The sequence below is a fragment of the Tursiops truncatus genome, chromosome 1 (assembly GCF_011762595.2).
Source record: "Tursiops truncatus isolate mTurTru1 chromosome 1, mTurTru1.mat.Y, whole genome shotgun sequence".
NCBI lineage: Eukaryota > Metazoa > Chordata > Mammalia > Artiodactyla > Delphinidae > Tursiops > Tursiops truncatus.
In genome coordinates, this window is record NC_047034.1 from 146278310 (window position 1) to 146390547 (window position 112238).

At 39.9% G+C, this 112238-nt stretch overlaps 4 protein-coding genes and 1 long non-coding RNA gene across 17 annotated transcripts; 3 read left to right on the forward strand and 2 right to left on the reverse strand.

Moving 5' to 3' along the window:
- The first annotated feature begins 1031 nt into the window (after window positions 1-1031).
- IPP (intracisternal A particle-promoted polypeptide) lies at window positions 1032-41656 on the forward strand. 4 transcript variants are annotated; one of them, XM_019937888.3, is made up of 9 exons: window positions 1040-1360; window positions 4004-4336; window positions 11800-12231; window positions 17977-18132; window positions 19685-19852; window positions 23316-23453; window positions 24634-24756; window positions 26769-26989; window positions 39659-41656. In XM_019937888.3, exons 2-9 carry the CDS (start codon window positions 4045-4047, stop codon window positions 39881-39883), a joined length of 1755 nt encoding a protein of 584 aa, XP_019793447.1. In that variant the 5' UTR covers window positions 1040-1360; window positions 4004-4044; the 3' UTR covers window positions 39884-41656. The 4 variants fall into 4 exon arrangements, with proteins under 4 accessions (XP_073646533.1, XP_073646536.1, XP_019793447.1 ...); XM_019937889.3 differs by lacking the exon at window positions 1040-1360 and adding an exon at window positions 1391-1647; XM_073790432.1 differs by lacking the exon at window positions 19685-19852 and having other exon boundaries at window positions 1032-1360.
- A 1804-nt stretch (window positions 41657-43460) lies between these two features.
- On the reverse strand, window positions 43461-47450 carry TMEM69 (transmembrane protein 69). Its single transcript, XM_004332204.4, has 3 exons — window positions 47282-47450; window positions 45668-45807; window positions 43461-44502 (listed from the first exon to the last, which is right to left on the reverse strand). The coding sequence occupies exons 2-3, from the start codon at window positions 45719-45721 to the stop codon at window positions 43789-43791; spliced, it is 768 nt and encodes a 255-aa protein (XP_004332252.2). The 5' UTR covers window positions 45722-45807; window positions 47282-47450; the 3' UTR covers window positions 43461-43788.
- A 45-nt stretch (window positions 47451-47495) lies between these two features.
- Window positions 47496-105175, forward strand: GPBP1L1 (GC-rich promoter binding protein 1 like 1). 4 transcript variants are annotated; one of them, XM_019937893.3, is made up of 12 exons: window positions 47496-47615; window positions 76309-77331; window positions 77924-78038; window positions 80308-80437; window positions 80825-81111; window positions 90897-90969; window positions 92457-92650; window positions 100394-100534; window positions 101000-101158; window positions 102307-102431; window positions 103326-103428; window positions 104281-105175. In XM_019937893.3, exons 3-12 carry the CDS (start codon window positions 77979-77981, stop codon window positions 104431-104433), a joined length of 1425 nt encoding a protein of 474 aa, XP_019793452.1. In that variant the 5' UTR covers window positions 47496-47615; window positions 76309-77331; window positions 77924-77978; the 3' UTR covers window positions 104434-105175. The 4 variants fall into 4 exon arrangements, with proteins under 4 accessions (XP_019793452.1, XP_019793453.1, XP_019793451.1 ...); XM_019937894.3 differs by lacking the exon at window positions 47496-47615 and adding an exon at window positions 48361-48489; XM_019937892.3 differs by lacking the exon at window positions 47496-47615 and adding an exon at window positions 48381-48528.
- LOC109550385 (uncharacterized) lies at window positions 84592-108260 on the reverse strand. The gene is made up of 3 exons (XR_002176879.3): window positions 108122-108260; window positions 106447-106545; window positions 84592-101149 (listed from the first exon to the last, which is right to left on the reverse strand). It is a non-coding gene; the product is annotated as an uncharacterized lncRNA (long non-coding RNA).
- Window positions 105314-111407, forward strand: CCDC17 (coiled-coil domain containing 17). 7 transcript variants are annotated; one of them, XR_012325281.1, is made up of 14 exons: window positions 105314-106899; window positions 107351-107558; window positions 107643-107717; window positions 107795-108041; window positions 108130-108292; window positions 108512-108595; window positions 108684-108802; window positions 109050-109166; window positions 109399-109547; window positions 109651-109748; window positions 109892-110110; window positions 110281-110491; window positions 110563-110669; window positions 110971-111110. XR_012325281.1 is itself a non-coding variant. In XM_033867352.2 (14 exons), the coding sequence occupies exons 1-14, from the start codon at window positions 106592-106594 to the stop codon at window positions 111106-111108; spliced, it is 2247 nt and encodes a 748-aa protein (XP_033723243.2). In that variant the 5' UTR covers window positions 105314-106591; the 3' UTR covers window positions 111109-111407. The 7 variants fall into 7 exon arrangements, 6 of the variants coding, with proteins under 6 accessions (XP_033723243.2, XP_073646508.1, XP_073646511.1 ...); XM_033867352.2 differs by having other exon boundaries at window positions 110559-110669; window positions 110971-111407; XM_073790407.1 differs by having other exon boundaries at window positions 109907-110110; window positions 110559-110669; window positions 110971-111407.
- Window positions 111408-112238: the final 831 nt, after the last annotated feature.

The window sequence follows — 112238 nt, forward strand, 5'->3', positions numbered from 1 at the left end:
TATATAAAACCTGTCTGCTTTGGCCACTTCTTAAGCCCCTTTCTATGAGTCCTCCTTGTGAACAACTAAATTTTCTTTTTTTTCCTTTTAAACTGTCTTGTGTCAATTTTATTATTAGTCCAGACACAAGAAATCAAGATGAGTAGAGGGGGAAATTTCTCCCTCCCCAACAAGAGTTTTGTGAAATTTTTGTTTCAGATGTGTATATCTATCTGTGTGGTAGGTATGTGGTATCCGGTTTGATGTAGAATGTTTTTGCTCACTGTGAGCTGGGGTCCGAAAGTTTGAAAGCCATTTTTAAATGTGCCATATTATGAGGTTCAACAGTTTAAATAACTGGACGTTTTGAGTTGTCCCTTCACTCAAAGTAGACATCCACTCATAGCGCGGGGCTCAGTCAGGCAGAGACTCAAAGTGATCTGAGTGAATGGTAAGGAACAGAGAAGCGCCCAGCCCCGCGTGAGGGGTGCGGTGATGTGGGGGTGTTTTTTTGTGTGTGTCTGTGTGTGCGCTACTCACCATCTTTATTGTTTTGAAAAAATCCCATAGTTCTCCTCCTCAGTGACCCACATGCAAATGAGAAGTATGCTGCTTTGTAAACCGACCTAGGAAAATGATTTGTTGTAAACTTAAATAACAGTGTTATAGAATTTGTAAGAAAGATTCTTACAAATTAATACACACGAAAAAGAGGAAAATATATTGTACCTAGCAGAAAAAGAAGTGACATATACACCTGCAATTCCTTTCACTGCAGAAATGACTTTGTCCAGATTTTGGGTGTGGGTAACATTGAATTCTACTCTGTGTGTTCCCTCCGTGGGGCAGTCAGGAGCTTGGAAGGATGGATGGGCCTGGAGGTGCAAACTGCAAGCCGTTTAGCCAGCCAGTTGTTGACTTCCTGGGGAGCAGCGTCATAGGCTGCGTGAGGAGAGGAGATCCCGATTCTTTCATTAGCACTGAGGCTCGCTGGCTGCCTGAGACGCCACAAGAATCGAGAGAGGGTAGGCGGCGTGGAAACGGCAAGCCGGCAAGCCCCAGAAGGCGGGAGCTTAAGCTGGCCAAAGGCCATTGCCCGCCGGGAATCAAGCACGAGCCCAGCGCCGCAGCAGCCCGGCACCGAGAGCCGCCGCTCTCCGTGAACGAAAGAGCAGAGCGCACGCGCAAACCCGCCCTGCCAGCGGAGCGGAGAGGCCCCCTCAGCCGGCCGGGCCTCGCCTCAAGCCTTCAACGATCCGCACTGCCCAGTCACCCGCGCCTTGTCACCCCGCCGGGCTTTCCCCGCCCCGTCTGTGCGCTAGCTTATCGCGGCTGCGCACGCAGAGCCTGAGCGGGCGCCAGCGGGAAGGGGAAGCGGCGGGTAAGAAGGGCCTGCGTCCCGGGGGCGCCTATGACGGGATTGGGAATTTTCTCCTCGGCTCTCTCCGGCTCTCGGGATCCTTGAGGAGAGTGCGAGGAGCCTCAGGAACCGGCTTCCTCCTGCCGTTCAGGCGTGCCTCTAATAATCGAAGTGTTTTCGCCCAGAACGTCGTCTAGTCCGGTCCCTTCCTGCCTCTCTTCTCCCCGCCCCCACTGGGGAATCCGAGGCCGAGTTCCGGCCCGTCTGTTGTCACCAGAAGTGTTTGAGATGTCTTCCCTGCCGTTTAGGTAGCACCGGAATGTTTATCTGCCTTTAGTGTCGCAGCAGCTTAGGGGTAGCTCTCCAGGTCCAGCCCCCAAGTCAAGCACAAAGAGCCTCATTTTTTTTGACGCTTGCTAGTCCTGGGATTCTTTCTGACACGCTTTGCTGAATGAAGCAGCTTCCAGATCCTCGCAGCAGTGACTTCGAGGCCACTAAACATAGGTCCTCTTTACTTCCTCTGGGCGTCTCCACCGTTTCCTAAATAATCTGCCTTTCAAGTTTGTGTCTCTTGGGGCACGTCCCTTATATCCGTATGCGATGTCCCTGAATTATGCTCTTTCCTTTTGGAAATAGGGTCATACCACGTGCCGCCTTTTGGAATGAAGTACTCCAGTGGCAGTGGGATAGTATCAGCAGTTACTAAGAAGCGTAGTAGTAATAGAGTAGGATTTCTGCTGTCGGCTGCCAGAGTGGATGGATAATTCAGTAACTTTTTTGTAGCAGGAGGCAGCATTTTAGTTCAGTAGCTGTGCTTGATGCCCTGAAGTTGGGGGCAGAGGAGGTACCTTGTAATTAAACAAACCAGTTGGGTCCAAAATCTGCTGATAGGAAGAAATCTAAAACAGAAGAAAGCCTGACAGCCATGCCATGTTTAATAATATCTGCAGGTCAAATTTCTATGTAGAGACAAATACACTGTTTGCTTTTATATGCCAGTTAAATGTAATATGTTGACATTTATGTTGATGCTGATGTGAAGCTTTAGCAGCTACCTCGGAACTTTTCAATAAAATTTCTCAATAAGTTAATTCCTAGATAATCGTGATAATCAGCTTAGTTATTTTTACTTTAATAAGTTTGACTGAATGCTATAAATTTAGCCCCCCCTTTTCTTTAACATCAGGTCACACCATTTCTGTCAGTCTTATTACTAATTTTCCTTGATGCCTAAATACCTTAGTCATCTTAGATTTCCCCTGTGCTTCATCTCCATATCTCTTATATTACTGGATCTCATGGTTTCTTTATTCAAAAAGTAACTTGGATTTATCCCTTTGATTCTCATTGTTAAAGCTGGAAGGCTGTTTTCTAAGACTTTGCTACCTCTTAGCTCATCCTCTGAAAGCTCAAATAACAGTTCTGAAACATGACTATTGTCATGTTTATTCTCCATAACCCTGTAAAGGTTCATGTTAAATTGCTATGCTTGGGTTTCAAAGCTCCTTCTCTATATGCACATGATATGATGGGAAAAACCCAGGATTTAGAGTGAGAAGACCTGGGTTTAAATACCAGGACTGTCATTATACTAACTCTGTGACCTTGGGAAACTGAGCTTCAGTTTCCTTCTCTTATTTCAAATAACAATATCTTTTTCTTCCAGCCTCTTAATTATTGTGAGAATTACAATTGGCATAATGTGTGGAAAAGTTATCAGAATTAAACAAAAACAGCCTAAGCTATTATTGTTATTTCTTTGTGCTCATTTATTTCACAAACATTTGAAAACAAGATATGTTAGATACTGGTGCTACAGCTATGAAAGATAGTCCCTAAGGAGTTATCTTTCAGAGAACTTTCAGAGTGTGTGTGTGTTTGTTGTGTCTGTGTGTCTGTGTAGGGAGTAGGGTGGTAAAATGTCTGACAAGGTAGAATGTGATAATATACTGTAAAATAGGTAAGGTTAGGGTGAGCACCAAACCCAGAGGAAAGAGGAACAGGGAAGATTTCCTGGAGGAAAGTAAGTTTGAACAGTCTTGATTTATAACAAAGATCCAGAAAGAAAAGGAGGGGGAAGAGTGCCATGAAAGAGATGTGTTTAGAGAACTGCAAATTGTTAGGTTTTGTTGGAGTATTAAGTTCAAAGGATTATAGGAGGTAGGACTGGATAGGTAGAGGTGAAATTTGAAGGGCTTTGTGTGCTAAGGGAAGTGTACAAATTGAAGGATCTTAAGCAGACAGTTGGCCTGATCACAGTTGTTTTTTGAAAGTTCATTTTGGCTGCCATGTGTGCTTCCTTACTGCAGTGTACAAAAATATCTTTATATCTTTGTGCCTTTCCTCATTTTCTTTACTCCACCCAAAAGGGTTTATGCCCTCTCCTCATATCTTAATACACTGTCACTCAGTGTCCAGTTCAGGTTCCATTTCTGCTGTGAAGCGCCATCTAATTATTTTAGGCCCCATTATTTATTCCCTTCTTTGAAACCCTGTTAGAAATAGTACCACACAATTTAGCCCTTATTTGTTTCATATGTGTTTTTATGTCCCTAAATAGATTGTAAGCTCCTTGAGGATAGGGAATGTTTCATACGTGTATGAATAGAAGACATGTTAAACACAAAAATACATTGTTTGGTCTCTTTGGTTTTTTTTTTTCAGGGATTATGGGCAACAGTCCTTTTAATTAATCTGTCATCATCATGGCTAATGAGGGCTGTGCCAAGGCTGGTGATAGTCCTTTTTCATCAGATAAACATGCTCAACTCATCTTGGCCCAGATCAATAAAATGAGAAATGGACAGCATTTCTGTGATGTGCAGCTGCAAGTTGGAAAGGAAACTTTCAAAGTTCATCGGCTGGTTTTGGCTGCCAGTAGTCCTTATTTTGCAGCTTTGTTCGCTGGAGGAATGAAAGAGTCCTCAAAAGATGTTGTACAGATTCTAGGAATTGAAGCTGGAATCTTTCAAATACTTCTAGATTTCATTTACACAGGTATGTTAAGTGAACTTGTAGCTTTGAGTGAAGAATGATGCAATCACTCACGTTCTGCTATGGGAATATAACTTGATCTAACATATAGAAAGTGATTTAACAATATGTTATTATGAGCCTTCAAAAACTTCATATCGGGACTTGCCTGGTGGTCCAGTTGTTGTTAAGACTTCGCCTTCCACTGTAGGGGGCTCGGGTTCAGTCCCTGGTCGGGGAACTAAGATCCCTGAATGCTGCATGGCATGGCCAAAAAAATCAAAACAAAACAAAAAGTTCATATCTTTTGACCCAGTATTCCTTTTCTGGGAATCCTAAGGAATTAATTAGTGATACAGGCAAATATTTACATTTATTGTAACATTATTTATAATACTATATAATGGAATACAGTTTGATTGTCCCTCAGTAGGTTATATGGTTAAATAAATTATGGTACATGTATATATAATGGAATAATTTTTAGTTCTCACAAATTATATTTGTATATATGTACACACACATATACATTCTCATGGAAGAATGTTTGCAATATATTAAGTGAAAAAAAATCTGGATATAAGTATCACCACAATTTTGTAAAAAAAAAAATTCATTTGTGTATTTGTGCACAGAAAGAGACTAGAATATTTATAAGCGTTTATCTCTAAATGATGGAATACGGAAGATTCTTATTTTTCCCTTTTTTTTGTTTTTTCCTCAATATGTCTATAATCAGCATGTATTAATTTAAACAAACTTTTATTTTTAAAATGTTTTTGAAGAGTTTTAATGACATTATAAAATGTACACAAAAACCATAGTGTAAAATATGTCTTATATGTAACATAAATATACATGGAAAAAAGATTTGAAAGAGATACACTAAAGTATTAATGTTAATATAGGGATTTCCTGGTGGTCCTGTCTTTAGGACTCCACACTTCCCACAAGTCGTGCAGTGCGGCCAAAAAAAAAAAAAAGTGTATGTGTATGGGAAAATGTGATTTTCATTTTTGTGCTTTTCTGCCTTAAAGTTATTTTGTTTTAGTTTTTTTAAAAGATTTAATTTTTTATTTTATTTTTAGCTGCATTCGGTCTTCGTTGCTGTGCGCTGGCTTTCTCTAGTTGTGGGGAGCAGGAGCTACTCTTCGTTGTGGTGCGCGGGCTTCTCATTGTGGTGGCTTCTCTTGTTGCGGAGCACGGGCTCTAGGCGCGTGGACTTCAGTAGTCGTGGCTCGCGGGCTCTAGAGAGCAGGCTCAGTAGCTGTGGCGCACAGGCTTAGTTGCTCCGTGTCATGTGGGATCTTCCCGGACCAGGGATCGAACCCATGTCCCCTGCATTGTTGACAGGCGGATTCTTAATCACTGCGCCACCAGGGAAGTCCCTAAAGTTTTTTTCTGTAGTGAATATATATTACTCTTATAATCAGGAAAAAATGTTTGAAAACAAAGACTATGTTTGTTTACACTCTAGTTTTGAGAATATACCTTGCTCTTCTTAAAGGACTACTTGGTGGGATATGGCCTGATAAAGTATTGTTTACTTAAAGCATGTTATTTAAACCTGGAAAATGACGAAACCAGGGCTCTAACCCGTGTCCCCTGTATTGGCAAGCGGATTCTCAACCACTACACCACCACTGAAGTCCCAAGGTGATTTCTTTTCTTTGTGTAGTTTCATATTCCTTTTTGGAAATTTTCAGAAAATAGCTTTTAATTTGCGATTGTAAAAATGATTATCACGTTAAAAAAATAAATTAAAAAAATAAAAATGATTATCTTTTATCTGCTGAAAGCAGTGCAGCTCTGCCTATTGACTAGTGTACAGATTAACATTGAGGGGTTCTTGACCTCACTTTTCTAAGTGACTTATGTGAGCTGATTAAACTATTTCATAAATGCCCCTGCTTCTCTTATTTGCAAAGTATAAATTAATACAGATTAATCCAATGCAATTAGTGTCAAACAACATAAAAACAGAAGAAGTTCCACAAGTTGCTTATTCTGCCTCTGCTGTCTGACGGTAGCAACAAGAGATATCTAGTGAAAGAGAATGTTCATGGCATCATCTCCATATAGCTGATGATTAGCACTTCCATCAAAGGAATAAAAAGTAGCAAAACCTAGAGAAATAAAAGCTACTGAGCATATCTGGGGGATAATAACTTTGTAGAATATTGACATTTAAGGTAAAATTGGTTAACTGTGAAGAACAGCATTTGGCCCCTAGTAAAAGATATAAAATAACAAGACAAGAGTTTATTTTTCCAACAAAAATGAATCCATAGAAGCCATCCCAAGGCTGGTATGGTGGCTTCTTTATGTCATTAGTAGCCTGTTATTCTTCCAACATTTTGCTCCACCATCTATAGCTTGTAGCTTCTAATCTCATGATCAGTGAACTTTAGCCAGTGGAAGGCAGAAGAGGAAAAGGTAAAAGGACCTGCCGGCTGAGTCTATCCCTTTTTAAGCTTTTCTGGTAGCCCTCCCCAATAACTGCTACCTGTATCAAGTTGGCCAAACTCAGTCAAAAATTCACCCCCAGGGCTTCCCTGGTGGCGCAGTGGTTGGGAGTCCGCCTGCTGATGCAGGGGACACAGGTTCGTGCCCCGGTCCGGGAAGATCCCACATGCCACAGAGCGGCTGGGCCCGTGAGCCATGGCCGCTGAGCCTGCGCGTACGGAGCCTGTGCTCTGCAACGGGAGAGGCCACAACAGTGAGAGGCCCGCGTACCGCAAAAAAAAAAAAATTCACCCCCATCTGCAAGGGAGGATGAGAAATTTAATTTTCAGCAGGACACAACTGCCATTCACAACAAAATCAAGGTTCTGTTAGTACGGATTAAATGAAAATGAATATTGGGTATTTATTGGACAGGGAACTTTGTAATCTTTGATACAATTAGTTCTTTAAAAACATGATCTTTGATTTTCATTGTAATAGCATTTCCTTTTTTGGGATGGGGCAGCAAAACCTGTTACTCTATTAATCTCTCCTCTGGACATTTCTTTAAATTAATTAATTAATTATGGCTGTGTTGGGTCTTCTTTGCTGGCACAGGCTATTCTCTAGTTGCGGTGAGCGGGGGCCACTCTTCACCACGGTACGCAGGCTTCTCACGGCGGTGGCTTCTCTTGTTGCGGAGCACGGGCTCTAGGCGTGCGGGCTTCAGTAGCTGTGGCACGTGGGCTCAGTAGTTGTGGCTTGTGGGCTCTAGACCACAGGCTCAGTAGTTGTGGCGCATGGGTTTAGTTGCTCCGTGGCATGTGGGATCTTCCCAGACCAGGGCTCGAGCCTGTGTCCCCTGCATTGGCAGGCAGATTCCCAACCACTGCGCCACCAGGGAAGTCCTCCTCTGGACATTCTTTATTAACCGATCACAATTCTAATAGGTCTTAACAGATTCTTCTCACCATAGATTTTTACGCACTTCACTTAAAATCAGATGACCTGGGTTTGTGATCTAGCTCTGCCACTAACTAGCTGTGTGATACAAAGCATTTCATTTAACTTTAGTCAATTATTCATTCATTCTTTCAATATATATGTGAATATATTTTTTGAGCTAGGCACTGGGGATATGATAGTAAACAAGACAGGTGTGGCCTGTGCCTTTACAGAGTTTTATAGGTAATGTAAAGTAGGTACTTAAAAAATAGAAATGAGCTTGTGAGAGCCTCATTCTCCTTATTCATAAACTGGGGATAGTAGCACTTTTTAATTCATGTGACGGTTAGATGAGATAAATTTTAATAAATGTAAAAATACTTTTGTTTTTAAACCCTCAGAAAGTATATTTAGATTTCATAAGGTGAAGGTCATACTGCTGGGGTAGAGCTAGAATTTTATTTTATTTATTTATTTTTAACATCTTTTTTGGAGTATAATTGCTTTACAGTGTTGTGTTAGTTTCTGCTGTATAACAAAGTGAATCAGCTATATGTATACTTATATCCCCATATCCCCTCCGTCTTGCATCTCCCTCCCACCCTCCCTATCCCACCCCTCTAGGTGGTCACAAAGCCCTGAGCTTATCTCCCCGTCAGATGCAGTTGCTTCCCACCAGCTATCTATTTTACATTTGGTAGTGTATATATGTCAATGCTACTCTCTCACTTTGTCCCAGTTTACCCTTCCCCCGCCCCGTGTCCTCAAGAGTCCATTCTCTACATCTGCATCTTTATTCCTGTCCTGCCCCTAGGTTCATGAGAACCTTTTTTTTCCTTTTTTTAGGGTCCATATATATGTATTAGCATATGGTATTTGTTTTTCTCTTTCTGACTTACTTCACTGTATGACAGACTCTAGGTCCATCCACCTCACTACAAATAACTCAATTTCGTTTCTTTTTATGGCTGAGTAATATTCCATTGTATATATGTGCCACATCTTCTTTATCCATTCATCTGTCAATGGACACTTAGGTTGCTTCCATGTCCTGGCTATTGTAACTAGTGCTGCAATGAATATTGTGGTACATATCTCTTTTTGAATTATGGTTTTCTCAGGGTATATGCCCAGTAGTGGGATTGCTGGGTCATATGGTAGTTCTGTTTTTAGTTTTATAAAGAACCTCCATACTGTTCTCCATAGTGGCTGTATCAATTTACATTCCCACCAACAGTGCAAGAGGGTTCCCTTTTCTCCACACCCTCTCCAGCATTTATTGTTTGTAGATTTTTGATGATGGCCATTCTGACCAGTGTGAGGTGATACCTCACTGTGGTTTTGATTTGCATTTCTCTAATGATTAGTGATGTTGAGCATCCTTTCATGTGTTTGTTGGCAATCTGTATAACTTCTCTGGAGAAATGTCTATTTAGGTCTTCCACCCATTTTTGGATTGGGTTGGTTTTTTTTTGATATTGAGCTCCATGAGCTGCTTGTATATTTTGGAGATTAATCCTTTGTCAATTGCTTCGCTTGCAAATATTTTCTCCCATTCTGAGGGTTGCCTTTCTGTCTTGTGTCAGGTTTCCTTTGCTGTGCAAAAGCTTTTAAGATTCATTAGGTCCCATTTGTTTATTTTTGTTTTTATTTCCATTTCTCTAGGAGGTGGATCAAAAAGGATCTTGCTGTGATTTATGTCATATAGTGTTCTGCCTATGTTTTCCTCTAAGAGTTATATAGTGTCTGGCCTTACATTTAAGTCTTTAATCCATTTTGAGTTTATTTTTGTGTATGGTGTTAGGAAATGTTCTAATTTCATTCTTTTACATGTAGCTTACTGTTTTATTTTTATTTTTTAATTTTATTGAAGTATAGTTGATTTACGATGTTGTATTAATTTCTGCCATACAGCAGATATTGATAGTTCCCTGTGCTATACAGTAGGACCTTGTTTTTCCATTCTGTATATAATAGTTTGCATCTGCTAATCCCAAACTCCCAACCCATCCCTCCCCCACCCCCCACCCCCTTGGCAACCACAAATCTGTTCTCTATGTCTGTGAGTCTGTTTCTGTTTTGTAGGTAAGTTCATTTGTGTCATATTTTAGATTTCACACATAAGTGATATCATATGGTATGTCTTTCTCTTTCTGACTGAGTATGATAATCTGTAGGTCCATCCATGTTGCTGCAAATGAAATTTTTAAATTCTTTTTTATTTTTATTTATTTATCTATTTATTTTTGGCCTCGAGGCATGAGGGATATTAGTTCCACGACCAGGGATCAAACCCATGCTCCTTGCAATGGAAGCACAGAGTCTTAACCACTGGACTGCCAGGGAAGTCCCTGTTTCTTTTTTTTTTTTTATGATGAGTAGTATTCCATTGTATATCTATCCATTCATCTGTCAGTGGACATTTAGGTTGTTTTCAGGTCTTGGCTATTGTGAATAGTGCTGCCATGAACAAAGGGGTACTTGTATCTTTTTGAATTATAGGTTTGTCCCAATATATGCCCAGGAGTGGAATTGCTGGATCATATGGCAACTCTATTTTTAGTTTTTTGAGGAACCTGCATACTGTTTTCCATAGTGGCTGCACCAACTTATATTCCCATCAACAGTGTAGGAAGGTTCCTTTTCCTCCACACTCTCTCCAACCTTTGTTATTTGTAGAATTTTTTATGATGGCCATTCAGACTGGTATGAGGTGGTACCTCATTGTAGTTTTGATTTGCATTTCTCTAATAATTAGCAATGTTGAGCATCTTTTTATGTGCCTGATGGCTATCTGTATGTCTTCTTTGGAGAAATGTCTATTTAGGTCTTCTGCCAATTTTTCAATTGGGTTGTTAGTTTTTTTGTTGCTATAAAAGTGCTTTTAATAATCTGTAAAGCCTTATTAAGCTGTAGGGCATTCTTTTTAGTACTTTCAAGTAACTCTTGGTTTCATCCAGTAGCAGTCATTCAGTTACCTTCCATCATAACCCATGATCTTATCTTCTCCAAATTTGTAGTGAATTCTCATTTCATTCAATTAAGTCTTATCGCAGTTTTCTCTGCAGCCACTACCATTTATTCCCATGGTGGATTCCATTTCCTATACTTTTCAAAAAACCCCTATTTGCATTCATCAAGCCATAGTCTTCCTCTCACCATAATGTCTTTGGCCATTCATTCATATATAATAATTTTTTTGAGCACCTAGTGTGTGCTAGGCATTGGGAATATAGAAAGAACAAGCCTTGCCCCAACAGAGTTTATAAATCTATTTGGGAATACAAACTTTAGACACATAGTTTAGTTGAATGTTTTAAAGGGATAAAGGGAAAGTATAAGATTGAATGGAGAGTTTATCCTTATTAGGTAGAATTACAGTGGTTTTTTTCCCTTCTAAATATAATTGAGTATTTGATGTCTTTCCAAAGTCATTATAAACATATATGAAAGTGGGGACTTCCCTGGTGGCATAGTGGTTAAGAATCCGCCTGCCAATGCAGGGGACACAGGTTCGAGCCCTGGTCCGGGAAGATTCCACATGCCGCGGAGCAACTAAGCCAGTGCACCACAACTACTGAGCCTGTGCTCTAGAGCCTGCGAGCCACAACTACTGAGCCCACGTGCTGCAACTACTAAAGCTTGCGCGCCTAGATCCCATGCTCCACACAGCAAGGGAAGCCACCACAATGAGAAGCCTGCGCACTGCAACAGAGAGTAGCCCCTGCTCAGTACAACTAGAAAGCCCGCGCACAGCATCGAAGACCCAGTGCAGCCAAAAATAAATAATTAATTAATTAAAAAAAATAATAACAAGGGGAAAAAACCCTGTTATATGGAGTTGTAGTGAGGGTTAAGTGAATGTATAAAGCAATTAATGCTGTGCCTGGTTCATTGTTAAGTGTTACATGAATGTGGGGTACCATTATCATTTAAGTTCTGCACCTTTCTACAAGTTCTTTGTTGCCTTTTTACTTAGTATCTACCTGGCAAAGCCTAAGCTATCAGTGGAATCAAGTATTGAATATAATGGTCTTTGAATATAAGTCAAATGTTTATTTTATTTTATTGGTTATTTTGTCTCCTTACTTCCCTAGGTATAGTGAACATAGGAGTGAATAATGTCCAAGAGCTGATTGTTGCAGCAGACATGCTACAGTTGACTGAAGTTGTTAATCTTTGCTGTGAATTTCTGAAAGGACAAATTGATCCACTGAACTGCATTGGGATCTTTCAGTTCTCTGAGCAGATTGCCTGCCATGATCTTTTGGAATTTACAGAAAACTACATTCATGTCCATTTCTTGGAGGTTCATAGTGGGGAAGAGTTCCTGGCACTTACAAAAGATCAGCTGATCAAAATTTTGCGAAGTGAAGAGCTTAGCATCGAGGATGAATACCAGGTCTTCTTAGCTGCAATGCAGTGGATTCTGAAAGATCTCGGAAAGAGAAGAAAACATGTGGTGGAAGTGCTAGACCCAATTCGATTCCCTTTATTACCTCCTCAGAGGCTTTTAAAGTATATAGAAGGTAATTTTTTTGTTTCATGTTAAGTTAGTCAGTTAATTATCCAGTGACATTTCCTCTGTTTGAAACGTGATAGTGTTTTAGTTTTTCAGTTCAATAAGCAGACATTTATTGAATGATTATTATATGCAAGATACAACTTCTGTGTTTTGTGGGTAGATAGTAGTATTTCAGTATTTCTTTTTTTTTTTTCTTTCTTTCTTTCTTTTTTTTTTTTAAGTTTTTGGCCACACCACGCATCATGTGGGATCTTAGTTCCCCAACCAGGGATCGAACCTGCGCTCCCTGCATTGACCGTGGACTCTTAACCACTGCACCTTCAGGGAAGTCCCAGTACTTCAGTATTTCTACCCATTATTTTAATCAAATCTTTAAATACTTTCTTGAGATTAAGTACCAAGGGAGATAAAATTACTGACAGAGTTAAAATACTAGTGCTATTTTTGGCAGTACTAATTATTTTAGTGTAAGATTTCTTCTTGCCACTGAAAAATTCACCAAAACCCAGCATTTGAGGAAAACATATATGCTAAACACAAAACCAAAACTCAATAAATATTGTAACTCCTCTCATTATAAAATGAATTGTATATTGATATAATATAGCTTCTGTGTAGCCTTTGAATATATTTAGGTTCTAAACTTTGAAAATACTTTTCACCATAGTATAAAATAAATTTTATCTTTATATTGGAAAAATTGTAACTAAATTTACTTTTAAAAACTACTTTGGACCTGGTTTCAAGATTTGAAGGTTTTACTCTTGTCATGCACTGAAGATTTAGGATGTGACTGAATTACAAATATTTTATTATGAATTAAATACAATATTAGCATTAAAGTTGTAATTCTGTGAAGGAATTATATTTAATGTGGATTTTTAGTTTTTTCCCATTCTTAACAGTGTTAACAGAATTTTGTAGGTTTTTCTGAGTGATATCTTGTATTAATGTATATGCAGTTAATTCTCATTATTCATATATATTCAGTTCTCATTATTCACGGTAGTTATCCTCTATAAATTTGCCAAGAACACTGAATTGGCAAATATTGAGCCATTGTTCCTAGGGAAATACAGGGTAAGTTCTTACAAGCCTCTGGTTACAACATTTTTGTCAGCTGATCAATACATAACTTTGTTTTATGTGTGTGTCTGTCAGAACTACCTCATTTAATATTATATGTTGTTGATCCATTATCTCTGTAAGGCACATCACAGCCTTCTTGCACTTACAAACACTAGACAGCACTTTAGCAGTATGCTTGGGGGCTATTTTAAACAGTGAAAAAACCAGCAAAAACCACACAAATGTGAAAACCATGACACTAAATAGAGTGTGAAGAGGACACTTGTTTATAGTGAGAGCTGAAGCAAGAAGGCAGAATGTCACCTCTTTCAGTCTCACCTGGGAACATGCATGTTAGGTGATTCAAATTTTTTGCCACTCTGTGGCATGTCTGTGAACTACGAGGAAAGTGCTGTGAATGTTGATTTGGGTTACAAATCCATTTTAGTGAGTAGATGTAGTCACAAGTAAGGAATCCACAAAAAATGAAGACTGACTGTATTTAAATGGTAAAACAAGAAGAGAGAAATTATCCAGACACATTTTTGCATGTATCATGTGAGAATTTAGGAGTGGAACAAAGGCTTTCATGGTTGAGTTGGCTTTTCCCAAGTGCTGCAGATACAGAGTGCTAAAGGAAAGTTCCTTTGCTAGGAGCAAAGGAAAGTTCCCTAGAATTGGGACATGTCTTCCTACAGCTTTTTAGTGTTGTAATACAGTGTTTAAGACTTGCACTGCCCAATAGTTATCACCTAAAGATATTTTACTGGAGTAAAACTGCAGGGAGGCAAGGGAGAAATAAATGGAGGATTTTTTTTAAAGTTAACCTTAATATGTTTCACTATTTTTGAAACTTTATCTCTTTGATCATATTGGAGAAAAGATGGACAATTTATACAGAAAAATAATGAGAGTCTACCACAAAATTCAGTGAAGGAGCAAGAGACTTAATTGAAATGGTTAAATTATGTTATGTGAAATGTGTAGATTTTCCCCCTGGTGTATATTTTTTGTATTTACCACAGGAATAATTCAGGCAATTTAATATTATTAGTATATGATAACATATATTTTTCTTGCATTTTAGAGAATGATTTTACTTTTCAAAAATGGTACATACTCTTATAAAAAGTTTAGGTAATAAAGTATAAAAAAAACAACAAATCACCCAAGTCCATCACCCAGAAATAGCCAGTTATAATTAACATTCATTAAACATCATTCTAAATGTCTCTGTATAGGAGGATGGATGATAGGTAGGTGTATGGTTGCATGGATGGATAGAAAAAAAAATTTATAAGACTAAGAATCATTCTATCATACTATTTATACTACAAAAATGTATTTAAATCTCACTAAAAATCAACAAAGAAGAAACTAAAGTAATAACTAATTTCAGATAAATGTTTCTTTATCCCAAGAAATATTCATTCTAAAAAGTTTTTGTAGAGTTAAAAACAAAAGATGAAAATCATTAAAAGGTGAAACCATAGTTTCATTTTGTGTTTCAATTTTAAAGTTTAGACTCTCTGCTAAGAAAAATGAGGTAATTAGCATTGTTATTTTTCTCCCTACCCCCCTCAAGGTTTACACAGCCTTTACATAGAATTTTTTCAATCATGATTCCCCTAGCTCTGTGCTTTTGCTCTGTATTTAAGTGGATTTAATGCTCTCTCCCAGTTTTTTAACGATAGTCTTTTTAGTCCTGACCTTTTTTTTTTTTTTTTTGGCAGCGCAGCAGGGCTTGTGGGATCTTAGTTCCTCGACCAGGGATTGAACCCAGGCCACAGCAGTGAAAGCACCGAGTCCTAACCACTGGACCGCCAAGGAATTCCCTGAGCTTTTTTTTTTTTTTTTTTTTGGCAGTACGCGGGCCTCTCACTGTTGTGCCCTCTCCCAATAGGCTCCGGACGCGCAGGCTCAGCGGCCATGACTCACGGGCCCAGCCGCTCCGCGGCATGTGGGATCTTCCCGGACCAGGACACGAACCCGTGTCCCCTGCATCGGCAGGTGGACTGTCAACCACTGCGCCACCAGGGAAGCCCTGAGCTTTCTTTTTTGATTCATCATTTGGTCGGTTGGATTTCATCACTAAGTATTTTTTTCAAGGAAGGCTCATGATAACTTATTTCCTGATTTTTTTTTTTCTCACATCTGAGAAGTTCTGCCTGTTGCTTTTTAATTTAACAGAAATTTGGGTGGGCATAATATTCTTAATTTATGATGATTCCCCCAGCCCACCCCAAGTTTGTAAGGCATGGTTTTCTTTTTACTTTTTTTTATGACTTGCTGTTTCTGCTTGGATGCCTAAAGAATTATCTTTTTTTGCGTTACGCGGGCCTCTCACTGATGTGGCCTCTCCCGTTGCGGAGCACAGGCTCCGGACGCGCAGGCTCAGCGGCCATGGCTCACGGACCCAGCCGCTCTGTGGCATGTGGGATCTTCCCGGACCGGGGCACGAACCCGTGTCCCCTACATCGGCAGGCGGACTCTCAACCACTGCGCTACCAGGGAAGCCCCATTATTCTTGATTTGTGTTAAAGTTTGACATTTTTCCTTAGACTATATCAAATACCCTTTCCTTTTTTTTTTGGCCAAGCCTTGCGGCTTGCGGGATCCTAGCTCCCCAACCAGGGATCAAAGCCACGCCCCCACACAGTGGAGTCCCAACCACTGGACTGGCAGGGACGTCCCCGCCCTTTCCTTTTAAAGGTTCAATTTTAATTTCATTTTGGGAAATTTTTCCTGTATGAAATTCCTGAACACTTTTAATGTTTCATTTGGTAGTCTTCATCCTTTCACCGGAACTTTTTTGTCTTTCATATTTATCATCTTCTAATGTTAAAATATTTTGTCTTTTGCTCTATATTCACAGTTTTCTCAAGTCTTTACTCCAAATCGCTAATTTGATTTTTTTCTGATGAGTTTCTTGTTTCCAATTTATTAACTCTGCACTACTGTCATTTCAGTTCTCACTTTGTTTCCTCAGCAATGCGTCTCATTTTATTTTATTATTATTTTTAAATTTTTGGCTGCATTGGGTCTTTGTTGCTGCACATGGGCTTTCTCTAGTTGTGGCGAGCGGGGGCTGCTCTTTGTTGTGGTGCATGGGCTTCTCATTGCGGTGGTTTCTCTTGTTGTGGAGCATGGGCTCTAGGCACTCGGGCTTCAGTAGTTGTGGCACATGGGCTCAGTAGTTGTAGCTTGCAGGCTCAGTAGTTGTGGTGCACGGGCTTTGTTGCTCTGCGGCATGTGGGATATTCCCGAACCAGGCCTCGAACCCATGTCCCCTACATTGGCAAGCGATTCTTAACCACTGCGCCACCAGGGGAGCTCACGATGCGTCTCATTTTGCCTTTGAGTTCTTTTTTTTATATAGGATCTGTATTCTTAAATAATTCTATCCTGTGTATGGGGAGTCTGTTTCTGTTTGTGGCTAATGTTTTCTTCCAGACTGAATTCTTCAGTCTCTTTCTCTTCTTTTTCCTGGGGTATATTTACATAGCTGTATTGCTTTTTCATGATATATTGCTCATTCTTAACTTGGGCAACTCTGTTCAAACCTGCTTGCTCTGATAATTCTCTTTGACACCCTTTCTACCTTAGTGTAACTACTTTGTTTCTCCCATGTAAAATTTGAGGGCTCTGTGTTGTGTTCTCACCACTTCTTTCTAGCCTGAGGCATAAGGTAGTGAAAGAATAGAGATCTGCTAAGGCTGAGGTCCTTGCTTGGGGGCCTGGGCTCTGAGGTCTCTCTTGTCAGATCCTACTACTGTATTGATCTGTTTTCAAGACCTACTTATCCCAGCCAAGGATGTGTCTCACTACTGTGGATTTTGGCTACCACTGAGCTCTGTTAAATGGCAAACCCTGGTGATCCTCCCTATCTTTACCGATGGGCCTGTAAAGGATTTTTCTTTTAATGGTTTTGTTCTTTGACTTCTCAGTTCTGCTTTTTATCTGCTATTTGCCCTTTCTCCAAATTCTTACGTTACTAGTGAGACTTCTCAATATTTTGTTAGTTGACATTTTCTCCTCAATATTGTTTTTTGGACATACAGACAAGGCTTAGAGACAGTTCCTTACTGGCATATGTGGTGCTTTTGTGCAAATTAGAAGATCGTGCCCTTTCACGGAGGCCAGTTCTTATAGCTTGCCAAGTGGGACACAGGTTGGCTTTCATTCCCAATTCATCTTTTCAGCTAAGCACCCTTGAGCAGAATAACCTACCCAATCATGCTCAAAGTCTTTTTAGGAAATGGACCTCATCCGACCAGAATCTTCTGTTTCTTGCTTTGACTATCATTTTCAAAGTGTATGACATAATTTTATATCCTTTTGTTAGCAGGTTGTAAGTATAGAATTTTGGGCAATTCTATTTTTTCATTTTGTTAGATAATTGTGCTCCTGTTTTACTTGGCATCTTTGTTTAGAGATCCTCATACATGTGTTTTCAAATTGGATCTAACGAAGCATGTTTTTTAAAACAATCTTTGATTTAAGAAAAGTATATATTCTTTAGTACCAAAATAATACTTGGTATTGTTGGAAACATACTCCATTGTTTGATGATGAGTTTTCATTTTTTGATTGTTAAATGTATTGTATTTTCATGGAAACATGTCTTTTCAATATTATTTAAAAATTGATTAAAACATTATCTTTTTCAACATTGCTTTAGGAATATCCGATTTTAATCTTCGTGTTGCATTGCAAACACTTTTGAAAGAGTACTGTGAGGTGTGCAAATCTCCCAAAGAGAACAAATTTTCTAGTTTTCTGCAGACATCTAAGGTTCGACCTCGGAAGAAAGCAAGAAAGTACCTGTATGCAGTAGGTGAGAACCTTTTAAAAAGTAATAGAAATTATTTTCAGGATAAAACCCTTTTAAGTTTTTGTTGTTATCATACATGTCAGAGTGTGCAGGTATGTCAGATAGGCATACTTAATTGCACATACAGGCTACAGATTTAGAAATTGTATTTATATAGTACAGTGGACACATCTAAGAATAAATAGCTATTTATTTGACATCTGTCATTCTGTGATTTAAATCTTTGGGTTCTTATATACCCAATTATTATCAAATAACTGCCTAAGATATACTGCTTTAAAAATTAAATATTTGAATTCTTGTGAGAAATAGGAAAATAAATCTCACACATTTTAACTATTCACAGCGTCTTAGATGGTCATTAGGGATGATAGGAACTAGTGGTCTCCAAAGTGTGGATATGCAGGATAACCCATAGGAATATCGTATGAACCTTTCCATTTTTATTTTATTTTATTGTAGTGTAGTGTAGTGTAGTGTTGTGTAGTTTATTGGCCACCCCGCGCAGCTTGCGGGATCTTAGTTCCCCAACCAGGGATTGAACCCAGGCCACAGCAGTGAAAGTGCCGAGTCGGAACCACTGGCCGCCAGAGAATTCCCTCCATTTTTTTTTTTTAAATAGCATTAAACCTTATCAATATTTGATATATATGTCAACAGATTGTCCAGATTTATATACATAATATAATTTATTATATATAAAAACTTTACGTATAGTATAATTTTTAGTATGTATGTCATCGTATAATTTTATATATACTATAATATATAAATGTGTAATTTTTGAGTGCTGGCTAAACTTTTTTAATGATGGGATGTGCAGTCAAGGGAGGATTTCAACTCACTATTTTTTTTATTATTAATTAATTAATTTACTTTTTGGCTGTGTTGGGTCTTCGTTGCCGTGCGTGGGCTTTCTTTAGTTGCGGTGAGTGGGAGCTACTCTTCGTTGCAGTGCGCGGGCTTCTCATTGTCATGGCTTCTCCTATTGCAGAGCCCAGTCTCTAGGCGCGTGGGCTTCAGTAGTTGTGGCATGTAGGCTCAGTAGTTGTGGCTTGTGGGCTCTAGAGCTCAGGCTCAGTAGTTGTGGTGCACAGGCTTAGTTGCTCTGTGGCACGTGGGATCTTCCCAGGACAGGGCTCGAACCCGTGTCCCCTGCATTGGCAGGTGGATTCTGAACCACTGCACCACCAGGGAAGCCCCAACTCACTATATTTAACTGAAAAAGACATTAATAGAAGTCACAATGAAACTTCCTAACTAGACAGATAACCAGTTCCTAGATTTATGTTTCATCTAACATTTGATTATAACCAAGACCAGGTGGTAGAACATTGTGGTTGACCTCATTGCATTTTAAGCCATAATCTTTCAGGACCTGGCACATTTAAGAATAATAGATGTATATATGGCAGACTCTAAAGCACTTATTACTTACTATGCAGTAGTTATATTGCATGTCTAGATATAGAGGGCTAGATTTTTCTTGTTACTACCATTTCCATATTTAGCAGTAAGGGATTTGCTGTGTACCTCCTTTCCTTCCTTTATTCAGGTGGATATACTCGGTTGCAGGGGGGTCGTTGGAGTGATAGTAGAGCCCTCAGTTGTGTAGAACGTTTTGACACCTTTAGCCAGTACTGGACCACTGTGTCTTCACTTCATCAGGCTCGATGTGGACTGGGAGTAGCAGTTCTGGGAGGGATGGTCTACGCAATTGGAGGTAATAATGAAAATGTCTTATTTCCCTTATTAGTCTCTAGCTCTAAGTTGACTGCATTCTTATATGCCTTATATATATTGCTAGATACTATGGGGTGTATGCAGATACAGTTGTGCTTAATAAATATTTATTGAATAAATGAATGAAAGAAAAAGGAAACATAAGATACTGAATATTTTATACCAGAGGGACACGGTAATTTATTACAAGGCAAATACTTAGGTTTGGTTTTAATGAAAAGTTGTTTATGAAAATGTGGTGCCAAAATTTAGATCAACATTTGTGATAAAAATTTTTTTAATTCTGAGAGCTGCATTATGAATCATTTTAAATTAACCAAGTATCTGGGCAGTGGGATGTATAAAAACCATGTCAGCTAGACATTGGGATATATTTCTTGATTAAAATCACTGTGTTTTCTGAAACTATTACTATAAATTCTAAAATGATTAATGAATAAAATTAAAAGGGGATTTGAATTTGGGAGAGAAATAATTATTAGAGAGGGATCTAAAGAGAAATAAATACTAACACCTTTGATATAAATATTTACTTCTGAATAATTTGTCTTTATAGCAACCAGCCTAGGTAGATCATCTCTAACCTTTACAGCCAATTTTTTTGCTTTATTTCTATGGGTCATTCTAAAATACTGAAAGCTGTAAATCAAAAATCATATTATTGTTTTCCAACTATGATACCGTCAGTTTAAAATGAGAGAGATGTAGGGAATATTTGATTTTTATCTTTTGGAGGGAACATAATCATCACTCAAAAACTGTTTATTAAATCAATAAATGTCATGGTGCATCTGAAAATCGTAACAAAGAAATTAGAGTTTTGAGCAATAACCATCTGTCAGTATAAAGACTATAACTCTATATAATCTTTGGCTAGAACTCTAATAGTTCTTTTTATGTACACTTCGGCAGTTGCATTGCGTGAACTCTCTCCAGTTTAACCTAGGGTCACAGTGTCCTTTGCGACACTTCCATATATATGTATCCCCTTTCCTGATACCACAGAAGTACAAATGGGAGCCCGTCAAAACTGCTATGACTGGGCTTCCCTGGTGGCGCAGTGGTTGAGAGTCTTCCTGCCGATGCAGGGGACACGGGTTCGTGCCCCGGTCCGGGAAGATCCCACATGCCGCGGAGCGGCTGGGCGCATGAGCCATGGCCGCTGAGCCTACGCGTCCGGAGCCTGTGCTCCGCAACGGGAGAGGCCCGCGTACAGCAAAAAACAAACAAAAAAAAACTGCTATGACTTTACTAGCCATTATTAATACTATAAACATTACTATCTTAACATATTACTTAATATATAATTATATATAATATAATACATATAATATATAATATATATTTTATATAATATATATTATATAATATATATAATATATATTATATATATAATTATATATATATAATATAAATTTTTTTACCAAAGTAATTCAGATTTGCTGTAGAAAATTTGGTAAACCTGAAGCATATGAAAAAGAAAATAAAAATCACCCATACTATAATCATACCACCCAGAGATAATCACAGTCAATAGTTTATTTCCTTTTAGATACATTCATATCTGGGTTAATATTCTAAGTATTATATTTAAAAATTAAGATATAATTCACATATCATAAAATTCACCATTGAAGTGTACAGTTCAGTGGTTTTTAGTATATTCACAAAATTGTACAACCATCACCACTAATTCCAGAACATTTTCACCACTGCAAAAAGCCACTGTTATCATTTAGGGAAAAGTTTATGTGAGTGTAGGGAACTTTTTACTAGCCATGTTCCCAGACTCCAGGTAAGGGTCAACCTTGTGAGCAAGCCTTTCTAACCATAGGCAGTTTTAGGCCTTATGGTGACTCTTTTCTGCACAGTAAGAGTTTTGTATACATCAGGATTCTAGGCCCTCATAAGATTATATGTGCTGCAAATATATTTTCCTACTCCTCTGCTTCATCTTTTACTCTTTTTATGGTATCTTTTGATAAATGAATGTTTTTAATTTTAATGTAGCCAACTTTATTATTTTTTTCCCTTTATGGTTAGTGTTTCTTATATCGTTTTAAAGAAATCCTTTGTCTACTGGAAAGTCATGAGGATATATACCTTTATTGTTTTCTAAAATTTTATAGTTTTTCCATTTACATTTATGTCTGTAATTCACCTGTAATTGAATTTTTACGGATAGTATTAGTAAGGAACCAGTTTCATTTTTCTCCACATATATATAACCAATTCCCAGCGGTTTTGTTTCCCCACTGCTCTGTCATGCAAACTATGTCATATACCAAGTAATCATATATATGTGGATCTGTTTCTAGAATTTCCTTTCTTTCCTACTGGTCTCTCTGTTTATTCCTATCTTAATTATTAAAGCTCTATTTTAAGTCTGATAGGCTTATTTAATAGGACATTTTCTCTTTCCTTATTATTCTTTTTGGGAGTGCTTGGCTATTCTAGGTCTTTCATACTTCCATATAAAAGTTAGAATTAGTTTATCAAATCTGTTTTTAAAAATAATAATGTATGATTCCACTTATATGAGATACTTGGAGTAGTCAAAACCAAAAAGACAGAAAGTATAATGGTCGTTGCCAGGGGCTGGCAAAGGAGAGAATGGGGAATTATTGTTTAATGGGTATAGAGTTTCAGTTTTACAAGATGAAAAGGATTATGGGAATGGATGGTTGTGATGGCTGTACAACAATATGAATGTGTTTAACATCACTGAACTGTATTTTTTTTTTCTGAACTGCATTCTTAAAAATGGTTTACATGGTACATTTTATGTTATATGTATTTAAATACAATAAAAAAGAAAGAAAGGGTTTTTTAAAAACTGGGATTTCATTAAATCTATAAATCATTTTGGGAATAATCATCTTTACATTGACACTTGTAACTCATCAACATGATACATCTCTTCATTTATTTAGATATTCCTTAATTTAAAACTTTATCTAAATAAAATTTATAAATTATATCTATAAAGTTCTTATAAATCTTTGATTAGATTTACTCCTAGGTATAGTATATTTTTAAATTCTATTTTAAGTGGTATTTAAAAATGTTTTTTTCATTTTCTATTTGTTGCTAGATAAGCATTGCATTAAAACTCAAATTGTAGCAGAGCCAGCTATCTAAACTATGAAAATATGGAAGTGTTAGAATGCAAATTGTATCCTCAAAAATTACATAGATTGTTTGGGTGGTAGAATTAGAAACAGATAATAGCCCACTTTGCTTCATTAAGTGGGCTTTAATAAATGACAGTGCTATGGATTCAAAATAACACTTGGTGGGCAAATAAATTTTAAAGAATAGTATAAAATCAGACATAATAATTGAATTTCTGACAACACAGAATGCTGCTGAATATTGTATTGTGGTTCTAGGCTATTAGTATTACTAAATCTTCTCATATGTGTCTCTTTTATTTAACTCAGGTGAAAAGGATTCAATGATTTTTGACTGTACTGAATGCTATGATCCAGTTACTAAACAGTGGACAACTGTAGCTTCAATGAATCACCCCCGCTGTGGCTTGGGAGTGTGTGTGTGTTATGGGGCTATCTATGCTTTGGGTAATTATACTCTCCAATTTAAGGATATCTAATATTATTTAAATTCTTAGTCAAATTCTGCTTACTTTAGAAATTTTCCTTCCTTCCCATAACAAACTTGTGTCTTTTAGCTTTAAAAGTTCTTATTCTCAAAATTATATTACTTGGGAGATATTGTCAAGTATGGAATTCTTAGAAGGAGATGGACATAAAATATAGATGAGATTTCTAGGGGAGCATTTTAGCTGACTAGTTAAATTTCATGGTTAGGATAACCATTCTGAATACGCAGACGTTGTTTCAAAAAGTTATTTTGCAAAGTACCATATTTCCTATGCAATAGATTGAAGTTTTTGGTTTTGTTTTGTTTTATTTTTAAAAAATCTCTTGTGAGGGCTTTCCTGGTGGCGCAGTGGTTAAGAACCCTCCTGCCAATGCAGGGGACACAGGTTCAAGCCCTGGTCCGGGAAGATCCCACATGCCGCAGAGCAACTAAGCCTGTGCTCCACAAATACTGAGCCCATGTGCCACAACTACTGAAGCCTGTGCACCTAGAGGCCATGCTCCACAACAAGAGAAACCACTGCAATGAGAAGCCCATGCACCGCAATGAAGAGTAGACCCTGCTCACTGCAACTAGAGAAAGCCAGCGCACAGCAACAAAGACCCAACACAGCCAAATATTAAAAAAAAAAAAAAAAAAATCTCTTATGAAACCTAGGCAGAGAGTTAAAAGACCCAAGTTCTACTTACAATCAAATTCTAACTTTTCATGTGATCTTGGACAGATAACCTCTCTGGTCCATAGGATAATCATCCATAATATAAAGTTGTCAGATTAGATGTTTTCTAAGGTGTTTTTCTTTTTAAATATTTATTTATTTATTTGGCTACATTGGGTCTTAGTTGCAGCACGCGGGACCTTCACTGTGGCATGCGGGATCTTTTCATCGCGGTGCGTGGGCTCTTCCGTTACTCCAGCGGGCTTCTCTCTAGCTATAGCGCGTGGGCTCTAGAGCACGCGAGCTTAGTTGCCCTGCAGTATGTGGGATCTTAGTTCCCCGACCAGGGATCAAACCAGCATCCCCTGCATTAGAAGGCAGATTCTTAACCACTGGACCGCCAGGGAGGTCCCTCCAAGGTGTCTTTCATAAATAAAATTCCTTTATTCCAAAAATAATATTTTTCTGTTTGGTTTCAGGTGGTTGGGTTGGAGCTGAGATAGGGAACACCATTGAACGATTTGATCCCGATGAAAATAAATGGGAAGTAGTTGGCAACATGGCTATGTCACGCTACTACTTTGGGTGTTGTGAAATGCAAGGTAATTGCTTTATAAAATATTTTTCCTGAATATATATTTCTTAAAAAAACTGTTTGAGCTTGAGGCTTTATTTTCACAAAAGTATATTTTATGTCTGTTAGTTTTGAATAATTGACACTAACAGTGTGGAAATTCTGCTTCTAATCTCCTATATTTTTAAACCTCTTATATCTTTATTTCTGTATTGCCAAAATAATCATTTTTTTCCCCAAAATAAACAAAGCTAGAATTAAGAATTCCAGATGGGCAAAAATACCTAATTAGCAAAATAAGCATTTGAACTGTCATCCATTATTGTTATTTTCTCTCCCTTGTAGGCCTTAGTATATATTTCTAAGTAGGGAGAGATTATCAAAAACAATCTTCATAGTGTCATAGGCTTCTTCAGTGTTTTTTTATAGAATACATTGTGATTCAGTACACACACAATGCTATCACAGATTTGAAAAATGTTGTACTACATATTAAAGTGGTATACAGATGTTATTTTAATTGTAATTGTCTATTATACACTGAGAGGTAATTAATAAGCACTCTCAAATAGAACCTTATTCTCTGTCCAGAAATGGAGAACAGATTTACATGTACCTGTAGAGTAGGAAGCAGTCTGCCCATTGTTATGTGACAATTCAGCCTGCTCTGTTCCCAGCTGAAATTCTTTCTGCCTTCTGAGCACCTTCTCAGATTTCTGCTAGCAGCTAAATACTCAAATTACATGGTGCAGACTATGTTCTATTGTTTAATATTATAGTGTTCTCTAATTGTTTTTTATTTATTATTTTTATCTTCCCATCTAAAATCATAGAGCTAGAGAGGCATCTTGGAGATTCTCTATTTCAACCCCTTTATTTTTAGATGAGGAGGCTGAAGATCAGGAGGCTGTGAGTTGTCTTTTCTCATAGTTGGTTACTAGCAAAGCTGGAGCTAGAACCCAAGTTTACTAACATTTAGCTCATGTTTCTTAAAATGCCATTCCTTGGTACTTCCCTTGTGGTCCAGTGTTAAGACTCTGCACTCCCAATGCAGGGGGCATGGGATCGATCCCTGGTCAGGGAACTAGATTCCGCATGCTGAAACTAAAGATCCCGCATGCCGCAACAAAGATCCCACACGCGGCAACAAAGATCCTGTGTGCCGCAACTAAGACCCTGTGCAGCCAAATAAATAAATTTTTTTAAAATGCCATTCCTTATAACTTCTCACTTTAGACCTCTAGGAACAACAGTAGATACTCAAAAAAAATAATTGTTGATTGTCAGAACCATTATTTTCAGTTAAATTTAATAAGGAACTCTGTGAATTACAGTCTACTGTACATATCTGATACCTTAATCTAGCCATAAACTATTCTAATTTAAATTCATTTTGTCCATCTGAGCAACCATTAGGTTGTCACCAACAGGGTCATGTCATTCCCAGTTTAAGTGTATGACAGTTTTTAAGGGGGAACAAATCCTTCTCCCCATCCTTTTTTACCTATATGTGGTAGCAGTGGATCTGGAACTTGAGATCATTAAGCAAAGAATAAGATCAGAAATCCTTGTCTGACAAATTGTTTTGTTATAGCATCATTAAGTTCTTTGAAAATTCAATGCCACTTTATTGTACGTGGGCCTCTCACTGTTGTGGCCTCTCCCGTTGCGGAGCACAGGCTCCGGACACGCAGGCTCAGCGGCCATGGCTCACGAGCCCAGCCGCTCCGTGGCATGTGGGATCTTCCCGGACCGGGGCACGAACTCGTGTCCCCTGCATCGGCAGGAGGACTCTCAACCACTGCGCCACCAGGGAAGCCCTTCAATGCCACTTTAAATTCATACCCCTAATTCTTTGTAACATGCTTAAATGAGAGCTGTGATAAACTAGACAGAAGTCAATTTTCTCTCTTAAAAGAATATTGTAAGCCCTGCATTAAGTATAATATCAGATAGCAAACTTAAATCACAATTATTACTTTTTATAATTATTTGTATCCTATTTTCTATAGCATCTGAGCAAAAATATTCCATTTCCAGGTTTAATTTATGTGATTGGGGGCATCAGCAATGAAGGAATAGAGCTTCGTTCTTTTGAAGTTTATGATCCACTTTCCAAGCGTTGGTCTCCACTTCCTCCAATGGGAACCAGAAGAGCATATCTTGGGGTGGCTGCACTCAATGACTGCATCTATTCTATTGGAGGGTGGAATGAGACACAAGATGCTCTTCACACTGTAGAAAAATATTCCTTTGAAGAGGTAGGTTGGATGATTTCAATTGTTTAGTGTCCTGTTATTCTTTTAATGTCTGTAATGATCTGTAGTGCCATGTATTCTTTCATTCATGATATTATTTATAGGTTTTTTCCCTCTTTTTTTTTTTCTTTTCAAAGAATCAACTTTTGGTGTCATTGATTTTTTTTCTATTGATTGTCCATCTTCTATTTCATTGATTTCTGTTACTATTACTGTTTCTTTCCTTTCTTCTATTTGTTTTGGGTTCAATTTGCTCTTCTTTTTCTAGATTCTTAAAGTAGAAACTCAGATGATTGATTTTTAGACCTTTCTTTTTCTAGAATATAAATCTTTAAAGCTCTAAATTGTTTTCAAGCACTGCTTTAACTGCATCCCACACATTCTGATATATTGTATTTTAGTTAGCATTTACTTCAAAATAGCTTTTAATTTCCCTGGTAATTTCTTCTTTGACCAATGAGTCGTTACAAGTATTTTATTTAATTTCCAAATATTTGGGGATTCTCTAGATATCTTTATGTTATTGGTTTAATATAATTCTACTGTGATCACAGAGCATATTTTATGTGATTTCTGTCTTGGTAAATGTTTCACGTGCACCTGAAAAGAATTTGTATTCTGCTGTTGTTGAGAATAGTGTTCTATAAATGTCAGTTAGGTCAAGTTGGTTAGCATTCAGGTCTTTTCTAGTCTTTCTCTTTTTTTTTGGCCACACGGTGAGGCTTGTGGGATCTTAGTTCCCTGACCAGGGATTGAAACCATGCACCCTGCAATGGAAGTGCAGAGTCCTAACCACTGGACTGCCAGGGAATTCTCTTCCCTAGTTTTTCTAATTTGTTCAATTGTTTTGTCAATTACTAAGGAAGAAGTGTTGAAATCTCTATCTGTAATTATGGATTTGCCTGTTTCTCCTTTCATCCCCGTCAGGTTTTGCTTCACATATTTTGAATCTCTGTTATTAAATGTGTATACATTGATTATTATATCTTCTTGATGAATTGATCTTTTTATAGCCATGAAATGTTTTTCTTTATCTCTGGCAGTATTCTTTGCTCTGAAGTCTATTTTATCTGATATTAAGGTAGCCAAGCTATCTTTTGATTAGTATTTGCATTGTATACCTTTTTCTTTCCTTCTACTTTAAATCTATGTCTTTAAAAACTACATCTCTTGTAAGATAATACATAGTTGTGGTCTGTTTTTTCCTAAAATTTGACAATCTCTGACTTTCAAATGGGCTTCTTAGAATTTTTACTATTTATATGTAATGTAATTATAGATACAGTTGGGTTTTAGACTCTTATTTTGCTGTTTTTCTATTTACACAATCCATCCTTGTTTTTTCCTCTTTTCTGTCTTTATTTTTTGGCTACACCACACGGCATGTTGGGATCTTAGTTCCCCAAACAGGGATCGAAACCACACCCCCTGCAGTGGAAGCACAGAGTCTTAACCACTGGACAACCAGAGAAGTCTCCTTTTCTGTCTTTATATTGTTATTGTTTTAGTATTCCATTTTATTTCTTTTGTCCAATTAACTATATCTCTTCACTCTTTTTCTTAGTGGTTGCTTTTGGGTTTGCATTATATATAATAGGTATTTTAATGCATTACATCTACATTCAAATAATATCATACCAGTTCACTTTTTTTTTTACATCTTTATTGGATTATAATTGCTTTACAGTGTTGTGTTAGCTTCTGCTGTACAACAAAGTGAATCAGCTATGTGTATACATATATCCCCTCCCTCTTGAGCCTTCCTCCCACCCTCCCCATCCCACCCCTCTAGGTCATCACATAGCACCAAGCTGATCTCCTTGTGCTATACAGCAGCTTCCCACTATCTATTTTACAGTTGGTAGTGTATATGTGTCAGTGCTACTCTCTCAATTCGGCCCAGCTTCCCCTTCCCACCCTGTGTCCACAAGTCCGTTCTCTCCATCTGCATCTCTATTCCTGCCCTGCCACTAGGTTCATCAGTACCATTTTTCTAGGTTCCATATATATGTGTTAGCATACGGTATTTTTCTCTTTCTGAGTTACTTCACTCTGTATGACAGACTCTAGGTCCATCCACCTCACTACAAATGACTCCGTTTTGTTCCTTTTTATGGCTGAGTAATATTCCATTGTATATATGTACCACATCTTCTTTATCCATTCATCTGTCAATGGATATTTAGGTTGCTTTCATGTCATGGCCATTGTAAATAGTGCTGCAGTGAACACTGTGGTACATGTATCTTTTTGAATTATGGTTTTCTCAGGGTATATGCCCAGTAGTGGGATTGCTGGGTTGTATGGTAGTTCTATTTTTAGTTTTTTAATGAACGTCCATACTGTTCTCCATAGTGGCTGTATCAATTTACATTCACACCAACAGTGCAAGAGGGTTCCCTTTTCCCCACACCCTCTCCAGCATTTATTGTTTGTAGATTTTTTGATGATGGCCATTCTGACTGGTGTGAGTGATACCTCATTGTGGTTTTGATTTGCATTTCTCTAATGATTTACCACTTCACTTTTTTTTTAAAGAATTTTTATTTATGTATGTATTTATTTATTTATTATTATTATTTTTTTGGCTGCATTGGGTCTTCATTACTGTGCATGGGCTCTCTCTAGTTGCAGCGAGCAGGGGCTACTCTTTGTTGCGGTGCACGGGCTTCTCATTGTGGTGGCTTCTCTTGTTGCGGAGCACGGGCTCGAGGTGCGCAGGCTTTGGTAGTTGTGGCACGCGGGCTCAGTAGTTGTGGCTCGTGGGCTCTAGAGCTCAGGCTCAGTAGTTGTGGCACACAGGCTTAGTTGCTTTGCGGCATGTGGGATCTTCCCAGACCAGGGCTTGAACCCGTGTCCCCTGAATTGGCAGGTGGATTCTTAACCACTGCACCACCAGGGAAGTCCTGCACTTCACTTTTAATGTAAGAAACTTACAAAAACATACTTACATTTCTCCCTTCCATCCTTTGTGCTATTGTTGTACATTTTACTACTATATATATAGTAGACCCCACAATATGTTGTTGTTATATTTGCTTAAGCAGTCAATTATATATAAGTAAATTTTACTGAGAAAATATTTCATAATTATGCATATATTTACCATTTCTAGTTCTAATCATTGTGTACAACTAAGTTTCTATCTCATATCATTTTCTTTTAGCCTGAAGAACTTCCTTTAATATTTCTTTTTGTGCTGGTCTGCTGGCAATGATTCTCGAAGCTTTCATTTTCTGAAACTATTTTTCTACCATCATTTTTGAGAGATATTTTGCTGAGTATAGAATTTTAGGTTGTTCTTTTTTTCCCCCATCACTTAACATTGTTGTTTACTTATCTTCTTGCATTGTTTCTTTTTCTTTATAATTTTTAAGGGAATATAGTTGATTTACAATGTTGTGTTAGTTCTTGCATTGTTTCTGATGAGAAGTCAGTAGTCATTCTTATCCTTGTTTCCCCATGTATGTAATGTCTTTTTTTTTCCTTTGACAGTTTTTTTTTTTTTTTTTTTTTTTTTTTTGCGGTACGCGGGCCTCTCACTGTTGTGGCCTCTCTCGTTGTGGAGCACAGGCTCTGGACGTGCAGGCTCAGCGGCCATGGATCATGGGCCCGGCCGCTCCGCGGCATGTGGGATCTTCCCGGACCGGGGCACGAACCCGTGTCCCCTCCATCGGCAGGCGGACTCTCAACCACTGCGCCACCAGGGAAGCCCTGACAGTTTTTTTTTTAAAATATTTATTTATTTTTTGGCTGCATCGGGTCTTAGTTGTGGCATGTGGGCTTTTCATTGTAGTGCACAGGCTTCTGTCTAGTTGTGGTGCCCTGGCTCAGTAGTTGCTACGTGCGGGCTTTGTTGCCCTGTGGCATGTGGGCTCTTAGTTCCACAGGGATCGAACTGGCGTCCCCTGCATTGCAAGATGGATTCTTAACCACTGGGCCATCAGGGAAGTCCCTCTTTGACAGTTTTTAAGATTTTTCTCTTTATCATGGGCTTCCAGTAATTTGAATATGGTATGTCTTGTTGGATTTTGGTGTTTAACCTGCTTGGAATTCATTGAACTTCTTGAATCTGTGGAATTATAGCTTCCATCAGATTGGAATATTTTCAGCCTTATTCCTTCAAATATTCTCCTGCTGTTTTTCTGGGACTTAAGTAACATGCATGTAAGGCCACTTGATATTGCCCCATAGGTCACTGAGGCTCTGTTAATTTCTTCCCATCCTTTTTCTCTCTGTACTTCAGTTTGTTTTTGTTGGTTTTGTTTTACAGCTTTACTGAGGTATAATTGACCAAAAAAAATTGTATAATTTTAAGGTGTACAGTGTGATGTTTTGCTCTATGTATACATTGTGAAATGATTATCACAATCAAGCTAATTAACATACCCATCAACTCACATAGCTCCCTTTTCCTTTTTTTTATGTGAGTGGTGAGAGCACTTAAGGTCAGCCTTCTTAGTAAATTTCAAGTATACAGTATAGGGGCTTTCCTGGTGGCGCAGTGGTTGAGTGTCCGCCTGCCGATGCAGGGGACACGGGTTTGTGCCCTGGTCCGGGAAGATCCCACATGCCACGGAGCGGCTAGGCCCATGAGCCATGGCCGCTGAGCCTGCGTGTCCGGAGCCTGTACTCCACAACAGGAGAGACCACAACAGTGAGAGGCCCGCGTACCGCAAAAAAAAACACAAGAAAACAATATAGTATTCTTAACTATAGTCACCATGCTGTACGTTAGATTGCTAGAACTTACTCATCCTGCATAACTGAAACTTTGTTCCCTGTGCTTCAGTTTGGATAGTTTCTCTTGCTGTGTCTTCAAGTTCATTAATCAATGTCTAAACTTTTAATTTGCAGTGTCTAATTCCATTTAGGAAAATTTTCATTTCAGGTATTATATTTTCTAGCTCTAGAAGATCTTTTTGGTTGTTGCTTTTTAAATGTCTTCCATTTCTCTCCTCATCATTTTCATGTTTTCTTTTAGATCCTTGAATATATTTATGATGTCTGTTTTAAAGTTCTTGTCTGCTAATTCTATTATCTTGTCATTTTTGGATCTGTATCTGTTGAAATTTTTCTTCCTGGTTTAAGTCAGAGTGTTTTTGCTTTTCCACATTTCTAGTAACTGATTGGATGTTGGACATTGTGAATGTTATGTTGTTGAGTATTTGGATTTTGTCTTCTTCCTATAAGAAGTGTTGAGTTTAGTTTTGATAGACAGTTAAATTATTTGCAAATAAGATTGATTTATTTGAGACTTGTTTTTAAGCTTTGTAGGGAAGGTCTAGAAGATCTAGGTCTTTTAGGTATAGTTTAGCCCTACCACTGAAGTATGGCCCTTCTTGACTCTCTACTGTATGCCCTAGCTGTTCAACAAGGTCTCTTCATTTTGGCTTGTCAAAACTAGAATATCATAAAGACGCAGACGTAGAGAATGGACTTGAGGACCCTGGGGGCGAACGGGAAGCAGGGACAAAGTGAGAGAGTAGCATTGACACATATACACTACCAAATGTAAAATGGATGGCTGGTAGGAAGCTGCGGCATAGCACAGGGAGATCAGCTCTATGCTTTGTGATGACCTAGAGGGTTGGGATAGAGAGGGTGGGAGGGAGGCGCAAGAGGGAGGGGATATGGGGATATATGTATATATATGGCTGATTCATTTGTTGTACAGCAGAAAATAACACAACATTGTAAAGCAATTATACTCCAATAAAGATATAAAAAAACAACAACTAGAATATCATCCAGTCTTGTGTGAGCTCTGAGAATTGTTAAGCTCCTCTAAAGGAAAACTGTTTCTTTGCTCACAATATTTTGACACCAAATGTGTGGGTTTTCCACACCAAGCTCTTCTCCAATTCTCTGTGGACACCACCAACCGGGTGTCCTACAAGTCAGTTCAGTTCTGACACTAGCTATCCCACAGGTTAAGGGCTCAGTCCCACAAGACTGCCCCTCACTTTAGACGCCAGTCCTCAGGTTAACCACTGACTTGTTTACAAATTAAGGGTTCCCGTGATCCCTTCCTCAGGTTCAATAATTCACCATAATGGCTCACAGAACTCAGGGAAACACTTTACTTAACTATTACCAGTTTAGTATAAAGGATATTATATATTATTATAAATATAGAATAATAGAATATAATATAGAATAGAATAGAATATATCATTTTTATATTCTATATTATTATAAAGGATACAAATGAATAGCCAGATGAAGAGGTACATACAGCAAGATCCAGAAGTGTCTTGATTACAGGTTTCTGCCCCAGTGAAGTTTGGGGTATCACTTTCCTGGCATGTGGATGTGGTCATCAAACCAGAAGTTCTCCAAACCCCATAGTTTAGGATTTTTATGGAGGTTTCATCACATAGGCATGATCAATTATTATTTCAACCTCCAGCCCCTCTCTCCTCCCTGGATGATAGGGTATGGACTGAACATTCCAAGCTTCTAATCTGGGCTTGATTTTTCTGGTAAAAGGCTCCCATCCTGAGGTTATACAGGATCCTGCCAAGAGTTGCCTTATTAAGGAGGAGACATTCCTATCACCCAGGAAATTCCAAGGGATTTAGGAGCTCTGTGTCAAGAACTGGGGTCAGAGACCAAATATATGTCTAACTATGTTACATCCTCCTATTAGTTGTTTTTTGACTGTTCTCATAGGGGCTCATTTTTTTTTCTTTTTTTTCCACTTAAAAAATTTTTTTTAACTTTCTCTTTGTTGTTTTTATTTTTTATTATTTTTATTTTCTTTCATAGAGTCTCATTTTATGCATGCATAGTTTAGGGGTATTCAGCCAGACTCAGGGGAACCTCTGTCCTCTAGCACTCTTCCTTGCATGTCTCAACTGCATAATCCTCTCTAAACTCTGATTTCTGTCTCCTGGATCAGCTGACTGTCATACTCTGCTTGGGATTCCCTTCCCTGTACTGCTATTCACAAAGCCCTCCAGGCAGAAAGCCTGGACAACCATGGAGCTCACATTGTTTGTTTCTTTTTCTGAATCACAGTTTTTCATTGCCTGTTGTCCATTGTCTGAGGACTTTATTTCATATAGTTTGTTGAGTTTTCTAGGTCTTTATGGTAGGAGGGCAAGTTTGGTAACAATTACTCTATCATGACTGAAAGTAGAAATCCATTCTGTTTCCGTCCTTTTAACATGATTCCATCATTCACTGAGCATTTCTTTACTATCTGGCATAATAAAATATTTCAAGTACAAGAAAGCTTATACTTCTCTGATCTGGCCCTGGAATCAGTCATTTCTCCAAGAAGCATTAGTTCCTCTTAGTGAAGGACAGTATTTAGAAACCAAGATTAGTCACTCAGAGTACTCATTGCTACTGGGGTATTGCTGCTTCTAGGTATTTTCAGTAAACAGCTAAACATAAACAGTAAACAGCAAATGTATATATGTGTATATATGTATTCACACACATATTCATTTATAAGTATTTCTATATCTGTGCATATATGTTATAAAACCATGAGTTCACAATGATAGCACCAATTCCAGTATACCTCAGATTCTTTCAGGCCTTCGCCATTCCCATGTTTGTAAATACCTTCTCTATCAGTTAAAAACTTGGCTCCTGGTATTCTCTATTTACTTATTTGTTCAATGAAACAAATCTACCTACCATACTAGCTGTCTTCTCCACCTGCCACCTCTGCATATTACCCATCTTATCATTGCCCATATGAGCGCCCCATTATTCTCTCATGCCCTCAGTTACTAGGTTGATGCAATTATGCTAGGAAAAGAAGAGAAAGTAGGTTGTATCTTCATTGAGTCACTGTTCTGCCATGCATTTGTTTATTAGTCCATTTATTCATTCACAAATACTTACAGACCTGGGGAAACAAAGGCAAACTAAATATATAAGGCCCCAGCTCTCAAGAAGCCTACATTCTAGTGGGGAATATAGAGAAATAAATAGACAAACAATTGCATTACAGTTTATTAAGTGCTGGGATAATGGAAGTACAAGGTGTGTTATGCCATAGACTTATAGGTTAGACAAATTTTTTCCAAATTAATTGCCATGGAATACTATTTTTTTGCATTGTTAATAGGAATTTGGTAACATGAGTTGCCCTGGTCAATTATACTTAGGGAAAGTTGGATTAAACAAAGTTGAATACGTTTCTTACAGGACTTCTTTACACAATTTATTAAATAATATACTTCATGAATCTTTATGCTAAGTCTCTCAAATTTAATTGACCACACAACCCTTACTTTTGTTTGTGATACATCTTGCGGGAGAAAAGTGTTTCAGGGAACATATTTTATGAAATATGGATTAGTGTTATTTGAATTTTATGGTTCTTAAACTAGTTTTGGTTATTAAAACGTTCAAAACCTAAAGATTTTTAAATTTACTTTTTTCTCTTTATAAGTAGAAAGGATTTTTATTTTTATATTTTTTTATTGAAATGTAATTCACAAACCAAACACTTGAGTTGTTTCAGTGTTTTGGCTATTATGAACAGTGCTGCTATGGACATTTGTGTACATGTTTTTTTTTGTGGACTGAATGTTTTCATTTCTCTTGGGAATATACCTAGGAGTGGAATTGCTAGGTCATATGGTAACTCTATGTTTAACCTTTTGGGGCACTGCCAGGTTGTTTTCTAAAGGGGCTATACCATTTTACATAACCACAAGCAGTATATGAGGGTTCTCATTTCTCTACATTGAATGCTTATTATTTATCTTTTTTTATTATAGCTGACCTAGTAGGTGTGGACTGGTATCTCATTGTGGTTTTTTTTTTTTTTTTTTTTTTTTTTTTTTTTTTTTTTTGCGGTATGCGGGCCTCTCACTGTTGTGGCCTCTCCCGTTGCGGAGCACAGGCTCCGGACGCGCAGGCTCAGCGGCCACGGCTCACGGGCACAGCCGCTCCGCAGCATGTGGGATCCTCCCGGACCGGGGCACGAACCCGTGTCCCCTGCATTGGCAGGCAGACTCTCAACCACTGCGCCACCAGGGAAGCCCCTCATTGTGGTTTTGACTGGTACTTTCCTGATGGTCAATTAGGTTGAGCATCTTTTTTTTTTTTTTTTGCGGTACACGGGCCTCTCACTGTTGTGGCCTGTCCCGCTGCGGAGCACAGGCTCCGGACGCGCAGGCTCAGCGGCCATGGCTCACGGGCCCAGCCGCTCCGCGGCATGTGGGATCTTCCCGGACCGGGGCACGAACCCGTGTCCCCTGCATCGGCAGGCGGACTCTCAACCACTGCGCTACCAGGGAAGCCCAGGTTGAGCACCTTTTATGTGCTTATTGGTCATTTATCCTTCTTTGAAGAAAAATCTGTTCTAATTTTGTCCATTGTAAAATGGATTATTTGTCTTTTTATTACTGGATATGAGTTCTTTATATATTCTAGATGCAAGTCCTTTGTCAGATATATGACTTGCAAAATTGTTTTCCCATCCTATGGTTTTCTTCATTTTCTTGATGGTATTCTTAGAAGCACAAAAGTTTTTAATTTTAATGTCCAATTTATTTTTTTCGCTTGTTGCTTGTGCCTTTGGTGTTATAACTAAGAAACCATTGCTTAATTCAAGATCATGAAGATTTATGCCTACTCTTTTTTTAAAGTTTTACAGTTATATTTAGGTCTTTCATTAATTTTTGAGTTAATTTTTGTATATGGTGTGAGGAAGAGGTCTACCTTCATTCTTTTGCATGTGGTAACCAGTTGTCCCAGCACCATTTGTTGAAAAGACTCTTTTCCATTTGATTGTCTTGGTATCTTTGTTGAAAATCAGTTGACCATAAATGTGAGGGTTTATTTCTGGACTCTTAATTCTATTCATTTATCTCTATATTTATCCTTATGCCATTACCACACTGTCTTAGTTACTGTAGCTCTGTGGTTTGAAATCAGAAATTGTGAGTCCTCCAACTTGGAATTTCTTTTTAAAAGTTGGTTTGGCTGTTCTGGGTCCCTTGAATTCCATATGAATTTTAGGATCAGCTTGTCAGTTTCTACCAAGAACCCAGCAGGGTATTGATAGGGATTACACTGAATCTGAGATCAATCTGGGCAGTATTGCCATCTTAACAATATTAGGTCTTTTCATCTTGAACATGGGATGTCTTTCCATTTATTTAGGTCTTCTTCAGTTTGTTTCAACAGTGTTTTATAGTTTTCAGTATCTTGCATTTTGTTGGTTAAACTTATTCCTAAATATTTTATTATGTTTGATGCTATTGTAAATTGAATTTTCTTAATTTCATGTTCAGCTTTTTTCATTCCTAGTGTATAATAATTTGATCAATTTTTGTATATTCATCTTATATCCTGAAACCTTGCAGCACTTGTACTCTGTTTTTGTGGATTCCTTAGGATTTTCTATGTACAAGATCATGTCATCTATAATTAGAGATCATTTTATTTTTTCCTTTCCAATCTGGATGGCTTTTATTTCATTTTCTTTACTAATTGCCCTCACTAGAGCCTCCAGTATAATCTTGAATAGAGATGGCAAAAGTAGAATTTTTGTTTTGTTGTAAAGCATAATTTTGATTCTCATGTGTGACAAGTTTCAAACTTTGGTGATATTTCAGGTTCCTTTCACTTTCTAAGTGGTCTCTATTATATGTGGGGAATAGAGAAAGTGAACTTTCTGAGGGCGCTTTCTCTTGCTAATGTTTCTCTATGGCTAAAAATGAATAGATTTTCATTTCAAAGTTAAGTGCTTATCAGTAATGTTACCTTGGTTTTTCATGCATAAATCTGAAATGTTATTGTTATTTACTGTCTACTAAAGTCCTACATTATAGATTCAAACCCTAAAGATAATGTAAAACATGTTTCTGGTTTTACAGAGTTTATTTTGAGGGGACTCAAAATAAAAAGCAAATTGTAGTTAATACACTGATAGAAATGAAAGATAAACATTACTGAATGAGCCCCATGATTCCCTTACTCTTCTTGTCCAGAGCCATTTTTGTAGGGGAGCAAAGGTTAGCTCTCCCTAATGATAAACATAAACCCAACATCCTGATTTACCTTAACCAGCTATAGGTATTTTTGTGAATATATCTATCTTTTAAAATGAGTATTTTTTCAGCTGTGAAAACTTTGTGATGTATTCTGTAACTTCATATAATCAAATAGCCTTCAAGTTTAATATGGTCCTTCAATTTCAAAGGATTGTCCCTGGTGTTAGTATTTCAGAATTTCATTTAAGTTCAGATCAGCATCTATAATGTGCTGGTTCTATACTGGGTACCGGGATGTAAAGCTCATTAAGTTGCTCTCCTCAAAAAGTTCACTCTCTAGCACTGATGAATAATCTTTTTTCATCTTTTATGACTTTATAAACTTTGTGCATCATATGCTTTATTTTCAGATTCTTTTTTTTAATCTGGAAACTTTTTCTTTTCTCTCTTGATTATTTCTCAGGAACTTTATTAGCTTTCCTGTTTTCTGGGTATAGACATATTCCCTGGAGTAAGACTTTACAGTCATTTTGGATATAGCAGCTTATTGAAATTTCTTCAGTGAATAATGTATACCAGGAGTTAGCAAACTTTCTATTAAAAGGCCGGATAGTAAACATTTTAGGCCTTGGGGGCCACATACAATCTCTTCTTTTTCCATATATATTTTTTTAAATAAACGTTTTTTAAAATATTTATTTATTTATTTGGCTGCGTTGGGTCTTAGTTGCGGCATGTGGGATCTTCGTTGCTACATGCAAGATCTTTAGTTGCAGCATGCGGGATCTTTAGTTGCGGCATGCAGGTTCTTTAGTTGTGGCACACGGGATTTTACTTGCAGCATGTGAACTCTTAGTTGCGGCATGCAGGATCTAGTTCCCTGACCAGGGATCAAACCCGGGCCCCCTGCATTGGGAGCATGGAGTCTTAGCCACTAGACCACCAGGGAAGTCCCTTAAATAACCTTTTAATATGGAAAGATCATTCTTAGTTTGTAGGCTTACAAAAATAGGCCCTAGTTTCCAATCCCTGATCTGTACTACCTTTCTGAAAATATGTTTTGCAAATTACTAACTGCACCAGATGGTCCTTGAAAAAAGGAATCCATGTTCGAATAAATTTGGCCAGTGTTGTTTACTGTATTGTTCTCTTGGAGATTTATAAGACCTATTATATTAAAGATTTTAAAAAGTCCTTCCAGACTTCCCTGGTAAATTTCTAGATTATCTCTTGGTGACCATAACTTATAATTAATCACAGATATATTTTTCATTACTTTCCTCTAAATTCACTATTTTAAACTTCAATTTAAAATGTTCTATATACTTATATGACTGGATTGTGAGTTTGAAATTTAAACATGTAAAAAGAACCAGAGGGACTTCCGTGGTGGTCCAGTGGGTAAGACTCAGTACTCCCAATGCAGGGGGCCCAGGTTCCATCCCTGGTCAGGGAACTAGATCCCACATGCATGCCGCGACTAAGAGTTCACATGCCGCAACTAAAAGATCTCAAGTGCTGCAACAAAGATCCCCGCATGCCGAAATTAAGACCCAGCACAGCCTAAATAAATAAATAAATAAAAATAAATATTAAAAGAATAAATAAAAATTTTAAAAAAGAACCAGAGTACCTAATTTCTCAGCACTTTTCCCTGTTACCATGTTATGGCACTGCTAACTTCTTTTTTTCCCTTATCCAGGAAAAGTGGGTTGAAGTTGCTTCAATGAAAGTGCCTAGAGCAGGCATGTGTGCTGTGGCAGTCAACGGGCTTCTGTATGTTTCTGGAGGTCGATCTTCCAGTCACGATTTCTTGGCCCCAGGTACCTTGGACTCAGTTGAAGTTTATAACCCTCATTCAGATACATGGACAGAAATTGGTAACATGATCACCAGTCGTTGTGAAGGAGGTGTTGCTGTACTATGAAATAGTAAGCGTAAGAGAGCACAGGCAACATTTTGAAAATACAGGATCTCACCTTTTGCAAATCACACTTGTGTTTGGTGATAGGACCCTTTCATCTGTTGAGTTTTCTGTGAATTTGGTAGATAAATGAGTAAAAAATGATTTTTTTAAAGAATTTGAGTGAGAAGCGATATGGAATATATCCTAAATCAATAAAGAGTTCACACAAATTTGCCAAGCTTACCAGTAGATATGCTGTTTATGCTCTAGAATTGTCCAATTAGGAGTAGAGTCCTATTTGTAAAAATGATTTGCTAGAAGCTTCTTGGCAAATAGTCCCTTTAGCTGCTTCTCCAGTGCAGTTAAGCTGTAACATGACCATTGTGTCATTTAAGAATATCAATGAGACAGTTTAAAGATATCTATACATTCATGATTCAATCCAGAGTGCAATTTTCCATGGTCATAGTTTACCCTACAAAGAAAAGCCAATGAAGCAACTTCCTACTTTTATTTTATTCCAGGAGTTTTCACTAGTCCAAAACTTTTTATTAACAGCAGGAAAACTGGGAGGGACATGTGGGAAATATCTAGCTATTTATATATATAAGTTTTCACCTGTTGATAACAGCATAAAAAAGCTTTTGCTCACTTATGGTTTTGTCTTGATGCTGGAATGCAGATGAGGAATTAATAGGAGGTTCTTAGTGACAGTCCTTTATTGCAATAGGATGATGTAATGGGTGATAGAGCCCAGCAGGTTGAATGCACCTTTTTCTAAATAGTTACCAAAAATACGTTTAGCTTTGGGAAGAGGGAATTTATTAGATTATCAAGCTTGGTAAAGCATACTCACACTTGGGCAAGCCTAAATATGAGTTTAGTACAAAGCTGCTGCCTGGCTTGGAGAAGATGGAATTGTAGGTACCTGTAAAACTTTTTACAGATACTAACTCATAAGTGTACGCTGAAAGGCCTCTGACCCAAAACTGCTTCTCAAAACTTCTCATTTTCCCTGAGAAGCAGTCTAAAGAATTGTTTTCTGTCCATTTCTGAGACGAAGATTCTTTGTGTACATGATCATCACTTTTAAATTATTTCTACTAGTCAGTTGGAGCCATATATATTAAAGGTCTTATACATTTAGGTTTACCTGGCTGTTCCAGGATTTGATTTGTATATCCCTGATTTCCCCTTTTCTGTACAATCCTCCAGTATATTATAGGCATCAGTGGCTTATTTAGATAGAAAACCTTTGGTAAGCATTAAAGACTCAGGCAGCACTCATATCCAAAATATTTGGATAGACTCACAAAGATACTTTCCTTCATAACTTAACCATATGCATATATTAAGAAAAGCTTACGTAGTGCAGACAGAAAGCTCTGTATCCCATTCTTTGGGGTACCCTGAAAGTCTGAAGGGTCACAGATGCCTGGCTGGGATCTGTAAAATGTCAAGGAATGAAGTATCAAGATAATTTGTAAACTATTTGAGTTGTAACTCATGTGCCTTTAATATTTCTAGTTAAAGAGAATCTGCATTCTGGTTCAAGAGATTTACAAATTTTCCTATCATTTAATTTTCATTATTGCCTGATGCCAACCTAAAATGGCACTATGAAGGGAGGCATTTTGTACTGCTGTGGCAGAAATGTAGTCAACACAATCAGTGTTTGGGCCTAATAGGTCCAGACAATGCCTGAAAATAAGTAATTATAAATATGATTATTTCCTAGGTAATGACAGATTGTTTTAAAAAGAATGTACTAATAAAGTATCTTGATTTCTTTGCTTTTTCTTGTATTACTAATTAATTTAGCTTATTAGCAGCATTCCTGGATTATCAAAGTGTAGTAGGACTGCCCATGATTTTTAGTGTTTCAACTTTAAGGACTTGCACATTTAGTTTTACATTTAATTCTGTTTTCTGAGCAACTGTTAACGTGATCTTCCTCCAAAATATTTAACAATTCAATATACTTCTAAATATCCTGTCCAATGTACTTAAAAATTGCACACTGTAGAGAATTCCCTGGTGGTCCAGTGGTTAGGACTCAGAGCTTCCACTGCAGGGGGAACAGGTTCAATCCCTGGTTGGGGAACTAAGATCCTGCATGCTTTGTGGCACGGGCAAAAAAAAAAAAAAAGTGGGCAGTTAGCCTAAAAATATGACTTGGCCGTATTCTGAAAGATTGAGATCAGAGAAAAGTTTTAAGTTTGTGCAGTCCTCATGCAATTTAAGAGAAGCAAAGAAGTAATTTTCCTCACTGAAACAATCTGAGTAGGATCTGAGAAGGATCTTCTGAAGAGTATGAGCTTTCTTTCCTTCAGTATCAAGCTGTAGTAAACTTTTCTCTACATTAATAAAGAAGGATCGTGTGGTGATTTCAGCCACAGGCTTTTAACTGGTAAGCTTCTTAATGATCAGAACAAGCTCTAGCTCTATAGTATTATATTTGTTAATATATAATTGAAACAACATAATTGAAACAACAGAATTTATCGTCTCACGGTTTTGGAGGCCTGAAGTCAAGGTGTTGGTGGAGTTGGTTCCTTCTGAGGGCTAAGAAGGAGGGATCTGTTCAAGGCTTCTCTCCTTGGCATGTAGATCTTCATGTTCACATGGTATTCTCTCTGTATATGTGTTTATCTCTACATTTTCCATTATAAGAACACCAGTAATATTACATTACAACCTACCCTTATAACCTCACTTTAACCTTATTAATAACTCTGTAAAGACCCTGTCTGCAAGTAAGGTCACATTCTGAGATGCTGTGGATTAGGACTTGAACACACAATTCATAAAAAAATCTTGTAACAGCTGTGTAACAAAGTAAACAAGTTACCACTCTAGATTATGATCTTTCCACAGCAAGAATCATTAAAGTGAAAATTATATGTATATAATTTACTTACAAAATTTAAGTTACCTAATATTCGAATACTTATACAAAGGTAACGTATACCAGATGATACCATTTCCTGATTTAAATTCTTATAACATTGAAAATGTTTCTTCTTTTTTATGAGACTAAGCATCTCAAAAGACTAAGTTTTAAAGTTAGAATTCAAGGTGTTGCTTTTACTGTTTTAAAAAAGCTTTTGTGTGAGTTGACATGCAAAACTAGATAGAACATTAAGATGTCTCCAGCTTGACTTTTCCTAGTTTGTATATCCTAGAGCCTTTATTCTTTTAACTATTTAACTATTTTTGACCAGCTGGTGTTATGTTTGGAGATGTTGCATCTATACTCTGCCAAATATCCTGGTAAAACCTGGAAAATGTGTCTAGCTTTTCTTTGAACATAGTTTTTCCCTCGTGACACTGCTCCCTACTGACTTCAGAGCCACAGATCCTTTCAATTCAAAGAACTAGGTTGTGCCAGGTAAAAAGAGCTTGGAAATGCAATTCCCAGGGGCAACTGCAATGAAAACTCCACACTGGAGCCACCTATTGTTTTCAGACACTCATGGATACCAAGTTTTCGTGTGTGTGTGTGTGTGTGTGTGTGTGTGTGTGTGTGTGTGTGTGTGTGTGTGTGTGTGTGTGTGTGTGTGTGTGTGTGTTTTCAATGATCCTAAAGCTCTAGCACAAAGGTTTTTCATCTTTTAATTTACATTTTTCAAAACAATCAAAACATTGAAATTTTTAAGTGGATGACTATAAAGTTCATAAAAGACTGAATGAGAACTATAACCTAATATAACATGAAAAGGACTTGTTAAGGGTTTTCAAGCTGTTTCTCAGTGATTCCTTATAAAATAAAGATTTCTAGAAATGAAGAATAATTGGGGAAGAATAAATCACCACTGGTGGGAAAAAAGAGCTAAACTGGAGAGGTAGAAAAAGGTGATGCCAAAACACAACCTTACAAGGCTCCTAGCCAACATGCTAACGTCATCTACAGAGTAGTTTTATATTTATTCTACTTGCCTAAGTCTCTTGGGTCCCTTCTCTGGATAAAAACCTTTAACTAGTAAAGTGATTACAAATGAAATAAAGGCCACTAAAGTGACTACTATCCTCAGGGCTTTGAACCAATTGGGATAATGTGGCAAGAGAAAAAGTTCAGTGTGTAATGCTATCCCCAAACCTATTATTACTGTGACTATAGCTTCACTGAGTCTTTCAGAAATAAAGAACGCAAGCCATGAAAACACAACAGGAGCTGTACTATTAGCTAAATTGAGGAAGTCTGGTTTGGCAGGACTACCTTGTGGCAGAGTAAAACCCCATCTGATCCCTCCCAAGAAAGATAGGAAACTGGCTCCATAAGCCATCTGAGTAAAAGCTAATATGGGAATATAAGTCTTTGTCATCACCATGACCAGTGGTGGAGCAATGAAGGGGATTAGTCCTGCCAGAGTTATGTATAATGCTGGCTTTGGGCTGTCAGGCAGGTAACTGATGGTTTGTGGTGGCCTGGCTGGAAGTACTGCTTGCTCTTGCTTCTTCTTAAAGCTGCATGGGGAAGTGTGATAATATTGTGTCTTGCTCATACACACTGGAAATGATGAGACAAGCCAAGGCCTTGGAAACAAAGGGGAAAAGTTCTGCTGGAGGCCTGTTTTGAGAGAAAATGTTTCTATTCTCCTTCTGACTCCTAGTCTGATTGTGGAAGGGTACTTCAGCATCTATAGGGAAAACAGAATGAGAAGACAAAAAACAGATTTAAAAAAAGGAAATCATCAAATGTTTTAGTCCCAATCTGAGACAATATAAAAACAAACCGCCTGCTTTCTGTTAGCACATCGAACTTAAAGAAAGGTTGGACTACAGGATGATGTTATTATTGCTGGCAAAGACTATTAAACAGCTATACAACATGCAAAAGAAACTACTGAATAGAAACCAGTGATATATTTTGGCCTACCACTAAACTTATCCCATGAAAGAAATATCTGAAGGAGGAACAGCTAAAGACTAGGTCTTCAGTTTTTGGCATTCTAAACTGCCTCTTCTATTTATAAATTGCAAAAGAAGCAGCACTAATTACTGTGGAAATGCTATTTTATGTAGAGAAAATTAAGCTTTAGACACTGCATAATTGTCATAGCTTCATGCCTTTCTACATATGTCTGCCTAGAATTCTAGATTACCATTTTTCTATCTAGGGAACTTATCTTTAAAAATTCGGCTTGAAGCTTTCTCCAATCTGATGTAATCCTCCTATAAGTACCATATACACACTTCCATCATAATTCTCACGGTGAATTAAAATCATGTGTTTACTTGTCTGTCTCAGTAGACTTGAGAGCCAGGACCATATATTTTTCTTTGCCTTAAAAAAAAAAAAAAATCCCCAGTGCCTTTCATGGTACATGGCCAAAGCAATAACCTCTCTTGCTGATTCTGTGCTTTAGTGAGTAGATTCCATACTTCAACAGTTAAGCAGATCAACATTAACTCAAAAAATGTTGGATTAAAGAAAAAAATGAAAGTTATTTAAGAATCTTGGTGGTTACTCAAAATGCTAGGAATGATTCCATCTTGAGGCTTTTTTTTTCCTTTTTGTCTAGAATGTTCTTCCCTGAGGTACCTGCATGGCTCATTGCCTCACTTCTGACCACCCTATTTATAAATGCAATCCTTAAGTCTACTGTCCCTATTCCCCTTCCCTGCTCTATAGTTCTCCACAGCACTTACCACTTGACATATTAGATGTCACTTATTTATATTTTACTCTTCCCCCGATCAACCAGAATATAAGAGGGTAAGGATTTTTGTCTTCTTTTTCACTATTGCCTAGCCAAGCAATGCCTGGAAAGTAATGCTCAAATATTTGCTGAATAAACCAACCTTTGAAGATGCTCGAGAAAACTTCTGGATGAAGTGAACCATAGTGGGCCCCATTGAAAGTCTTGCTTAGGAAGATGCCACACAGTTCTGATTAATGTATTTTTATAGCTCAGTGGAACATCTGAATCAGAAGCATGTTGCTGTGTACAAAACAAGATGTCATTTAATTTTCTTCACTTTATACATAAGTTTTAAAAAGTAGTAATTCGGGATAATTTCTTCCATATAACAGTTCCTTTGAAAACAATAATTAATGTTTTCAAAATATCAGTAACATTAAGTAAATAGATCCTTTTCTTCTCTGAACCATTCTTTTAGCTTTTGCTGTTTGGTGTAACAGAAAGAGTAATGCACAGAGACAACAGATCTGGATTTTTACAAATGCCTCCATCATTTCCCAGCTGTGTGACCTTGGGTAAATTGCTTCCTTGAAGTGCCAGCTTTCTTATCTTTAACACTGAAAATCATAGCTTGTCTGGTCTATTAGTTATCTATTTTGGGACTTAGCTTAAAGTAATGATAGTAGCAATCAATACAATTAGCTGTGAATCAGGCATTGTAACTATGTAATTACTGTACTATTGAATAACCTCATCAACTTGGTGTTGAAAGGCAGTAATAGCCTGTTAAGTTAGAGTGCAGACTTTGGAGTCAAACAATCTGGGTTGGAATCCTGGCTCCACCACGTATTAGCTATGTGACTTTGGACAAATTATTTAACCTGGCTATGGTGCAGTTCACTCACCTATAAGGCTTATGATAACTACATAGGGTCGTTGTAAAAATTAAGTAAGTTAATACATGTAAAAAGCTGAGAACTGTCCCTAACACAAAGTAGGCACTCAAAAAATACTAGCTATTATTCCCACCTTACACAATGTAAGCAACCAGTAAGTGGCTGAGTGAGAGAGAATATTATTAATCCAGATCTGTCATATTTACATAAGTCCCATTCTTAACCAAAAGAATAAGGTGTCTAAAAATCTAAAACCCACAGTTGCTGCTTAATTTAAAAACGTAGTGAACTAATTTCTTGATTACAGATCTTAGGGCTGGTTCAAGAAATCCTGTACACCAGCCCGTCAATGTCTTCATTCTGTATATACGTATAAGGAAGCAAGTAGGGAGTTAAGTTATCCCGGGTCTCTGAATAGATGTTAGATGACACCCACATCCACCTACTGACTCCCAGACACACATACCTGCAGGGCCCACACACTCACCTTTGTTCAAAATCACCTTCGTAAGGGATTTCAAAAAGCTCAACGCTCCCTCAACCTTCCAAACTCCCTAGGCACTGTGACATGTGCTTTCCAGCTCAAGAGTATTAAAGAGAAAAGTGACAGCCTAAAGGCCGGGGACGGCAACTGGTGAGGGGGTTAAGGACAAAGACCCAAGGGTTAATCCGCTCAATTTGGGTGAGAACGCTCAATATTTCCACTGCGCCAAATAAAAGAGTTGCAAACTGCAAGCCTTAGAGCAGACATCAGAGAAAAGGGGACACAAAGATCCCCGGGAAACTTTGCCCAATAGTATCCGCGGCCTCAGTTTACTCCGAAGCCTTGGTGCCCCCCTTTCCCAACCTGCACCTGTGACAACAGCCCTACTACTCACCTGCCAGCGTCGCGCGGGGAGGTTGAAAGCTGAATTGCAAGAACAGCTTGGTACTGCGGAAAAGCACTTCCGGCAAGTGGGGTTAGATAGCCCCCCCCCCACTTCCTGAGAGCCGAAAAAAATGAGTCCGGGTGCAGACTTGACCAGTGCTAACTGGTTCCTACAGGGGAAAATCTTAGTTCTAGTGGAAGCCAGCTTTTGAAGTCTGTAGGGTACCTGAACGGTCCTTGCCTTTGTATTCCAGGTTTCCCAGCCAGCAGAATCTGCCTCGCAGAGTTCGGGAAGGTAGAGTGCAACTACTGAAACCATCTCAGAGTGATGGTGGTGGAGGAAGGTAGGAGAGATTTGGAGTCTAGGCCAAGTATGACTTGGCCAAATTGCTTGCCGTCTCAGGAACTCATTTTTTACTTTGCATAACAACAGGGTTTCTAGGAGCGACGGGGCGTATCTCACGCCTCATTAAGGTCCTGAACTAATACTATTTAAGAAAAAACAAAAAACTGTTTTCACTTCATTTTCTCTGCTGGTAACTAGAAACTTCGTTAAGAAATAAACAGCACAAGGGGCAGGACTTTCATTTCCATGAAGGGTGTGAGGGTAAGAGCCTTTAGGGTGACCCGGAAGTTAGATTCCTTCTGTCACCCTCCGCTTTAACTTTTGTTTGTGGGCTTTGTGACCTTGAGCAAGTCCCTTCCCTTCTCTGGGACTCCATTTCACAGTCTATCAAAGGAAACACCATCAGGCAATTTGCGCGTTTATCTGAAAACAACAGAAACGCTAGCCAGTTCCTCCATTCCTCAGGATTCTATGTAGTCTAGCTTCCTGGTTGCCGACCGTCACATGGTTTAGCCTCCCGTGCAGAATGGGCTCAGAGAATTCTTCCTAGTAGTAACACCTTCTAGTCGTGACAGGCTTTCACTTTTGTTTCCTTCTCTGCCATGGCAGCGCCACCCCTTCCCGTTGTGCGATACCCAATGAGACTTTGGGCCGGAGAAACAGCTTATCCGCCCTGGCACAGGAGCAGGCTCCGGCCAGAAATCCGCCCAGCGCTGGGGCAGGGGCGTGTCGCCAGCGGTCGGGCGGAACTACCACTCCCAGCGGGTAGCGCGTCGGGAACAGCCGCGCAGGCCTCCAGATCCCGGCCGTGCGGCCCGTTGGGGGCTGGAGTCTTAACGGCGCGTGCACGTGAAGGAAGGAAGGAGCCGAAGGTGGGAAGGGGTCGGAAAACACACGAGTCTACGAAACCGGTTTGTTAGTACTTGTAGAGGTAGTTTGGAGATGCGTGCTTGCCGAGAGGTGGGGTGTGGGAGGGTGCAGAATGAAGGGGCGGGGAAAAACGGGTACACACATACCCACCCACCCACTCATTCACACGCGCCCTGGCCCTAGTGTCGGGAGAGGGGATGTGAAGGGGAGTACCAAACCCAGCTGGTCTCCGCCTCTGAGGCGGTGCGAGGAAAGGCAGAGTGTTCAACTCTGCAGAGGGGCGGGGGTTGACCATGCGCCGCCTCGAGCCGCAGTGGAGGGAGCTGGGGGCAGGGCAGGGAATAACCGCCGTTCTCGCGGCTAAACGTTGGCAGCTTGGGGCGTCGGGCGGGTCACCAGAATAGGGCTCACGCGCGTGCGCGTGCGCCCTTGTGGGCGGTGCGAGAGGGTGGGCGTGAGTGAGGCGGGGTCAGATTAGGGGAGGGCCGGACTGGTCGTCGCTCCTCCCCCTCCACCCGCTCTACCCCTCCTGGGCCGTGTGGGCCGGGCAGCCATTTTGGGAAGAGCTTTGTTATGGTTGTGGGCTCTACACCTCCGCCGGATCAGGAAGCTGGGGACGCACCCTCAGACGCCGCGACTGGTCCCTAGCTGTAGCCCCGCCGCTGCCCGGTGAGTGGGAGTTCCGGACGACGGGGCGGTAGGGGATCTTGAGTTGTCCGGCGCAGGGCTCCGCCCGGTGCCTGACGGGCCGGCTGTTGAAACAAGTTGAAGAAGGCTCTCACACAGGTGGTTGGGTGTAGGTTGGGCCGGGGACCGGGAGCAGAGCTCACGGGTCGTGTGGTTCGGACGGGGCACCTTCCTCCGCGCGTGGAGCTTTGCACATGAGCGTCGCCGCGACTCTGCCGGAGCGCTCCTAGTTCAACTTTGGTCTTCGGGTCGGAACGCTCACCTGCGGCTCTCTGGCTCCTCTCCAGGCGTTCCGGCTTGTTGGTGGTTGAATAGCTTGGTTTACGGGTTTTTTCTCCTTCTTGAATTAGAGCCAAGGGCTTTTGTTTTCCAATGATGGAAAGTCTAAGGGAAAAAAGCGTGTAAGTCAAATGTGGGGTATCTGAGGGGAAAAGAAGAGCTTTAACCCCCCACGCCTGTTCCCAGCGTTCCGGTTCCCCCTGGTAGCGAGGTGTTTTCGTTGATTTAGATTGTCTATCCAGCACCTACTGACCCCTCCCTCCCTGGAAACAAAAAAGGCTGGTCGATCTTGAAGTGTTTTAGTGAGGATTTTTTTCTGTTTTACATCTACCTCTCCCCACCCCCGTGAAATTCAAAAGAAAGGCTGAATCTAAAATGGCTGTAGCTTGGGGAAGTGCCCTGAGCTTGGTAACTTAAATACGTTAACATGTCTTAAATTCTTAGTTGTTTTTCCTACGGGGACAACAGCTGGATCTTTCATCTTTTTGCGGTTTGTGTCTTATGTTGAAGAGTCTTCGCTAGGTGAAAACAAAGGTGAGGCTAAAGTAGTTTGCTTACTCCGAAAGTTTACATAAGAGTGGGTGCGGTTTGGGTGGTTTTTTTTTGGTAGTTGCTTATAGTTTTGAAATTGTGCTGTGGTGTTAATTTTATCAGCCAAGTTCGTGCTTTGAGATTGGTTTGCCATATTTGTTGAAATACTTGCTCTTAACTTTGATATTTATAGCTTATCTGGAATAAACAAAGTTTATGGTGGCTCATGTTTTAGTTTAGTAATAGAAGTCACATTCTTTGTAAATCCCTTCCAAAAGTAAAGTGATTGGTAGTCTTCAGTACACTTAGATTTATAGTTTGGTCATTGCTGGCCTTTTCTAAGGTCTTTTATGTGTAATGCTTGAAAGAGAATCAGAGTGCTGTTAAGTTTGGGACATTTATTAGAAAAGTGTAAGACAACAAGTGAAAACATTTTAGATTTGGAGTGTCTGATTGTTGTACCCTTTCAAACAAAAGACTGTCTTTTTGTTTGCTGACTTTTTTTTTTTTTTAAACCTTTAGATCCAGAAGTTTAACGGAAAACAAAAAGGCATAGAATGGAAACCAAAAACAGTTAACTTCAGTATTTGGGAAGATGCTTGAGTTTCAATCTGTCTAAAAGATAAAATAATAAAATGCTAATTGTGAATGAGAAGTTTGGAATTAATAGTAAAATAAAGTGTCATCTTCCTTCCCTAGGGAGTCAGTTTCAATTTACCTTTCTACATTCTTTCAATACAAAAGTGTACTTTTGTCAACTCCCCTAGGATTTGTTGTTCTTAAATTATTTTGGTGGTTTTACAGGACAAAAGTGCTTTATAGAAATTACAAGTCAGTTGCTTTGTGTTTTGCTGTTGTTGACTACTGGACCTGTAAACTTGGGTGAGACCTTATGCTGATTTTTTTTCAGGATACTCAAAACAGTTTGTACATATTGATATAAGTATTCTTTCAGTTGATTCTGAATAGTATCTTATCAGAGCTCTTGAAATTTGGTGGTGGTGGTAGGGTGTTAGGAAGCCATTTTTCTTTTGAATGAATTCCATCTTACCAGTTTTCTCGTCAGTGGCTGTTTAGTAGCTTGGCTGAGGAGAGCACATGCAACCATTTAATAAGTTTGGAATGACAAGAAATCTGGGACACATTTCTGCTTATAATTCATTTTTAAATGCTTAAAGATAAAACCTACAATTCTGAATCATACTTCAGCAGATTGCATATCTTTGTTTTATGATTCAGTGTATATGCACTTAGTAATAACTCTAATGTACCAGAGGCTGACAGTTGCTCGAAGTGCTTTATATTTATTAACTTGTTTATTTCCGTCAGATAGATATTGTTTTATCCCCATTTTTTAGTTAAGGAAAATAAGTTCAGAGATTCATCCAGCTAGTAGGTCACAGACCCTGTATTTAAACCTAAGCAATCTGTTTCCAAGTCACTGTGCTTAACCATTATGGTTGCTACCTTTAACCATGAAAATAAAAATAAGACTATTGGAAAGGTGAGACACAACAGTTTTATAAATATCCCAACTGAAAAAGTAGTTCATGGAAAAGGCAAATTTTGGTGTATGTATTTATGGTTTTTCAAATAATGGGTGGGATGGGATATCTAGTTGATACATAGAAAACATGCTACTTCATAACTGACTATAGTTGCCATTGTCTGCAATTTGATATGTGGTTATGCTGAGAGCTAGCTGACCAAGTCACTTCAAAATCAGGCTCTGATTTTTATTTCCCACTGAAGTCTGCTCAAAACAAAACTGGCTATAATCAAACTTGAAAAATAGTTCAGTGAGATGAGCTGAACAACTTTTGTCCACAGGTATATATCTTAACTAATGAGGTAAAATATTGCTAATGTTATGTAAATTGAATTTTTGTAGGTGGTTTAAAATATACGAGGCAAATATTTAAAGGAGTCTAATAGTTGTTTTTCTTTACTAAAGCAAATAAGGAGCCTTTGGGACTTCCTGGCGGTCCAGTGGTTAAGACTACACTTCCATTGCAGGGGGCGTGGCTTCGATCTCTGGTTGGGGAACTAAGATTCTGCATCCCACATAGGGCGGCCAAAAATAAATAAATAAATAAATCATTTTTAAAGTAAATAATGATAATCAGCCTTTAATTGATCGGTTGGAAAAATTATTTTTCAGACAAAATGGTTCAAACTTCTTTTAAGAAAGTTTCTTATAAGAAATGCTAGAGGCTGTACTATTGTACTGTTGTTCCTGCCTGTTAAGGAGTAGGAATACCTAGATGACTATAAAACATTCCTGCCCCACCCCCAGAACTTAGTAGTTTAACAGATAAGCACAAAAATATTCACAGGATAACAACACAGAAAGCTATCATTCTTAAGGGAGTTGATTTTTTAACATACTCATTAAGCTTACCTTCCTTTTCTGTAATAAAACTACTTTGCCATATATCAGTCAGATGTCAGACTAGAGAATCACCAGCATGAACAAAGTTTTAGTGCACTTTTCTGAGCAGCGGTTCTGTTTATGTTGAACAAGTTTGTTGTTTTTTTTTTTTTAAAGAAAAAATTGAATTAATTTAAGTTTGGCTATTTATATTGCAGACTCCTGTTTCTGCTTGATTATATGTTTAAATTTCATTATATAAAAAAGTTCTCTTCTGAATTACTGCTATCCTTGAAGTTTACAAGTATGTTGAAAAGTTGGTTTGGGGGTTCTTTGGTTAGTTAATTAAAAGGTAGAGCTATTCCAGTGTTCCAGCTATGTGTTTATGAATTATTAACTGTGCTTTTTAATTAATCTTACCAGGTATGGTGGAAGGATAGTGGGAACCATTTATTGTGGGCTTCATAAGCTAGAGACTTGTAACAGAGTCCAAACATTATTCCTTAAAACACTTGTTTAACATACTTGATATTAACCCTTCTATAAGTGGGTGTACAGAGGATCCAAGAAGTTAAGTGGTTTATATAACATAGTGAGATGTGGGGACTCAACTTTCTCCGATTCCAAAGCTGGGTTTTCACCACATCATGGTAGAGAGATAGCATGGTACGATAATTAAGGGCAGCAGCATTATAGCCTGGGTTTGAACCTCTGCGTTGCCACTTACAGCTTTGAGACCTTGGTGGAGTTTTAGTAAGATTTCTGCCTGTTTCTTTCTCTGTTAAATGGGGATAATAGTACCTTCTCATAGGGTTTCTGTGGTAAACAAATGAAATAATATTTGTAGAGTTTTTAATACAATGCCTGTCCATTGTAAGCACTTCATAATTGTCAAGTAAATTGTTTGAAATTGTCTTTAATGAACATCCTTTTACCAGTTGAGTGAAATTCTGTGAAATCTGAACAGATTGTTGGACGTGGACTTTTAGGTTTTTGTTTTTCCTTTTCTAGATATTTTCTGTTGACGTCTCTTGTTTATTTGAATCAGGATCCAGGTCCCACACATGGTAGTTGACTGATATTCTTTCAAGCCTCTTAGTTTGTATGTTTCTTCTGTTTTTTTTTCCTTGCACTTTGTTGAAGAAACCAGGTCATTTGTCCTGCAGTTTCCCACATTCTAGATTTTCCTGATTTCCAGTAAATTGGTAGTTTTTTTTTTCTGGTTTGTTCAGTGATTCTCATCTATATCATTTTCTCACAATTTCTCTATTGAGCAGCATAGAATAATTGTATGAGTTATTTATCCTCCTTCAGTCTGCTTGTAAAATGGAGTGTTCGGTTTGGTCCTGTGCCCAATTCAGTGTTAACTTTTCTAGGTAGTTTGTTTCCTGTCCTTTTTTTTTCTACATAGTATATATTTGTTGTATTATAAAATTGAGTTAAGTATGCTGGGTTTGTAGTGGTTTTGTTTTCTTGTTTTGGTTACTAGTGAATAGTTTCCTCAGCGTATTTGGTCAGAAAATTTCTCAAAACTGCATTTTTTTTAACCTGTTGTTTATCCCCCCACCCCCCAACTATTAATAAGCATTTTATTCTTAACACTTATGGAGTACTCACTATAGACCAGACACTTGGATTTTTTTGTTTTCCCTGGGAAAAATATCCAGGCACTATTCTTAACACTTTGCATATATTCACTCATTTAATCATCAACTTTCCAACAATCTCCAAATTACAGGTAATGATTTGAAGCAAAAAGAGGTGCCCAACGTTGTGTATGGAAAATTTTAGAGGCTCTGAATGACATTGATTTCCTGGAGAGAGGATTTACTTTTCTGTTGGCAGCTACATAAAGTATGGGAATTGATCCCCCCCGCCAAGAAAAAAAGAGGTGAAGTGACTTCTCCAAAGTCACACAGCTAGTACATGGCAGAGCCAACTAGATCCAGAGTCTGCTCTTCTAACTTAAAAGTAATGTTTGGATTAGAAGCACAGTTTATTCTTGAGAAGAGATTTTTAGATACGCTTGTAAGTAAAATGTGCTTGAAGTAAAACATAGGTTTCGTAATATAGTAGTCATTACTATTAAATGTTTCAATTATAAAAGACAGTATAGTTTTTTAAAAGTGACAAATAGCCTATTTACTTATATTCATAGGAAATTGAAGCCTTTCACAGTCAGCACAGCTGCAGATATTTGATAAAAGTTATCACTACTTGAATGACTTGTCTGTAGTGTAGTTGATACAGTGACTTTTGATTTTTGTGCGGGGGGGGGGGATGCGGACATGCCACTCGGTTTGTGGGATTTTAGTTTCCTAACCAGGGATTGAACCCGGGCCCTCCGCATTGAGAGCATGGAGTCCTAACCACTGGACCGCCAGGGAAGTCCCAGATAGTAGTGACTTTTGGAGCAAATACTATAAAAAACATTTTTGCTGTTTTTAAAATCGTATAGTTTCAGATACTTTTCATAAATCTAATCCACTTAGTTATCTGAATCTCACAGCCAGAATTTAATGTGTCAGTTTGCATCAGGTGATAAATGTACTTTTGTAACATACTATGCTTATTTGGAACTGTTGTGATTTAACAGAAAGTAAATTTCATTTCTGTTAGTGGGATAGGTATGGTTGCAGCAGGTGCTTGTCCCCTTTAAATGACAAAATATTGGAAAGGCGATAACTACCTGAGAAAGTTTATAAATTTTAGTCTTCAAAAATTTTATACATTATGAAATTAGTTTCAGGAAATGTTTTTTGAAACTGAATTCATTTTCAAAATGTTTTCTGAAAATGACTTGGAAGAAAGCACAATGATTAAAGTTTATTACTAATGGGAAGACTGGCAAGATTCCTGTGTTGGACATTCTACTAATTGGGCTTTAAGGTTATCCTTTGTTGTTTCTTTTGTCTGTTTACCATTTTAAGCCTGTTCCAGTATTGCCTTTTTGTGAATCTTAGTGGGAGAGGAAGCTGGAAAGGACACGTAACTCGTAACTTGTATGCATGCACACATATGCTTTCTGCCCCTGGTAGCTGTGCCCCAAGCTGTGCCTATCAAATACACTTGACTGGGGACTTGAATCTGGAGTGAGAGAGATACAAAGGAGCAAGGACAGTTTAGAATTAATTCTATTGTCTGGTGGCAGTGGCAGAGCTAGCTAGTGGGCAGTTTCCTGAGAGACTTCCTGTGATGTGACCTTGGTTGGTGGTTTTGACTGCTTAGCTTTACTTGAATTTTTACAGGTTTGACAAATCATTCATTTTTTGAACTCCCAATATCCTACTGATAAATTTCCTTTTCTGCTTAATCTACCTAAATACAGTTTATTTTTTTCAACCAAGGGCCCTGATTTGTAAAATTGGCTAATATAATTTGCTCCTTCTAAAAGATTTAGTTACTGCCTCTGTTTAGGGTGATCTCCTAACTCATGAAGTAAAAACACTTCCATGAATGTCTTTTTTTTTTTTTTTTTTTTTTTTGAATGTCTTTTTTAAAGACAAACTTAGAGAAGAATTTTTCCTTTTATCCACTCCCAATTCTTAAAAGCAGTAGTTCTCAACTTTTTAAAATATATCTGAGGTAAGGCCTGGGCACCATTAGTTTATTAAAGCTCCCCATGTAATTCTGTCTTTAAGTAATTCTTTTATTATTACAAAAACAGTGTTGTGATGTGTAGATAATTAGAGTATACAGATATGCGAAAATAAAAACTTGACATTCCTATCATTCAGAAGTCACCACTGTTAACAACTTTTGGTGCATTTTTTCCCCAGATCTTTCTCTAAGCACATATGTGTAGGCTTTTATTTTTATTTTACGAAAATGAGATCAGTTTACAACTTGGCTTTTTTTGTCCAGTGATGCCTACAGTCCATGTTCATTTCCTCTAGTATGCAGGTTCTATTATTCAAATTTCCCCAGCTGATCCAGAAAAATGTTTGTTACCACTGGCTGGCTATCCAAACTGTTGATAGTATCTAAACTAGGACCTTTTCACATATAACACTTTGTTTGGGGAATTCCCTGGCAGTCCAGTGGTTAGAACTCAGTGCTTTCACTGCATGGCCCGGACTCAATCCCTGGTTCGGGAACTAAGATCCCGCAAGCCTCGCAGCAATCAATCAATCAATCAATCAATCCCACTTGTTTAATTTCTTTTTGTCTCTCTTTTTTTTTTTTTTTTTGGCTGCTTTGGGTCAGTCGTTGCTGTGCGCAGGCTTTCTCTATTTGCAGTGATCAGGGGCTACTCTTCGTTGTTGTGCGCGGGCTTCTCTTTGCGGTGGCTTCTCTCATTGTGGAGCATTGCCTCTAGGTGCACAGGCTTCAGTAGTTGTGGCTCACAGGTTCTAGAGCGCAGGCTCAGTTGTTGTGGCGCATGGGCTTAGTTGCTCCACAGCATGTGGGATCTTCCCGGACCAGGGCTCAAACCCGTGTCCCCTGTATTGGCAGGTGGATTCTTAACCACTGCGCCACCAGGGGAGCCCTCTTTTTGTCTCTTTAATCTAGCTTAGTCCTTATTTTTCAGTGACACTGACTTTGAGACTGGACTGGTTATCCTGAGAATGCTTCTGTACAGTTGCATTCTTGTGGTATCTCTTAGTTCGTTCCTTTCGTTCATGTATTTATTTTTCTCTAAAGTTTACAGCTAAAAGCTTGATGGATTTATATGTAAATACTTTGGCGAGAATACATCATAATTCTATCTCATTTTGCATCATGTCATAAAGCACATAATACCTGGTTGACCTACTTTAGTAATGCTAAGGTTGATCCTTGGATTAAGGTAGTAATAGCTGGGTCCATACATTAAACAGTAAGATTTCCCCCCTTGCAGCAAGAAATTAATTTGGGTGGTGCTACTTTGTACTGCGTTCCCAGTTTCTTACCAGTCATTGGCCTAATTTTTTTAAAGACAGCTTTATTGAGATAGAATTTACATAACATAAAATTCACCCACTTTACATGTACAATTTAATGTTTTTTTTTTTTTAGTTTATTCACAGAGTTGTACAACCATTGCTACTATCTAGTTTTAGAACATTTTCATCACCCCAAAAAGAAATTCCATAACCGTTAGCACTCACCTCCTCAACCCTAGGCAGCCATTAATCTCCTTTCTGTCTCTGTGGATTTGCCTATTCTGGACATTACCTATAAATAGAATTATACGGTATGTGGTCTTTTGTGTCTGGCTTCCTTCACTTAGCATAATGCTTTTAATGTTCATACCTGTTTTAGTATGTTTCGGTACTTTTTTTTTGCCACATAATATTTTGTTGTATGGTTATACCACATTTTGTTTTTCCCTTCATCAGTTGATGGGCATTTGGATTGTTACCTCTTTGCAGCTGTTATTAATAATGCTGCTGGGACTTCCCTGGTGGACACAGTGGTTAAGACTCCATGCTCCCAATGCAGGGGGCCCAGGTTCGATCCCCAGTCAGGGAACTAGATCCCTTGTGCCACAAGGAAGATCCCGCACGCCGCAACTAAGACACAGTGCAGCCAAATAAATGAATAAATAAAAAATAATGCTGCTGTGAACATTCATGTCTAAGTTTTTGTGTGGATGTATGTTTACATCTTTCTCGGATCTTTCTAGGAGTAGAATTGCTGGGTCATAGGGTTAACTTTTTAAGAAACTATTTTCTGAAGTGATCTTATCATTATACATTCTCACCAGTAGTCAGTGTATGATGGTGTCATTTTCTCCACATCCTCAGCAGCACCTGTTATTGTCTGCCTTTTGATTATAACCATCCTAGTGGGTGTGAAATGGTATCTTATTGTGGGTTTGATTTGCATTTCCCTCATGGCTAATGATGTTAAGCATCTTTTCCTGTACTTATTGGTCTGTTGTGTATCTTGAGAGAAATGTCTGTTCCTTTGCCCACTTTATTTATTTATTTATTTATTTATTTATTTATTTATTTATTTATTGTTGCTGTGTTGGGTCTTCGTTCCTGCACGTGGGCTTTCTCTAGTTGCCGCAAGCGGGGGCTACTCTTCATTGCGGTACGCGGGCGTCTCATTGCGGTGGCTTCTCTTGTTATGGAGCGCGGGCTCTAGGCACGTGGGCCTCAGTAGTTGTGGCTCGCAGCCTCTAGAGCGCAGGCTCAGTAGCTGTGACTCACAGGCCTTGTTGCTCTGCGGCATGTGGAATCTTCCTGAACCAGGACTTGAACCCGTGTCCCCTGCATTGGCAGGTGGATTCTTAACCACTGCGCCACTGGGGAAGTCCCTTTGCCCACTTTTTAATTGGGTTATCTTTTTATTCTTGAATTGTACAGGTTATTTTTTTTAATTGAGTTGTAATCAACATACATCTTATTAGTTTCAGGTGTATATGATAATAATTTGATAATTATAGCATATATTGTAAAATAATTAACACAGTAAGTCTTATTAACATGTGTCGCCATATAGTTACAGAAATTTTTTTTCTTGTGATAAGAACTTTTAAGAACTTCTCTCTTAGCAACTTTGAAATATCCACTACAGTATAATTAACTATAGTCACCATGCTACACCTTACATCCTCATAGCTTATTTATTTTATAACCGGAAGTTTGTACCTTTTGACCCCCCCTTCACCTATTAAGCCCACCCCACCCCACCTCTGGCAACCACCAGTCTCTTCTCTGTTAATGAGCTTGGTGTTTTTTTAGATTGCACATATAAATGAGATCATATGGTGTTTTGTCTTTCTCTGTCTTATTTCACTTAGTATAGTACCCTCAGTGTTCATCCATATTATTGCAAATGGCAAGAATTCATTCTTTCTTATGGCTGAATAATATTCCAGTGTGTGTGTGTCTGTGTGTGTATGTGTACATACACACCACATTTTCTTTATCCATTTATCCATCAGTGGACACTTCCTGTATCTTGGCTATTCTAATAATGTTTCAGTGAACGTGGGAGTGCATATATCTTTTCAAGTTAGTGTTTTCCTTTCCTTTGGATAAACACCCTGAAGTAGAATTGCTGGATCATATGTTAATTCTATTTTTAAATTTTTGAGAAATCTCCATACTGTTTCGCCTAGTGGCTGCACCAGTTTACATTCACACCAACAGTGCACAGGGATTCCCTTTTCTCTACATCCTCGCCAGTACTTATTTCTTGTCTTTTTGATAATAGCTATTCTAACAGGTGTGAGGTGATATCTCATTGTGATTTTATTTTGAATACAGTTCCCTTATCAGATATACGATGTGCAGATCTTTTCTCTTAGTCTGGGTTGTCCTTTCACTTCCTTCATGGTGTCCTTCGGATCACAAACGTTTTATTTTGACGATGAAGTCTAATTTACTGTTGCCTAAGCTAAAATCACTCCTGTGTTTACTTTAGCTGTTACACTAAGGCCTTTGATCCACTTGGAGTTAATTTTTGTGTGTGGTGTAAGATATGGTCCACATTCTTTGTTGTTGCGAGTGGACATCCAGTGATCGTGGCACCATCTTTTGAAAAGAAAGACCATTTTTTTCCCATTGATATATCTCGGCTTCTTTGTTGAAAATCAGTTGGCCATACTTACTAGTTTTATTTCTGGATTCTTGGTTCTGCTCCATTAATCTCTATGTCTATCCTTATGCCAGTGTGCAGAATTGAAGCCCTTTATATATTCCTTTTTAATTGCATGTCTTTGTGTCTTTCATCCAGAATTTGGTATTGATAATACACTTGCATTTTTAAATAATTTTGCTTTATATGACTATATCCCAAAACTAATATTGTTATTCATTTTTTGAAACCTTATATGGTATCATATAGTTTTCAATTTTTACAACTTTTTTATTCTGCTTTGTGAGAGTCACCCATTTTGCTTATACATATATCTAATGTAATTATTTCCTGCTGTACAGCATTGTACACATATACCACAATTTAATCAGTCTATTGGTGGACATTTAGGTAATTTAGTTTTTTGTCTACTGTATACAATTCTGTAGCAAACATTCTTATATATTTTGTCTTACCTTCATGTATTTTTAAGATTGGTGGGTCACAGCAGTCCCACTACTGGACATATACCCTGAGAAAACCATAATTCAAAAAGAGTTATGTACCACAATGTTCATTGCAGCACTAGTTACAATAGCCAGGACATGGAAGCAACCTAAGTGTCCATCAACAGATGAATGGATAAAGAAGATATGGCACATATATACAATGGAATATTACTCAGCCATAAAAAGAAATGAAATTGAGTCATTTGTAGTGAGGTGGATGGACCTAGAGTCTGTCATACAGAGTGAAGTAAGTCAGAGAAAAACAAATACCATATGCTAACACATATATATGGAATCTAAAAAAAAAAAATGGTTCTGAAGAACCTAGGAGCAGGGCAGGAGTAAAGATGCAGACATAGAGAATGGACTTGAGGACACGGGGATGGGGAAGGGTAAGTTGTGACAAAGTGAGAGGGTGGCATTGACATATATATACTACCAAATATAAAATAGCTAGCTGGTGGGAAGCAGCCACATAGCACAGGGACATCAGCTCAGGAGATCAGTTCAGTGCTTTGTGACCACCTAGAGGGCTGGGATAAGAAAGGTGGGAGGGAGATGCAAGAGGGAGGGGATATGGGGATATATGTATACGTATAGCTGATTCACTTTGTTATACAGCAGAAACTAACACAACATTGTAAAGCAATTATACTACAATAAAGATGTTAAAAAGAAATTCAGAAAACAAAAAAGAAAGATTGGTGGGTCATAGGGGTTTCACAGCTTGAACTTTGTATTTGTCAAACTGTTTTCCAAAATGGTTGTACAAGTTTACGCTCACACCAGCAATATATGAGAATTCCCTGTTGCTTTATATTTTTATCAGCACTTGATAGTTTCAGGATTTGTTTTTGCCAGTTTGGTAGGTGTGGAATAGTATCCCATAATTTTACTCAGGTTTTAAAAGTATGTATGAGTCTGTGAGTGATTCAGAGTAATGTTGTTTTCTTAACAGAAAGAACTGTAGTGGAAGAAATCTTAAAGGTATATTATATCCTCTTTTGGTTCATTGAAAGAGGTGACCAAATTTCATAGCCTTTAGAAGTTCTTAGGTACACATTAATCTCCTGAAATTAAAATAAATAACAAGGTAGAATATGGCTTTGGGCTCTTTTCTGTGATGAAGTATCAGTGTGAAGGTTAAAAATAAACTTAAGCAAGGCACCAGTAACCCTGGAGTTCTTATTGAGGACTTGGGAGGGAAACTGATGCACAGTTAGGAAATGAGTATAGATTACTGTAGGGTTCCTCAGTCCTTTAGAGGCAGTGAGAGTGATAGACATTTAAAACTAAGTAATAGGGCTTGGACGCGGGTTTGTGCCCCAGTCCGGGAGGATCCCACATGCCGCGGAGCCTGCGCGTCCGGAGCCTGTGCTCCGCAATGAGAGAGGCCACAACAGTGAGAGGCCCGCGTACTGCAAAAACAAACAAACAAACAAACAAAACTAAGTAATATTCTTTTCAAATCATGAGATTTGGAAAGGAAATTTTAGGGCCAGTGAATATCTGAATTTATCCAGAGTTAGTAATCTTGGACTCTGCAGTTAAAGGAATAAAGAATGTTCAAAGAGAGCTCTTAGGAACAGTTAAAGGAGATACTAATTCATAGAGTTGTCAACATCTCTTAAAGAAATTATTACTTGGGACTTCCCTGGTGGCGCAGTGGTTAAGCATCCGCCTGCCAGCGCAGGGGACATGGGTTCGATCCCTGGTCCAGGAAGAGCCCACATGCCACGGAGCAACTATGCCCAAGCGCCACAACTACTCAGCCTGCGCTCTAGAGCCCATGCGCCCCCAACTACTGAGCCCGCGTGCTCTAGGGCCCGTGCTGTGCAGCAAGAGAAGCCACCTCAATGAGAAGCCTGCGCACCGCAACGAAAAGTAGCCCCCACTCACCACAACTAAAAGTCCACACGCAGCAACAAAGACCCAAAGCAGCCAAAAATAAATAAAATTTAGGGAAAAAAAAGAAATTATTACTTTTGGTCATCCTGTCTGTAGTAAGAGATTACCCCACTTGCTATTAATTTAATCCCTGCCAAGCATAGGGGAAATAAATATGTAAACAGGTAAATATAATGCATTGTGATGGATGCTTGAGTATAGTTATGTGCATGATTTAATGCTTCATGAAGTAGAAATTCCATGTGAGAACTGAAGACCTGAAAATGAATGAGATGGTGAAGAGATTCCAAAGAAACAAAAGTGCTGCATCAAAGCTTTTAGGTAGCCGTTATATTTACAGAGCAAAAGAAAAGAGAAAAGAAGTAATTAAGGGTAAGAAGACCACCAGGATATCTTGATGCCATGGTTGCCACTCTTGCTGCTCCCTGACAAAGATTATACCGGCGCTTTGTGAATATTATCAATATAAGGATGCCAACTTTCCTCTTTCCCTTACTTCCTTCCTTCCAAACATGAGTTGTCCTTTTTCTCAAGATTTTCTTTTACGGCATTATTGCCTTTTCTCTTATGAAATGATAGTATTAGGATATATTTTTTAATGTTCTACTTATCCAAATAAAATTGCCAACCTGTATCAGCCCTTGAAACATATTTTGAAATTTTATAGTTGATGCAGTCCAAGTCTGCAAACTACTGCTCTAATGATGTAATGTCATGGAAACCAGGAGAAGGATTTTAAGATAGGATTGGCCCAGGAACATGTAAACAGTGTAAGCCATTGTGGGTGGTGATTCATAAGTTACTGACCTTTAAGAGTATATTGGTCAGGGTTCTTTGTTGTAGAAAACTGAAATGTTTAGAAGCATGGTTTTGTGTGTTCTTCTACCGCAATCAGCTTCATGGGTGATGAACGGCATAAGCAACAGTTGGATTTAACTGAGGTGGGACTTTTGGGAGTTGGGTACAGGTCATGGAGAGAAGAGCCAGAGTTGAGGGAGTTACAGTGATGGACTGAGTAATTTAAACTACAGAACTCTGCAGACTAGTCTCACTTTAAATTCATGATAACTTACAAGTGTGAACCCTTATTGTGCTGGGAAACTACGATATCTCCTTTTTCATTGACTCTGCAGCTCCCATTTCATACCCTAACTCTCCTCAAACCTGTAACTCCCTCCTCTGCCTCACCTACCCATTGTCACTCTTAGCTGAAGACTTTTTACTTTGAGAAGATAAAAGCAATCAGAATAGACATTCTAAGCTCTCATTGCAGCAGTACTCAGGTACTCTACCTTCCCAACTGTCACCGTAAACAAAGTATGTGCAAACCTACTGAAAGCTGATCTCTGCTGATGCATCAGATCCCTCTCCTCTTCACCTCCTTAAGAATATTGTTTCAACAGTTTTCTGCATCATCAGCTGCTTCAGTTTTTTCTTCTTTACTGGGTCATTCCCATCAGTGTACCAAAAACAGTTCTTTCTTTTGACCACACATCTCTTTCTAGCCACTACCCCATTTCTTGGTTCTGTAGCAACACTCTTCAAAAGAATTTTCTGTACTTGCAGTCTACAATTCCTTCCTTTTAAACACCCCAAACCAGGCTCTCACTACTGCCCTTATCCAACATGGTCACTGAGAACTTCCACGTTGCTAAATCCAGTGGTCAGTTCTCAGTCTTCCATCTCATTTAATGGCCTTTGATATAGCTGGTCATTCCTACTTTCTTGAAATACATTTCTGCTGCTTAGCTTGAGTCCCCACACTTTCTAAAGTTATAATACACCAAAGTTCCTCTGTCTACATTCATTTCTTTGGTGATCTCATCTAGGTCCATGGATTTAAATGAAATTTCTGTTTCTAGTGTATACCTCTACCATGAACTGTAAATTCATATCTGGCTGCCTACTTAACATCTCCACTTAGATATCTGATAGGCACTGAAAAGTTAACATGTTCGAAAAGAGTTTCTTTGTCATTATTTGTGGAATCTACAAATTAGTAGAATTCCGAAGAGTTTAGCAAAATGGCTTGATGTGATTTATACCAATAGTAAACAGTATTATCATTTAAAGGAAATGACACAATCGCATAAAAAAATAAAGTATTTAGGAGTAAGCCTACGAAAAAAAGTATGTAAGGTCTTTAGGGAGAAATATTTTAAATTTTATTCAAAGATGTTAAAGAATACTTAAGTCGGATATTGACCATGCTCATGATTTAGAAAATTTATCATAAAAACATTCTCCTGGGGCTTCCCTGGTGGCGCAGTGGTTGAGAGTCCGCCTGCCGATGCAGGGGACACGGGTTCGTGCCCCGGTCCGGGAAGATCCCACATGCCGCGGAGTGGCTGGGCCTGTGAGCCATGGCCGCTGAGCCTGCGCGTCCGGAGCCTGTGCTCTGCAACGGGAGAGGCCACAACAGTGAGAGGCCCGTGTACCAAAAAAAAAAAAAAAAAAAAAAATTCTCCTGTATTGATCTAGATTGGTTCATTGGTATTCCAAGCAGTGTCATAACGGCCTCATATCCCCAGTTTGACGTGCTTGTTTTAAATTTTATATGAACGGGCAGAGTGCCAAAATAACCAAGGCCTTTAATATGTATGTTTGTGGGGAGGCTTTGCCGTACTATATACCAAGATATTATTATAAAGCCATAATTTAGTTAAGACACACATGGTTGTAGTATAGGAATAGACAAATAGACCAATGGAACAGAAGTCTGGAAACAGACCCATACATATATAGAAACAATTTATAATTGAGCTGGCCTTTGGGCAGGGGTGTGTGGCTTATAGGATCTCAGTTCCTCGACCAGGGATTGCACCCAGGCCAGGGCAGTGAAAGCCCGGAATCCTAACCACTAGGCCACCAGGGGACTCCCTGAGCTGGCTTTATAAATCAGTGGAGAAAGAATGATTTGGGACAATTAGTTACTCACGTGGTAAAAAATGAAATTGGACCTGGACCTCATACCGGATACAAATCAGTTCCAACTGATTGATGTCTTAAATGTGAAAGGCAAAACTATAAAACTAAGAAGATAATATAGGTAACTTCTTTGAATCTTAGAGAAGAAAGGCTTTTATACATTAGATGCAAAAATACACATCATAGGTACTTCCCTGGCAGTCCAGTGGTTAAGACTCCGCGCTTCTACTGCAGGGGGCACGGGTTTGATCCTTGGTTGGGGAACTAAAATCCCACATACTATGTGACATGGCTGGAAAAAAAATCATAAAGGAAATGATCAACAGCTTTGACTACATTTTTAAAAAAATTTTATTGTAGTGTAGTTGATTTACAATGTTGTGTTAGTTTCAGGTGTATCAACTACATTTAAAGTAAGAACTTGTGTTCATCAAAAAAATAAAAAACCACGGGGACTTCCCTAGTGGTCCAGTGGGTAAAACACCATGCTCCCAATGCAGGGGGCGGGACCCAGGTTTGATTCCCTGGCCGGGGAACTAGATCCCGCATGCCGCAACTAAGACCAGGCGCAGCCTAAATAAAATCAACAAACTAATTAATTAATATTAAAAAATGTATTTTTAAAAAAACCATGAAGTTGGAAAAGATATATGCAACACTATAATCAGAGGATTGGGGTCTATTGTATTCTCTTATTTCAGGTAAGAAAAAGATCAGCTACCAAAAGAATGGTAAAATGATAAGAATAGATGTTTTACCAAAAAACGAAACACAAAGAGATGATAAATAGATTAAATGATGTAAACAAAGACTGCGGTAAGTCATCATTTTATACCCACCAGCAGAGCAGAGAATAACTGGCCATACCTAACTTTGTGAGGGTGTGGAGCATATGGAAATCTAAAAATAACCACTGCCGGTGGTGTAAACTGGTGACCTGATTGGAAAGCAATTTGGCATTACCTTGTGAATTTGAAGATGTAGTACCTATTAGCAATTCCTTCATTTATTTATGCATTCATTCAGCAAATATTTATTGAGTACCAGCTATACAAGACAGTGTTCTTTGTGCCTTGGTTCAATGGGAGACAGTTAAAAATAAATTATTTAGATGATCGTTGCTATAGGAAAATGTTACTTAACAGAATGAAAATAGTTCAATATCATGTCACTTCCTGTTTTTCACTTTTATGGATATAAGTTCCCAAAATGCTACATATGGTTTTTTACATCAGTGCCACTCAGTTCTTTTAATCCTTTTAGAGTTACTTACCAAAAATCATTAATCAAAACTTATTTTTATGATCTATTAGCTGAGAACTAGGTTACATCCTTTTTCAATTCTGTGGTATACACAGATTGTAAACTACCTAATTTATGAGATGATGTTACCTAGTCATTGAATTTCTCACTTTATAGGCGATATGCCAAAAGCCTTTATCAAAGAAGGCTTGTCAAATGCCTAAATTATATCTATTACTTTTGTATTTAAAGGCACTTTTTTTATGGAGCCAAAATTAAACAAGATTGGCTAAAAATTAGACACTGCATATGTTGGGGTTTTCCCACAGGTTATTTAAAAAAATATTAGAGCCAAACCTCAGTGGCATTATTAGAGGTAACTTTTGAATTGTTGTGTGTAGTATAGATGGAATAGAAATTTCATTTCATGGTTGAAGGTTATGCTTTTGACAGAAGTAAAATGGCATGTCAACATCTGAAAGGGAGAAATTATTTGAATTGAAAGAAGATTTTTTGTTTGTTTAGTTTTTGTTTTGCTGTTTATAAGTTTAGGCCATTATATCCTAGATTGCATTTCAAGAACATTTGTATTACATAATATGTAGATGTAGGTGTTCTGTTGGGGTTTTTTTGTTTTGTTTTTTTGCAGTACGCGGGCCTCTCACTGTTGTGGCCTCTCCCGTTGCGGAGCACAGGCTCCGGACGCGCAGGCTCAGCGACCATGGCTCACGGGCCCAGCCGCTCCGCGGCATGTGGGATCCTCCCGGACCGGGGCACAAACCCGTGTCCCCTGCATCGGCAGGCGGACTCTCAACCACTGCGCCACCAGGGAAGCCCGTTGTTCTGTTTTTAAGAGTGCGATTTATTTTGCTAGGAACTTTGTTTTAAGCAGTAGAACTCTTAAAGAGTCTTCGTAAATTAATCAAATATAAGTAGATGGTAGGAATGAGTAAATGTGCAGTGAAATACTATTGTATGACAGTGCACAAATGAATATGGATTTTAGTATCAAATCTCTCAGCAAAAGTTAATTAAAATGTTTCTTCATGTTGAATAACTATTCAACAGAACGTAAGTCCCCAACATATGTGTATTCAAAGATTTAGTGTTGATCTCTTGGAAGTAAATTTTTAGGACCTTTTCACCCTCAACAACTTGGAATTGTGCAAAGCATGTAGCTGGGACACACATTCTTAATGCAGCTAGGACATGATCTTAGGCACAAGTGAATGAGTCCTCGCTGAGCTTCACAATGGATTGGTATCTCCCAAAATGCTTTACCAGGAACATTGCTATGATTCTGTCACCTAGGTGAAATAATGCTCTATACCTTACCCACATCCTCTGTGCTCTCATCATACTTGCTTACAGAAGCATTCTTTGATGTTAGTAAGGGGACGAAAAAGTGAGATTGTTAAACAAAAATTGTCATCACTCCTGTCACCACATTCTATAATGAGAACACTCCGACATGAATCAAAAGACTTGTAATTTTTCTTCTTAATCCACTTGGGGTAGCACACCATAGTAAGTTGGGTGAGAAGGAGAAGGACACTTATGAACCCATCCATGGGAAAGAAGAATTAACACGATGTCTTGACCACAGGTGCCTTCTTATGCAGGTCAGTTTCAGAGAAGTGAGCATATGGAAGTAGAAGGTAGGGAAATTCCTTTCAAACTCTATGTCCACTTATCCCTTTTAGCCAAGATCAGTTGGTATAAGCCTGATAACGTTTTGCAGAAAAAACCTCTTGTGGCTTCTTTGCATTCTTTCCCTTGGCTAGCTGTGGATATGACAGCTCCTTGGAACTTCATGGCTCAGCAGTACATGTTCTGAATTAGTTTTCCCTATGATGGAGTTGGATTTATGTTCATGTTCTTTAAGGTTGTCATGGCTAAGGACATGAGATTGCAGTTTTATTAAGATCAGGAACCATGTACATACTAGCCACATTTTATTGTGTTTTTTTTTCTTACCACAGAAGGGTTTAATTTTTCAAGTCTTTCAGTTTTGCCTGGAAGCCAGCCAGTCTTGGCTAATACAGATAAACAAATAATGAGAGAAATACAAAAAGAAAGAAAAAAAAAAGTGTGTGTATGTAAATTAACATCCCTCTTTAGTTTCTTGCTCCATAAAATTTTAAGAAATTTGTTCTACTTTTCTAACTATTGGAATCATTTCATGACTAGAGAGTAACAACCACAGTGTAATTCAGAAAGCAGTGAAGAAAACTTGTGTTCCAGGCCTCACCCAACTGCTTATTAGATGTGTTACCTTGGATAAGTCCCTTAACATATTATAGCCTGCCTCAGCTTTTTTTTGTTGTTAATCTCTGAAATGGAGGGCTAACCCAGTGTCAGTGGGAGGAAGGAAGGAAGGATGGATAAAATGTATGTTAGGAGTTGCACAGATCAGTGTTTTAATTAAGAATTCTCCCAGAATAGGACTAAATAACCCATCTGGCTTTGTATTGTTTCACCCACTCTTTGATTAAGAATCAGTAAAATAGTAACGTGCTCGTTTTTATATTTGTTGGTTTATTAATCTTCAACATGTGAAGTAGCACAACTTTGATTTTAGAGGTAAAGAAACTGGCAGTTACCCATCAAATTTTGGAATTAAAAGGACAGATCAGTGTTCTTTGGAGTTCTGAGTGGAAATTAATTTTGCTGTGGATTGAGAAATTAATGGGGGAGTGAGAAAATGAAGATACTAGGAGTACACTGCTCTCTGTGGAAGTTTTGTTAAGACTGAAGGGAGGGGGACTTCCCTGGTGATACAGTGGTTAAGAATCCGCCTGCCAGTGCAGGGCACACAGGTTTGAGCCCTGGTATGGGAAGATCCCACATGCCATGAAGCAGCTAAGCCTGTGCTCTAGAGCCCACGAGCCGCAACTACTGAGCCCACACACCTAGAGCCTGTGCTCCACAACAAAAGAAGCCACTGCAATGAGAAGCCAGCGCACCGCAATGAAGAGTAGCCCCCGCTCGCCACAACTAGAGAAAGCCCGTGCACAAAAACGAAGACCCAAGGCAGCCAAAAATTGAAAATAAATAAATAAATAAAAACTAATTGTAAAAAAAAAAATGGCTGAAAGGAAATGAACCTAAATACCTCGAGGGATATTCAGACTTGAGGAAGGGGTTTTGTTTTAAGTCAGAGAAGTGGGTGTGGTTTTTTTGGTTAATTGAGTGAAACCAGTGTAGATAGAGGTTGGAGTTACCAGGAGTAGTAGATGGTGACACCATTGGACTGTGGAGAAAATGAAAGTTAATGAGATCATGAACACATGTGGAGTGGTAATGAGAGCCTGAAGTAGAGGAGATTGAGGTAAGGTCCCTGGCAGGGACATCCTCTCTAGCAGCTTAATTACAAGGTATAAAACTAGATCATGTTGTGAAGTATCTTGTAGATTGCTGGGTATATGTGGAGTAGCCAAGAAGTCATAGGATTTGTAAAGCTAAGATATTTCACAGATGTTTATGAATGAATGGTTGGATCAAGTATTCAAATAGGCAGTTCTGATACACATGTGCAGGGAGAGAGCAAAAGCACTTAGATAAAACCTGAAAAAGAATGGATGATGTAGAGCATTGTTTATATTTAATATTGACTATTTATATTGACTTAACAACTGCTTTATAATACTGTTTTTAATTGTGGCAAAATACACATAAGATTTACCATTGTAACCATTTTTAAGTATACAGTTTGGTGGCATTAAGTACACTCACAGTGTTTTGCAACCATCATCACTGTCCAGAACTTTTTCATCATCCCAAACATAAACCTTGAATGCATTAAGCAGCCACACTTCCCTCCAGCCCCTAATCTGTTCTCTATGGGTTGGATATTTCATATAAATGGAATCATGTAATATGTGTTGTTTTGTATATTTGGCATCTTTCACTTAGCTTAATGATTCCAAGGGTCATCCTTGTTGTAGTATGTATCAGTACTTCATTCCTTTTTATAGCTGAATAATATGCTATTGTATGGATATACCATATTTTGCTTATCTGTTCATCTGTTGATGGGCATTTGAGTTGCTTCTTGTGGATATTGTAAATAAAGCTGCTGTGAACATTAACTTACATGTGTTTTCATTTCTCTTGGCTATATACCTAGGAATAGAAATGTTAGATCGTATGCTAACTCTGTGTTTAACTTTTTGAGGAACCACCAACTGTTTTCCACAGCATCTGCACCATTTTATATTTCTACCAGCAGTGTATGAGGGTTACAGTTTCTTTGCATTCTTGCTTTATCATAATTTGTAAAAATTAGTTCATTAAACCTTTGAATCCTTACTGAGTGCAAGGCACCATGCTAGATGCTATGTGAATTTCAAAGAAGGGCAAGGCAAGATTTTCTAGAAGCAACAGGTTCTGGGCCTGCTGGGAGTTAGAATCAACATTTATAACTGTCCTGGAAGGAGCAAGTGTTAAGTACTCCTTAACACTTAATTTGAAGGCACAATTAAGGTACCTTGAGGATTTCAGAGAGGGAGTTTACTTGTGGGGAAAGGCTTCTTTCTTTTTTTTTTTTTTTTTGCGGTACACGGGCCTCTCACTGTTGTGGCCTCTCCCGTTGCGGAGCACAGGCTCCGGACGTGCAGGCTTAGTGGCCATGGCTCACGGGCCCAGCCACTCCGCAGCATGTGGGATCTTCCCGGACCGGGGCACGAACCCGTGTCCCCTGCATCGGCAGGCGGACTCTCAACCACCGCGCCACCAGGGAAGCCCCAAAGGCTTATTTCTTGACTATCAGAACAAGAAACTTAAATCCTATTCTGCGGGAAGCCGGAAAACTTCTGAGCAGGATAGTGATATAATTTGAACCTGGACTCTGGAAGAGAAATCTAGCAGCCAAGAGTAGAGGCTGAGGTCGAGGGTGGAAGAGACTAGTAGTGCCTGTGAAAGCAGTGTTGTGTGTGTGTGTGTGTGTGTGTGTGTGTTTATTTATTTATGGCTGCGTTGGGTCTTCGTTGCTGTGCATGGGCTTTCTCTAGTTGTGGCAAGCAGGGGCTACTCTTTGTTGCGGTGCTGGGCCTTCTCATTGAGATAGCTTCTCTTGTTGCGGAGCACTGGCTCTAAGCGTGCGGGCTTCAGTAGTTGTGGCTCGTGGGCTCTAGAGCGCAGGCTCAGTAGTTGTGGCGCACGGGCTTAGTTGCTCCGCGGCATGTGAGATCTTCCCAGACCAGAGCTCGAACCCGCGTCCCCTTCATTGGCAGGTGGATTCTTAACCACTGCGCCACTAGGGAAGTCCCCAAAACCAGTTTTTTATTTTTTTTATTTTTTAATTTTTTTCTTTTGCGGTACGTGGGCCTCTCACTGCTGTGGCCTCTCCCATTGCGGAGCACAGGCTCCGTTCGTGCAGGCTCAGCGGCTATGGCTCACGGGCCCAGCCGCTCCGCTGCATGTGGGATCCTCCCGCACCGGGGCATGAACCTGTGTCCCCTGCATCAGCAGGCGGACTCCCAACCACTGCGCCACCAGGGAAGCCCCCGAAACCAGTTTTTTAATTGAAGAGAAACTTGAACCTGGAGTGACAAATAGAAATGGAAACTAAGGGATGGAATAAATAGGACTTGAAACTCTTATATAAATCTTTATATTCTCCTTAGCTCTCATCTCTTCTGATTTTAAACATCATCTACCAAACACTAACAATTCCCAAAATTCTTTCTCCAGAGCAGACTTCTCTGTGCTCCAGACCACATACTTGACATCTCATATTTAAATTTTTTTAATCTTGATTTCCCCACCCCCCCACCAGAAGAGTTTTGAGTGATGTATTTTTCTTTCTCAAAATTTCTCGGTAGTTAAACAAAATTTCCTCCAATTAGTTGCTCTGTAAAAATAGCTACAGCCCCAAAAGGCATCACCAAATAACTTTATAAAATTTTATAAAAATTTGCAGAGCAAAGTAATTCATTACAAAAACATTTGACTAAGAAGATAAAACAAAATGCCCATAGTTCCACCCTCCTAGTGAAACCATTATTGGCATTATAGTCTTTTGCTTCTAAAACAGGAATTTCTTTTTCCTTTATCTGTCCTCTTTCTTCATTTCCCATTTGTCATTCATCTCCTCCCCACCACATACTCTACACGTACATGCACAGACCATACTCTTATATAGTTTGACATCCTGGTATGTTAGAGATGGTCGGTAAGTAGTTACAGGATATATAACAACTTTAGAACTTTCACACCAGTAGCAAAGCATTGTCAGTTAATATTCCCTCTACAGTCACTGCCTCAACTGAGACTGCTAGAGAAATTTGGGACTGAGTGTTGACTGAAAAGTTGGTGTGTGTCAATTAGAAGATTGGAATGCATCTAGTGGGGGTTGTAAAGGGGAACTGCTTATGTTTAAAATTCAGGCATTTTCCTTTGTGTCTATCAGTTTTATAACCTGATGGATGATTCATCTCACAGAGATTTTCAGGTTCTCTGTGGTTTAAACCACAATTCTTATAACAAAAAAAGAATGCAACAAACAGTTAATTATGTCTTTTTCAGAAGGAAGCTTTATTTAATTGATATTTTTCTATAAGAATCTATTACAGGAACATTGTCATCATGTACTAGGTATTGCAGGTATAGACCTATATAAAAACAACCCTGAATTATACTGAAGGAACAACAGCCAGTCGGCATTTATCCCTATATCAGTCAATTATGTGATGGTCATTTACCTAGTTATATAAGCTAGAAATCAGAGTATGAGCCATTATTTCTCCTTTACCCCCATATCCCATCAGTTATGAAGTTCTGTGTATTTTACTTCTTTCTAAATATTTTGTGAATTGGCTTCTTTTAATTTGTTTATATTAAAAGCTGGTTTTCCCCAGTGTGTGTCTTGCAGTCACTCCTGATTTTCAAAATCTCTAGGCTGGACCACAGAACCAATATCAAGGGATTATCCTTGAACTAGCTATTCTTTGTGCAGGCTGGCCTCTAACTCAAGGCCTGGGCCAAAGTGCTAACCAACCCATCCTGTCCCAGCTCACTAACTAGGCACCTCTTTGCTACCCAAGAGACCAAATTACAGGCAGGGATTGAGTTTTTCTTCTTCACCTGGCACCCTTTTGGAGGGGGGGGCTTTCTGATTCACATTTAAGTGTACATGGTGTATGTAATAATATATACAGGTCTATTCAAGTTTTTTATTACTGTGCCAGTTTTGCCATTTCATAGAAATGTATCTAAGATTCTCGTATTTATTAGCATATAATTGCTCATAATATTATTTTACTCATGATGTTTCTTTATCTGTTGTGTTTATTTCCTCTTTTTCATGCTATCTTCTTCAAATATTTTTCCCCAAGCAGTTTTACCTGAGTTTGTTTTCTTCCTTTTTTTTTCATTTATAAATTTATTTATTTATTGTTGGCTCTGTTGGGTCTTTGTTGCTGCGTGCGGGCTTTGTCTAGTTGCAGTGAGCGGGGGCTACTCTTTGTTGTGGTGCGCAGGCTTCTCACTGCGGTGGCTTCTCTTGTTGCAGAGCACGGGCTCTAGGTACGCGGGCTTCCGTAGTTGTGGCTCGTGGGCTCTCGAGCACAGGCTCAGTAGTTGTGGCACATGGGCTTAGTTGTTCCGCGGCATGTGGGATCTTCCCGGACCAGGGCTCGAACCCATGTCCCCTGCACTGGCAGGCGGATTCTTAACCACTGCGCCACCAGGGAAGTCACGTGAGTTTGTTTCTTATTAATCTTTTTCAAAAGAATTATCATTTTTAAACATCATCTCTATCTTTTTTTACCTTTTTTTGCTTCTCTCCTTTCTGTTTCTTTAGATTTGCTTTGTTGCTCTCTTCCTATCATGATAAAAATGTTGGGAAAAGAACGATAAAGATCAGTTTGGTTTTAGTCTTTTTTTTTTTTTTACATTTTTAAAGCTTATATTAAGTATTGCTGTAGCTGTTACAGTGCAAATTTATTCGTAGTGGTTTTTGTCGTTCTATTTAAGAATTTTGAATTTTTCTTTATCAGTGTATCATTTCTCTCACAGTAAGAAATCTCCCATTTTTCCTTAATATTTCTTAATTTTTGATCAAATCCCAGTATGTAACCAGCCTCCATTTATCACCTCTTCCCGTGCATGTGTTCCTTCCTAACCACATATAAATTGTAACAACTGTGCAAGGCACCTTGCTGCGTGGAAGCCCTCAACCTATTTGGCTGTGTCCCTCTGCCAGGGTGTCCACCTCATTCCACCTGAGGCTCTCACACTCTGCATTAGGCTGCCCTCGTACTGGGACATTGACCTTACGTTGCCCAACAGTCCTGACATCCCGCACAGGACTGCTGCCATACGCACATTTCGCTATCCTTCCACCCCGTGTAGACACCCTGATTATGCCCCAGCACCCTGCTCTGGCCTTGAGCTCCCCCTTTGAGGACTTTACCTTGCCTGACCCCACCTTATGGCTTTGGACAGGATTTCTTCAAGAAGGGGAAGGAGAGCGGGCACTGCAAGAGAAAGTCGTTTCCTGATTTAACATAGCATAGTTAGAGAACACAGACTGTTTTCTTCTTTGGAACTAATTGAGATTTCTTTTAACTAGTATAAGGTCAGTTTTTAAAACTATTCCATGTGCGCTGAAGGAATATATATACTCTGCATGGTTGATGTGTGTGTGTGTGTGTGTGTGTGTGTATATATATATATGTATGTATGTATGTATGTATGTATGTATGTATTATATGTATATTAAAAAAATGTAGAGAACAAGTGAACAGTCATATACCCATCATTCAGCTTAATAATGTATTACAGATACAATTGAAGCCCTCCGGAACCTTTTTTTGATTCCTTTCCCATTGTTTCCCCAAAGAGGTATTTACTATTCTGAATTTAGTATTTCTTAAACATGAATTAATTATATGAGAAATACTCTGTAAACTAGAATACCAGTGTAGACCAGAATTGCCCACAGATGCAAGCATTCTCTCATATCAGAAAACTTTCTAGGGACTTCCCTGGTGGTCCAGTGGTTAAGAATCCGCCTTCCAATGCAGGGGACACGGGTTTGATCCCTGGTCAGGGAACTAAGATCCCACGTGCCATGGGGCAACTAATCCTGTGTGCTGCAACTACTGAGCCCGCTCTGGAGCCGGTGTGCCACAGCGAAGAGCCCGCACACTGCAACGAAAGATCCCACATACCGCAGTGAAGATCCTGCGTGCCGCAACTAAGACCTGACACAGCCAAATAAATAAATAAATAAATATTTTTTAATCTATTACGAAAAAGAAAGAAAGAAAGAAAACTTCCTAGTCTTTGGAAGAATGTTGGGAATTTGCCAAAGAAGTATTTGTGTTATCTCTTACTGCATATTTTAAGTCAGAGCATAAGCACTTAAGTCTTTTAATTGATAAGTAGGTATCTAAGAATATGTAAATACATGAGGAATGCTATGACGGATGTCTTGTTTTTACGCATCTGTCTGTGGTTAGTACTAAACAATTAGATAGTTGACTGTGGTAATAACCAGTAAGTTATAACTCTTTGACCACTTATGGCAAGCTATTCCATATATGAGAGAAAATCTAAATCTAACAGACTAATTTGCATGTCTGAATTACCTTTAATAGCTAACTGGAGAAACTGTTATTTAAAAAGTATATTCCTTCAGATGACTTTTCTAAAATCCTTTAAAAATCTTTAAAATAATTTTAGCCAGTTATGTTGTTGCTATAGATTAATGTCTAAATTGGACTTAAGAGTTTTGTCTCCTAGACCTTTGTCTCCGAGATCGATCATTTGACCATGTCTCACTTTAGCATTTATATATAGTAATTTTGCCTCTTGTGATATATGTTGTTTTGTTTTTTCATTTATAGTGATAGATTCCTGTGGCCTTTAAAATGATTGAATAACGATGGACATGAATGCAAAGTGACTTCTCTACTGAAGCAGAAGATTCTTATTACCTTCCATTAACTCAGTTTAGTCTTCAAGAAGGGGCAGAACGAGTGAAATACAGAAAACTGAAGAGAAGAAAACCTCAGTTTGGAACTTTCTCCATGACTGTTCCTTAAGCCCTGTCTTTCTACTTGTTTTAATTTTGCTGTGAATTTATAAATAGTGAAGACCAAAGAAATAGAAGAAACATTTGAGAGCTTTATACTAAGAAATTTGCCTTGAGAGCTGCTATTCTTAGGAGGGAAAAGCATATCAAGTTCCTGTCTGATTTTTTGTTTGTTTTAAACAGGTTTCTTATGTCCTTAGATTTTGAAGGATAAGTCAAATATAAATACATACCTACACACTATTTTTAGCAGCTGTGTAAGAGTAATGAGATTTGTAAATTAAGGGCTTTGTAATGTGGATGTTTTGCTACTAGAGTTGATTACTCAGAAGATCTTTTATAGCTCTTCAGTGTTTTATTTTTGATCTATCACTTCAATGATATTATTTGCCCAAACAAAAGTCCATCTGTCTTTCTAAGCTATGACCTTTTTGTGAACAGTGTTTGCATTCAATGTGCAAATGTCCATGTATTATCTATTTAAGCAACATCATAGGGCCATCACTCAAGGAAGTTGAATGAGGTGAACATTGATATAGCTCTTTCCCCTTCCCCCTATTTTTTAAATGTAACAAATACTTTTTATGTTCCCCTCCCCCTTCCCCTTTCCCCTTTCCCCTTTTGGAAACGTGTCAGGATCTAGATAGTTTAAGATGAGCAATTGAGGGGACTGAGAAATTGATCCACACAGAGCCTGGCTTCTTTGTGCTTCATCATAAGGTGTGCTGCCGGCCAGCCTAATTTTAAGTACCCTTTTAACAAGAGAACCTCGTGGAAATCCAGCCGGCAGACTCAAGGAGTTCAGGAAACAGGACCACAGAGGTTACGCTCTGGGGTGAGTATTCTCCTGTGTCTAACTTGGAAGAAGACTGTGTATGTATATGTATCATGGAAAATATCTACTGCTTTCTTACATATTATACTTTGGAGACTATCAGTGGGGTGATTTGGAGACACCAACAGATGGATCTCTCAGGAAAACTGATTCTAACTGATGTTTTGAAGAAATTAATGTGAACTAAATAGAAAAACTCTTGAGAGGTTGTATCCTCCATCTCTAGGAAGATCTTTTCTACTGCTTTTGCCTGAAGTTACCTGAAGCAGATTAATCTTTTTTCATAAGTATCTGTAGTTTTAAGTAGTTGTTTATTCTTAAGGTTCTTCTGCTATAACACAAGAATTCATTAGCTTCTGTCATATAACTTCCAGGTCTGTGACCCACTCTTCTGTTTGTGTTTTTCATGGTTATATATTCACAGACTGTTGTTTTGTTTATAACTTCTCTGATGTATGGGGCCTGATGAGTACTCTAGAAAGGCTCAGAGAGCAAGTCTTTCTATAAAAGGGGGACCTTAAAGTAATCACAGACTCTTTACTTGATATCAGGTTCTTGCAAGAATAAGTGATTTCAGTTTTCTCATTTTCAGATCCTGGCCATGAGGTTGGATGCCTCACCTTGTTGAAAAGAGACACTGGACCTAAATGGCGCAGCATGACTTTGTTCCTGCTTGGCTAAATTTCTCAACACCACAGTCAGCTAAGGTACTGTTCTCCATTCTAGTAACTATCCAAATACCAGTTCTTTTCATCCCCATCTTGTCTGTGGCCTCTGTTTTACAATCTAGTTGTTTTTTTGTGTATTCAGCCTTGCCTGGGGATTTTACATACGTTTTCAATAAACTTAACTATCTTTCTTTTAATAGGGTATAAATAATTAGGCAGTGCAAGTCAGTGTGTACCCTGCTACTGCCAGGTGTTCTGTTTATTTCATGTTAAGCTTTTCTCATTGTGTGGCACACTTAAGACTGCCTATATTAGCTGCAGGAACACTTCAGTTTGGGGGGGAAATGGATCTTCAGGATGAATGCACATTTGTCTAAAGTAGTAGATGAGGAGGAAAAAGGATAGACAGTGATTGACTACTACATGGCTCTCAGATTAAATCTTAGAAATTCTTTTTTAGAGACAATAATCTACTTAATGATTTCAGGGAAAATGTATGTTGCGTTAAGGGTAAAGACAAATGGAATATATTATTGTTAAAGGAAACCTTTAGGAAGCTAGTAAACTTAAAAATTCTTCCCATTTTGCCAACTAATAGAGGAGGGAGAAAGTTGATAGGTAGTCTCAGAAAAAAGCATACCTTCCCTATTTTTAGATGTGAATTTTGGGAAGATGTTCCTGGTCTGTCTAGACCCACAACCCTTTGCTCTAATCTTCATTTTGAATTGCCCTTGTGAAATTCCCCAAGTCTCATAATTGACATAATCTGACCCAAGCGTTGGGCGTGGTGGGCCTGAGGGATTCGGTGTGGGATCCTAGGAAAGCGTTTAAATGTATGCACATCTTATACCTGCAAAGGATAATTGATTTAGCACAATGAACAATTGATTTAGCACAGTGAACTCAGTAAAAAGAATTAGGAAATATGATTTAAATATTTCCATTTTATAATAAGCAAATTTGTGTGGTATTAGCATAAGGATAGACAGATAAAGTAATGGAATAGGATAGACAATTCAAAAATAGTCCTATACAGTTGATTTTTGACTAAAGTGCCAAGGTAATTCAATGCAGAAGTGATAGTCTTTTTAACAAGTGGTTCTAGAACTGGATATCTATGTGGGGGTGGGAGGGAGAGCCTCAACCTTTACATCATATCATACATAAAAATTAACTTGAGGGCTTCCCTGGTGGCGCAGTGGTTGAGAGTCCGCCTGCCGATGCAGGGGACACGGGTTCGTGCCCCGGTCCGGGAAGATCCCGCATGCCGCGGAGCAGCTAGGCCCGTGAGCCATGGCCGCTGACCCTGTGCGTCTGGAGCCTGTGCTCCGCAACAGGAAAGGCCACAACAGTGAGAGGCCCGCGTACTGCAAAAAAAAAAAAAAAAAATTAACTTGAAATGGATTATAACCTAAATTAAAGAGCTGAAATCCATAAAACTTTCAGAAGAAAGAAGAAAATCTTTGTAACCCACTAGAATGGCTGAAATAAAAAAGACTGACAGACGGCGTGTTGGTGAGGATATTAATAATAAGGAAATAGATGTGAAGGTGTCTCTACCCCAACCTATAGTTCTCCTGTAAGCCCTTGTCAAATGTATCCATGCTTTTCATGGTTTTTTTAGACTTTGGTTTCTATCATATGAGACTAAAGACTGTTATAGAATGCAACTATTTGGAATAGGAAGGGACATCAGAATTCATCTATAATAAGTGTTTCTCAAAGTGCTCCTTTTTAGTTGTGTAACCTCAGAGACTTATTCTCCCTGACCTCTTTCCTTATATGGAAATAGTAAAATGGGGATGATGCCAAATTATAGTCTTGTTATGAGTATTAATGTTTGGAAGTAAGTGTTTTATAAAACTATAAAAACTCCTGTGGGGTTGTTAATGGCCTGCCAAGGTGGGATTTAACTGTTCCTTTGTCTTCAGTTCGAGAGTAATTTACACAAATAATAAATCTATTTAGAGCAAGCATCTTGCTTTTCCTTTCAAGATTAACAACATTTTTAAGTGTAAAGTTTTGGAGCTTATTCTTTTGGATATTGACAGGGTTTTTTTCCCCTCTCATGCAAATAATTGAAGTAGCTGCTTTTTCTCCCTATTAATTCAGTTAATGATTGAATATGTAACATAGGGCTTCTCTAACTCAGAGGACTGCGGTACCCTTAACTGTGTTCCATATGCTCAAAATAGGGGTTTCTGCCATCAATATTACCTGTATTCTAAAAACCCGATGCAAAACTTAAGATACTGAAAGAGACTGATATGTACTTACCTGTTTGCTTCTCTGTACTTTATCATCTTAGTCACCTACAGCCACCTTCGAAAAACACGGAGAGCACCTACCCCGAGGAGATGGTAGATTTGGAGTAAGCCGTCGTCGACATAATTCCTCTGATGGCTTTTTTAACAATGGACCTCTACGAACGACAGGAGGTAAGACATACCCAACTTCCATGACTATATAAGCTACTCAGCAAGCCCAAGCTGAGGGTGCATGTCCATAATCTTGGAATAATGATCTTTTGTAAACATAATACTCAGTTAGATCCTCCAGTAGTCATTACTCAACTATATTGGCTTTCTAACATTCTCAGGTTCTCTTAAGTCATTTATTCAGTTGAAGAACTCATATAGAAATTACATTAAAACAGAAAGTTGTATCTTGTGCCTTTTTTGTATGTGGACTTACTCTTTTATTAAAAAGGTCCCCCGAAGGGCTTTGGCAATACCTTAAGTTATATCAGGAAGCATCTGGCCCAGTTGTTTCTGAATTTTCAGGAAGCAAACACTCTAATGTGTTACTTTTCCTTACTATTTCAGATTCCTGGCACCAGCCCTCCCTGTTCCGGCACGATTCCGTGGACTCTGGTGTCTCTAAGGGGGCATATGCTGGAATCACAGGGAACCTATCTGGTTGGCACGGCTCTTCCCGAGGTCACGATGGCATGAGCCAGCGTAGTGGGGGTGGCACAGGGAACCATCGCCACTGGAATGGCAGCTTCCACTCCCGGAAAGGCTGTGCCTTTCAGGAAAAGCCACCTACAGAGATTAGGGAAGAGAAGAAAGATGATAAGGTAGAAAAGTTGCAGTTTGAAGAAGACGACTTTGTAAGTATAAAGATTTAGTTGTATACCTAAAACCTGACAAATGATTCTTATATATAAAACCGTGTTAGTAATGAGAACATTTCAGAAAGTACTAAAAAGGGAGTCCCTAAGTTTAGACTTTTAGTGTTTTTAGGAAGGACAAGGAAGGAGCTGGTTAGTATGATGATGATGACCAAAATTCCTGTGTAACTTTTAGCAAATCTTCATATTTTTTCATCTTTTTGCCTTTGGAATTCTTATTTTTCTTTAAGCTTTATAAGGTTCAGTATTCAGATATGTTTATGTAAAACTACATTCTTGAATGTTAAATTGCTTTCTCCAACTATCATAAGAGGGGGTTTTTTGTCTTGATTTTGCCCTCTCATATAAAACAATTGTGGTAAGTTCAGAAACATGCAGTTAGGAGTATTTTAGCTGTTGCCTGTACATTCAGTAAAACTTGATGCTATTGTGTGTTGAATTAATTATATGCCTTTTTTTTTTTGAATTATATGCCTTTTGACCTGTAAACCAAAAGTAGAGTTTTTGTGCACCTTAAAAAAGTTTAATAATACATTTTACTTAACCAAATATGTCCAAATTATTATTCTAACCTGTAGTCATTATCTTTAAATTAATGAGATAATTAACATTATTTGTTGTACTACATCTTCAAAATCCTTTGTGCATTTTATAATTGTAGCACATCTTAATACAGACGGCACACGTTCCAAGTGCCCAGCAACCACACGTGGCTAGTGGCAATCCTATTAGGTAGTGCAACTTGTTATTTTTAAGTAGCACATTAGATAAGCCAGTCACTTTTATGACAGCTATTTTATGTTATCAAAACCAACTAAAGAGTAAAATTAGGCATCATCCCCTCTTCTCCCAAGTCTAGCAAATGACCTGGGGGCTCTTAATTTAAATGTCATTTATCAAAGTAAATTCCTATCCCCAGGTGCCTATCCTTTAAAACTTTATTATGGAAAAGTCTGTAATACACCAATATATTAAATATTTGTCCAGAATGTCCTAAGTACTCAGTAGTCGAAAAATGACTACAACACTAAATTATAACGTGGATTATTTATTCAGTAAACTTATAAGTTATCAGTTCTGTGTCATTCCCAGTGGGAAATTAATTGACAATGGAAAGAAAAATGTTAAGGCAGCATTATCCACCTGCTAAGTGATCTAAAGGGAAGTTTGCTGTCACGTCAAACCTGAACAAGGTCATTAAGGGCAAGTTTATTTTGTGTTTATGCTTTAAAAAAAAATTTTATTTATTTATGGCTAAGTTGGGTGCTTGTTGCTGCGCACGGGCTTTCTCTAGTTGCAGAGAGCGGGGCCTACTCTTTGTTGCAGTGCACAGGCTTCTTGTTGCGGTGGCTTCTCTTGTTGCAGAACACAGGCTCTAGGCGCACGGGCTTCAGTAGTTGTGGCTCGCAGGCTCGAGAGCGCAGACTCACTGGTTGTGGTGCACCGGCTTAGCTGCTCCGCGGCATGTGGGATCTTCCCAGAACAGGGCTCGAACCCATGTCCCCTGCATTGGCAGGTGGACTCCCAATCACTGCACCACTGGGGAAGCCTTGTGTTTATGCTTTTATGAAATATTCTGAGTGTACATAAAAGTCTGGAGAAAACCGTCAAGTACGCACACAACCTAGCTTTGTGAAATATTGACATTTTGCCCAATATGCTCTATACCATTCTTTTACAAAAGAGGCAAGATATCATAGATACAGTTAAAGCTTCCCTAATCATATTCTCCTAACGTTCCCCTAGAGGTAATCACCATTTTGATTTTAATGTTTTATCATCCTCATGTATGTTTTGATAAATTTTTACTATATGAATGTATCTGTAGACAATCTGTAATATCATTTTGCCTGATTTTGATCTTTATATGAATACTGTCTATTGTAGTTCTCTTTTATTTGCTTAAAATTGTTTGAGATTTGTCTGTATTGATACATAGGGCTCTAGATCAGTGGTTCTCAATCCAGGAGCAAGTTTGCCTCCTTCAGAGCACATTTGGCAATATCTAGAGAAATTTTGGTTGTCACACCTGGGGATAGTGCTATTAGCATCAAGTATGTAGATATCAGAGATGTTGCTAAACTTCCTGCAATGCACAGGACAGCCCCATAACAAAGAACCAGCCCAAAATGTCAGTAGTGCCATGGTTGGGAAACCCTGCTCTATATCTTTCTCACTGCTGTATAGTAAATATTCTGTGGTGTGAATATACTAGGTTTATTTATCCATTTTCCTGTTGACAGACATTTAGGTTGTTAAAGATCTTGTTTTGGAGATAAATCTAAAGGATAGGAACCATGGCATTGTAACTAGAGAAGTAAGGGTCAAAAATAAGATTTTTATCCAAAGGGAATTGATGAATAATAAGTAAGTAATTTGAAAAGGAAAAACAGGAGGAGCAGAATTGGAGGATAGAAGATAAAGACGTCTTGGTACCAAAGAGATGGGTGAGATCAACCGGAGGTGTGCACATGGAAATAGAGATAGTAGTTGAGGTTTATGGTTGGACAGAATCACCCAAGGAAAGTAATATATTCAGAGAGGAAGCTTAGAGCAGAACCTGTGGAATAGCAGTAAGGGAGATTAAGAAGTGATTGGTTGAAAAAGAATGGGGTTTATCAAGAAAGAGTAGTTAGTCAAAAATAACAAAAGGTATTTGAGGACCTAATTGTTTACAGTAGGTTTTCTATGTTTCTTGTTTTTTCCCCATACTCTACATTGTATAATTAGAAAGTTATTTTTTGTTTTAAAATAGTATTAGTTTAATGTAATTAACAGTCCTATATTTGTACCTTGGACAAGTAATAACCCTAATTTCCCCTGAGTTGTTGGATGGTAATGTCTACCTTGCAACATTGTAGTAAGGAATAAAGATCACATATGTTGGGACTTCCTGGTGGTGCAGTGGTTGGGAATCCACCTGCCAGTGTGGGGGACACAGGTTCGATCCCTGGTCTGGGAAGATCCCACATGCCGCGGAGCAACTAGGCCCATGTGTCACAACTATTAAGCCTGTGTGCCACAACTACTGAAGCCCGTGAGCCTAGAACCCATGCTCCGCAACAAGAGAAGCCACTGAAATGAGAAGCCCACAAGCGCAATGAAGAGTAGCCCCTGCTCGCCACAACTAGAGAAAGCCCATGCGCAGCAACAAAGACCCAACACAGCCAAAGATAAATAAATAAATTAATTTTTTTAAAAAAAGATCATATATGTTAAATGATGTATGCAAAACATTTAGCATGACAGAGTTGTTTTTTGTTTTTTATTTGGCTTTGCCGGGTCTTAGTTGCGGCGCGTGGGATCTTTAGTTGCTGCACGCACGATCTTTTTAGTTGCGGTATGTGAACTCTTAGTTGTGGCATGTGGGATCTAGTTCCCTGACCAGGGATCGAACCTGGGCCCCCTGCGTTGGGAGCGTGGTGTCTTAGCCACTGTACCAACCAGGGAAGTCCAGGGTTTTTAATATTTTTTATTTTTTTTTATTTATTTTTTAAAAATGGCCACTCTGGGAGGCATGCAGAAAGAAATGTGTTTTTTTTGTTGTTTTTGCAGTACGTGGGCCTCTCACTGTTGTGGCCTCTCCCATTGCAGAGCATAGGCTCAGCGAGCCCGCTCCGCGGCATGTGGGATCTTCCCTGACCGGGGCACAAACCCATGTCCCCTGCATCGGCAGGCAGACTCTCAACCACTGCGCCACCAGGGAAGCCCAGAAATGTGTTTTTAACAAACTGTGCTGGAACTATATCTATAGATATAGGGGTGTGTGTGTGTGTGTGTGTGTGTGTGTGTGTGTGTGTGTGTATCTTCTCTACCCCTACCACCTAGCATACAAAAAAATGAATTTGAGATGAATTACAGACCTAAATGTAAGGCCTGAAACTAAGAAAACTTAGGAGAATATCTTTCTCACATAGGGGGTTAAAAAAAAATAAAAAGATTTCTTTGGACCCAGGGAGCAATAACCATAAAGGGGAAAACATTGATAAATCAGGCTTCATCAAAATTTAAAACTTCTGCTTATTTCACAGACTCAGAGAAAATATTTGCAGAACATAGATTTGAAAAGGGGCCTGTTCCCATAATGTGAATAACTCCTACAACTCAGTTTTTTTAAAAACATAAACAAGATTTGAACAGATGCTTCACAAAGGAAGATAGATGAATGGCCAGTAGGCACATGAAAAAAATGGTCAGTGTCATTAATCATAAGGGAAATGTGGAAATTCAAATTAAGACCACTATGAGATACTGCTGCACACCCACCAGGATAGCTAATATTTAAAAGTCTGAAAATACTAAATTTGGTGACATTTTTGAGCACGTGGAAGTCTCATACATTGTTAGCAGGAGTGTGTAGTAGTACAACCATTTTATGAAAAGGAAGGTCTGACAGTTTCTTATAAAACTAAGCATAAACTTTACCCTGTGACCCAGTACTTCCATTTCTAGGTATTTGCTAAAGAGAAATGAAAATCTGTGTACATTTATTGTAATTTTATTCATAGTAACACAAAACTGGGATTTTTTTTTTTTTTTTTTTTTTTTTTTTTTTGCTGCTGTGCTGTGTGGCTTGTGGGATCTTAGTTCCCTGACCAGAGATTGAACCCAAGCCCTCAGCGGTGAAAGCACAGAGTCCTAACCACTGGACCTCCACGGAATTCCCAGGAAATAATTTAAATGTCTATCAAAACAGGAATAGAAAAATTGTGGTATAATCATGTAATGGGCTACTTACGCAGTAATAAAAAAGAATGACTGATAAAACAACATGATGAATCTCAGTGAAGCTTTACACAATAAGGTACATACTGTATGATTCCATTTATATGACATTCTAGAATAGGCAAATAATCTATGGTAAGAAAAACAGTGGTTGCCTGTGTGGAGTGGAGATTGGGGAAGGGCATTAGGAAACTTTCCAGTTGTAGAAAGTAGCTTTATCTTTATAGATTTGGGGGGGTATAAGTATTTTTCAAAACTCATGGAATGGTATACTTGGTGCATTTCATTGTGTGTAAATGTTGTTTGATTAAAAAATAGATTTATGTCACCGGTCATGGAACGAACATAACACAAGCCTCCTGATGTGATTCACTGAGGAGTGCCCTCCAAAAATTCATAACCTGAATCTAACCATGAGGAAAAATCACACAAACTCAAATTGAGGTTTCTATAAAAGAATTTTAAAAGATTCTACAAAAGAACTAGGCTGAGTACTCTTTTAAAAAGTTATGGTCGGGGCTTCCGTGGTGGCACAGTGGTTGAGAGTCCGCCTGCTGATGCGGGGTACACGGGTTCATGCCCCGGTCCGGGAAGATCCCACATTCCGCGGAGCGGCTGGGCCCATGAGCCATGGGCACTGAGCCTGCGCATCCGGAGCCTGCGCATCCGGAGCCTGTGCTCCGCGACGGGAGAGTGAGAGCACAACAGTGAGAGGCCCATGTACCGCAAAAAAAAAAAAAGTTATGGTCATGGTGGGAAAAGTTCCAGATTAAAGAAGACTAAAGAGATAGGACAATTAAAGACAACATGTAAACCTAGACTGGATACTGGATGAGGGAAAAACAGTGATTTTAAACTTTGTTTTCCTGTAAAAGTATCAGTGTTACAGTTTGAATAAGAGTTGTAGATTAGATAATAGTATTTATTAATGTTAATTTCCTGATTTTTATAATTGTACTATGATTATGTAAGAGAATATCCTTCAAGTTCTTCAACCTGCAGATAGTTCAGGAAAAATATATATTTACAGAGAATTGTGGAAAAAATGTGGTAAAATGTTGACATGAGACTGTAGATGCACAATATACAGGAATTCTTTGTATTATATTTGCAATTATTGTGTAAGTCTGAAATTAAGGAATAAGTTAAGAAAGAACACAAAGCAACTAGGATTGAAGAACCAAAAAAATCCATGGACAGGGACTTCCCTGGTGGTCCAGTGGTTAAGAATCAGTCTTGCAATGCAGGGGACGCCAGTTCGATCCCTGGTCAGGGAACTAAGATGCCGCATGCTGCAGGGCAACTAAGCCCGAGCGCCACACCTAGAGAGACCGCGTGCTCTGGAGCCCGCACACCACAACTAGAGAGAAGCCCGCACACTGCATCGAAGAGCCTCTGAGCCACAACAAAAGATCCCACGTGCCACAATTAAGACCCAACACAGCCAAATAAAAGATAGATTAGGTAAGTAGGTAGGTAGGTAGATAGAAGATAGATTTTTTTTTTAATTATACTCAAAAAATCCATGGATGTCATCTACACCAAAATAAAGTGAAGTATCACAACATAGAGACAAACCACTAAAAGCTATAAAACCTGACTAGTATTGTGTTAGCAGTTGTGCAGGAGAAATTGAAGGAAGCAACAGGGCATCTTACAACCCTAGGGTTTCTAGAAGAGCCAGTAATTGTTCTAGAAAGCTTAGAGAACATTTGAGAAGAGCAGCTAGAAATTAGGAGTGGTTTTCCATATTCCCAAAACTAGTAAATACAGAGATGTTCTGGGATAAGGTGTAAAGGGTCTGACTGGACCAATCAGCAGAGAGAAATCACACAATAATTCGAACAAGGAAGGTTAATATAAAGAATTATTAACTGTAACAGGATGGGGTAATGAGTGATTGGCTAGTAAATAGTAAAGAGAACCCTAAAGAATATAAAGAACTTATAAAGAATATAGAGTTCTAAAAAACTATAAAGAATTGGCAGATACAAGGAGCAGCCACTAACCCTTGGGCTAAGACAGAGTGCCCAAGGAAGAGTCCCCTGTTGCCCCATCACCACCCCAGGATTGAGATCCAAACCTTATCGGAAAGGGCTTAGCTGTGGCTCACTGAATGGCAGAGCAGTTGCTAAGGTGCTTCTCCAGGGAACATGCTGAAAATCTGCCCTCTAGAGTACCTCGTAAAACTGTTCATGGGATATGTCACTGCTACAAAACCACTCAAGTCAGCGCTCACTTGTACTTTAGAACCTGGCTTAGCAGGAGCAGAGTGCTGCAGGAACCTGCTGAGTAAGCACACAGGAACAAGAAGCAAAAGTCTCTCCTTGAGCTCTACTGACAAAATTAACATGCCAGCAAATTAACAAAGGGAAAGTTTTTAAAGTGCCCAGATTCATTTACACAGAGCAAGCAGAAAGGATGACTTTGGAACCAAGAGGCAATAAAGTTCAACACAGAGTTCTATCACATTTAATACTAACTAGCCAATATTCCCATCCAGAACAAAGCCCCTCACTGAGGACAAAACTGTTGGAAATAGAATCCAGACTGAGCTGCAGGGACAGAGACAGTAGAGACAAAGGGAAGAGAAGGTTCAGGTACAAGGCATGGGGAGGAGGAGGTGAGCCGGGACATCAAAGAAAGTGTGCCATCTTTTTGAGCACTTCATGAAGACAACAGAAGAGAGTTATAAAGTGTGATGTTAGAAAGCTATCTTGATCCACATTCACAAAAATTGATCACATAAAAATAAGCAACATAATAGGATCAAGAGAATAAGGAACAGAGTAACGTTTCTACAGGCAATGCAAATTACACCTGTAAGACGTGCACAAAACGGATAAGAACCATAAGCAAATGGTACAAGAATGACATAACCAGAAAATTTCACAGTGCTAGAACTTGGGAAAGAAGTAATAAAAGATTTCAGAAAAATGAAGACTAAATAAGAAGGAGCACAAGACAATAAACACTAGTGTTTTTCAAGAATTAGACAAAGGAAGCTTTTTAAATGAAGAAAAAACAAATAGATTAAAATTAAGAATTGAAAAAAAAAAGATACAGAAATTTGGCAAAAAAAAAATCCAAAAGATCTTCCCTGCAAAAAATAATATAATAATAATATAAAATAACAAACATGAATAGCTTAGGTGCTAAAAAGTATAATTCAAGAATAATTTCATGAAATACAGTAAGACTTGAAACTACAAATTGAAAGGACAGCCAGAACAGCCAACACTTAGAAGAAGAATATCCTTCGGACATCCAGACATAAAGAACAAGTCACTTATAAAAGAAAGAAAATCAGACACAATTTGACAACAAAGCTTTATAATACAAGTCAATGGTGTAACAATTAGAATACTCAAGCAAAGAAAATGTGAGCCAAGGATTTTTTACTCTGTCATACTTTATTCATCTAGACTCCTTTTGCCTTTACTATTCCATCCAGAAGAGTGTATTTACCTGTCCATATTCTGTCTGATTTGTCCATTTGTATACTGAATTAATAGTTCAGATTGTATCTGTGCTTGCTCTATGCTAGTGGGTCTCCTCTTGACAGGTTGAAAATATACACCTGCTGGGGCCCCACTTCTGGAGGTTTTGATTCAGAAGCTCTGCAGTCGATTCTGTGCCTCTTTCTATTTCTTGTTTAATGTCCCGTGGTCATTTGTGCTGAAAAGCCATTTTCCTACTCTGTACCAGATTGTAAAGTTTGGGTTTGGGCACCAGTGTCATCTTCACACCCCCATACAATTCGTTATTAAGTTGAGTCTGTGACTCTTAACACTTCTCGATCCTTCCCATCATCTCTTCCTCTACTCCTGTCGCCTTCATACTTTCCTGTACTAGGAAACTGGTCTCCTAATAGTCTCCTAGTTGTTTATAGCCCTGAAATACATCCTTCAAGCTGCTACCAGACTTGTAAACTAATGGTTGGATCATGTTAACTCTGCATGAGAGATGGATTCCCATCCCTAAAGAATAAAATTCAATCTCCCTTAAAAATACTCCACAGTCTGGCTCTTACCTACTTTGCCAGACATCTCTTTCCCCAAAGAAAGGCCCTCTCATTCCCTAGCACTAATGCTGAACTATTTGCAGATCTCTTTTTCATGTTTTTCCTGTCTTGGTGTTCATTCAGCATTCTGTTCCTGGAATCACCCGTTTTCCAGCTTTGGAATTCATCATTAAGGATTCTTCTTAGTCTCCTCTAATGAAACCTTTTCTGATAGCACTTCTCTTTCTAGTGGAATTGACTATTCCTTCCTTAGTTCTCCTTCTTCCCTAATGTGAATTTTTATCATAGTCCCTATAATCTTTTTTTTTTTTTTTGATGTGGACCATTTTTGAAGTCTTTATTGAATTTGTTACAATATTGCTTCTGTTTTATGTTTTGGCTTTTTGGCCGTGAGGCATGTGGGATCTTAGCTCCCTGACCAGGGATCAGACCTGCGCCCCCTGCATTGGAAGGTGAGGTCTTAACCACTGGACTGCCAGGGAAGTCCCCCCATAACCTTTTATTATACTTACTGGTCTACAAGTTTATCTTTGTAGTAAGACTGACCCTTGTGGGGATAAGGATTCTTCTTAATTGCCTTTGTATTCCTAGCACATGGTGTGCCTCTGCCCTAAAGCAGTCTCATTAGAAATGCTATGAATACTCACATTTCACTGACCAGATTATGCTCCTTAAATCTGAGAAAAGTGATTCACTTTCTTGTTCATTCAGCTTTCTGTGCCTCCTTAGTTGGCATACATATCCTACAGGAAGATGAGAACTTGCACACTTACTCTGTTTATTTAAAAAAAATTTTTTTATCCTCTCATATTAAAGGAAATGAAAGCCAAGAGAGCCTGAGATTGATTTTGCATTTCAACGTCGTCTGTTTATTTGTTAATTCTGAATACAGTGTTAGAGTGCTGCTGATATATAGTTATCAGTATTTGATAGGTTCCATGGTGAATGCTACTTTGCAAAAAGTGCTGAAATGATTAGTTTTCTATATCAACCATTAATACCCCTTTTTTCCTAGCCTTCTTTGAATCCAGAAGCTGGCAAACAGAATCAGCCATGCAGACCTATTGGGACCCCTTCTGGAGTGTGGGGTAGGTAGATTTTGCCATTTTTAAAGGCACAACTTTAAATTTTTCTTATTAGCAGGGAGAGGAGAAAACATTCTTTATCTGTTTTTTTATTCATTTGTTTCTTTATCTCTGGTTTCTCTTCTCATCCATTTGCACATGGTAACTAACTCTGCCTAGCTCTTACTCTGCCCCCCAAAATACCATTGAGATGTAATGGTAGTAGAGTCAGAATACAGACAATTGAGAGCTTGTAGAGCCCTGAATTTGAAAGCAGATTTTAAGCAAAGGGAGAATAATATAATATGCTCCTAAGAAGTAATTTTTTTAGAAGTAATTTTTAATGTTGCTAATTTGCTTATAACAATTAAATTGAATTTTAATGTATTATAGTTGTCTCCTTAATATTTGGTAGACAACTATATTCTAACCGTTCTTTCATATTACTAAATACTCTTCTAAAGTGTTCTTTGAAAGGCTAAATAATACCACGTCCCAGAGAACATTTTGTTCAACCAGGTTCCGTTAGCTGAGTGGGGTGTTGTTTTTGTTTTTGGCAATTATCAATGATGTCTGTTGTATAGGGCAGGGGGAAACCTATAAATGCACACATTTATATATATATGTTCCTAATAACTAGCCTTATAAAAAGTTAGTAGAGGGCTTCCCTGGTGGCACAGTGGTTGAGAGTCCGCCTGCCGATGCAGGGGACATGGGTTCGTGCCCCGGACCGGGAAGATCCCACATGCCGCGGAGCGGCTGGGCCCGTGAGCCTTGGCCGCTGAGCCTGCGCGTCCGGAGCCTGTGCTCCGCAACGGGAGAGACCACAACAGCGAGAGGCCCGCGTACCACCAAAAAAAAAAAAAAAAAGTTAGTAGAAAAATCAGTGTATTTCAAACCAAACCTGATCCTGTGGCATTGGGATCTTTGGTATTTACAAATTGTACTCTCCTAGTTCCTACATTAGATATGTTCAGTAGCCAGGCATCTTATTAGGAAGGCTTTAGTGTATCTAAATACTGGGTTTGGATCTTGAGTTACAGGATTAAGGGCAATTGCTGTTCCATTTCCCCTTTGTTAATGTATAGCTTTGCTCCAGTTTGCCTCATCAGAAGGTCCCATAGCAGACTCCTTTCTCCAGTTTCCTCATCTCTCTGTGTTCTCATGCTGACAGGAGTAGCTATCCTTGGATATATATTCTTGTTTGGTCTATGCCTGAGTGATCACACCGTGCATGAGACATGCTGTACCCCTGAAAGACTCCTAACATCTTTGGGCTTTTTGGTTGATTATGAATTTAGAATCAGGTGTTTTCTTATGTTGCCTTTTTTCCTACAGTTCCTGGGTAAGTGTCACTTTTGAGAGTATCTGTTAAGTGCATACCAGGAAATGTTTGTCACTTAGTCTCAACTGTCAGCTCTTTGTACAAAGTGAGGCCTTTGTTTGAACTATGCTTCGTGTTAACCAATAGGTTTGACATTCTTTTGTCTCTCCACTATTGTATTTCACAGAAAACCCACCTAGTGCCAAGCAGCCCTCCAAAATGCTAGTCATCAAAAAAGTTTCCAAAGAAGATCCTGCTGCTGCCTTCTCTGCTGCATTCACCTCACCAGGATCTCACCATGCAAATGGAAACAAATTGTCAACCATGGTTCCAAGTGTCTATAAGAACCTGGTTCCTAAGCCTGTACCACCTCCATCCAAGGTATGATTTGGAATCAGTGTAAGAACCTTATACAGCAGAGGTGGGAGAATAAATAAGAAAAAAATTTAGTAAATTTATTTTTTCCTGTTGAGTCACTCACCAGATATTCATTTGGTGCCATTAAGTTCTATGTATAGTATTTTACTGTCTCCAAACTCTCTTCTGCTGCCAACTACATTTTTAGTAGGCCTCTCATACTCATTAGCTTCATCTCGTAAACCTGCTTCTCTTGATTTGCTGTTTTCATTAATAACACCAACATTCATCTGGTCACGTAGCTGAGTATCATGGCTGCTGCTTTCTTCCTCTTTCTTACTCATTCCCCTCTCCCAAGCAGTTATATAAAATCCCCATCAGTTTTTTCCTCTATGATATGCCCTTGTCATCTCACATTTACTGTTGTAGTGTACCCTTCTATTTCCTCATTTCTCTGTATTTTATCTTACACAGAACTGCCAGAATGATTATCCTAAAACAGTTTGAATATATCACATCCCCTTGCATTAAGTCCCTTAAGTGATTCCAAACCATCTGTATAGCAGGGGTTGGTAAACTTTATCTGTAAAGGGTCAGATGATAGATATTTTAGGCTTTGTTGGTCACATATGACATATGGTCTTTTTGTAATATATTCTTTTTCTTTTCTTTTTTTTTCCAACCATTTAAAAATGTAAAAAACATTATTAGCTCATGGGCCATACAAAAATAGGCCTCAGGCCAGTTTTGGCCCAAGGGTCATGACTTAGCAACCCCTGATGTTATAATACAGTGTCCAGACTCATGAGCACTGGTGTGTATAATTCTATATAGCCTAAGCCTAATCTGTCTTTTACTGCCCTTTGTTTTCTTACCTGGGAGATTTTCCTGCGTGTTTATGTCATACTCTCTGAATCCTTTTCTATCACATACATCTAAAGATCTAATTAAGCCTTGTATCTGATTGAATAGCACTCTGTCTCTAATCACAATATTTATTGCATCTATTTCTTCATTTGGTTGTAATCTCCTTAAAGGCTTCAGGTCTTTTTCATATTTGTATCCCTAGCACCCTCACAAAAGCACACAATAATTGCTTGAATGAATTCCAGCCACTGTAAGGAAACAATTAAATTTACTGTGTTATTGAGAGAAAAAACAGTGAGCATTAATTCACTTTTCTGTGTGTGCAAGCACTTGTTTGGTACTTAAGAGCAACACAAAGTACAACATTGGTCCTCACCCTCCATGGGCTAAAAGTCTAATAGGGATGACAAGATATAACAATATAAGGTCATGTGATTGTGTATGAAATAAAATAACAAATTCTAAAAACAAATCTTAAACAGATTTGGAATAACTAAATTAATTAAACACTTTATTTACACAGTTCAGAGGAGCAAGGATCAGCTTAGACTATGACCATCAAGGGAAATTTTACTGAAAAACTAATTTGAACAGATCTTTGGAGGATGGTCCAGATTTGGATAGTCAGGGAAAGTCTGGAGAGTATTACAGGTTAGAAGAGGTGGTTAAATAAAATGTTCTGAAAATAGAAAACACTGGGCATATATGAGGGATACGGAATGAACCATTCTGATTACCTGGTAGCACTGGAAAAATACCGGGACTGAGGGTCATTATCCTAGTGTTAATGAAGCTTTCAGTGTAGATAAGATCTCTGAGGGAAAGAGGATAGAAGAAGAGTAAAGAATGGGACAATAAGACTTGGGGAAATACTTAATATTTCATAAATATTAGGAAAATAACAACATAGTCAACAGGATTAAGAAATTGTAATTCAGACATAGAAAAAATCGTATGCTATCACACTTCTGGGTGGGTGAATTTAAGATGGCAGCTGGCGTTGTCAGCACTTGTCAATTGCTGCCAATAGGTTGAGGGAAATAACAGAGGGGATTTGGACCTTAGCAGTTGGAAAGTTTTTGGTGACCTTTGAGTTGAGGTTTTAGGAGAGTAGTGTAAGGCTGAAAAACAAGATTTCAGAGGATTCTGGAATTATGTGAGTGGAAGTGGAAGTAGTGGCACCTTTGAGACTTGACAGTAAAAGGAAACAGAATATAGGTGGTGGTAAAGTTAAGTGAAAGGGTGAAGAAAATCTGTAGGAAGAAGTGACTGGGGACAACTTGAAATATACTTGAAAGGTCATTAAAGGATCATGGCCCAAGAAGAAATGAATGGGAATAAACTGATTGACAAATGGAATTATTTTTGAAAGGGGTTTAGGATACTTGTTCCTCTGATGTAGAAGGAAAAGAATATGAATTCAGTCAAGAGAGCAACTCCTATAAAGAAAGAAACTGGGGCTTCCCTGGTGGCTCAGTGGTTGAGAGTCTGCCAATGCAGGGGACACGAGTTCGTGCCCCAGTCCAGGAAGATCCCACAGGCCGCAGAGCGGCTGGGCCCATGAGCCATGGCCACTGAGCCTGCGCGTCCGGAGCCTGTGCTCCGCAACACGAGAGGCCACAACAGTGAGAGGCCCGCGTGCCGCAAAAAAAAAAAAGAAAGAAACTGTGGCATGGAAATTAACTGCAGGGCTTTGAAGTAGACAGATGACACTTTGCTCCTTCTTTGTGATACAACCTTGGACAAGTTTCTAACATTATGAATCTCAATTTCATCATGTAAAGTGGAGGTAGTAGTGCCTGTCTTTTAAGGGTTTTTTGAGGAGTAAATGAGGTACTTGTAAGTGGTAATAAATGGTAGCTATTATTATCAGCATGGCAGCATACCTTTTGTTTGTTCCATTCCTTTAGAGTTTATAAAGTTTTCGTAAGTGTTAACTTCATGTGAAATGTCTGCAAGCATTCTGTTAGGCAACAGCAGAAGAGTATAATAATGAGTGAGACAGGGCTTCCCTGGTGGCTCAGTGGTTGAGAGTCCGCCTACCGATGCAGGGGACATGGGTTTGAGCCCCGGTCCAGGAAGATCCCACATGCCGCGGAGCGGCTGGGCCCGTGAGCCATGGCCGCTGAGCCTGTGTGTCCGGAGCCTGTCCTCCGCAACGGGAGAAGCCACAACAGTGAGAGGCCCATGTACCGCAAAAAAATAAAAATAAAAAATAATGAGTGAGACAAACTCATATCCTCACGGATCTTAGAAGTCTTTTGGGGAAGAAGAAGTGACAAGGATAAAAGTCATAACACAGAGCTTAAGATCAGTTTAGCCCTGTTGTGTAGAACTGAGTTGAGGATAGAATGAAAATAAGAAAACTAAAGTCTGCTGTTAACTATCCTTGCAAAAGGTAGTGAAGCCTGAACAGGGATGATGCAAGTGAGCAGAGAAGGGAGGTGGTGATGGCACACAGTGCGAAGCAAATCAGAGGAGGAAAACAGGACACTGAGCATTCATCCCCAGGAAACTGGGATAACTTGGAACCATTTCACTGAAGTTAGAGAAGAGAGAAAGAGTTTTCAGGAAAAGTTGATGAGAGTGGTTCTGGGACCCTTGAATGTGAGATGTTAGAGGAAGGCAGAGATGAGATAACTAGTAGGCAGGTGTGGATTTATCCATTCATTCATTTTCTCTACGCGTTCAACAGTTATTAAACATCGAATATTTGTGTATTTAAAAGCTATATGCCACTAGAGTCAGAAAAATAATCTCAAAGAGTTGCTGTCTAGTGAAGAGACACATATAAAAAATAATTGTACTGCCCTGCCTGGAGAGGGTCCTCAGAGCCTTTACAGATGAGGTCATATTTGAACTGGTTTTTTTTTTTTTTTTTTTTGCGGTACGCGGGCCTCTCCCGTTGCGGAGCACAGGCACCGGACGCGCAGGCTCAGCGGCCATGGCCCACGGGCCCAGCCGCTCCGCAGCACGTGGGATCCTCCCAGACCGGGGCACGAACCCGTGTCCCCTGCATCGGCAGGCGGACTCTCAACCACTGCGCCACCAGGGAAGCCCTGAACTGGGTTTTGAAGTGGCAAAGGAAAGAGAACTACCATTCGTTGCCATCTTACTATGTTCCAGGACATTCACTAGGCCTTTTACATATAACAGTTACCTTAATCCTAGGATGTAGAAAATTATGTAATATATGAGGTTACATTGCTAATAAAATTATGGAGTTTGGGACTCTAAAACAAGGTTTGTCTAACTTCAACTAGGGCTCTTTCCACTGCCCCAGAATGCTTCCCATCTTGAAGCATAAAAAGGAGAGAGGAGGATGAGAATTCTGGTTTTAGAGTCAGACTTCATGCCACTCGAAGTACTTGGAATATAGTACTGACATATCCTAAACTAGTCAACAAATGGTAGTTTTAAAACAGTAGGAGACGGACTTCCCTGGTGGTCCAGTGGTTGGGAATCTGCCTTCCAATGCAGGGGATGTGGGTTTGATCCATGGTCGGGGAACTAAGATCCCACATGCCACAGGGCAACTAAGCCCACGCGCAGCAACTAGAGAGAAGCCTGCACGCCGCAACGAAGACCCAGAGCAGCCAGAAGAAAAAAAAAACAGTTGGAGTTTGTTAGGGAGGAAGTAGGTGGGGCATTCCAGGCAGAGGAGCGCTTTGTTACCAAAAAAGCGGGGGGAGGGCGGCTTCCTTGGTGCACAGTGGTTAAGAATCCGCCTGCCAATGCAGGGGACACGGGTTCAAGCCCTGGTCCAGGAAGATCCCACATGCCACAGAGCAACAAAGCCTGTGCGCCAGAACTACTGAGCCTGCACTCTAGAGCCTGCGAGCCACAACTACTGAGCCTGCATGTGCCACAGCTACTGAAACTCGCATGCTTAGAGCCCATGCTCTGCAACAGGAGAAGCCACCGCAGTGAGAAGCCCACACACTGCACGGAAGAGTAGCCGCCGCTCACTGCAACTAGAGAAAGACCACACGCAGCAATGAAGACGCAGCACAGCCAAAAATAAATAAAATAAAATAAAATAAAATAAAAAAAGGAGGCAAAACATGCCATGTCTGGGAAAAGACAAGTGGATGGCTGGTAGTTGGGAAGTGGTGGGGAGAAGTAAGACTAAAGCCAAATGATGGAGGTCTTTATAAAAGCTCAGGTGAGAGTTTAGGGGTCACATTAGCTCCATGATTTTAACAATTTGAATGATTAAACAATTACAAATAACTAGTTTTTCTAATGAAGTTCACCTAGGAACAGATTGCTGTAGAAGAGCACTGAGTATGCCTACATCCACTGAAAGGAATTCAGGAGGCGAGAAGAGAATGAAGCATCAGGGAATTGAGAAGGGAAAGAGGGACAGGTTCAGAAAAGATAGGTAACAAGTAATCTCTCCTTCTACAAAAAGATATTTTAAAGCTGACCATTGAATGTAATATGAAGACAAGATTTTTGCTTATTTATTGAAAGAGCTGTTTCATTAAAATGGGGATAGAGTTGAGTGTTGCAGGGAATTAAATAGTAAGAATGAACAAGTGAAAGGCAGCAGATACTGAATTATGCAGAAAAGTTTGGAAATAAAAGGATTGTAGTAAAAGGGAAAATATATCTTTGTTTTTTCCCCCTTCGCTTCAGTAAGGTGGCTTAGCATGTTTGTAGATAAAATGGAAGAACTTACTAGAGAGAAAGAGATTAAAGATACAAAGGAGAAATAATTGATAAATTCATAAAGGAATGAGAACAAATGGATGTAGAATGGTAGAAAGGGAGGGGGACCTATCAAAGGAACTTGAGATGCAAAGGAGAGAATTGGGGAGAGTTTGGATCCAGTGACGAAATTTTTTTTTTTAATAACTATTTTATTTTTTAATCTATTTTTGGCTGCATTGGGTCTTCATTGCTGCACGTAGGCTTTCTCTAGTTGGGACAGGCAGGGGCTACTCTTCTTTGTGGTGCGCGGGCTTCTCATTGCAGTGGCTTCTCTTGTCGCAGAGCACAGGCTCTAGGCGCGCTGGCTTCAGTAGTTGTGGCTCACAGGCTCTAGAGCACAGGCTCAGTAGTTGTGGCACACGGGCTTAGTTGCTCCATGGCATGTGGGATCTTCCCAGGCCAGGGATCGAACCCACGTACCCCGCATTGGCAGGCGGATTCTTAACCACTGCGCCACCAGGGAATCCCCGGATCTTCTGACGTCAGTCCAGTAGGAGAAGACAAGATCATTTGAGGTGGAGAGTTGAGGTTGATTTGGAGTTAGGAGAAAAGGAGAGGATATTTTAAAAAGAAAACAGCAGCTGATACGTGATTCACTTTAGTGGATTCCTTTTTTTTCCTTCCTTTATTGATTGACTGAAGTGTGGTTGATGTACAATATATAAGTTACAGGTGTACAATATAGTGATTCATAATTTTCAAAGGGTATACTCCATTATTCCTCATGTTGTACAATATATCCTTGTAGCTTATTTTATACATAATAGTTTGTGCCTCACCTCAGTGGATTTCTACATATATAATTCCTCTAATAAAGGGGGTACAGGGCATAATGGTTTTCTCTAGTGAGCAACCAAACACTATATAATATAGTGTTTGAATTACTGAAAATTAAGTTGGAATAAAGTTGGAAAGAGATGTCAGTATCCTGTTGCACGTAACACTGTCTGGTAAAACTATCATACTACTGTGGCAGACACTCACCTGTTTCTGTGCCCTGAGGTGGCAATATTAAAAGACAAGGCATCTGGTGACCCTGTGCAACTCTGGGAAACTATTGTCTTTGATATTTAGCCTGAATAAGCAGCCATCTTTAGATTTTCATCAGTGCAAGAAAAAAATTAATTTCCATTCCAGTTAGGTCGTTGTCTCTTTTATCTGCTGGCATGCTCTTTTTGGAGGCATTGTGGAAAACAATATTGTATCCTAGTTGAGTAACCTCAGACAAATTACATAACTTTCTTAATGTCAGTGTAATTCTCCGTAAAAATTTGACATAATTATACCTGATTGGGTTAAGAATTAAATAAAATAGATCAAGCATCTGGTACATAGTAGATAACTCTGTGAAGTTTATTCCTTTCTTTAGCCTATATTTTCTTCTTTAATAACAAGAAAGAAATCCTTTTCACTCAGACCCTTCCTTTGTCCTAGAGATCTCTTGGTTCTAATTGTTTCATTTTGGAAAAACAGACTTTTTTACTTTCTTTAGCCTCACTCCATTGATGTGCCTCAGACAAGAGTGATTGACTCAGGAAAAATGGAGTATTCCATCTACACTATGCTGCCATCATAGTTGGGGTCAGGGCCAGAGTGACAGAATGGGTCCAGACCCCACAAGACCAAGCAAAAGAAGGACCTCTGGACTAAACCAGGATTGTCCAGCCATTTATATTGCCCTCCCTGGCCTGTAACTAGCCTCCTGCCATCAGTGTTCCTAGAAAACATCATTTTTCTGATGTGCTCTTTGGAGGCAGGGGTGGGGGGTTGTCAGGATTACATCAGAGGTTAACAAACAGCACACTATAAAAGAAAACATTTGGGGGGGGTCAAATAAGTTTAGAAAATGCTGTGTAGTATATCTGCCTCTCAATTCACATATATAGTTAAGCGCTTTGAGAAACAGCACAGTAAAAGAAACCTGTTGTCGAACTATATTCAGCCTAGCATCTCCCAGGCTTATTGGACTAGGGCTCTGTTTTTGAGAAATACCTGTTAATATCCCATGGCTTTTCTGGTTCCTGTCTGCCTTTTTCCTTCAAGGTTATATACCTCCCAATCGTGTTGAGACAGGTGAACTCTTGGAATTCATGTTTGCACATAACATTTCACTCCTTATGATCTTACAGGCTGAGCTTCTGTCTGCATGCTGTTCTGACTGATTTGTTCTCTCTTCCCATGTAGCCCAGTGCGTGGAAAGCTAACAGAATGGAACACAAATCAGGATCCCTTTCCTCTAGCCGGGAGTCTGCTTTTACCAGTCCAATCTCTGTTACCAAACCAGTAGTACTGGCTGGTGGTATAGTTTTAAGCTCTCCCAAAGAGGTGAGTGAGAATAAAGCTAAGCAGCCTTTTCTAAAGTTGCCCTTTCCCGTTTACTTAAACTGAGGTAAGTGTTGTGACGTGTACAGCTCTAACTCCATTTCCTTTGTAGTTATGCTTAGCTCAAAGTCATTTTTTTTTACTGGTGATTCCCATCAGCATCCAAAGATGGGCAGTAGCTGGGTGGGGTCATTGCCCTTTGGTAAACCATGGTTGGCCTGTGTTTGACTGGCGTTATGCTGGCATCTGGAGAAAGATCGGAGAGGTGCTATTTAAACCATCTGGTTTTAACTGTAAGAACTCAGCAGAGCTGAAGTCTGTTTAAATGAAAAGGATAGTTTATTTTTGGTAAAAGAGTGATAAATAGGCTACCAGATTCTGGAAAGCAGTACCTTGTAGAAGTGACCTAGAGAATCCCAGTACTTACTCTTTGCTGTCAAGAGCAACCTATTTGTGGTATTTGCCCAGAGCCCCGCCAGCACCACTCCTCCAATTGAGATCAGCTCCTCTCGTCTGACCAAGTTGACCCGCCGAACTACTGACAGGAAGAGCGAGTTCCTGAAGACTCTGAAGGATGACCGGAATGGAGACTTCTCAGAGAGCAGAGACTGTGAGAAGCTGGAGGATGTAAGAGCAAAGGGTTTTTCTGGGGCAACATAAGTGTTTTTCTATGTTATACATGTGCTTTTTGTTCTTAAGCGAGAAAGATGTGGTACATTTTTAAAATGACAGAGATTTGTCTGGAGGAGTAACAGTCTGTGATAAAGCGAGTTCAGTTCTTTGTTCAGCATATTTCAAATTAGGGCTCATTTCAGTGATAGCTGCCTTGGGACTTAGTGCTCTTAAACAGGGCAGCACTGCTTAAGCCTTGAATTGAAGTTGGTAAATTATAGAAGCATATATATATATATATATTTTTTTTTTTTTTTTTTTTTTTTTTTGGCTGCTCCAGGTCTTAGTTATGGCATGCAAACTCTTAGTTGCAGCATGCAGACTTCTTAGCTGTGGCATGCATGCAGGATCTAGTTCCCTGACCAGGGATTGAACCCGGGCTCCCTGCATTGGGAGCACAGAGTCTTACCCACTGGACCACCAGGGAAGTCCCTTTAAGGATTATATTTAATTCTAATATAAGAAAATCTGACGAACAGAACCGTAAAACAAGAGGGTTTCTTTTTGGTATCCTGCAACAGGAAGGTTAGAGTTCCCTGTCCAAGAGGGTAATGGCAGCTCATTCGTATTATCAGGAAACTTGTAAGTTTTGGTCGCCTTGGAACTAGGGTAGTTGTGCTCCCATCCACATTCTAGTTAGGGAAAGGACAGAGCCAAAAACCTGAAAACGGATGTCTGTCCCTTTTTTAAATGCTTTCTTAAAAGCTACCCCTGCAATTTCCACTTACATTTTATTGGCCAACTGTCAAATAGCCACTCCTAGCTGCAAGGGAGCCTAGGAAAGTGAACTTTTTAAAAGCTGAGCGCATTGGTTCCTTAGTCCAAATCAGTAAGGAAGAATAGAAAATTGATATTGCATAGGCATCTAGTAGCTTCTGCCACAGTTGCCATAACCTGAAGTTAAGATGGTAGCCAGTTAGTATCCTTTGGAAATCTTATTAGCAAGATGAGCAAGTTCTCGTTTTTAAGTGGGAAAAACCTATTGGCTGAGATCCTCTTCTAGAAAGCATTTTCCTGGGTTCTTACTTCTTAATCTCTTAGATTGCTTATCTTGCCCCAAAGGGGTATTAAACCAAATAATGTCCTTCCTTTCCTTATTTCAGTCAGAGGACAACAGCACACCTGAACCAAAAGAAAATGGAGAGGAAGGCTGTCATCAGAATGGTCTTGATCTCCCCGTAGAAGACGAAGGGGAGGTCCTCTCTCACTCTTTGGAAGCAGAGCACAGGTAAGTGAGGGTCAGATCACAAGGCATGCTGTGTATGGCCTGCAAGGAGTTTCAACATACTTAAGACATTTCAGAGTCCCGTACAGAGAGAAGTGCCCCCAGCACCACACCTTGTTCTCTCTGTGTGCCGCAGGTTGGCCTGTTGCCCACTGGGTATTCCTTTACAGACTCAGCTAGCGTTTTCACACCCTCCTCTCCAAGGCATTCTTGTAGTTTAGTTTCAGACTCAGTTTACGGCTCCAGTTGGAAGGGGTGGGGTGGGATGAGACCTGTTTCCTGGTGCTGTTGTGGTGGCCCCTTGGCCCCTCCTGGCCCAAGTGAGAAGTTACCACAAGACCCCTTTAAGGGGCCTTGGGATTCATGAGGCCCGAAGGTAATGGAGCTTGTTCTTTAAATGAGGGCCTTGAACACAGAGCCAGCCAAGCTGTGTGGGCAACTGGATGGCAGATGGGGCCTGCCAAGTACCTTCCTGAAAAGGGGCTCCTGTCCAGAGGAACTTTAAAAGGGGTCAACAAGATCACAAGGTTATGGAGTCCACAGTGCCATGAAATTAAAAGAGAACTTAGGTACATGTGGCTATGTACTAATTTGCTCACAGGAGACAAAGTGAGATTTCTTCTGTTTCGTCTGTGGGATAGTTTGACTCTATACTGCTACTTCTACTGTCCCTTCTCTATAGCTCTTATGCTCTCCAAAGAGCAACTACGGAGATCCTCCATCTAATTCCAAGCACCTAAGTAGTCATAATTAAAGCTTATCCCACTGGGAAGAAAAGAAAAACCCAAGTTTCTTCTCTAACATCTAGGTGGGTACCATTGCCCCTGGGCTGGAAAGTTGTGGATTTCTCACTTATGCTTAAAGGTATATTTTTTTTGCCTGACCTGCCTCTACCAGGTTATTGAAAGCAATGGGATGGCAGGAGTATCCTGAAAATGATGAGAATTGCCTTCCCCTCACAGAGGATGAGCTCAAAGAGTTCCACATGAAGACAGAGGAGGTATGTCATAAACTTTTGCTGGAGACCAGTTAATGACTAGGAGAGAAAGGAGATAGGACAATCATTGCCCTTAGGAAGCCCCAGTTTAGGGTGTGAGAAAGACCTTGAAAAAGAAAAGTTACTTAATAAGTTGCCATTGTAGAAATATGGAGGAGCATCTCATTCTGCCCAGGCCAGTGGTGGACACAAAAACCAGGTCAGTAGTTAGCAGATTTCAGAAAGCAGTATGTTATTTCATCCTGGAAGCTCTAACTCCTTATCAGAACCACAAGGCTGTATTCCCGAGGTTATGGGCTGAGCCCTTGGTGTCTGGCTAAGCAGGCTAACCCTCTGCTTCCAGCTCTGTGGTTTACCTCTGGTAGTCCAGCCAGAGCCAAGAAGCCAAATAGCCTATCTGAATTTCTTCAACAAATGCCTGCATTCTTTCTCTGAGTAAAACACTGCCAGGTCTCTACAAACTTCATGAAACTTACGTTCAGGTGGTATATATTTAAAGCATAAATAACAATAGTGTTAAAATCCTATAAAGAAAAGTATAGGTTGACATAAAGACTTTGCTACTCAGAACTCTGTTCCCCTGTCATTGTCATCACCTGAGAACTTGTCGAAATAGGAAATCTCAAACTGTACCCCAGACATACTGAATCAGTCTGCATTTTAAAGAGATCCTTAGGTGATTAATTGGCACATTACAGTTTGAAAAGCACTGCTATAAGAAATCTTCAGTCTCTTAGAACGGTCCCCCTCTACATTCTGCCTAGAATTGAATTGAGACCTGGGCTTTCCCAGGTCCCATGGGCCAGTGTAGTTACTGACGGTTGTCTTTTTCTTTCTTTCCCTTGCCAACCACAGCTGAGAAGAAATGGCTTTGGGAAGAATGGCTTCTTGCAGAGCCGAAGTTCTAGCCTATTCTCCCCTTGGAGAAACACTTGTAAAGCAGAGTTTGAGGACTCAGACACGGAAACAAGTAGCAGTGAAACATCTGATGACGATGCCTGGAAGTAGGCTTATAAATGCTTACTGTTAAATCTGACCCAGTAAACTCAGCTTGTGCATTTAGGGGTTATACAGAAGAAATCATTCTTTTCCTTTTCCTTTTCTTATGTTGTTGTTGAATACTTCATGCACAAGGGAAATAATCATATCCCAAAGAGAGAGCGAGCGATTGGCTTGTTTAGCTTTTGTTGTTCTTCCCTGTTATCTGCTTAATAGAACTTCATGTGGTGGGAAAGATTTTTAAAACACACACACATACACACAGTATATATGGGGCGATGCACAGGTGGGAGCTGGCAGGGCAGAGAGGAGGAGACACTGGTCTGCAGCAGCAGCTTCTACTACCAGCCCTTGGGGCACTCACCCCTGTGCTCAAGCAATCATTGTCAATGACAAAGTGACTATTGAAGTTATAATTGTATTAAATTAATGCTAATAATTTGGATATTTTATTTTATTTCTGGCTGCTCGGGTAACATTAGCCCTTAACCCAGCATATATGGTTTTTTCACTTTTTTTTTTTCTTTCTGGGTACAGCTGTAAAATATTTGGATATAGGAAATGTGTTATTCTTGCAGCCTTGATATTCAGGGTGGATTGTAAAATATACATTTTTGTGAGATTTCAAAGATTAAGATTATTTTGATAACATTATTTACAGATTTAAAAGATGTGGTTATCACAAGTCTGTTGAGGGGGAAAACTACTGCATAAAATAACTAACTTGGAATAAATATTTTGCATCAGTTTGGATTGTCTTGTGTAAGAAGTATATTTTCTTTAAAATTAGATGAGTGGATTCTTTTTTAGGGGAAATACTACTTTTAGAGGTCTGAGGGAAATCTGAATTCAGACACACCTGTTTCTCCTTTTAGCAGATATGTTTTTGATGCAGAAAAACCTGTGCAATAAACTACCAGTAATAAAATCAGAAACCCAAGTTTCCTTTCTGAAACTGTTTTTCACTGCCCATGTATTTACCAGTGTGCCTATTTTTTAAGGAAGTCTGTGCCTCAATTTTTCTGCTAAATAAGAACATAGGGTGTCCCGGGCATTGTGCAAGGCCCTGGGAATGCAAGGAGCACCCAGCTCAGTAGGGTTACATAAAAAATGGAACCTTAGGCCAAGATCTGATGGACAATTAGAAGTTAAACTAAACAACAGATACCGAAACTGGCACTCTTCAGCCAGCCCTACAGCACATGGTCCCTAGTGGATATACAGGCCCGAGATCATGCTCTAATGGGAGACAAGCAAAGGAATAACAGGCCTGACCACTTGTTAGAAGGGTAAAACTAACTTGTAGTGTAGGCTCCAGAAGGGGTAGAGACTAGAGGTAGAGTAACCAGCATAATTGCTAGATTCTAAAGGCTAGGAAGGCAGAGACCTTATGTGCCATAACGTACGGTAGTCTCTCCTGCTAGTAGGGGCTTCTCCTGCTAGTAGTATAAGCAGTGCACATATGAACTGTGGAAATGGTGATTGAGATAGAACAGAAAGAACTATATCATATTTCATTGAGTATATCTATTTTAAGACATTTTATGTACTAATAAGAAAACTTGCCAGTTATGACACTCCGTTAATTGTGAATCCTGATTTCAGTGTTAAAATATGAAAAAGTGTGCATCGTAGGATCAATGAAATACTATAAAATGAGCTATAAATTGGAAATGAGAAGTAGGTTGACATAGAGATATCCTATATGTTTGGTCTTCGGCTTTGCCACTTAGTAGCTTTCTCAGAACAAATTTCTAAAAATGTACCTCTTTTCCACTTGGAATTGAGCTGGACAATTGAGATTACATACTTTGAAACACTTTGTAACCTGCTGCTAGTCATAGCTTGGCCTTACATACCTGGGAGCGGGGGCACCACTACCTGCCTTGTTTAGAAACATGGGGCTAGGTCAGAGCTCCCGCCTCTGTTGGATTCATATATTTGGGTGGGGGTGGCAGGGAAATCTGGTCAGCAGGAACGGGGCCTGTGTGGCCCCTGGCTAGTCCTGAGTGAAGAGTTTACCTTTCTGTATTTGATTCCCTCTTCTGATTCATTGTGTTCTCCCAGAACTTTCAATTCTTCAGCTGTGTTGATTATCTTGTGGGGGCGGCAGGGCGGCGCCTAGGGGCAGGAACTAGGAGTTAGGGGGCCTTGGTATGACTTGGTTATGCAAAAGATGTTACTTCCAGAGAGGCACCGTGCAAGGAAAAGCTTTTTTTTGCAGTACGCAGGCCTCTCACTGTTGTGGCCTCTCCCGTTGCGGAGCACAGGCTCCGGACGCGCAGGCTCAGCGGCCATGGCTTACGGGCCCAGCTGCTCCGCGGCATGTGGGATCTTCCCGGACCGGGGCACGAACCCATGTCCCCTGCATCGGCAGGCGGACTCCAACCACTGCGCCACCAGGGAAGCCCAAGGAAAAGCTTTTAGTCTACGGGAAAGACATGGTTTCCAGGCAGAATGCCTCCTCTTACTCAGGTATTCCTTGGAATGGAGAATGACACTAACTTGGGTTACATCCACTTGGGCAAAACTAGAACGAACAAGGTGACACTTCCCTGCCAGAGGCTATTAAATAACCAAGACGGAGTATGTGATATGGGCTCAGCTAGTTTAGGAGGCAGCTCTTTGCTCCCTTTTATTAATATAGGCAAGAAAACCAAGGTGTGGTGTTAGAGACTTGCCCATACTCATGCAATGAGGTGGAACAGATTTTATGACATCTTTTTCAAGCCAGGGGCTCCTCCCTAAGGTGACCAAGCCTGCCCGCTCACTCTCCAGACCTGCCCAGACCTGAGGTTGTTGCCCAGGGAGCTTTAGCTCCTCTCCAAACATAAACTTGAACCGGTAAACCTGGCCTTTCCTCTCTGCCTTTGGCTATTTCATCCTCCTTTCCCTTTCCCCTGCCCCTCTGTTCTGTCTTCTGCAGGTCTTGGCTGCTATCAGGAAAGGAGTCCCATCCCATGGACTCCCACTCCGGGGAGCTAGGGCTCCTGCCCTGTGGGTCCTGTGACATGGTTTTCCGTTCCTGGGCCCTGCTGGCCACCCACACTCAGCGCTTCTGCATTGGCCGTCAGCCCCGGGAGCTGACAATTGGAGAACAGCCCCCAATAGCCACTGAACCACGGGTACCCAGGGTAAGGGCCTCCTCCATGGCCATGAGATGGTACTGAAGTGACTGTAACTCTCAGAGGATTCCTCACCCCACACCCTGTACCCAGGTTGTGCCAGAAGAACACCAGGGCCTCCCAGACCAGGAGGCCAGCAAATCGGCTCTGAAGAGGCTAACAGATGAGGTATACCTGGATTTCCCCACTGAGCCTCCCCACCAAACCTATAGATCACGCGTGGGTGAGATTACCCCAACATGGAGATTGCGGGTTACTGTTACCTCCAGGTGCAGCGGCTGCGGCTGTATCTGCAGGAAATGCGACCCAGCATAACAGAGGTCCCCAGAAGGCCACAGGGGCCCTGGAGGCGGTCAGAGGCACCGACTCAGGGTCCCAACTACGAGACTGCTGGGAGCCCCGGCGAGCGGCTGCGGGCGCTGCACCGGACTCACGCAAGGCTCTTGGCAGAGACCAAGGCACAGAGCTGTGCCCTGGAGCGACGCGGCGAGGGTAAGGGAAAAGAGGGGGACTAGGGCCCACCCTCCCCCTTGGCTTGAGGTCGCCCGACCCGTTCTGATTTGATCTCTTACCCCCTCAGAACTGAGCCGGCACCTCCAAGGTTTGGCTTGGACCCGGGACGGGAAATCACGCATATTCAGCCTGGAGCGGGAGCTTCGAGAACTCCGGGCAGAGGCCGGGCGAACGCGGGGTGCTCTAGAGGAGTTAGGGGCGCACGTTCAGCAGCTACAGGCCAACCCCGGGTGAGGCCGACGAGCCGGATCCCGGGAGCTCCGAGTCACCGGCTGGCGGGGGGGCGGGGCCGGAGCGGGGGGCGGGGCCTGGCCCGGCTGGACGTGCGAGGTATGCACCCGGACTCGGCTGGAAGGCCGCGCGAGTGAGGTCGGGAAGGGGCGGCGCTGCCGGAGGCCCGGGGTCTGGGTCCTTGATTCCGCCCCCGTGCCGGCCGTCCTCCACCCCAGGACCCGGCTGAACGCCTTACGAGAGGCAGAACTCTGTGGTCCGGTGCTACAGGCAAACCCAGGGACTCTGGCTGCGGAGATCGGGTAAGATCCGGGCCCCGAGGCGGGCACGGGGCAAAGCGCTGATCGGTCCTGGAAAAACGCTTCTGCCTTCTTGTCCCCTACTCCCTAGGGCCCTGCGTGAGGCCTACATTCGAGGCGGGGGCCGGGACACCGGCGTTCTGGGCTGGATATGGCAGTTACAAGTGGAGGCGTCAGCTCTGGAGCTTCGGCGGTCGCGGACCCGCAGGGGTGAACATGAGGGGGCCAGCCAGGAGGGCCTTAGCCCTGGGGAGAGAAAAGGGCGATGAGGGAGGACATCTTTGGCTTGGGAACCACTTGAGCAAAAACCCAAGGTAGAACACCTGTCTTTGCGGGGGTGCCTGCAATGTTAGCTGACAAGTCCAGCCTTGTCCAGAGAATCCTAAGGCTGGAGAGCTGCTCAGAGCAGCTGGTCACCAGCTGTCAGAGATGACAGGTCAGACTTGTTCAATCGCAGGAAGACAGGCAGGTGCCGCATTCAAGGAGCTTCTAGCAGTGGAGGCTGAAAATCGGCGCCTGGAGGCAGAAATCCTGGCTTTGCAGATGCAGAGGGGTGCAGGCCGGGTGCCCTGGGGTCAGTGAGCACCCAATTCCCCCCCGCCTAGCCCTCCCCAGCAGGCCAGGCTCAGAGGAAGGGGTTAGAGGCACCATGCACGGGGAATAAGACCTGTGTCTGAGCCCAATCAGTCTGTGTCCATGCCAATCTCCAGGTGTCCGTAGGGGTTTGGCTCTTGGGGGAGGAGTACCTCAGCCCAGTTACTTGCTGCGTCCTGCTCAAGGGCGCCCTACTCTTCCCCTGCAACTAGGGCACAGGGAGCCGAGACTTGTGGCCAATCCCAGCCCACGCCTGAGAAGAAGGGAAGATCCCCCAAGCCTCCCGCCTCCAGTGGCTCCCCCGCTGCCGCTGCTTCCACACTCCACAGGCGTCCTATTCTTGGGTGGCGCCGAAAAGGCTGTGAGGACCCAGGGGTTGGGACAGGGGCAGTTCTGCTCTGTGCAGTTGGGGGAGCATAGAACACCTAGGAGGCTTTCTGGAGGAATTGACTCTTCCCCTGCAGTCGCAGCTTCCTGGAACCATGACCAGGAACATGGGCCTGGATCCACACTTCCTCCTGCCCACAACTGACGTTCTGGGCCCTGCACCCTACGACCCTGGGTGAGGCCTGCTCCCTCCTTTGACATCCTTTGTGACTTGGTCACCACTGCTGGTTAAGGAGACCCACTAGGGCCAGCTAGGGTGGGGGGACTGGCTGGGGGTTGGGAGGGTGAGAGGAGGACTTGGGTGTGTGTGCGCTTGAGGCCTGTGTTTCCTAGGGCTGGCCTTGTCATTTTCTATGACTTCCTGCGGGGCCTTGAGGCTTCTTGGATTTGGGTGCAACTATTGACTGGCTTGGCCCGAGATGGACAGGATACAGGAGGGACCACAGCGTTGCCCCCAGCCCTTTGCTTGCCCCCACCTCCAGCTCCTGGGCCCATGGGCAACTGTGCCATCCTTGCCAGCAGGCAGCCTATACCCAGGTCAGTAGGTGGAGATTTATGATGTTGGTGCTTTTTGCCGCAATTGAGGCTTGTCCCTCATTCTGCTACATTTTCTCATCTGTATACAGGGCCACTGGCCCTGAGGGCCAAGTCCTAGGAAGGGAGCAGAGCCACTTCTGGCTCCTGACACCTGTTTTTGGTTGCTCTAGACTACCACCTTCACCATCAGTATCCTTGGTCTGTGAGCTGCAAGCCTGGCAGGGGCTGGCATGGGCTAAAGCACCACTGCCAAAAGCCTGGGCCTCGCTGGTGCTATTTGACCGGGATCAGAGGGTACTAAGTGGTCGCTGGCGTCTCCCACTTCAGACCCTTCCTCTGGACCCCAGCCTTAGCTTTGGGCAGCTGAATGGGATTCCCCAGGTGAGTGTGGAGGATGGGGACTGGGTCCTCCACGGTACAGATGCAGTACCATTTCACCTCTTCCCAGGTAGGTCAGGCCGAGCTCTTTCTGCGGCTGGTGAATGCAAGAGATGCAGATGTACAGACACTGGCAGAGATCAATCCAGCAAGTGCCCACGAGTACCAGTACCCACCTCTGGTGAGGGCCCAACTATAACTGGGGCCCCCACAGGTGTGGCTGATGTGGTTAATAACCAGCATTTGTTGACCACTATGTATGTGCCAACCCACTACTAAATGTTTTCTGTGAATTAACTCATGTGACCCTCACATATCCTATTAGGTATGTACTACTGTGTAACCAAGTAAGAAAATCAGAGCACAAGGTTAACTTGGTTCACAGTAAGCAGTTGACTCTAAGGTGGTCTGACGCCAGAAACTGTGCTGTTAACCTCTACATAAACCTTTTGCTAAAGATCGACCTTCTCCTTGTTCCACAGGTGCCCAACTCATCTTCACTGGAGGCCAGCTCCCTGGCCCCAACAGCTGGCTTTGTTGACCCCCCTCCTCCTGAAGACCCCCACCAGCGGCAGAGTCAAGCACAGAGAGGAGGGTTTGCGCCCTCAGCACAGCTTTGACCCACCCCCCCTGGCTTTCTGAGTCCAGAAGAATGGGCGTATGAGTAGCTTCACAGGCACAGGACTGGGGCCTAGACTGAGGCCTGTTCTCCCATCTGCAGCTTTACTACTCCATGTTCTGACAGAGGGTCTGGAAGCAAATACAGATGTGAACACACAACATGAGCTCCCATCACAGCTCTACCACCTTCCACAAGTACTTGGCCTTTCTTATCCTTTTGTAAAAAAGATTGATGTGAGGATTAAACAGATGTCAGGTATTTACAGTATTGCCTGGCATGTAAGAAAATTCTCTGAAAGGTGACTTGGAGACAGTCTTTCATTCAGCTAAAGGAACTTGATGAACTCATTCCTGTTTTTTTTTGCTAAAGCCAGTCTTACCGCCCACTTCTTCATCCAAATCCAAGCTTCTTCAGGACATCACCCAGGAAGCCTTCCAGGTTCTCAAGGTCACCATGAAACAGGGAGCTCCTGTAGCCATATATACTTACAGAAAGACAACCCAGTCATGTTCCTCCCAAGTTGGCGGCAGGGGGGATGGTCACAAGTGAAACCTGAATTGTTATATTGGGCGTGGCCCCAGACCCCAGTGTCAGCCAAAGGTCAAAGGCCTGGTAGTCAAGAACTCCCTCCGGGCTTCCCTGGTGGCGCAGTGGTAAAGAGTCCAGGTTCGTGCCCCAGTCCGGGAAGATCCCACATGCCGCGGAGCGGCTAGGCCTGTGAGCCATGGCCACTGAGCCTGCGCGTCCGGAGCCTGTGCTCTGCAACGGGAGAGATCACAAAAGTGAGAGCCCTGCGTACTGCGCAAAAAAAAAAAAGCTCCCTCCGCCTCCAACATTAGATATTCAAACTGCAGGTTCTAACCTGCTGTCTCTACAGTGCAGCAAAGTAGCCCTATGAATGCTGGAAATACTAAACCCCTTAGGTAGTAGAGGGCAGGCACTGTTTGGAATTCAGATCCAAATACTGCCTGGTGAATACCAATTTCTTAAAGGTCAGGTCAGAGGCAGCCGAGTCATGGGTCTCACACTAGCCCTGTACCCTGGACATCAGCGAGGGCCCAATGGGATGGCTTTAGTAACAGTGCCCTAACCACCAGCACCCTTACACTGGGCAGCCAGAACTGCTGA

Bases quoted from the DNA above. Each gene is read 5' to 3' on its own strand.
- IPP (XM_019937888.3), top strand. From the start codon at position 4,045: ATGGCTAATGAGGGCTGTGCCAAGGCTGGTGATAGTCCTTTTTCATCA. The intron at 12,232-17,976 runs GTAATTTTTTTG...ACATTGCTTTAG, and splicing joins GCTTTTAAAGTATATAGAAG to GAATATCCGATTTTAATCTT. The intron at 24,757-26,768 runs GTAATTGCTTTA...TTCCATTTCCAG, and splicing joins TGGGTGTTGTGAAATGCAAG to GTTTAATTTATGTGATTGGG.
- TMEM69 (XM_004332204.4), bottom strand. From the start codon at position 45,721: ATGGGGCCCACTATGGTTCACTTCATCCAGAAGTTTTCTCGAGCATCT. The intron at 44,503-45,667 runs GTTGGTTTATTC...TTTTCCCTATAG, and splicing joins TTTCTCGAGCATCTTCAAAG to ATGCTGAAGTACCCTTCCAC.
- GPBP1L1 (XM_019937893.3), top strand. From the start codon at position 77,979: ATGGCGCAGCATGACTTTGTTCCTGCTTGGCTAAATTTCTCAACACCA. The intron at 80,438-80,824 runs GTAAGACATACC...TTACTATTTCAG, and splicing joins ACCTCTACGAACGACAGGAG to ATTCCTGGCACCAGCCCTCC. The intron at 102,432-103,325 runs GTAAGTGAGGGT...TGCCTCTACCAG, and splicing joins TCTTTGGAAGCAGAGCACAG to GTTATTGAAAGCAATGGGAT.
- CCDC17 (XM_033867352.2), top strand. From the start codon at position 106,592: ATGCAAAAGATGTTACTTCCAGAGAGGCACCGTGCAAGGAAAAGCTTT. The intron at 107,718-107,794 runs GTATACCTGGAT...CCCAACATGGAG, and splicing joins TGAAGAGGCTAACAGATGAG to ATTGCGGGTTACTGTTACCT. The intron at 110,670-110,970 runs GTGAGGGCCCAA...CTTGTTCCACAG, and splicing joins AGTACCAGTACCCACCTCTG to GTGCCCAACTCATCTTCACT.